The sequence below is a fragment of the Ictidomys tridecemlineatus genome, chromosome 8 (genome assembly GCF_052094955.1).
Source record: "Ictidomys tridecemlineatus isolate mIctTri1 chromosome 8, mIctTri1.hap1, whole genome shotgun sequence".
Taxonomy (NCBI): domain Eukaryota; kingdom Metazoa; phylum Chordata; class Mammalia; order Rodentia; family Sciuridae; genus Ictidomys; species Ictidomys tridecemlineatus.
Window position 1 is genome coordinate 83846383 of NC_135484.1, and position 144179 is coordinate 83990561.

Sequence of the window (144179 nt, forward strand, 5' to 3'; positions counted from 1 at the left end):
TGCACATACATATGCATGAAGTTTTAGTTAAACTTTTATTCCCTACATTTTTGAAAGGTAACTAAACTCCTTTGATGGTTCTTTTAGCCCAAAAAAGTAAATCTACACATCCAGTACTATATTAGTAAAAAGGGAGTATGTTTGTAATGTTCCTGTTTAAATCTTTTGACCTTTTCCCTTCCAAATAAATTGGTACTATTAATAATTCAATCTCGAAATTCAGAGAAAAACATAAAATTAATCCCCTTTTCAGTGAGTTTAGATGATGTAACCAGGCCTTGCTTTTGGCTTGTGACTAGTTCCCTGACTGAAATCACTTCAGAAAGGCTTGTTTCTCAAGGACATTTGGTCTTAAGAGGGATGGTGGGTGTCTTCTACAGGAGACAGTAGGTCAATGGCCGAAAGCCAATGGAGACAAACAGATGTTGTGGTTAACCAAGTTGGAGGAGGAATATGTGAATTTTATTCCAGAAGCCTCTTGCCAGAAGTGCTATGAAGAGAAAATCCATGCTTGATCCTCTACCTCCGTTTGGTGGAAAGTATTCAGATACATTTGTCTGAATTCTTCAAAGGCCCTTGGCTACTTGATCTTACAAAGAACATAGAACAAAAAAGGAACTTAAGTTTTAATCCCTTTTATAATCTACCAACTTCAGCATGCATGTGCTTAAAAAATGTGTGTGCAAGATTGAAGCAAATTCAACAAGTAAATAAAATTTTACCTTCCACTGAAATATGAGAGCATTAACAAGAAGGAAAAAGTATGTGCTGTTGCTAAGCGAGTTCATTTCACAAAATGTCAGCCATGTGCTCTTCTTGGAAACCTCAAAGATCAAGGGACATATATTATTATTTATTACAAAAAAAAAAAACTGGGAAGGAACCAATTTAGTAAGTGTTTTAACCTGTGCCTGAGAATTCTAGAAGAGTATATTTCTGTAAAAGAATCTGAGCCAATAATCTCCTTATAAGTAAAAAATATGAACATTCTATTTTAAGTGCTGCAAAACTATTACCTGCATATCTGCCACAGACCTTGAAGTAGTCTTCACTGTGGGAATGCAAGAGATAAGATTAAGGCTGGAATATTGGCATCAAAAAGCCAAAGGTAAGCAAGAGGAAGTATTGTCTACTTTCCAAAAAGTATGTTAAATCCAGGTGTATGAATAAAATGAAGTATATGGGGGCTAGGGATATAGCTCAGCTGGTAGAATGCTTGCCTCACATGCAAAAGGCCCTGGGTTCAATCCCCAGCACTGCCAAAAAACAAAAACAAAAAAACAAAACCTGAATAAAATGAAGTAGAAATGGAGTTAATTACCAAACAAGCCAGAGCTCCTGATCACTGTTCAGAAAGAAGATTTTCTTGATTCCTATCATCTTCAATATTCATAATACAGAATGCAAAGTTGCAGTCACTGGTGTATATATAGAAGTATGTAGCAGACAAAATTCCAAGGTCACAGGCCCTCCGTGACCCACATTCCTGTAAAATTTCCTGTCCTTGAGAGTAAGCAGAACCTGTAAACATCTTGAGACATCACTGCCATGATTGTATTATGTTATGTTATATTGCAAAACCATTATTCAAATAGGCCTGACCTAATCACAGGATCCCTAAAAAAGAAGACAGTACAACTGGTTGCAGAAGAGGAAGTCAGAAGTTTTACACCTAACAGATAATGAGGGGTTCCTCCTACACCCTCAAGGAGTTAATCCTGCATACTGCCAATAAATTTGGAAGTGATTCTCAAACCTAAAAAAGAACTACAGCACTAGATGATACCTTGAATTTAGCTCAGTGAAACTCTAAGTGGAGAATCTAGTTACACTATGCTGAGACTTCAGACCTACACAACTGTGAGAGGATAAACAGGAGTTGTTTTAAATTTATTGTGATTTGTCACTCAGCATCAGAAAAATGAATACAAATTGATAACTCAATGTGCTGAATCACTTATGACTAAAAGTCCTTACCACACTGACTTCAGATCTTCTAAGAGAATTCCAACTGATAATTTTGTCACGTCAATAACAAGGTTCCCTGGTAATGGTTCATGTTAGATCAGTCACAGAAGCTTGTTTAAAATTAACTTTGTAAATTGAACAGATGATATATTTCCTTGGTAACTATGAAATATCTCTCCCTAGAAATTGTTTAAAATGAAACTCAAAAAAAAGAAATTTCAGAATATTTCAGTAAACAGTTTCTTTGTGTTACTATACTATAGGTAATTTGTGTTCAATTTTACCAAATTTACAGCCTTTTATGGGAAATATTTTTACTTTGGTCATCCAAAATTGTGTAAAAATTATAGGTTGTTCAAATCACATGCTCACTTCATGTCACCTCTGAGTGTTTTCCAACATAAAATTTGATCCAATGTTCATAATTTCAAAGCACATAAATCTGATAACCATAAAATGGGAAGCCAGCTGAGTCAAGTATAGAAAACACGTGCAAGGAATCAAGCATCTTTCCATTTGTTCTCTGTATTCTTTACTCTGGAAAAACCCTAACCAATCTTGTTTCACTTATGCTTGTTTTAAATATCTAATACATACAGTAAACTAACACGTATGACAGTAAAGACCATATCATTAAGGAGCGCTTTTAACACTGATACAGTATTTTTCAATAAACATGTAAGGCAAATCCCAACTTAAACAACAGCTCCTTTGGGTGAAAAGTCTCTCAAGTATTTAAAAGGAGCTCTTTGTGTAAAATTATACTAAGCAAGAAAAAATAAATGAATACTTAATCTTTTTCCCTGAGGGGTGAGACTAGATGTCACTTGTCTTTTAAACATGAATGGTAACAGTTAAGCCTGGCTTAAAAATACAGTTTAAAGAGTTCATATGACACTTCTAAAAGTAACATCATTCTTTAATGATAACTAAAGCAATCTAACTATTTATGTTCCAATGTCTATGCACAGAATAAAATTTTAAATGTTTAAATAAACTCAGGTATGTTTAAAAGATTAAGGAAATCTTTGCCAATGCTATGGCAAGGCAAACATATCCAAAAAAATGAGTAACCTATATAAAATAGTTAGAGCAATGAGGAACAACTATTTTTTTTTTATTCTGGTTATTATTTTAACTATACTTTTCTCTCAGATGTCCTTTGACTTCAGTCCATTTATTATCTACAAAACTGGTTCCATAAAAAATGAAGAAATTAAAAGATCTCAAATAATTTCTAAATGAATCAGAGAAGGCTACAGTGCAATTATTCTGCTTACAGTCTAGAGAAACATCCACAGTATTGCTTACTCACTGGTCACCATCTGTTTTCCTGTCTACTCACATCTGCTCACTTCTTTTGACTGGTCAGTCGACCTTGTATACACTCCAGTGTGCATGCGGCTCCTTAGTAGCACTTACACTTGACACTAGCCCTCTTCCCTCTTGCTCAAGACCAGCATAACCCTCAGTGCCATTTGAATGAACCTCTCAAGTTCACCATTTCATTCCTTAACAGGATGAGCACTCAGGGAGAACAGAGACACACTGTTCCTCTTTATTACAAGTGATGAACAAGGCATCCAGCATGCCAGGATATCAATTTAAAGTCATTGTGCCCAATGAGCTCTTGTGTAACCAATTTATTGAATGGCTGTAGAGGATAAATAGAAACATTTAAAAACATTTTTTTCATATCTGTCTTCAAAACTATTTAGTCATATTTTCCTTTCCTTGCCTCTTAGCCATATCTAAGACACATTCCTTAGCTTTATGATTATTTCAGGCATTAGAACAGTCTCTTTTCCATCTCCTTTTCAGTTATGTTAAACTGTCAAGCTTCTCTTCTAACCTCCCTCAGACCTCAACACCATAGTCCTTGGAAGCAAGGGCACATCTTTAGATTTCACTCTACCTGCTTTTCCATCTTCATCCATGACTCACTGGGCTTCCATTTCTTTCCTCAAGTCTGATATTTGGGCAAAAGAATGGATGCTAAAAGGAAAAATGTAGGTTAAATTAATAGGCATCAACTATCTCTCTCTCTCTCTCTTGGTTGGTAAAAAAACAGTCATAGGAGATGTCTAAACATTGGCTCTCCCTTGCATCTGATTTTGGGGGCTAACTGGAGCCTCCTCTCAGAACCTTCAACATTACACATTTACCAACTTGGACAAGATTTTTTTCTGGATGATTTCATATGGCATCCTTACTCCCCGTTTTTAATGGTCCTTTAAACCTCCATTTGCTGGGTGTCCTTGTCCTGTTAGACATGCTTTCTAAGGGTCTCTATTTTTCTTCCTTTCAGAGTGCCCTCTCTGGTTCAAGGAAATGGACATTTTCCCTTCCAGTAATGGAGTTAGTTAAAGCCTTCTCTCCTTATGCGGCCTTCAACATTGACCCTAGACAGCCTCTCACATTTTATAGTCTTCTAAGTAAAAGTGAAAAATATTGCTGGTAATTACTGAAGCCAAGATAAACAGATTAGGATCACCCAAGAATTTGCTAATCCACTTCACTCTGAATACAGAAGGGGCCTACTTATTTTCATAGTTTAGCCACCAAACAACAGGAACAATATGTCATTTTCCCCTCCTCATCAGTGATTCTCTGAAAGAGGGCATCTATTATGGTTTGGATATGGAATGCCCCTCAAAACCTCATGTGTTACAGGTTTGGTACCCAATGCAGCACTATCCAGAGGTGGGACTTGAGGGAAGTGATTGGATCATCAGGTGGTAGAAACTATAGTCAGGTGGGGCAAGGATGGAGGAAATAGTTGAATATGGAAGTCTTGTCCCTGACCCCTTTCCTTCTCTCTCTCTCTCTCCCTCTCCCTCTCCCTCTCCCTCTCCCTCTGCCTCCCCCTCCACTCCTTCTTTGTTGCCATGAGTTGAACAGTTGGCTTCTGCCCTGCCCTTCCACCATGATGTTCTGCCTCATCTGAGGCCCAAGCAATGGAGCAGGCTGGCCATCAACTAAAATCTCTGAAACCAAGGGCCAAAATAAATCTTTCTTCCTTTAAGATATTCACATCATGTCTTTTCATCACAATGACAAAGCTTCCTTCTACATAGGTCAGCAATCTTTCTCAAAGGATCTTCCTCCTATTTCAGATCCCCCTTCTCCAAATGTTATCATCTCATACAATTTTGGCTAAGGTTCATGAGACCATTCTTGTTTCCCCTTCTTGGCAAGTCCTAGAGAAATGTAAGAACTGGCCTTCAGGACAAGAGAGCACTTAAAATGCATTTTTTCCAGCTTGAAGACCACTGACATTCTGGGACAACAAGAGAGTCATAATTAACATATGATTAAAAAAATGAAAGGAGAACAAATATATAATTTCTGTAACACTTCTCCAGCAGTTTATTAGGCTTTATTAAGAATAATCCTTGCTTGAATAATTTTATCAAAATGGATTCTGTCATGTGTAACTAAGAAGTAATAAAAAAGAATAATCCTATAGCAATTATATATATAGTTATTAAGTGTCATCCTTGCTCTTTCTCTTGGATCACTGGCTCTGAGGGAAGCCAGCTGTCTTGTTTGAAGGACACTCAAGGATCCCTACAACGAGGCACAGGTGACAATAAATAGACATCTCATATAAACAACCATGTGAATAAAGCCAGGTGTGGTGACACATGTCCATGATCCCAGAGATTACTGAGAAGCTGAGGCAGGAGAATTGAAAGTCAATGCCACCCTCAGCTATTTGGCCAGACAATGTCTCAAAACAAAAATTTTAAAAAGTGCTTCTGATATAGCTCACGGTTAGAGCACCCTGGATTCAGTCCCCAGTACTGCACAAAAGAGAACCATGTAAAGGAGGCATCTGGGCCCCAGTTAAGCCTTCAGATGAATGCACCCTGGTGAACAGCTGGCTGCAGGCTTAAGAGAATTACTGATGCACCAATGGGTCAGCTGATATTCTCCCCTGTGTTTGAGGAAATTACTTGTTCTAACAGGAGTTATTTAGATGGACATACATGGATTAATATTATGTGAATCTGTTAATTACAGACTCAAACTGAGGTCCATGGTCATGTGCATTAGTAGGCAATGAAGAAAAGAACTCATTGTGCAACATTATTCCTCTAACATTGATGTTTGAAATTCAGAAGCTATAACTTACTTTTGTCTGAGATCAGCTCAGTGTTGAGATTCAAACAATTTATTTAGAGATAGTCTTTCGTGTTGTTTTGGGTAAATTATTCTTTTCAGATGAATGAAGGGTGTGAAATCAGGGTGTTAGTTGCCAAGAAGAAAAAAGTGAAATAAATTCAAAAGCTTAGAGTGCTAAAGGAAAGTCCTCTGGCCTTCTAGATATGTAGTGGGTGGCCCTATTCTCTCTCAAGTTCTATGAATTAGACAGTGTCAGCTCCCAAGACACAGAGATCAAGTCATGTGTTATGAATAGCACCTAACACAATCCAGTCAGTGGAATACTAAACCATAACAAAATCATCAGCCACCAGATAAAGTTAAATGTCCATCGTAACAAGCAGCTGCTAGAGTTGGAACTGTCAACAACATCACACTCAACTTTCTGGATATTTTCACTAGGGTCACCTAGGAGCCACATCAACAACAAATAACAGGACAAAATTTTTCCCAAGGAATAAAGCCAGATTCCTGGAGTGTGCCAGTCCTGAAATACAGCCTGTTAGCACTTGGTTGATCGGAGTTTTGTGTATGTGACAGAGAGCTGATCGCTGAATCCTGAAGCAGTTCAAATGAACAGTCAAAGGACTATGGTCAGAAAAAAAAAGACAATCAGAAAAAAATAGATCTACTTCAACGAGCTGAAACAAAGGACATCCATTCTCTACTGGAAGCAAAAGGAAAAGCTAAAGACAGACTATGCTGGGAATCAGAAATCAGAGATGTCACAGATTATAGCTTTTGCTGTAAGCACAGAAAAGAAGATGGACTTGTGAATTAACTTCCTTCAAGGTTAGGGAACTCTAAACAAATATATATAGATATAGATACATCTTGTTATATGTTTTCATAAGTTTTATAAGGCTACATCCGTACAGGCTGTAGCCAACTCCTATCAGCAACTCATCCAGGATTTACACATACCAGCTGACACTGCCTTTGAACCTGGTTTTGGAGTCAGTTTTCCATTTCCTATTGAGTTGGACCCCATGGAATAAAAAGGACACTTTTCTGCATATCTAAAACAAAAATGTTATATTCATTGATTACTAAAGTCCTCATGGCTTTGAGCTTTCGATATAAAGAACATTTGAGACCACACAAAAATAAAATGTCATCATAAACCAAATTTAAAAAAAACAGATCCAGTGAAAGCACATTCAGTGTGAAAACTCAAAATGGTTAGAACATGAGACATATATTACTTTGACACTCCAGACTTACTTTTAAAACCACAGGTTGAAACTAGACATTATTTTAGATTGAGAAAAGCCATTAGGGTTGATTTTTTTTTGTCAACTTTATGCTCAGGCCACAGATGTGAGCATGATACTTAATACTTTTGGTTTATGGAGGAAATTAGAACAGAATGCTAACAATTCAACTGATATATAACCTGTCTAGAACATTGCTTTATTTCACTTGAAAAAAATTTCAAATATGATTTTGGTAATTGAAAGTGTTCCACAATAGAGAATCTGTCTTAGCAGCTTGACAGGAGTTCAGATTTTATAAAAAATTTTAAAGATATTTATTTACTGCCTGCAAACCTAAATTATATACTTAACTTACCATTACTTTCCTATGCATATTCCATGTTTTATTAGAATTTAAAGTTGAAGGAAAGAGGGGCTGGGGATGTGACTCAAGCCGTAGTGCGCTTGCCTGGCATGCGTTCGGTCCGGGTTCGATCCTCAGCACCACATACAAACAAAGATGTTGTGTCTGCGGATAACTAAAAAATAAAATATTAAAAAAATTCTCTCTCTCTCTCTCTCTCTCTCTCTCTCTCTCTCTCTCTCTCTCTCTGTCTCTCTCCCTTTCTCACTCTCTCTTAAAAAAAGTTGTAGGAAAGATATGTTTTGTCATATGTGTTGTATTTAATAAACATATAGTTAACTTCTAAATTATGCATTTAAGATATTTCCTTTGTTTTCTAAAATCATAGGATAAAATGCTTTTCTTAATTGAAATAATTAAGTCCTCAACTAATTTTGAAGCCAAACTCCAATCTCGCTATGCAAAGACCAAATAGCATATTAAATAACTTTTTAATGTACAGTTTGTGTTCAGATAACATGCATAAAAAAGCTTTGTAATTTACACATGGTTCTAGGAATTAATTTTCTATTAAAGCAAAAACACTTTTGATATGACAGGTATATATTCTCTCTTTTGATTTTATAATTTTTTATTCCTTTTATTAATCCTAAGTAGCTGCTCCCACAATTCCTCCTATGCCAGGAATAAAGTGTTCAATATACTCTTTAGCCATTCACAAATGCTTCACTCTATTTAGAGTCAGGTCAACCATGATGGACCACTTCAGGACCTTCAAGTTCATTATGTTCCTCTATGATAGTCAGAACACAATGTAGCCTTTCTAAGAGGAATTTTGTTCTGCCTTATTGAAAATCACTATAGCCAAGTTTTCAACGACTGAATATCTCCTAACAGTCAAGAACTTGAGTTTGAGGACTCCTTCAAGATCATCTATTTCAAATCCTATATTTACAATAAGAAGACTCAGACTCAAACATTTGCTGAAGTAAATAGCCATTAGTTATGTGCCTGAGACTTAGGTCTGTGTTCCTAATGCCTTTTTTCTAGTGTTTTTTTCTTTTTAAAATATATATAAGTCATGTATATTCAATGTTAGAAAAGTAAGATAAACATCCATGTATCCGCAACATCATGCTTAAAAACAGAATGTTGCTTATATGGTCTTAAAAAGTCTTCTATCTCAAATAGTAGCCCCCTCTCTCCATTGTAGCATCCCACATCTTGATCTTTGCCACACATAGACACAGACATACTTGTTATTGTTTAGTGTTGCCTGTTTTCGGTTTATAAAAAATGAAATAATTTCAAATATGTTCATCTGTCACATTCTTATGTTTAGCATTGTATTATTTTGAGAGTCACAAATATCAACATGTGTAGCTATAGTTAATTCAGTTTTACCTCTGCACCCTATTCCATTGTGTAAATACACCAGAATTTTATTCAACTCTTCTATCGATAGACATTGCATTCCTTCTGGTTTTCATGAGACCTGAATGGTCTCAGGTGTGGTCTCTGGAATGATGGTGGAATAATTTGGACATCATTACCCTAAGTACATGTATGAAGACACAAATGGTATGAAAATACTTTGTGTACAACCAGTGACTTAAAAATTGTCCTCTATATGGGTAATATGATATGAACTCCATTCTGCCATCATGTATAACAAATTAGAATAAATAAATAATAAAGAAAAAAAGCATATTTAACAGTTTAAGAACAATATTCTTGGGTCATAGGACATGAGTATCTTGAACTTTATAAAGTATTATCAACTGTTTTCCAAGACAGCTATACCAGTTTGTGTAATTACACGGAAAGCCTAAGAAATTTTCAGATAATTATGGGCATGTGCTCTGTCTATAATGTGAATAACTGATTTGAGAGAGAAGAGGCTATGGAGAAGTCCCATGAGACAATTATGTCATTTAGACAGGAGATCATGACAGCTCACATTTTGGTGATCCTACTATAGATAAAGAGAAGGGACCAAACAACCAACTAACAATCAACAATATCCACATTTCAAAACCATTCTTTGCCAAAATGAGGAGTTCAATTTATTCCCTGGACCTAATGAGAAGCAAACATTCCATTCCTACTTTCTTTCTAAATCCCTCAGTTTCTCATCCCAAACCCATACATTTTCCCAGTTGAAAAATAAAAGCTGCCATGAATAGCAATGTAAATAGATGATGTAGTAGTAGAACACTGTCTTATCCAAGATATCAAATACCCAGAACCTAGTAATGTGTTATTGTATGTGGAAAAGTGGATTTTGCTGATGTGAATATGCTAAGGGTCATTAAATGAAAAGATGCTTCTGTATTGCCCAGGTGAGGTCAGTGTAATCACAAGGATCCTTAGAGAAAAGAGAGAAATAGGAAAAGTCAGAGTTAGAAAAGGCAACATGAATACAAGACAAAGAATGAGATGACCTCTCCAAGCTAGAAAAGGCAAGAATAAATTATTCTGAAAGGAGCATGGCTCTGCTGACTCTTTTATTTTTAACTTCTAATCTTAAGAGCTATACAATGATAAATCTGTGTTATTTCAAGCCAGAGGAGAGACATAGCTATAAGAATGTGACTGGAATCAGAAACACAGACTACTATAGTAGATGCCAAAATTATCTGGATCAAAGCTAGAGCAATGGTAAGTAGCTATGTGAAGAAAGCAGATTTTATCAATGATTGCAGAAGTAGATTTTCAGGATATGGAAAAGAACTGGATTAATTGATAGTTGAGAACAAAGGAAGGGCCTAGAACTATTCTACCTTTTCTGGGTTGGGAATTTGAATAGTTGGTTGGGTCATAATTGAAACAAGAAATACAGGATCAGGAATGGTTCAGAGAATACATGAGTTTTATGTGAGACTTATCAAGTGTCAGGAAGAGTGCAGCTTTGTTATCTGAAGGGATAGATAGAAAGAAAAAGTCTTTAACTGAGCCATTGTGATGAAAGAGAACCCTCCCCAACCCAACAGGGTGGCCATGGTTTTTGTTTGTTTGTTTTTGTCTGTCTGTTTGGTTGTTTTTTTAAGGATTTTTTCATAAGAATTTTGTTTGTTTTTCTTTTATTGCCTGCAATTTTTGTTTATAATTTTGAAAGAGTTAATGAAATGTTTTAAACAGCTTGCCTATACAATTTTCTATTTCTAAGTGGAATATCTGTTTGCCAGCTTTTCATCATTATGACCAAAATACCTGGCAAAAACAATTAGAGGAAGAAAAGTTTATTTGGGGTTCATGGTTTCACAGGTTCAATTCATGGTCAGTTGACTCCATTGCTGTGGGTATGAGGTAAGGCAGAACATCTTGGCAGAAGGGTATAGCAGAGAAACTGCTCAGCTCATGGTAACTAGGAAGTAGAGAGGACAAGAGAAAGTCAGAGACAAAATATAGCCCAAGGCCATTGCCCTACCTCCAAGTGATATACTTCTTTCAGTTATGCCCCACCTGCCTACAGTTACTGCCAAGTAGTTAATTCGATTTATTGAACCATTAGATGAAGTAATCCACTGGTGAGGTTACAGCCCCCATGACCTTATTATTGCCTAAAATTCCCACCTCTGCACCCTGCTTTATTGGAGACTATGCTTTCAAAACACAGGTTTTTCATGAGACATTAACAATCCATAATATCATTCAATGTCGAATGTACAAAAAAGAAGCCTAAGTATTGTATATTTGTTTATATTTATCATACACATATTTATCATACACTCTACAATATATCTAATATATCCCACCTTATTCATAAGGGGGGATATATTAGATATATTGTAGAGTGGCTATAAATTTTCTCTTAGTGTACAAGTTTATTCTAGAAGATAGAGCTTCTACTTAATAGTACTTGTCATTTTCAGGATATACTGCTATTGTTTAATGGTTGGTTTGGAGTCTTTATTTATAATAGGCTACCAAATGGATAAAGGACTATAATAATTTGGCATATGTTGCAACAAATACTCGAAGATATAAAGTTAAATACGAATATAATCAAAACCAAAATATGGTTGGATAAGAATGCAAAAGCAAAACTTAATTTCAATCTCAGGGATATTAAGATGTTATATATAACATGCTATGATAATTAAGATCTTATTTAGAAAAATAAAACCTAAATATCTTACAAATAAAATCCACATGTTATTAGTTTTCTGAAACTCTTAAGTTCACAATCTAAAAGATTTAAAAAGCAGAAAATAAAGTTGGATCCATTTCATAGAAACCCATATTGTATGGCTTTATTTTATATGTCAGATATTAAAGTTCTTGGTGTAAGATCCTAACTTCCTTTTCATGAACAAAAATAAAAATGAAAAATTACATGTTTTGTCTTTAATGCATAATTTTCTCCTCATACTAAATGGATAAGTTGAAGAAGTTCAAGAACCAACAAGACAATAAAAAACCTCAGAACCTGGTTCTACTCTATATGACTACTCTCAAATGAAGTCTGATAAATCTTTGGTTGTTTTCAAATATTTTTAGAAATTAAAATTATTCTGCCTCCATCAATAGTCCATTCCAACATTTTATCACAAGAATATCATGGGTCTTGTTTCTTCAATAATTTTTCTGGCTTATTTGAACTTTAGTATTTCATTTTAGTGAGAAATAATCACCCTGATGTGATTTTTATTTAGTTTTTTTTATTTATATATGACAGCAAAATGCATTAACAATTCGTATTATACATATGGAGCACAAATTTTTTATACCTCTGGTTGTATACAAAGTATATTCACACCAATTCATTTCTTCATAAATTTACTGTATGTCCATCACATTCCACCATCATTTCTAACCTCATGCCCCCTCCTTACTCCTTCCACCCCTCTGCCTTATCTAGAGTTTGTCTATCCCTCCAATGCTCCTCCTCCCAACCCCACTATGAATCATCCTTCTTATATCGGAGAAAACATTCAGCATTTGATTTTTGGGGATTGGCTAACTTCACTTAGCATTATCTTCTCTAACTCCATCCATTTAACTGCAAATGGCACGATTTTATTCTCTTTTTATTGCTGACTTACTATTCCATTGTGTATATAGGCCACATTTTTTTAATCTATTCATTTACCGAAGGGCATCTAGATTGGTTCCACAGTTTAGCTATTATGAATTGTGCTGCTATAAACATTGATTGGCTATGTCCCCTGTAGTATGCTGTTTTTAAGTCCTTTGGGTATAGTCCAAGGAGAGGAATAGCTGGGTCAAATGGTGGTTCCATTCCAAATTTTTCAAGGAATTTTCATACTGCTTTCCATATTGGCTGCACCAATTTGCAGTCCCACCAGAAGTGCATGAGTATAACTTTTCCCCCATATCCTCACCAACACTTATTGTTGTTTGTATTCATAATAGGTGCCATTCTGACTGGAGTGAGATGAAATCTCAAGAGTGTTTTTTATTTGCGTTTCTCCAATTGCTAGTGATGGTGAACATTTTTTCAGATATTTGTTGATTGATTGAATATCATCTTCTGAGAAGTGTCTGTTCAGGTCCTTGCCCATTTATTGATTGTGGTTTTTTTTTTTTTTGGTTTTTAGCTTTTTGAGTTCTTTATATACCCTAGAGATTAGTGCTCTATCTGATGTGTGAGGGGTAAAAATTTGCTCCCAGGATGTAGGCTCTCTGTTGACCTCACAGATTATTTCTTTTGCTGAGAAGAAACTTTGTAGTCTAAATCCATCCCATTTCTTGATTCTTGATTTTAATTCCTGTGCTATAGGAGTCTTACTAAGGAAGTTAGGGCCTAATCCCACATGATGGAGAGTAGGCCTACTTTTTCTTCTATTAGACACAGGGTCTCTGGTTTTATTCCCAGGTCCTTGATCCATTTTTTTTTTAGAGAGAGAGAGAGAGAGAGAGAGAGAGGGAGGAGGGGGGGAGAGAGAGAGTGAGAGAGAATTTTTTAATATTTATTTTTTAGTTCTCGGCGGACACAACATCATTGTTTGTATGTGGTGCTGAGGATCAAACCCGGGTCGCACTCATGCCAGGCGAGCGCACTACCGCTTGAGCCACATCCCCAGCCCCTTGATCCATTTTGAGTTGAGATTTCTGCATAGTGAGAGAGAGGGGTTTAATTTCATTTTGTTGCATATGGATTTCCAGTTTTCCCAGCACCATTTGTTGAAGAGGCTATCTTTTCTCCAAAGCATGTTTTTGGCACCTTTGTCTAATATAAGAAAATTATAATTTTGTGAGTTAGTCTGTGCCTCTATTCTGTACCATTAGTCTACCAGTCTGTTTTGGTGCCAGTACCATGCTGTTTTTGCTACTATTGCTCTGTAGTATAGTTTAAAGTCTGGCATTGTGATGCCACCTGATTCACTCTTCCTACTAAGAATTGCTTTAGCTATTCTGGATCTCTTATTTTTCCAGATGAATTTCATGATTGCTTTTTCTATGTCTATGAGGAATGTCATTGGGATTTTGATCAGAATTGCATTAAATCTGTACAGTGCTTTTGTTAGTATGGTCATTTTGATAATATTAATTCTGCCTATCCAAGAGCAAGGTAGATCTTTCCATCTTCTAAGGTCTTTGATTTCTTTCCTTAGGATTCTTTAGTTTTCATTGTATAAATCTTTCACCTCTTTCATTAAATTGATTCCCAAGTATTTTATTTTATTTTTTTACAGAAATACCTTTGAGTAATGAGTGTTGATTTTATATCCTGCTACTTTGCTGAATTCATTTACTTGTTCTAGAAGTTTTCTGGTGGAGCTTTTAGGGTCTTATAGGTATAGAATCATATCATCAGCAAATATTGCCAATTAGAGTTCTTCCTTTCCCATGTGTATCCCTTTAATTTCTTTTGTCTAATTACTCTGGCCAGTGTTTCAAGAACTATGTTTAAATAAAAGTATTGAAAGAGGGTATCCCTATCTTGTTCCAGTTTTCAGAGAGAATGCTTTTATTTTTTTCCATTTTGAAAGATGTTAGCCTGGGGCTTAGCATAGATAGCCTTTATGATGTTGAGATATGTTCCTGTTATCGTTAATTTTTCTAGTGTTTTGAACATGAAGGAGTGAAGTATTTTGTCAGATGCTTTTTCTGCATCTATATTCTATATATGTCAGTAAAGTATAAGTTATTCATTGTATTATTGAGTTTTATAGTTTCTTTGTTCAGCTTATGTTTGGAAGATCTATTCAGTGGTGAAAGAGGTATGTTAAAGTCATCAAAAATTATTGTGTTGTTGTCTATTTGACTCTTAAATTTGAGAAGAGCTTGTTTGATGAAGGTAGATGCTCCATTGGTAGAGGCATTTATAATTGTTAAGTCTTGTTGGTGTTTGGTTCCCTTGAGCAGTATGTAGTGTCCTTCTTTATCCTTTTTGATTGACTTTAGCTTGAAGTCTACTTTATTTGATACGAGGTTGGAAACCCCTGCTTGCTTCTTCTGCATTCCTTGTGATAGTATGATTTTTCCCAACCCTTCAACTTCAGTCTGTGGATCTTTTCCTATGAGATGAGTCTCTTGGAGGCAACATATTGTTGGGATTTTTTTTTAATCCTATCTGCTAGTCTGTGTCTTTTGATTGGCCATTAACATTCAGGGTTATTATTGAGACATGATTTGTATTCCCAGGTATTTTTGTTTATTTTTGGCATTTAATGTGACTTTGTTTCTCCTCTGATTAGATGTTCCTTTAATGTAATCCCTCCCTTTCCTTATTTTCATCATTGTTTTTCATTTCCTCTTCATGGAATATTTTGCTGAGGATGTTCTGTAGTGCAGGCTTTCTAGTTGTAAATTCTTTTAACTTTTGTTTATCATGGAAGGTTTTTATTTCATCGTCAAATCTAAAGCTTAGTTTTGCTGGATATAAGATTCTTGATTGGTATCCATTTCCTTCAGAGCTTGGTATATGTTGTTCCACGATCTCCTGGCTTTGAGGATCTGGGATGAAAAATCTTCTGAGATATGAATTGGTCTCCCCCTATATGTGATCTGATTCCTCTCTCTTGCAGCTTTTAAGATTCTATCTTTATTCTGTATGCTAGGCATTTTCATTGTAATGTGCCTTAGTGTAGATCTGTTGTAATTTTGTACCTTTGATGTTATGTAAGCCTCTTGTATTTGGTTTCCAAGAAGTTCTTCATGCTTGGGAAATTTTCTGAAATTATCTCATTGAAGAAATTGTGCATTCCTTTGGTTTGAAACTCCGTGCCTTCCTCTATCTCAATAACTCTTAGATTTGATCTTTTGATGCTGTCCCATAATTCTTGGATGTTCTTTTCATGGTTTCTTTCTATCTTCACTGTGTGGTCAACTTTATTTTCCAGATTGTATACTTTGTCTTATTTATCTGACGTTCATTCTTCCAAGTGGTCTAGTCTGTTGGTTATACTTTCTATTGAGTTTTTATTTGGTTTATTGTATCCTTCATTTCAAGGATTTCTGACTTTTTTTCAGAATCCCTATCTCTTTCTTGACGTAATCTCTTTCTACCTGTATTTGCTTTTTTATCTCATTATTGGAGTGATCAATTTTTGCCTGTATTTGCTCATTTAGGTCATTTTTTAATTCACAGACCATTTTAATTATAAACCTTCTGAACTCCTTCTCTGACATTTCATCAACTTTGCTGCCCATGGGTTCTGTTATTATAGTATCCTGGTTTGTTTGAGGTACTTTTCTCCCTTGTTTTTTCATGTTATCTATGTGTCTTCCTTTCTCGCAGTGTGGACCTGAGATATTACAGTTTCTATCCTATATTTTTGTAGTGCCCATACAGATTGTTGTGCCTCACCTTGATGTTGGGCTTACAGACCCTGCTGGTGTCCCTCAATGTATGCTACTGCAACTAAAGGCAGCAAGAGCCGAGGTAACTCAAGATAATAGTGGCGATGCAATGCAATGTCTTACAGAGATGAGGCTGAAAGGGTGGGCCTTACACTGTCTTTGGGACACCTGCTCTGAGATGCAGCTGCTTCTAGGTCCTGCCTGTTGTCAAAAAGGTAGGGGCTACTGCATGGGGAAGTCTATGGTGATGACTGCAGTGTCCCAAGATGAAAGTGGGTTAGGCTCGGGCTCCTAGGTGGGGGGAGAGGGGTGATAAACTTGGATCTACCTTGAACCTGGGTCCTGCACAAGTCAGTGAGAAGATCTGGTCCAGGCCTGACCTCCTGTGGTAGCCTGCTGGTCAGAAGGAGCAGTCTAGTGCAGGAGGGTGGACTCCAGCTGGTGTCTGCCAGTAGTGGGATGAACCCAGGCCTACTGTGATTTTTTTAAGTAATTTAATAGCAAAAATAATCTACAACTGAACAGCTTCCTTAGAATATCTAATTGTGAACAAGTAAAGGCTTTTTATATTATATAGTGTATAGGGTTACTAGAAAGAGACATGCTTGGGAGGCTGAGATGGAAGGATATATGAATCCGGGAATTTGAGGATAGCCTGGGTAACATAGCATGACCCTGTTTCAATCAATCAATAAAGATGTTTTGTGTGTAATTCAGTGGTAGAATGCATGCTTAGTATGCATGTGATCGTGAGATCAGTCCCCCAGCACCAATTAAAAAAGATTTTATTTTTAATCTTTTGACCCATAAATGCCTTTCAGAAACAGAATAAACTTATCCCCAGGACCTAGTGCCATAAAAACTTATCCCCAGGACATAGTGCCATAAAATAACCAAGCCTCAGCTAGAGGAATAGAAGGCTGAGGTGTAGAATCAAATGAAGAATCATTTACTCACACGTCTAACAGTTGACTTTGGCTCTCAGCTGAGAATTTAGATGCAGCCATGGCCTGGAATAGTTACATACAGCCTTTCATGTTGCCTAGACTTCCTTACAACACAATAGCTAGGTCCCCAAGACAAACCACCAAAGAGCGAGAGAGAGCAAGTTCATCTTTTATGACTACTCTTATAAATTACACAGCATTATTTCTGTCATGTTCTATTGCACCAGACATTGATGAAACATCCAGATTCAAAGAGAGAAACCAGAATCCCCAATTAATCATGAGAGTGTCATTGTCACATTGTAAAAAGGACATGTAAAATGATCTGTAAGTTGATTTAACTTCTTCATTAAAATGCAGTCCACTACAGAAACTGGATTCCAATAAGAATGTATCATACATCAAAGGATATCATTGCTAGGAAACAACAATATTTAACTAATATCAATAGGCTTAGGGTAAAAATATGATAAACATATATTAAAAAGAGAAACATCTTTCTTGTTATTTTAAATATTATGGATACTGTATCCACAGCAAAAAAAAAAGTATGCAGAGTTTTACACATAGATAGTAAGTAAGTTCAAAATTTAAAACACAAATAATTCCAATTTGAAGAGAACATTCCAATAAACCATTGTATACAGAGCAAATAAACATCTGCCACTATACAGCATGAACAGTAAACAGTGAGATCACTGAAGGGATGTGGAATGATAAAAGTTTCTGTTACCAATCACAAAAGTGATGGCTATATCTTCAAATGCTGGGGAGGGGTTTATTAGAGATTCTTATGTTATGAGCTGCTATATTCAAAGGAACCATTTGGGCTAAAAAGATTCTAGTTTTTTGGACTTTCTAAAATTACCAATATTCATTATATCATGGAAATTTCATCTATTTTGACAATTTTATTAAATCCGAGTATTGAAATTAATCCATAAAAAGTAAAAAATAAAATTAAAAGGATGAAACAATTATTCTTTTCCTTAACCACATAAAATATGTAGCTCATAGTGGGCAATCAGATACATAATATAGTTTTCTACTGTAACTGATGCAAATCACAATGGAGACTGATTGTTTTACGTGCCCAAGATGCCTCTCATCTATTCTTCATCTATATGGCTTTCCTGGGAACTGCCAAAATTTACTGATACAGAAATGGAATCTGACCTCAGCCCAGACAAGAAAACAGATCTTCAGGATTTGGAGACCTTAAATCAAAGTCTCCTGGTGTCAGGAGCTATGAAATATAAACCTGGGAGGTAGGAATTTCCATGCTCTTCACCACCAATGCTACTCTTCTGCAAGTAGAGAATGAAGCCAAAGTTGAAAGAAAACAGAAATAGTATCATGATTTCATTTGTGCCTTTGTGTTCTTAAAAACTAATCACATGGTTACCTTTGGATTCTCTGAAATACTCAGAGCATTAAGCCAAAAATTATCCACTGACTATAAGGAATAGTAAATTCAATCAAAAGTGGCTTCAGTTTCTTTAAAAAATAATTTTTCTTGGATTACAAGAAGTCCAGGGTTGAATTCAAGATGCCATCAAGGACCCAGGTACTATCCACCTTCCCTGATCCATCATAATTACATTAAAGCATTTATCATAATAAAAAAGACCTACACTCTTAGAGACTCTGCCAGGTACTTATCCTAATTTCAGATAGGATGAACAACAGGTAAAAAGAAAGGTGCAAAATCCTTCCCTCTTTGATATTTTATTTGAGAAAAGGAGGTTTCCAGGTACTCCCACCTGAACATATGGCCACATCGACTTCTAAAAAAAGCTGGGATGTTTAATTTTCTTGTTTTCTACATTGAGAAGTTGGGATTCATATATTTAACAACATATATAAAAGATGGAATTTTGATTAACTCTAACTGAAAAATATCTACTAGACACCAGTATATTTTGATTAACCTACCTGTCCTTAAGCTTAGCTTGAGTTTCTGAAACTCAGAAGCAAATGTGCAAATGTAGTTAACCTATTTTGTTTATTTCTAAAGTTTATGACAACTACACAGTGTTTTGATATCTCTTAATTATCTTGATATTCCAATTATTATACAAAAATGTAATATCAAAAATAAATCTCATGATCCAAAGGGTTAATAATGTCTTGAAGCAAATATTTTTTATGAGTAAGGGAAGTGTCTTAAATACAGAAACAAAATGTAATAATGAGATTTCTTCTAAATCTAGCTTTCACAGGTCCTTCTTCCCTTATAAGATGCTAATTTTCCCTCTAAGAAGACTATTACACACCATCTGATGGTCCTTCTACCCCAAGAAAGGATACACAGAAAAAGCTTAGCAGAGGGTTTGTTAAAATGTTAGCTCTTGTTATTAAAACTGTTTCTATGCCTGCACTATCCTAGCAACTCCAGGTTCCCATCTCTAGGACCTCCTTGAGTCCATCCATCACACAAACTGAAACATGATTTTCCTCTTTCTATGCAAGATAGACTTGCTCACCAATTTTTGTGTGAAACCACAAGAACCGTAGTCATCTAGATTGGCATTGTATTCTTCAATAGGGCTTCTCCAGTCTACTCTCTTTTCCTCCTTCTACAGGGCACTTTTGTTGTGGCTTGGTTTGGGGCACCCCATTTTTACCTGTACTGAGTATAGAATATATGCTTTCTTTGACGTTCTCTCTAGCTTCTAACTTATTACTGTTCTTGACATTTTTTCAAGTCTACCTTAGGCCCTATTACAGGCCTCTTCTCTTCAATAACTTAAACACAATGGTTCCAAACAATTGCCTGCTTCAATCCCAATCCTATTCTTCTTATATTGCCTATAATATGGAGATTCCAATTTATGACTATAGAATCTTACACTTTGGTCTCCAAGTTACTCCTCTTCTTTCTTCTCATGCTTGTTCATGTCCCTTTTGTTAATTTCCATGTTACCAGAAAATCCAATGACATAATTTGCAGAGCTCAGTACAAAATGAAAATATGGAGTTCCTTATTCAAAAATTATTAATAATTTCAAGGCCACTGCAGAGTGGAGCATTAAATCAACTATATGGCCCTCATACTATGGGATTCCATACACTCCACAGCTTCTATGTCCATGAAACTGGCATGATTAGCATCATATTCAAGGACATTTTACTGCATATTTTTTCTCTTACTGGAAGTACTTCCTAGTTGGTTTTTGCTTATACCAGCGATTTGCCATATAATCTTCTTTCATTTTGGTGATTCTATCATGTCATACTTTTTTTGTTCATTCAACACAAATAAACACACCTTAAGCCCACTATGCATTTTCCTCTCTTATGTCATTGCTGTCATATATTTGCCCTGCTTTCCTAATGCAACTGGCTGTGCTCTGCCTCTACACCTTTATTCAGGCCAATCTCTCAATCTCAAACCTTTAACTTACTCTACCACTACAAATGAATTTGTCATGCCAAGCCTAGATAAAATTTACTCCCTTCATTTCTTGTTCCTCTTTGATTCCCGGTGAAATGATTTATTCTTCCTTTAAAAGCACATAGATTTTATTTATCTGTACCATGCAGGTGATTATTATTACTGCCTTGCATGAATTTTTTTTTATTTGTAAAATGGTTTGCCACCCCTACTTTAAGATTAGGCTCTATCTGCTTCTCCCCAATGCCTAATCACTCTATACCATGATTTTCTAAAAGGATTTGAGACTAATTTTGAACATCTTATACAAAGAAGACCTTTAACTCTAGACATTTAGATGACAGCTTTTTCCCCCCAGGAAAGATGTGAGAGGGCATTTCTGTTCATTCTTGTCTTCAGCCAAGATGTCCATGTATAATGTGGGAAAAGGGAGGGAGGGGAAATAGAAAAGAGAATTGAATTGGAAATCTTGCCAGTTCCTCTTAAATTGTGAGATAGCAAGACTTCTTGATTTATTGGCAATATCTCCTCCAGGCTTTAGACATATAAATTTGCCTTCCAAAGTCAAATGTATTCCAAAACCAAATGGGTAGGGGATTCAATTGCATATTAATGAATTTATGGTTTCTGTTCTCATCCATTAGTGAGGACAACTAAAAGTAGGTCATATAAAATGAATGTGAATGTAAGGAAATGGATGGACAAATGAAGCTCCATTTTTTGTTGTTGTTTTGGAAGAATTAGGTGGTTTCTGAAATGTGCAGTCAACAAAATTGAGATTCTTGTTAGCTTATTTACTCATTGTGTATCAATTACTTTTGAAGACTTGAAATTTAAAAACTAATAAAATAAAGTTTCTGAACTACACTCAGCAGCAGAATGAAAATCTTACATTTATAGAAAAGATGGGTTTGTATCCTGGAACAGAAGGAAAGTGAGAGATGTAGCAGCAATTATACGGTAGTGATTAAGCAGAAAATAGCAAGACAAAGGTCATAAAAAGACTTTTCCACGTGTTGGGATCTGGTTTTCCTCTACTGCAAGAGAAATTTGTGTTGAGAAGTGACTGTAGTTGCCAAAAGTTTCTAGGTTGAAACTGGAGCACAGAGCCAGAACATCTGTTTGGGAGCATCATCTGTTTGGGAGACACTGAAAGCAAGGGAATAAGGGCAAGCTAAGCCAGAGTATGCTAAATTTACTACAAGCAGGGAATCCAGGTATTAGTAAACAGAACCGCCCTAGGAGTTCTCTCAAATTAGGAAACAATGTACACAATGTTCTGCCCTCTGAGAATTATAATAAAGCTAACCTCACAAAGAATCCCATGATCATACAAAAAAGTAAAAGACACAAAGTGGCTTTAAAGCTGAGCAAGCTTCCAACAGACCATTAGGAAAAATGCCATCCATATCTTATTTGCTCCACCTGCCTTTCCCCTTGAACTAAAAAAAAAAAGAAAAAGAAAAAGAAAAGAAAAGAAAAAAAGGTTGAGTGGGGGAGAAGAGGGACAGTCTCTGCATTTGCAAAGCAAAGGCAGGCTTCCTTTTCCCCCTGACCTCAGCCATTAATGGATAAGCTTGACTCTAAAGGCCTCATCCAAGTCAACAACAAGCAGGTTTAACAACACAAGGCCATGGGCAGGGCCACAAGTTACAACACTAGAAACTCTCAGTCAAGATAATGTATATTCAACTGTTCAATCAGGGAAGGATCTAATTGTATTTCTGTGAAATATTACATACATACACTGTATATATATATATATATATATATATATATATATATATATATATATATATATATTATACAGAAAGTGTATGTTAAAAGTGAAAATTTGATAAAGGAGGAGTCTAGCTGTTGATTAAGGTAATGGTAACAAGGATGTGACTTCATTCATCAAGCTATGTGCTTTCCTCATGTGTTTTATGATGCACTTCAACTAAAAGTTTAAAAATAAACACCGTGGTATTACAATGTACAGATAGAGAAGAGGCAGGGGAAGTAGGTAGGTTGGCTTGAAGAAGGAAGGAAGGGAGGGAGGAAGGGAGGAAAGAAAAAAAATACAAGCAAAAACAATGGCACTGTTCCAAAAAAAAGGTCACAGGCAAAAACCACACATACCAAAATGCGAGCAAATATTGTTAGCCTATTAGGATGTTAGCACAAATCACATAACACTTCTCAAAGTGTAACTGGTGAAGTTCCAGAGGAAGGTCAGTCAACTAGGGATCCATTGGAACTCTAATAAGGCTCTGGTAGGCAAGCACACACTGCATCAAGAGGTAAAGGATGTGACAATGGGAAATAGGCAGAAACTCAGAACGCAGCATCAGAGTTCACTCCTCAAAAGGAGATAATTGAATAACAGACTCATGACAAGATTTCCATGCTGAGACCAGACTCCCTGATAGAGCTCTTCTGCCCAAGGTATAACTAAAGGACTCAGGCTTAAGCTAAGACTTAAGGAACATATTTTAACATGGCTTTCAGAATTGTTTGGGGTAAGTGGATAAATGGAAAATGGTTTGCTCATTTTAAAATTGGTTTCATTTTGCTTTTTGAAAACCATATAATTTCAACAACATTTGTGAGTCTCTAACCTTGAATGGCTGCTGTGGTGTCTGAGTAAAACTCGAATGGTGTTTTAAAAGAGCAGAATGATATTATATGTTATTTATTATATTTAAAAATCTGGAAAGCGCTCTGAAATACCTGAGTGGCCACTAGCCCCAAGCTTTGCTACAACCCCCCTATGGCAACCGGAAAGAAGCAGTCCTAAAACAACAACAATCATTAATTTAGTAAAATTTTAACAGGAGAGACTCACTGATCAAATGTACTATACTGAAAAGAGTTGTGCCACTGTATTTTCCTGACTATGGAAGATACAGACCAGGAAAAAATGAGAAAAGAAGGCAAATAGATAAGCTAACTAGGCCAGCTACCTTGATTCCAGGCCCAATGACTACAAGGTCACCATTCCTTAAATTGATCTTGCTAAAATGTGAAAGAATAAATCAGTCTGAGAAAAAAGAAAAAAATTATATTATTCATGTCAATAAATTATAATTATTATCATTGATGATATTTACTACTCCCCTGGTTACCACTCCTCCTACCCTGAACATCTGTTGAACAATTTTAATTCTCTAAGATTAAAAAATGTATATGCATTAGTTGTGCAACTTCTAAATAACAAACACAGTATTATTTGATTGTCATGGTTGGACATATTTTACTCCTTGTTTGTAGAGGAGGTTGCTGAAGTTAAATGCTGAACTGTAGTCATGGAGAGTCCAAATATCTGAATGTGGAATCCATGCTGTTACTCACACTCTTTCAAGTCTGTTCTTACCCACACCAAGGCTTCTATATCTTGAGTGAGTACTTGTGATAGTTCAAAATCAGCATAAGTCATGAGATAAGTGAAATAGAAGGCAAGAACCATTTTAGAGAATATTTTGTCAAAAATGCAACAACTGTTTCCTGACAAATGTAACTGCATACATGATATACAACCTGAAACACCCAGCAGTATTATTATTATTAATAATATAGTTATTATTATTTTCACATCAGACCACATAGTTGTCGAGTTGGCACAATTTGTGCAGGATTAATACTATGCTTAAAAAAATGAGCTAAATAAATCACCTGGATCCAGAGAATAAAACATCCATGGCAACATTAAAGCTACTGGAGTAAAGTATGCATATAAACTTCCAGGGTTATGAACCCTGCCATTATTGGTTTTAATAGCTTCTATGTTTTTCCCAAATACATATTTATTTCTTTTCAGCTACAAAATGATTTGATGATAAATATTTATAGGAAAATATATTTGGGTACCAGGAAAAAGACAGTCCAGTAATTTTCCATCAGGCACTTTTTTCCAAAGTTTTATTTTCTCTCAGATAATAGCATATATTTTAGATTTTAAATTTCAGGCTTGGCATTCCTGTACCTCAATAAGAAACACATTCTTTTGCAAGGAAACACTCTGTTAACAGAGTGAACAAAAAGTATAACAATAATGAAAAATTATGTTATCCTTCAGAGCTTGTGCCAAATTATAGCCATCTGCTTGGTGTACTTTGATGCATATAAAAAAGAAAAAAACTAGCACTTGCAAAATATAACAAAAAGTTCTTTGTGACATTTCAGCTTCAGTGCCAAAGTATCACTGTCTGTCATTACTCTGGATTGGATAAAAGGAAGCTGTCAAATGGCTTTGTGCCTTTAAGGAAAATAGAAACAGTCAGTAACTAATACCTTAGAGATGACTAAGCTATCATGTTATCCCACATGGGAGGGAGACATAGTATTTTTGACTATTGATGGATGAAAGTGAACTTTGGAAGATAAAGAATCAGTAAACAGAAACAACTGAATACTAGTAGAGATTAAAAGACCATCGAAGAAAGCTCCAACAACTAATCGCTAATTTTACTTTCAGTTGCCATTGTACTTTTATTTCTCATCGTAATATAAGTCACTTTTAGTTATTAATATTTAGTTAGGGTGCTAGGGAAAAATATTTTTGGAATAATTATTATAATATTAAGAATAAACAAAAATCTACTTTCTATATTAAACTTTAGAACTATCAAATATTTATTGTATTAAAATTAAAATTAAATGAATAACTATTAGAGAATGGAAGCAAGAGATAAGCACTTTATGATACAGCTCTGAAACAGAATTACCAGTGCTTGGATGTTTTTGTTCTTCATAAAATTGCATGAAAGAAATTCAGAGAGATTGTTGAAGAATTTTTTTTAAGTATACGAATAAAATTTCTCTCAAATAATTTGTCAGGCTAATATAATACATATTAGAGAACAAGTTTTAAAATGAATAGGGAAAATTATAAGAAACTATAAATGTTTGTCCTTGAACTCCCCACCCCATGATTAGAAATGTAAGAGTGTCAGTTGTCAACAGGTGATTGATTCCAGACACCAGAACCTATTTCACTCTTTGAAGACAAAAAAAACTTTTCCCTTTTTTTCTCTAAGACCTACATAGAGAAGAGTTCTTTCTGCAGCAAGTTCAAAAGCAATGTAGATGTTCCATGATTCCACCAAATTATGTTACAAAGAAGATAGAAAATCAAGCTTCTGGTGATCAATACAAGCGTCTTTAGTTTATCTGACATTGTGATTAATTTTATAGGGGCCACTTGTAAATATTTATCCAACAAAGAGTGTGAACCCTATATCTGAGAAGTTAAGATGAGGTGTGCCAAAAATGAAATACCAGATATGGAAACATCATTATTGGTAGGTAAAATGGAGAGAGGGGATTGCTTATTAAATTTTAAAGGCTCTGAGACAAATAAACTTTTGTTGTTTTTTTTTCTAAAACCAAAAAACTTGAACCTGCTTTTTAATAAGCATAAAATTCCTTAATATAAACATTACAAGTAAATAATATGAACATTATAAGGAAAAAAAATACATAATTGCCTACAATATTCTCATTTACTGATGAACTCATTAGAAAAATAAATACTTCCCTGGTTCAAGCATGTGCAGCAATTAAACTGTGTAAGATGCCAATGACCTATGTACTGTTTTCTGAGATGACATATATTTCCAACCACAACTTTACAAAATAAGAACAAGAAAAATTGCATCTCAGAAAGTATTAGATCTATTGCAGACTTTGACTCTGATTCAAAGTTAGTTTCTTCCAAGTATAGGACCAAACTCTGGTGGTACACTTTCTGAGCATTAAATATTTTCAAATAATGGTCTAATTTAGTTTTTCTCCTTTTAATAATTCAAGTAAAATAATCTCAATTATTAATCTTTTTTTAACAAATGTGAGCAGACCTCAAGCTTAAAACCTTAACTAGACAATGGCACCTAGTGTTTATTTCATGTATGTGTTCATTTTTAAAGATAAGTTCTATTTGTAACATCCTTCCTCATTTTCCATTTAGAGTAGTAACAGATAAATTTAGTTTAGTAAAAACGAAGTGTTATATACTGTGATGTGGTTATTTATTTTAAAATGCTTTAGTACAAACAGTGGGATGTGTATTTTGAACTAGTTATTTCTATTTTGCATTCCATGAATGGTCAATTACTATTTAAGGTTAACACCAAACAGCAAAACCTGCACCATAGGCTTTGTTACTTAAAGTAAGATATGTTGGAAATTATCTTTATTAGGTTACATGCTTGCTCTTCAAGATTGGTGATGAGTTAAGAATACTAAACAGTCCCTGCAAAGCCACACAATATCAGGAGCACTCAGGATTGGAAGCCATAATGATCCTCCATCATTCCACTACATGGGGAACCCTATATGGTAATCTTGTTACAAGGATGACTGATTCTGGTGTCAGAAAATCAAGATTTCCCTTTTGGAGTAAGTCTTTCTTTGTAGGCCTACTGTTCTTAGGGCAGAAGTGGGACTTCAAAGGTACTGAATAAAATGAACGACATCATTTAGTGTTCAGGTGCTAATACCTTATTTCTTTAAGATGTGCATTTTTTGGACATTATAGTATGCCTAGAATTAGATGTATCTTATAATCAATGATATTTTGTAATTATGATTATCAGTGCATCTTATACTACATAATATGGAATTCTTACAATGTTTGTATATTTAACCAACTTTAATCTGAGACTTTCACTCACTATAACATATCACCTGATAACCAAGGTGTCAGAGGAGAAAAATATTATGCACCAGTTTGTAACTATTATAGGACTACCAATTTTTTAACAAATGGATTTTGTTGAATAGCCTAATTGGCTTAAGATAATTTTGCATTGTGTTGCTATGTAAAGAATCCATTAAACAACATTAGAGATTATAAGTAGATATAGAAAAGTATTAGAAAGTCTTCAATTAATCACAAACGCTTGGGAAATATTAATCTGATCAAACTCTATGAACAAAGAACCTAACAACCAGAGAGCTTAAGTGACTTAACCAACATTACACTACAAACTGAGAGGCAGTTTATATAGTAACCAGAGTGCCAGGTCGTATAATACCAAAGGGTTTTTTTTTTAACTGCTTTATGCAGTGTCTTAGCTATCTATGGCTCCAAATTACTCTAAAATCCAGAGATTTGAAATAACATATGTCACAGTTTCTATGTGCTGGGAATTCACCTAAAACTTAACTTGATGCCTCTGGTTGAGGGTTCTTCATAAGCAGTATAGTGTCATATGTAGTCAAGCAGTTTGCCAGGGATGAGGTCCTATCTGAAGGCTTAACTGAAGGAAGGAATCAGCTTCTGAACTCACTAGCTTGACTGTTCAAAGAACTGGGTGAAGATCCAGATATTCCCAAAGCCAAGGTGTTGTTTGATGTCATTTGTCTTTTATGATAATAGACAGTTAGGGATGTCAAAATGTGTTGACTCTTTGTGATATTAACTGATAAGATCATCATGATCACAAACAAAACTATTGAATGCATGCAGATTGTATTGCTATTTATTGCCTAATGTATGTTTAGAAAATATGCTAAAAGATCAACAGGACATTCCTCTGGGCAATAAAATTATGAGAATATCATTTTTATGTCATATTTTCTACAGTTTTTAAGTTTTCTGAAATAAGCAAGTAAAATGCAATTTTTTTCAATAGATAATTTTTTAGTGTTTTAAAACTCATCGGCAATTTAATGTAAATTATGCTTTTTTATTTGCTTAAAAATGCATTGCTTGTAGAATTTAGTATATTTTTCCTTGAAAATTGAAAATTATACAATGTATTTTTTCTTTCTGAATAGGTCTAACAGCAAAATATGTTTTTAACTTTTCCAAATTCACAACTCATGCCAAGTTCCAGAAGCAGGAGGGAAAAAAAGGTAGAAAAAAAGGTCAAGTTCCTTTTGTTCTCTCAGACAAGGTAATGAGGTCAGAAGGGTTGAGGGAATTATGGTTTGTTTGTGTTTTTTTTTTAAATAAGTTTGATATCCTGAGCAGGTAGATCAACTCACAATTTTCATTTCTGTCCTGTACTTCTGGCAGAAAAATGTGAGCTACATAAAGGAATCATTGTGAGGGAAACTCTTTTGCAGAACCTCCAAATGCAGACATTTGGATGCCCAGGCCTTTTTCTCACCAGGCCCAGCCTCTTATGAAGTCAGTGTTAGGTATATAACAGCCCTGAGTGTTTCCTTTCCTCCCTGTGCCCCAGGGTTGACTGGTCACTGATGTCCCAATTATTCTACAGAACAAATCCTACTCCTGTAAGAGACGTTCTCCAGGCCCAGCATAAACCCAGAGAGGGGAAAAAAAAAAAAAAAAAAAAAAAAAAAAAAAAAACCACCTTGAAATGATGCTAACTTAGCCTGAAGAGACATTTTTGGAATGTGAGTTATTTATGTTTAAACCATAAAAACAACTGCAGAACTTTTTTTTTTTTGTCTGTGTGTGCTGTTTGTGAAGAGAACACTGAGCTGTGACCCCACACAAACAACTTGACATTTTTGTCCCTAACATATGATTTATTCTTTTAAAATCAAGATGGTTTACTTTATTAACAGATCAGAAAGGCTTATTTTGTCTTAAATGTTTCCAGAGTATGATTCCTTCTGAGGATCCCACTGTAATAATATAAACTTGTACATATGGTCACACACAATTATAAGCTTAGAAGAGATCATAATTCCATGACTTCATCACAGTGGCTTTCAGGACTGGAATAGTAATTACAGCTGTGTTCACTCTACTTATTATGGTCTTCATAAAAAAATTCTTTACATGAAATCATAAACCCCTTCAAATTATTTTAGCAATAGGATCGTATGTAAATAGAAGAAATAAATATGTTGGAATCTAAGTGATGATTCATATTTACAGTTCAGTATATTATTTTTAGCAATTTATAACAGCTGCCTTCCTTTAATCTAGCACCACCAAATGAAAAATAACATTTTTGCAGATGGCCAGGTAAAAGCGTCTTCATAGAGTCCAGCATATCCTTGAAGAAATTAGGAAGGCTAATTTCTATTTTAATTTTAAGAAGGCAAGAAGAAAATTCCGCCTCCTTAATTGTTAATAATTTTATTATATATTATAAACTTCTCCTAAGAATGAATTTCCAATGTGTCTTTTTAACCTTGAATACTGACTAAAAATGTCAACAAGCAGTATAATTAAAATAAACCTAAAGATAAACAAAGCCTACTTTGTCTTTTCCATATTTCCTCAAAGCCATTCCTATGAAATCAGACATTTAATAAATCCTAAATATTACGATCAGTTGTAGAAAATAAAAAGTCAGTATATTAAGTTCTAATATTTAATAAATAAGAAAAGGACTATAACCCCAAAATATGGTATTCTGGTATATTGATTATTTTAAATCAAACAAACTAAGATGGTAAAAGAGGCTTTAACCTGACACCCACTTACTTGCCTGAAGTCTGCACCCAACTAAATTCTGGTACCTTCCCTGAGTTTTCATTAACTAAATTCATATCACAAGAAGAAAAACAGAAGTCTATCAGCACACCTGGAAGACTTAGCACACCCCATTGTCTTCTATTTTGGTCCCATTCAATGGCTCAGAGGGAATCATTTACAAACTGTTGTCTGTTCTGCAGGCCCAACAGACTTTGTCCCAGACTGTTGTATATTCTCCAAGTCCATCAAATTCTCCTAAAATCATTTACTATTCCCCTTAAAATCATATATTTCCCATTCCCTCACCTCCTCTAAGGAGAGGTGTAGTTAAGTTTCTGAATCATGTTGGTCTAGTAGGTAATCACCCTTTGTAATTACCTATATACACATTAATAAATTTAAATCTTCTATCCAAATGATCTATCCTTTTCACTTCATTCCAATGGAACTTTGGAAACCTATGGGAAAAAATAGCAACTTGGGTACAGATTATCTAAAATACTGTCCCAAAGGTGCATTCAAATTTTTCTCAAACTCTTCTTGCCAAGAAACTCTCTGTTGTTTTGCTTTTTTGTTTTGTTTTTGTTTTTGTGATTTGGCTTCCTGTAGGCTATATCCTCACAAGGACTTGATGCTTGGCCAAACTTTACTCAGGCCTCTAGATTTTCTCCTGGGCCTCCCTGTGCACTTCCATGCAAAATCCAGTTTTAGCTAACATTGCCAGTGCAGCTTAACAAGAATCCCCCAACCTCATGCCTCATTATTCTCGTGTCTCAAAATTCTTCTCTCCCGGCACTGGGTATCTGATCACCTAGCCTGCCTTCAGCAGAAATCCTATTAGGTTGGCTCAGCCAGAATTCCCCCAAGACTTGATGCCTTCTCTTAACAATTTTCCAACTATCAACTTTCTTTTCTTTGCCCATGAATCCCCATTTATCCCTCATATATCTGAAATGTTGCTCATTACTATACAGGGATCTGTCTTCCCCTATTTCAATAGTCCTAAATTAAATTCATCTTCATCACTTTAACTTCCATGCGGCCAATTTTGTTTGAGAGTCCTAAAGAAGATGCTTGGAAAACACCAACAAATACCTGATAAAATTTTAAACAACTAGGTACTCAATATCCTGAAACTCTACTTATTTAATACAATTTAAGGTCCCATTCAGTGTTCCTCTCCAAATAAGGATGTAATGCTATAATACATATAATGCATGACTTTTCTTTAATGAGTTTCCTATAAAGTGGTTGATGATTTAGATCTTTCAGCTATAAAATATATCTAAAGGAGCCCAAGTAGTAAAATGGATTAACTAAATATCATATTTTGCTATCCTCAGTTAAAATGTTAATATATCTCTCTTTCATGATTCTTTGTCACTTCACATTAACAACTGTTGCTACTCCAGACAGAAATAAATGGTTAAATAGAGTTCTTCACAAAACCGCTTTTTATATTTATTCCCTCTAACCATTAAAATTATACCCAGAAAAGAAACCTAGTGCTCTTACTTCCCTGTGAAGACAGGCAGAGGCATTACTGAACCTAGTATTTATGGAGATAATAGTAAAATTTCTCAAGAATGACTTTGCTTATCATCATTAAAACCTCTTCAGTTTATAGTACATATTAATATCCAATAGTGGGATAAGACAAAAGTGGTTTTCCAAACTCTATAACAAGCTAGAAATAAGTTCACCTCAGAAAAGCAGAATCAGATCACAGATAAGACATAAAATTCTTAGGTTTTAATTTTCAAACAGTCTACAAGTATGACAGTCATATTTGAACAAAGCTGTTGTCATAGGAGATTTTATCCCACCCTTCTATCACAAACTAGCTAAAGACCCTCAGAGCCCATAACGAGGAGGGAATATCCATACCCACTACTCTATAGGCAGAGCTCCAGAGAAAGATACATTTTGAGAATTCCCAGAGTAAAGGGGAGTATACAGTCTGCCTCTCTGAAACTCAGGACATGCCAATTGCCCAACCTTCTGTTTCCATGATGTAGTCAGGGAGGAAGGGTCGCAGGGCAGCCTAGACCCCAGTGGGCTTAAAGTCCAAGACAGCTTCAGTAGTCCCATCTGTAAGTATAAAAGTAAAATAGCTAAAGAGTCTGGATGTTAGCTGAGGAGACAATCTGTAGCTCTGGAGAAGATAGGAAGTCCAAAGGAACAGAACCCAGATTGATGCAAGCAAACTGTGGCATCTTGATGCACCAGCATAGATTCAGACAGCTCCCCAATGCTGGAGATGGAGTTGACTTCTGAATTGAAGGATAGGAATGCAGAAAGTCCTGGGTTAGTTAAACATCAGAAAATGATGGAGCTCATCTGGAAATGTCTAGATGAAAGGAATTCCATTTTCACATTCCTCTGTGAAAATAGCACCCACTACACAAAGACATATATGGTATACTCAGTAACTTCATTCTCAAATTCTTCCTCACACACACAAAAATAGGTGATAACTCTGACTCAGAGTGACCAGGACAAAGAACCTGTCCTGTTCTCTGTGTCCCTCTTGTTCCCTGCTGTCAGTGCTGGTATGACTGCTTCTGGGCTTTCATTCCTAAGCAATGATCTTTCCCGTGTACCTTTTCAAAGTTTGAATCATTTATGAGCTGATTTCTATGAAAGGTTTGGTTTCCTTCCAACTTAATAAAATTTGGTTGTGAGTATACAATGTTATAGTTCTCCTATTGAACTTCAGACACTTAAATCATCTGTGTTTTTGTTTCTGGGGACTACGTTCTCTCTGTTCCAGCAGAAATTTGTGAATATTAGACAAGAAACAAGGGGTGGTAAAAACCTTATAATGGAAAAAGTAAGGTGCTCTTTGTCACTTCAGGACACTCAGTAAGTACTTTCTTGAAAGGAGAAGGGAGGGAACAAATAAATGAATCTGAGCTGAAAAAGAGACCTTCCATTTATACCTTTATGAACACTGGAATTCTTATGCAGCATTGTTAAAAAAGACTCCAGAGGAAGTAGCTGAGAAGCATCTAATACCAAACAGATTATACCACCTTCTGGAGAATATTGCCACGTTTTACCATAATTGCAAATTCCTTTTTCTATTTTCTAAACCAGATTATCAGCTCCTCAAAATCAAGGACTAAGTCTTACTGTTGTCATGACTAGTTCCTACAACAATGCTTGGGACATAATATTAAGACTTATGAAAAAAATTAATGAAAATAATCCTTAATTATTACATTCAGATATCTATCCAGTTGTATATAAATTATACAGCATCAATCAAAACCACAGATTAATTGTTCTTTCTCATATCCTGCTCTATGTTTAAATGAGATCATTTAACCAGGAACTGGAACTTCCTCCAATCATTAAGAACAAACCACAAGGTAAACAGGAAATCATATCCAACCAAGGCTGCTGATAGACTAACAGAATCTTTCCATTTGAAGGGAAATTGTCCCCTAAATACACAGATGGACGGATTTGAATTGAAACTTTGAATTCTGACTCAAATCAGCCAGTGATGTCACTACCTCTTTTAACTTTTAAATATTTGCTTTCTGCATAGAAACCAGTAAGAGTGGGCTTAAAGAATCGATCTGCTTCCAGTTGTCTAATAGATTCTCTCTTTTCATGTGCTTTGTAATTTCAGATGTCTTTTCTTTAACATTATCTAATTTAACATTCTCAAAATTTTTTTTCCATCTAACAGATGAGTAAGCAGATCTAAGTGGCTTGGTTAAAGTAACATGGCTTTAAAATGATAAATCCAGGTCTTCAAACCCTATAGCACCACCTTGCTGCCTTGTTTATAGAAAAATTGTTGTTTTGAGTGCATGGCGAGAGAAAGGAGTTCAGTTTCATTTTGTTGCATATGGATTTCCAGTTTTCCCAACACCATTTGTTGAAGATGCTATCCTTCCTCCATTGCATGCTTTTAGCCACTTTATCAAATATAAGATAGTTGTAACTTTGTGGATTCTCTGTGTTCTCTATTCTGTACCATTGGTCCACCCGCCTGTTTTGGTACCAGTACCATGCTGTTTTTGTCACTATTGCTCTGTAATATAGTTTGAAATCTGGTATTGCTATACCGCCTGATTCACACTTCCTGCTTAGAATTGCTTTTGCTATTCTGGGTCTTTTATTTTTCCAAATGAATTTCATGATTGCTTTATCTATTTCTACAAGAAATGCCATTGGGATTTTGATTAGCATTGCATTAAACCTATAGAGAACTTTTGGTAATATCGCCATTTTGATAATGTTAGTTCTGCCTATCCATGAACAGGGTATATTTTTCCATCTTCTAAGATCTTCTTCTACTTCTCTCTTTAGGATTCTGTAGTTTTCATTGTATAAATCTTTCACCTAGCTTGATATCAAATCAGAGACTCTGCGTCTGATAGAAGAGAAAGTTGGCTCCGATCTACATATTGTGGGGTCGGGCTCCAAATTCCTTAATAGGACACCCATAGCACAAGAGTTAATAACAAGAATCAACAAATGGGACGTACTTAAACTAAAAAGTTTTTTCTCAGCAAGAGAAACAATAAGAGAGGTAAATAGGGAGCCTACATTCTGGGAACAAATTTTTACTCCTCACACTTCAGATAGAGCCCTAATATACAGAGTATACAAAGAACTCAAAAAATTAGACAATAAGATAACAAACAACCCAATCAACAAATGGGCCAAAGACCTGAACAGACACTTCTCAGAGGAGGATTTACAATCAATCAACAAGTACATGAAAAAATGCTCACCATCTCTAACAGTCAGAGAAATGCAAATCAAAACCACCCTAAGATACCATCTCACTCCACTAAGATTGGCAGCCACTATGAAGTCAAACAACAAGTGCTGGCGAGGATGTGGAGAAAAGGGTACACTTGTACATTGCTGGTGGAACTGCAAATTGGTGCAGCCAATTTGGAAAGCAGTTTGGAGATTCCTGGGAAAGCTGGGAATGGAACCACCATTTGACCCTGCTATTGCCCTTCTTGAACTATTCCCTGAAGACCTTAAAAGAGCATGCTACAGGGATACTGCCACATCGATGTTCATAGCAGCACAATTCACAATAGCTAAACTGTGGAACCAACCCAGATGCCTTTCAATAGAAGAATGGATAAAAAAAATGTGGCATTTATACACCATGGAATATTACGCAGCACTTTTAAAAAATGACAAAATCATGGAATTTGCAGGGAAATGGATGGCACTAGAGCAGATTATGCTTAGTGAAGCTAGCCAATCCCTAAAAAACAAATACCAAATGTCTTCTTTGATATAATGAGAACAACTATGAACAGAGCAGGGAGGAAGAGCAGGAAGAAAAGATTAACATTAAACAGAGACATGAGATGGGAGGGAAAGGGAGAGAAAAGGGAAATTGCATGGAAATGAAGGGAGACACTCATTGCTATACAAAATTACATATAAGAGGTTGTGAGGGGAATGGGAAAATAAACAAGGAGAGAAATGAATTACAGTAAATGGGGTAGAGAGAGAAGATGTGAGGGAAGGGGAGGGGGGATAGTAGGGGATAGGAAAGGTAGCAGAATACAACAGTTACTAATAGGGCATTATGTAAAAATGTGTATGTGTAACCGATGTGATTCTGCAATCTGCATTTGGGATAAAAAATTGGGAGTTTATAACCCACTTCAATCTAATGTATGAAATATGATATGTCAAGAGCTTTGTAATGTTGTGAACAACAAATAATAAAAAAAAAAGAAAAGAAAAAACCTCCTAACACCACTGTAAGGCAAATATAATATTAATATTGTAATCTTAATTTTGAACTTGGCAAAAAAATACATGACAAGCCAGTAAAGAATACTGGTGCAGAATCTTATACAAAATATTAACAAAAGAGTCCAAATATTATTAACTTGAAAGATGATTACACCAAAATGTGGTCACTTTTTAATTAATTGGAGTATAAATTAGTACTTATAGGTATATTACAAATACTAATTTGTGGTACTAATTTATATATACTTATGATTCATAAACTTTTCTGGGTATATGCTATAAAAATAAATAAAAAATAAATTTAAAAAAAATAAAATAAAAAAATTGTTGTTTTGAACTGTTTTGCACAACAAACTAGGGAAAGTATTATTTTGTTTTACATTAAAGTATGCTTAGCAGTCTTAATTAGGATTATGAATCAGTAACACCAAAGAAAAAGAAAAACCAAGTGTAACTGTTGTATGTCTGCTAAAATGTCTAGGTCATAAATATATATCTGGGGATAATATATTTTCCTGGGAAGATAAATGAGTTAGTAGATGCATTATCTCATTTCCTGTGGCAAAGCTTCTTGCCCTGGCTCTGAGAACAGACTGAAACACAGCCAGCATGTAACTCCTGATGGAATCCTGGCTGGGGAGTCCTGGCTTCTCTACAGCTTCCTGTCACCCAGAAGCCCTCAGGGAATATGCAAATGCTCCATGGAGATCCAGGCTGCAAAAGAGAACTAAATTGTGAATCGCTATCTGTTTATTTTTATCATCATACCACACTGACTTTCATTCCACACATAGCCTTGACTTCTTACTAATTCATGTAAGCAATTTCATCATAAATTCACAAGGAAAGGGAACTGGCGTTGCTAGTTATTGTTCCCAGCATATAGCCTAATTGCTGGCACGTAGATGCTTCATGAGAACATGGATTCAGTATGCAAGTCTGTGTAAGACGTTAAGCATTATGAAGAAAATCTCCCACTTTTCTGTTTTCTAAAAGAGGTAGATTGACAATCAGTGTGGTAGGTATGAGGATTCAGAGACAACAAAGAAAGGCAAATGTATCCTCTTGAAAAGAAAAAAAAAAAGCCAAAGACATAGATATCTTATAAGTATTTCAGGGAGTAGAGAAAGATAAAAATGAAACTACATAAACTGTAATGATAATTTTTCAATAGAGAAAGCAGCCAGAGGCTGAGAAAGAACTTGGAGCTTATTGTATGAACAAGAACTTCTAGTAGCTTTTTTTCTTTTAAGGTTTGCCTTATGATCTATGATGCTATACTCTGTGTCTCCAACAAAATCTTTGGTAAAATGACGCTTATGACCTAACAGTGTCATACTTGATTTGTCTGTGAGATGTGTTAAAGAAATTCTCTACTTTAAGAAAGGAAAAGAAGTTATTAGAACTGTTTCTATTAACTTGATGTTAAGATCTTGTCCTTGCAAGTTCAGAGACTATTAGAATGAGAAAAGATCCTCAAAAAAAAATTTAAATACATTTTCTAGTTTTAAGTGGACACAATACCTTTATTTTATTTATTTATGTGGTGCTGAGGTTCAAACCCAGTGCCTCACACATGCTAGGCAAGTGCTCTACCACTGAGCCACAGACCCAATCCGGATCTTCAAAAATTCTTATCTGATTTTCTGCCTGTGCAGAAGAGGAACCTGGAACACAGAGAAATGAACTCATTTCTAGTCTGTTCTATTAGATCTTAGTGTCACTGTGAGATACACTTTTATAAATAGATCACTAAGAAAGAAAATGACATATTATTAAATTATAGCAAATTTTTTATTACTTAGAATTTTGCTACAGAAATTCTATTATAAAATCAAAATACTTTAAACAAAAAAGGTGGTATTGAGAAAAAATTAACTATTATAAATTAAAAGAAACTTAAAACATATAAACCAAATGCAGTATATAGGTCTAATTTAAAACTTAACTCCAAGAGACCAGTTATAAAAAACAATTTTTCAGAAAATAAAAAAAAACTAAATGTGGGCAGGGGATTAGCTTCTATTAATGAATAACCATTAATAATACTGACTGAAATAGTATTAGGATGGTTAATTTTTAAAATTCCTTATATATTATAGATAAACAGGAATTTAAGAATAACATGATATCTGCAATTTGATTTTGAATAGTTTTTATTAAATGACCAAAAAATGGTAACTTTGAAAGATTGATAACAGACATATTTGGGTCTATTATATTATTCTCTCTACTGGACATGTTTTAAAAGTTTTATAAGAGAAATATTTCTAAACTTTTTAGACTGATTTATATTTGAGTTTTATTATATGTTATATTATAATGTATTAAATATACATAAAATTTGTTAAATTATTTTTAAAACTTCTTCTCACTCATAGCCAAACACTTCTAAATCATATTTTTAAATAAACTACTTATTTTATAATAAAAGTAGATTTTCAGAATAGCTGCAAAGACAGTATAGAGTTTTCAAGTATTTCACACACAATTTCTCCTGTTATTAATATACTTATATTAGCATAGTATAACTGTCACAGTAAATAAATCCGTATCAATTATCTATTAACTAAAGTCCACTGTTTGTTCAGATTTCCTTCATTCTCTTACCTAACTTTCTTTTTCTGTTTCAAAATTTCATCCAGTATAACATATTCCCCTTGGCAGTCATTCCTTTGATTCCTTTTGACTATGACAATTTCTCAGTTTCCTTGCTTTTGATGACACTGACAATTTGGGGAAGGTATTACATAGACTGTCCCTCTATTAGGACTTTTCTGATGTTTCTTTCATGATTAGACTGGGATATGGGTTCTGTAGAGAGATACCACAGAGATAAAGTACTAGTTTCATACCATCATATTACGTACAGGTATTATCAAGAAAACTTGTGAATTTGCTGTTAAGTTTGATCACTTGGCTGAACTTGGGTTTTTTAGGTATCTCCATCATAAAGTTACTCTTTGCACACTGTACTCTTTAGAAGAAAGTCACTATGCATGTCCTACACTTACAAATGCAGAATTATGCTCCCCCTGCTTGAGGGTGCAATATCTATACAAATATTTTTGTTATTCTGACACAGGAGAGACTTGTCTCACCTCTCACATTTACCTACTTGCTCAAACATTTATTAATATCAGGATGAACTCAAGATATTTATTTTACACTTTAGATTATAAACTAATTCTATTTTGTGTACTTTGTTGCTCAAATCGTTACAGCTTTGACCATTATATACTCTTTCAGTTGGCTTCTCTGTCTCTTTGCCATAACCCCATCACTGTATTTTTATTTTTATGGATCCTTTCTTATTTTCTTACACTATCCAATAGAATTTCCTGCATTGATTTAATTATTTTTTAACCCAGAGTCATTAGTATCCATCTTTTCCACACTTTAGTCCTCAGCATCATCAAGTAAATTAGTGAAGAATCATTTCTTATAAAAATGTTCCACTCTTATGTCAAGGTATTTTTTCCAAAATGCTGATACCCATTGTGCAATAACACTTTTAGCAGAACATCAAAACATAAAAAGAAGTATTGTATAGCTATAAATAGCTATGAATAAGTTTTATTATATCTTTACATGACAACTATTTCATATCTGCCTGGCAGAAAGCAAATATGAGATCCTTTAGTACATTTCTACTAGCGACAAACTCTCCATTTTTGGTTGTATGGAAATTTTCTTATTGGTGTCTTAATTTTTATTAGGTTTTGAAGATATTTTTACTGTATGTAAAATTATAGGTTGGCATTAATTTTTTTCTACTACTAGTGTCTGGGTCCTTAGACTAGAATTATCTCTACAGAGTAATTCATTCCCCCTTCCCATGAAATACCAGTCTGGTGGAGTTATTCGATTAATTTCATTAGAAAGATAATTGCATTCCTTAAGCACTTCAAAGATTTTTAAACCCACTGTCTTCTTACTTCCATAATTTCAATGAATATGTTAGCCATTAACTGTGATGTCACTCCTTTTGAATTATTGTGTTTTCTCTGCCTGATTTTTAAATGTTTTCTATGGTTTTAAACTGCTTTGTTGTGTATAGTTGATATCTCAGGTAAAATTTGGAAAACTCTCTATTCAGTTCATAATGTCTATTGATTCTGGCAGATATTAAGGAAAAAGCTTTTTTTAGGTGCTCACTTTCTAGCAGGGGACATGTGAGCCATGTGAAAGTGCTTTGATAAAGTAATATAAGAAAGGTATCTAACAAGATTCTAATATTTAAGGAAGGGTTTTTTGAGTTAAAGTTTGAGTAAAGGGAAGTAATTATAAAGGAAAAGTGAAAGATCTTCCATGAAGAAAAAAGTAGCATATGTAAAGGTAAACAATGGACAGATTAGAGGCTAGAGTTGAGAGAGAAAACTACAGGTCAGGGACAGACATGCCATGATAAGATATTTGAATTTTCTCCTCTATAACAACTGGATAAAAAATAAATAATATAAAATTAAATTGACTATGCTTTATTCTCTTTACTTTGGCGAATACCCAGATTATACCTATGTTAGATCTTTATATCTTCCATATTCATTTTCTTACTTTCCATTTTTTAGTATCTCTAACCTTGACTCTATTTCTAACTAATCTTCCAGATCATATATTTTCTTTTCAATGGTTTATGATTTATAGACATTTCATTCCCTGTGTTATTTTAAATTGTTATTATTCTATTTTTTAGTTCTAGGATTTACAAAGTATTTGTTAATTATTTACACTTCTCTGACGAATTATCAATCTTGCTTTTTAAAATTTGAGTCTAATAACAGCCTTATCTAAATTCTCTGAGTCGCTTTCAATTTTTATGGTTTTTCTTTGGCTTCAGTTATTCCTTAGATTGTCTGTTTAGCTATTTTTTATTAAGTACTAGTTATTGTGTGAGAAAATTATTGACGATTTTACGCTATGAATTATGTTGTTTCTGCCTCAGAGGATTACGAGATAAGAAGTGCTGGTCAGGGTGTTAAAAAAAAAGGAAACCACTTTAGAATTGGTGGTAATGTGCATTAGTATATATCCATCATATAAAACAGTATGAAGGTACCTCAAAAAATTAGATCTAGAATAACCATATGACCCAGTAATTCCACCACTGAGTATACATCCAAATGAAATAAAATCCGTATGTTGACAAATCTATCTTCCCATGTTCGTTGCTGCCAAAATTCATAGTAGCCAAGTTATGGAATTAACCAAGTGTCCAATAACAGATGAGTTAATAAAGAGAATGTACTGTACACACACACACACACACACACACACACACACACACATTTTTACATATAGAATCTAAAAACATTAAAAAAAACACACAAAGAAATAAAAAAACAATAAAAACATTAAACATCAACAGCTGGGAAGAAGGACATCTTGCACAACTTCCATGAAACAGAGCTTATCTGTTTAGTGATTTATTTTTAAAATATTTTTCATTATAGTCTACTTTAAAATTCTCTATCTGAAATAGTTTTTAAAATTTGCATTGTTTTTATTTGATTAATAATAGCTAATAAAATTCATTACTGAGAAGAACTTCTGGTATAGAGTCATAGCAATTTAAGTAATTTCCATATCTAGCTGTTATTTTCAGCTGCATATTTAATAAATGCCTACATCATTTATGTGTTGTACATATATATAGAATATATATATATATGTTGTGTGTGTGTGTATTCTACCTGTATTTTCTTATCAATTGTATTCAGTTGTTTTTCTTTTAAGAAAAGTTTTAAAAATCTTGTCAAACTCTTCCAAAGGTATTTGTGTTGTTGATAGGCTGATAGGCATTATTAATTCCTGGAATAGCTCCTCGATAGACTTGAAATATTTTAGTGCTGAGATCTCCTATGCTGTATCTTTCCACCCTCAGAAGTTATGCTAGAGGGCTAGGCCTGGCTTCAGGCATGGTGAACCTGGCCATAACTGAAGTTTTCCATACAGACTCTACATTCAAAAGAAGCCATATACAAAGATTCTGATTGGTTATAATAGCAGACTAAGGGAAGGCAGTTAGTTTTTCTGTGATCTATGTATGTAGCCAGCAGCTCCTAAACCTGGCCAACTTGTTGAATGTGAGTGGGATCTTGGCACAAAATGTGTCTGAATCATTGTTAATTCATCCCCACTATCAGCAAATCTCAGAACACATGCCCCGCAGATGGAGGGTCAGTACCACTTTCACAAAGAAAACAGAACATTTAAAGTTATCTCTTTTGCTTACAGAGAGCTGGATCTATAGAAGAGATAATGCAGTTTTCATACCATATATATCAATTAATGTCACCCATCATTCAAGCACAGTTACTAGCAGGAGAAATAGATTCTATGGACTTCCATAGTGTCAATAAAAAATGACTCGTGGAATTAATCGAAGGAAAACTTTAAATATATCTTAATCTTTGTTATATCAGTTCACTCATTTTTTTCATTCAAGAAGTTGAATGTTAATAATAACATGATTACTATAAAAATATTGTACTTTTAAAGCATCTAAATATTAAAATTTAAGATCTGAATTAAATAAATTGCTGAAATGTTATTATTAGCTTCTCTGAAAATTTCTCCTTTCTAAAAATAGAATAATTTTACTTCCTTGATAATTGGGCCTATATTTTTATGTATTTTTTCTTATGCTAAATTTAGCAGTGGCAATAAAATTTAAAATTAGTTTTACTTAAGATAAAATGCCTAAGCATTTTAGCACTTTAGTTAGACTCCAAGCCAATAATGGTTATCAACAAAATAGCAAAATCTCAGAAAAAATATAATATTTCATAACTCTCTCCCATAAATAAAATATTTTATTTTCTATGTTCTTCAAAAAAATTTACCATTTATCAGTATGTATTGCATACTATATAAAATGTATTATAGAAAGTGATACAAATTTTAACAATAAGGGAAAGATTTATGTAATAAATAAACAAAACTGTTTTATTGGAAAAATCAAAATCTCCAAACTAAAAAAGACATTTTTACCAAAATCAGACTGAAGTACAGTGTACAAGAGTAAACTAACCATGTATTTGCATAAATTCAACTTCTTAATATGCATAAAATATACTTGCTGAATTTCAACAAAAGTCACATGGTAATTAACACTTTTCCTCACTGATCATTCAACATTAATTCAAGCCATTCAATAGTCATCTTTTGTGAGCAGTTGAGGGCACAGAAATGATAGGATTGTAAAAGGTTAAGCTATTAGTTTTTTTTCCTTGATGAAATTATGAATAAGCAAGTTAGAAAAAAGGAGTTTGGTAGCAGTCAAATGCCATATTTTTGATGGAATGAAGATCTCTGAATATATGTGATTCCTGCTTGCACAATACATGTATATAAAATTAAAATTAAAGAATACCTAGGATCACAGTTCTGAGAAATATTATGAAGAAAAATAAGTATTGCTTTCCAACTATTCAGGATCAAAAACTCAAGTGAACTGAGAGATATTCAAGAGAGGCTCCTCAATAATTGATGAAAAAAACTATAGAGTTTAGCAGAACTTTGCTTTGGGCCAACTCTAATACATACCTATAAAATGACATTGCAGCATCATTTGTATGGTAGATGCCACAAAGGTATTTGCTCCTTGGAAACAGACACTCCTGCAAATCATATGCCAAAAATTTTAAATGGTTGAAATTTTTTAAATTACAAAAGATTAGACATAAGGCTAAGCAAACAAAGAAAGTAGATTCTCAGATTTCATGAATGTTATGAAATCAAATATTTATCATTGAAATTAAATGTTGTAAAATAGTTTACAGAGTTTAATTTTTTTCAGGAAAAAATAAAATTTGTGTAATTGGGAGGTAGTGTATGTTGGGAAATTATACAATTGCTAAAACCATGCTCTCAAAGAACATTTATTAACAAGAAAATTTTTATGATAAAATGCTAACCAATTTAAAATCAAAATACATAACCCTTTTATATAATTTCAATTTTCATACAGCAGTGAAAATATGTAATTCTTTGACTGTTCAACAATCTTTCAATCTTCTGGGAGTCAAGAGTGGTCTCCAGAATCTAGAAGCCAATACTCTTTTTTTTCCCAGATTTCTTTGAAGTTAAGCCATAGACTTATAAATTGGCCTGTGCTACTGTCACAGACTTTGGCTCAAGAGCTACTGTCCAGAGTGGTAGAAGAGGAGCAGTATTCTATCTGGGGACATCAGTAAGGTTTCCTCCTATAGAACCTGTTTGGATTTGGGTTATTTTCCCTGGTGCTTTAAAAAATATGACTCTCCTGGTTTCCTCCAATTCTCTAAGCTACTCAGTATTCACTTAATAAATTATTTTCCTTCTTACTTAAATGAGAATCACATCTATTGCCTGCAATCAAGAATTCTAACTTAGAATACTATTTATCAAAGTGTTAAATCATCTGAAATGTTAATAACTTGATTTTGGTTTCCTTGTCACAAGTTTATGGTCCATGTAAGCATATGTTTTATTCTAATCAAAGTAAGGAATATTGTTTTTTTTTAACCAGAGCTTTCTTTGAGGTTTCATTAGTTGATTTAATGAAATATGGTTTATATAGCCAAGAGAGTAGAAGAGCTAACTAGTATCAGATCACAAGAGTCAATGTCAAACTTTTCTTCCCAACTCCATTTTCTGTGAAGTTACATTGGAAATGTGAAATCAGACATGATGGGAGTATTTGCATCATGAAAACTAGCAACTGTCTTTTTTCAAAAAAAGTTTCTTTCTAAATTTAGACTTCTCTTTTTCAACAGAGCTAATTGTTCAACATTTACCGTCACATTAGTGTGACTATTGTGTATGGCCCTAAATACTTTTATACCTTCATTTTATTATTAAATTAATTAAAAGTTATTTAGTATTGTTCTTTGCCAGAAGTCTTCTACTATAGTTAGCTCAGTAGTTTTCATAGGCAGCTATGAATGATTCTGATCAAAATAGCTTAATCCCTTATTGCACAAAATAAAACCCATAAAATAACACTATCAGAATCACCTGAAAATTGTTATAAATGCAAACCTACCCCAGCACGACTGAACCCAGATCCTCATTTTAGTAAGATCTCCAGGTGACTCATATTTATAGAAACTAAAATAATTGTGGTTTGTTTTCCTTACCCAGACAGAAGTCTGAAGGAAAATGATAACATTAAGGTCTCCAGAACATTAGGGTTCAGGGGTTCCTTGTCCACAACACTTTTGGTCTTCCCTTCAAGATAACATATGAACCACAGAAACTCCAAGAATCTAATTGTCACATTTCCAACACAGAGATTATATTTTCATGTGTCTTTATCTTTTGTCACAACCTCTAATATTTTGACCCTCTGCTTATTTTGTGCAGAATTGAATCATAAGCTCATTCCCAAGATATGAGTTTTCTTGAAAAATCAAGTATCTGCATTATCATTTTTCATTATGAAAGGTGGCTTATGTCAGGAAAACTAAAAAGAAAGAGAGATGGCCATTAGAAAGTGAACAAATTCTCTGGAAAATGAAATGATATCAATTTTTGATCAACTACAGCATAGAATGCTACCAGTCTCCACATGTACTATGGAAGATTACACTAATTGATTCGTTCCTTATCCTGGAGCATGGGGCAGTTACTCATAATTAATTTTAATGCAATAACCTTAAATACAAACTGAGTTTTTAAAAAAGCAGAATTACTACAGTCAATTAAAAATCATAAAATGCATTTTTCTATTTACACTATCAATATTTTTTTGCTTTAGTATAATAATATAGATCATTATTCTAAGTACTCAGGGATGGAAAAATCATTTGCTTTCATTATCATGGTTTAATTTATACATGTGTGAGAAGAGCATGTTAATTTTATTTTATATTTGTTACTGGAAATAAAATGGTGTGCTTACCAAATAAAAGTACAATCTTAGTTGCACTTAATTTTTGAGCAATCTTAATTTTTGAGGTCATTAGATCATATGGAAATATAACTTTAAATTTGTACAACACATAACCTGACACTAAAACAGTAGGTGAAGCCATAAACTAGAGGATATATGATCTAAGAATGGTTTTTAGATATTTTACTCAGATTATAAAATTATTCTGATGCATTTGAGATAAATATATGGTATGGTGTGCCATGTCAAACTGGGTTCTACTGTAGATGAGTTTCAGCCTTAGTGCCAAAGTATTCTGTGGATAATGACATTTCTTGAAGGAAAATATACTGGATAGAATGAAGATAGACTAGAATTGGAAGAAAAAAATATTAGTAATTTCAAAGACATGGAAATATAAATGAGGAAATGACACTAGGCACAGTCAACAAAATCCCTGATGAAATTCTGGCATCCACTAGTAAAAGCATGAGGAGATTGGCAACCTAGAAAGATAGAGGTCTTTTAGACAATGTCTACCTGACTCTAGAGAAACTTCACAGGAAAAATATATATATATATGGCCCCACATTTACCCAAGCCAGCAAAGGCAGAGGAGTCTAGATTTCGAACCTCTCCAGACCTAAATGAAGAACTCCAACCTCTCCAACAGAGTAGACACAGAAAGGCTGAGCAGAGAACCTAGATGTACACCCTCTTTTGACAGTAGCACTCCCAGGGTGTCATTCCAGGAGGCCCTGTTAAGAGCCAGCACTTGAAACACTTTGAGTTGGTAATGGGACCAGCTCATCTACAGTTTCAGTACAGGGCATGTGGGGAGAGTAGACACAGGCGCTCTCACCCCTCCTGGCCAGGGAGATATCAATGGTCACCTAGTGGGGACCCACAGTTCCCACTGTCCCCCAATAGTAAGGAGGTATTTTCACTCAGGTGTCCACAGAGACCAAGTGGAAAACATGGATTTCTACCCCTGTTTGGAAGTAATAAAGAGGTACCCCAACTCCTGCTAGAAAAGAGTCTGAGAAATCCAGCTTAATAGTAGCATGGTGAACACAGTACACTTGAATACAGAACAACAGATGATTTCAATCGCAACAATAGAGATGGTACAATTTGGAAGAAAAAAAGCTTTCTTAGAGATATAGAACTCTAGTGATATTCATGCTATTGTAGTCTCAGAGAGGAACTTGAGATAGGTGGGCTCTCAGAGAGAAAAAGAGGCCCTTAGTACATGAAGACACAAATCTATGAGCATGACCAGCCATGCTTGTATGTTTAGTTAGATTAAAAACAAACAAAACAAAACAAAAAAAAACCTCCAAAATATGCTTATACCAGAATAATTAGAATAAAAAACCAATCAATTTAAATTTCACCAGATTTAAATACCTATACAATGTGCAAATTACTGGTTTATGGCTGGACTGCCTAACTAAGAAGAAATATACTGATCCTAAAATATCAGATGATTGACATGAAATTTGATTTTTCAAAAAGCTTGCCTGAACTTTTCTTTCCAGTAAAAGTATATATATGTATGTGTGTGTGTTTCTGAGAGGTGAAGGGTGTCACATCCTGCTTTTAGAGTATGTATTCCTTTTTTGTCCTTCAATAAATCTTTGTTTATGTCTTGCTTTTGACATATTCTGAGATTCTTTTCTGGGGTATAAGTCTAGTTGAGATTTCACACCCCCTTGGTAGGACATCTGAGGACTCCTGTCTGGTGGCAGGCTGAAAAATTCTCAAAAAAAAATAATGGCTAACAAAAAATCAATAAGACATAAACCTACAGATCAAATTCAAGAAGCTAAATGAACCCCAACAAAATAAAACCAAGAAGTTTGCACCAAGTCACTTCACAAGGGAATATCATAATATGCCTGACTTCAAATTATACTACAGAGCTGCAGTAACAAAAACTACATGGTCCTGGCATAGAAACAGACATGTAGAATATGGTGCAGAATAGAAGACACAGAGATAAACCCACACAGATATGGTCATTTGATCCTTCACAAAGGTGCCAAAAATATACATTAGGGAAAAGACAGGCTTTTAACGATGGTGCTGGGAAAACTAGTTATCCATGTATAGAAGAATGAGACTATATACCCTTATCTTTCACCCTGAACAAAAATCAATGCAAAATGGATCAAAGACCCAGGAAGTAGACCAGAAACTATGCAATTCCTAGAAGAAAACATAGGGTCAACATTCCAGCATATGGGCCCATGCACAAAAATCTCTCAGTACTACCCATAAAGCTCAGGAAATAATGCCAAGATTTAATAAATAGGATGGCATAAAATTAAAAATCTCTGCATGGCAAAAGAAACAATTAAAAATGTGAAGAGAGAACCTATAGAATGAGAGCTACTCTTCTGACAGAAGATTAATATCTAGAATAAATAAAGAGCCAATTATACCATGCCTCAGTATTTATCCTAAAGAATTATAGTTGTCGTACTATAGTGATACATGCATACTCATGTTTATATTAGTATAATTCACAATAGCCAAACTATGGAAACAACCTAGGTGTGCATCAGTAGATGGACGGATAAATGATATGTGGAATATATATACAATGGAGTTTTATTCAGTCATATAGAAAAATGAAATAACATAATTTTCAGGAAAAATGAATGAAACCTGAGATCATTATGATAAGGAAATAAGCCAAACCCAGAATATCAAGGCCTTATGTTTTTTCTCATATGTGGAAGCTAAAGTGGGTGAGGAAACTCTCATGAAATTCAAAGTAGAATAGAAGAAGGGAAGCAGGGCAGGAATGGGGAGGAAAGTGCAGGGGAGTAATACTGGCCAAATTATATTGTGTGCATGAGACAAATATGTAATACAAATCTCACCATGTGCACAACTATAATGCACTAATGAAAAAAATGTGGGGGAAAAAAGAAAAAATGGCTGAAAACTTACTAGCCTGGTGAAAGACATAAACCTACTGATTAGATTCAAGAAGCTAAATGCCTATAAGATCAGATTCAAAAAGCTAAAAAAACCCAACAAAATAAAACCAACAAGTTTTCACCAAGTCACATTATAATTGGACTTGTACAAGCTAAAAATAAATAAATAATAAAAAATTGAAAGCAGGAAGTAAAACAACATCTCATTTATAAAAGAGAAAGCAATTCAAAATGATAGTCACGTGAGGGTATCAAATTCAGGGCCTCATGCAATGCTAGACAAGTGTTCTATCACTGAGCCTTTTTAAAATTTTATTTTGATACATTATCTTCCTAAGTTGCCCAGGCTAACCTCAAAGTTAAAATCCTCCTGCTTCAACCTCTGAAAAAGCTGGGAGGTTAGGCATGCACAACCACACCTAGCTTAAATAGCAGGCAATTTCTCCTCAGAAACCTTGGAGGCAAAGTGGGAGAGGCACAATAATTTCTTAAGTGCTAAAAAAAAAAAAAAGTGTCCAACTAAAATCCTATATCCAGTGACTATATTCCTCAGAAATGATGGTGGAAATCAAGACATTCTCAAATGAAATTAAACAAATAAAATATGTCATTATGCCTATTATCTAAATAGGAAATAATAGAAGAAATTTTGAAACTTCAAGAAGGTAAAAAGAATCAAGATTAAAAATATGAATAAATACATTTCTCTTCTCCCCTTAAGTGTCCTAAGTTATATTTGTTTGACAGTAGAAGCAACATTGTAACCCTGACAAGTGTGGTTTAAACTGCATGAAAAGAAAATATTTAATGTAATTATATTATAAATAAATGAGAGAAGGTAAAGAGACAGAAAAGGAGACAAGATATCTATATCATTCACATATACACACACATGTGTATATTCAATGTGATACCTTAAAACAACTAGAAAAGCTATAAAAAGAGATACAAAGTATGGTGGTTATATTGGGGTGTCTTGACTAGAAAAATAATCATACAACATACTAAAATTGTTGCAGAAAATTCATCAACCATTCATAGTAAAACTCTTAAACTTCACAGTTTTATAAATAGTATCAGTCAAAATATATAGCTAATTATACATAAATGATAAAAGACTTAAAACTATCCTCCTGAGCATTTCCCCTAAATACAAGACAACCATTCATGCTCCCATTATTTTTGCTCAATATAATAATACTGAAAGTTTTAGTCAGTGTATTTGCAGATAGTGTGAAGTTCGTTATTAAAAATCCCAATAATCTACCAAACACTAGTGGTGAATTCAGAAGTTTACAAATACAGATCAAGCATAAAAATGTATTTCATTTGCACATTTTAAGAATGAATGCATGAACGCACAATATCATTTAGAATTTCTCAAAAACATTAAGCCAAGGTATATAGCTCAGTGGTAGAGCACTTGCTTAGCAAGTGAGAAGTCCTGGATTCAATTTGCAACACTGAAAACAAAACAAAACAAAATTGCTCAAGAAAGGAAATACTCATGTAAAACTCTAACAAGACATATATAAGGATATGCACATGTAGTAAAACTACAAAATTCTGTTAAATAAATCAAAGATCTAAGTAAATAGAAAGCTACACTATATTCATTGATTGGAAGACAGTATATAAAGATTCTTAGTTCTTTTAACGTAAACAAAGCTTTTAAACAATAGCTATTAAAATAACAGCAAATTTTTTATACATGCAGACAAAATAATTCTAAAATTTATATGATAAGACAGAGGAACTATAGCTAAAGTAAGGGGATAGACACATGTATCAAGAGACTAGAATAGAGAACACTAGCCTCTGCAAACACATCTTCCTTAATGAAGAAGGGCCTTTTCAATCAATAGGACTGGAGCCAATAATTAAGCAAAAAGCAAACTTTAAACTATGTCTCATACGAAAGACAAAAATTAAGTCAAAATGAATCACTGACTTACCAGTAAAATAATCATGAAATGTACTTAAAATAGGAAAAAATACTTTGAGATAAAAAGTTAGGCAAAGATTTCTTAGATTTGATGCCAAAAGCACAACCTATAAAAGAAATATCTGATAAATTGAACTGTATCAAGAATCATGCTTTTGTTCTTCAAAACGCCCTAGAAATAGGATAAAATGAAAACTATTAATAGAAAGAAAATATTTGCAAACCTCAGATCCAAAAAAATGACCACTAAAAAGACCAATATCTAGAATAGAAAATAAACTTTAAAACTTAATTTTTAAAAACAATCAAATTAGCAATGGGCAAAAGATTAAACAGACATTTCACTGAAAATGATATACAGATGGCAAATAAGCACATGAGAATATGTTCAATATCATTGGACATTAAGAAATGAAGATTAAAACTACAATTATATGTCACTATATGCCTATTAAAATGCCAAAATAAAAAACAATGACTATACCAAATATTGGCAATGATGTAGAGAAATTAGATCATTCATACAATGCTGTTGGGAAAGTGAAAAGGTTTCAGTCAGTCTGGAGAACAGTTCAACATTCTTCAGACAACTAAACATGCAACTATCATGCAACCCTGTAATCAATCTCAAGAGAAATTAAAATGCAAATCCACATGAAAACTTGTGCACACGTTTTTATAGCAACTTTATTCATAATAGACAAATACTGGCAACAATGAGTACCTTCAAAGAAAGAATAGTTGAACAAACTATGGGACTTGCATGCCATAGAATACTTAACAATAAAAAAGAACAAACTACTGAAATATACAATAACCTGTGTGAATGTCCAAGGAATTATGCTGAGTGAAAAAAGGCAATCCCTATAGGTTACATCTTGTATGATATCACTTGTACAACATCTTGAAATGTCGAAATTATACAAATGGAGAACAGATCAGTGGTTTCCAAGGGTTGTAGAAGGGGGAATGGAAAGCAGGTGATGGAAGAGAGCAATAAGAGGGATCCTTCTGTGATGAAAATGTTCTGTATCTTGAATGTGTCAATGTTCATATCTGGTTGTGATATTGTACTACAATTTTATAACATACCACCAGTAGAGAAAGTAAGGTAAATAGTACATGGGATCTGTCTGTATTATTTCTTATAAGTGCATGTAAATATACAATTATTTACAAAGCCATTTTATTTTTAAAAGATAAGAGACTGTAGGTATCTCTCAGTGATAAAGCACTTGCCTGGCAAGTAAAAAAGATAAGGATGAAATATTATGACCAATTTTATGCCAATAAATTGGACAGTTAGATGGAATGTATAAACTTCCTGAAAGACACAACATAAAATTCACTTAAGAGGAAACAGATAACCTCAAGAATGCTGTAACTATTGAAGAAATTGAATTTGTGGTTAACACTTTTTTTATAATGAAGGCTTCAAATCTGATTTCTTCACTAAGGAATTCTAACAGTCTTCAACAAAGAAATAATAACAATTCAGCCCAATCTCTAAGGAAGTTGGAAAGGAGAACATAATTATTTTATGAGATAAGATTTATACTGATACCAAAAGCATAGAAAGCCATCATAAGAAAAGAAAACTACAGAAAATTATTTCTCATAAATACAAACAATTAGAAATTCTTATCAAAACTTAGATATCAAATTTATCAAAATTCATATATGTATATAAGTGTGGCATGACCAATTGAGTATTATCCTGGAAATACAAAGTTGGTTCAACATTTAAAAATTGGTCATATGCAAACAAGAACTAAATTATCATCTCAACAGATGCAGAAAAAGACAAACTGACAAAATCTAATATTCAATTATGAGGAAAAAAATAAAACTAGAAATAGAAGGAAACCTCCTCAATATGACAAAAGAAATGTATGAAAATCATGCTTAATGGTGAAACCCAAATGGTAACCATTAATACCAGAAGCAACACAATGATGCTTGCTCTGGCCATTTCTATTCCACATTGCACTAGATTAATAAAATAAGAAAAAGGAACAAGAATACAGATTGGAAAGAAAACTAAATCTGTGCTTACTTATTGGAAACATGATTATCTATGTAGAAACTCTAATGATTTATACATAGTTACTTGAAGACCTACTAATTTAAATTAATCATTTTTTCAGGAAAAAGATCAATATACAAAAAGGCAATAACATTTCTACATACTAGTAATGAGTAGTTTGAATTCAAAATTTTAAAACTAGAATTTATAATATCAAATATTATAAAACATATTAACAACAAAATTAAGACTTTTTATCTTTTGAAAAATATACTTTAAAAATGAATACACAGGGGAAAAGAATACATAAAGAACTCTTGCAACATAATTATAAGAGAAACAATTATAAAATGGTCAATTCACAAAAATATGCACAAAAAATATACTCAAATATGAAATCAGCATAAGATGATCAACATTATTACCCATCAGGGAAATGCATATTAAAACCACAAGGATATATCATCACATCCACATAAATAGCTAAAATTTTAGAAGATTTGTCATTATAAAGTGTTGGTTAGGGGGCTGAGGTTGTGGCTCAGTGGTAGAGCGCTCACTTAGCATGCATGAGGCACTGGGTTTGATCCTCAGCACCACATAAAAATGAAATAAAGATATTGTGTGTCCACCTTCAACTTAACAATAAAAATTTTTAAAAAAGTGTTGGTCAGAGTATGGAGTCACTAGATTCCTAATACATTGTTGTAGGAATAGAAAACAGTATTCCCATTTTTGGAACATAGGATGGGAGCACCCCACAAAATTGTACATACAATTATCATAGGACCCAGCAAATTTTCTCCAAGGCCAATGAAAACTTATGTCCACACAGAAACATACCAGTATTCATTTTTGATGTTATTCTCTTTAAAAAAAAAAATTTTATGACTATTTATTTTATTTATTTATTTTTATGTGGTGCTGAGAGTTGAACCCAGGGGCTTGCACATGTAAGGCGAGGGCTCTACCGCTGAGCCATTACCCTAGCCCCTTGATGCTATTCTTACTAGAAAAAAAGTAAAACAATCTAAATGCCCACCAACAAGTTAATGGATAAAGCAATTTGTGATACATTCATTTAGTAAAATACTACTTATCAATAAAATAAACAAAATATTAACGTACATGACAATATGAATTGTAAAACTTTTATGTTAAATCAAAGGAGCAAAACTCAAAAAAATTACATATAACACAATTCCCTTAATATCAAACTCATGAATAGGAAAAATTGAAGTGACAGAAAGCATTTTAGTGAATGCCTGTGGCCAAGAGTCAAAAGAAAAGATCACTCTAGAGGTTAACAAAAAAATTTTCCAGGTTTTTTGGTGGTATTTAGACAACTATATACCATTAACAAAATTCAGCCAACTATTCATTTAAATTATACATCAATTTAGGTGAGTAGATGATTGATAGATAGATAGATAGATGATAGATAGATAGACAGACAGACAGACAGATAAAAAGAAGACAGACCAAGGAAACCAGCCACAATGACGCTTAAAGTATTCCTAATACTGCTGTAACTCACTGGTTGTAGCTTGCTCAAATTTAAAGACTTTTGTTTTTCTTTCCTCCTAATATCATCACCATAGTGTCTACTTTATATTTCCAGCTGTTAAATTAGTATCTATGCTCAACCTGGCAAAATACAACTTTTTAAGGATATCTTATTGAATTCAATAGGAAATATAAAATAACCATCAGCTCATGGTTTTAAGTCCAACAAGTACTTGGTTAAGTGGTTCTGTACTTTCTCACTTTCACTGTGAGGTCTACTGAAATATAATGATCATTTTATTATTCTAGTACCTTTGTTGAAACCATAAAAAATATAATACTTTCCATAAATGGGCCCCAAATGTGCATCTGGTTTCTTTCTTTGTCTTCTTCTTGTTTTGTTTTCTAAGTCTTTGATGAAGTGTGGAACTTCTGAGTCACAGTCCCATTGCAAAGACTGACTTTCCTTCTATTCTTTTATATTTATGAAACTTAAAAATGTTTTATTTCTTTTACATATTTGAGTTTTTACTATATTTAAATGATTTATCCATTACTTTGATAGTTACTCTTGGAAAGTATTGTTTTTAATTTACCTGAGTTTATTTACTATCAAATGATTATTTTTAACATAAGGTCAAAATGATTTTATCAATAAATAATAAATTGTTATTATTAACAAAATTTTTAAAAATGTACGTATAGACAGAAAGTAAAAAGAAAAATTGTTAGTAGTATATTATGCATAAGAGAATTATACATGATTCAATAACTAGCAATTATGAGACATACTACCACTATGAAGAAGTTAACAAAAAACAAGATGTTGATTTCAATCCTTAAGAAGTTTGCAACCTCAATGATGAAGCACATCCACATAAAACATTTTTCAACATTTAGTACAATGTTTTATTTTGCATTATAAGGATTGACTCTACTTTATATGAATCCATGTAGAAAAAAATGTATCAAGTGTTCTTTTCCAGAACTTGTTCAAAATCAGTTCCTTTTCCACCTAAATCATTCAACTGAAAACTTTTACAGAAAAAGATATGTATAGAGCAGTTTTCTAAAAGAATTACCCTCTTATAAGAAAACATTATACAAAAAATAATATAAAATGAATAGTGATATTTCTTTTAAAAAAAATTAGTTGTAGTTGGACACAATACCTTTATTTTATTTATTTATTTTTATGTGGTGCTGAGGATCAAACCCAGAGCCTTGCACATACTAGGTGAGTGTTCAATTGCTGAGCCACAACCCAGCCCTGAAATTTCTTTTTAAATTAATTCCTTCCAAATTTAAGTATCATAAAATAAATGATAAATTTTAGAACTTCTCAAAATTATTTGAGAATCCTATGTACGTATGTGTATAAATGTGATGAATAGGAATTTTTCTAAAATGTCTTATGAATAAATTTATTTTCCTCCCCCAAATAACACATAAATAAAAATACTTGTGGTCCAGTGGAGCTCTTACAGTTCACTATCATTGGTTTGAAGAAAAAATAAAAATTCTTCCAGACAGGATATTAACAGAATTTATAAAGATCTATAACTATGCAAGACTGGAGGTTTTGAAGCTCAACTTTGAGGAAAACATGGATAGGAGAAATAAAGCTCAGGAATGGATTAAAAATCAATAATGGGAAAAAACAGAAGCAAACCCACCACACAGATTCATAATTTCCTTTATGTGAATGTCAATGAACCTTGAAAGCAGATACTGGGTTTTATCATTTTGTATTCATAGCTCTGAAAATGGCATCTGGTATGTAATAAGAAATAAGAGGTAGATTAATGAAACTCTCCCTCCACCCTTTCTCTCTCTCTCTCTCTCTCTCTCTCTCTCTCTCTCTCACACACACACACACACACACACACACACACACACAAGTTGGAAAACAAAATCCAGAACAGAAGAGGGAGACATGTGGTGACGTTTAGGCAAATAAAATATATTTTGAGTTATCTTTTATTATGATTTTAGCTTTTTAAAAGTATTTTGTAATAGAGCAAAAGCAGTTGTATTTTTGGCAATGTAAAGTTAAACATTCAAAACTAAGCCATTTTCTTCCTTTTTAAGAATAAAATTAATGCTTGGATCAGTGTGAAAAGGAATCACAGTGACATTTTTAATTGATTTTATTTTTTAAATACATGACAGCAAAATGCATTACAATTTTTTTTTTAGTTATAGGTGAACAAAATATCTTTATTTTTTTTTAATTTTTTCGTGGTGCTGAGGATTGAACCCAGCGCCTCATGAATGGTAGGCAAGTGCTCTACCTCTGAGCCACAACCCCAGTCCCATTACAATTCTTATTACACATGTAGAGCACAATTTTTAATATCTCTGTTTGTAATTAAAGTATGTTCACACCAATTCATGTCTTCATACATGAACTTTAGATAATGATGTCCATCACATTCTACCATCATTACTAAGGACTGGTTCTAGCTCAGTAGTTCCTTCCACAGAGAATGTACAACTACAGAGACATTTTTGCAAACTTTCAGGTACCTGAATGTTAGTCCTCGCTCCCATATGACAGAGCTCCAGTGTGAATGTGAAAGTGAAGGGTGCCCCTACTAGCTTGGCCAGAAAGAGTCTGTCACATGCATGCCCTCTGCTCTTGGGATGGCACTTCCTAGCCCTTTCACTTTACTAGCTACCTGGGACTCACAGACTACATTCCTTGGAAGTCATGTTTCAAAGATGGCAGGCCTCTGTCAACCTCTGACAATTACTAGTTGTTTCCACAAAGTTCTGGTCCCATAGATCAGAAACTCTGCTTCAAATGATTATGTGAGGAAGAGCCAGACTTCTATTGTGTTTGAGCTATGTGCCTTTTGGAGGCTTTTTGAAACAGCACTTAACACTAGCATAATATATCACTCATTAAATACATCCTGAATATGTGCCTGGAGTCATTTTATAGCTTTTCACTTGACAGCCTTTTTTTGTTTTTGTTTTTGTTTTTTTCAGCTCCCAGTTTCTATAGTCACAAAGAAAAGGGAAAACAGTAAAACATACTTTTTGTTCCCAAAGAATTCTCCACCTCCTTGGAAAAGGAGACAAGGAAACAAATAATTTAGACAAAGTTTATCACATGATGTTATGCAAGCACATGAAAATCCCATAAAGACTGTGGGTGAGAAGGTTATGGATCAAAGCTTCTTAGAGTGAGTGAAGCTTAATCTGCATTTTGAAGAATCAATAAAAAACAAAAGAAGAAAGAGAGAAAGGGCATTTTAGGTCAAGGGTCCATCCAACTTATTGGCATAGTGGGTTTGAGAAACTGCTGGTCATTGGAAAGAAGAAAGGGAAATCCCTAACAGGGAGGGAGGTGGCATGCAGACTATAAGGGGGTTCACAGCTGTTTTAGCATTTATACTTTGTATCTAAAATAACAAAATGCAAGGAGTGACACCTCCTTGGAGGCTTTTGGTGCTGACTATAAATATATTACCTTGAAAAAGGATCTCATATCTGACCAAATTTTTAATGCATCAGTCACAAACACTTATGATTCCTATGTATCTTCTTGTCATTCTGGGCACAGACATAGCAAACAATATAAAGGTCTCCACAAAAGCCAGTTTAGATTTTGTTTAGCTTTTTGTTCTTTTTTTTAACTTTTGGAAAGCATAATGGAGAAAATTACTTTGATCTCTACCTTCATTTGCTAAAAGAAAGAAATAAAATGAATAAATAACCTTATTATCAAATTTATTTTATTGGTAGATAATATCAAGAATGTCTGGACACAATATTCAGTGAGTAATTATCATAAAATACATAGCATGATAAATATTTGCAAATTAGTAAACTCTTGTGTTTTTATTGCACTTTCATTACCTGGTGTCCCAGGAGATAATATATACAGGAAGTAACATACTGACTGACCACAGGCAACAGAAAAAAGTACTATGATTTAGGGGATAAAAATCAAGTTCCCCTAATATCTCATTAGATTTGACAATTTGGAAGTTATGCACATCATTGGTGATGTTATGCTTGCAGGAGATCAAGAATAATTGTGTACTGAAATGAACCTGTTGGTTGCCTTCTCTATGGTCAATCATCCCTAAAAATTTCCAGGAGGGTAGTTGTTTTAAAAACTCTTTTAAAAGCCTGCTACTGCTGTTGCCATTTGTCTTTGGTACTGGCCCTTGGCCTCTGCTTGAACACTCAGTTTACTTTGGAAGCAGGATGACAGACAGCCATCACCACCAACAGGTCTCCTTCAGATTGATGTAACACAGGGAGCCGTCTTGTCCAAGAATTAATAAAGACCACATTTAACAAAGTAAAAATAAGAAAAAGAAGTAAAAGGAAAGACAAGAAATCTCATTTCCTATTGTAAACTTTAGGAGTGTTTTCAGAATTGCTAGACTGTATGGAACTGCTTTTAGGAAAGAATAAAAATAAAGTATAACTGGAAATATCTAGCTTATAACAAAACAACCTGCCAAGAGAGCCATCCAAGTTCATTAGATGGAAAGCCGTCCTTCATTCTTGGAAATGCAAAATGTGGTCTTCTCTAAGGGACAGCTGTAATCCACATGTCCTTTGCTAATTATGCATAGCCTCAAAAAGAAACTGAACCCTTTCCCTTGATTTTATCATGGTGTCTATGTTCCTGAGGCTCACCCTAGGAATCCCAGGGCCCCACTTCTTTCCTTAATAAACTATTTTCTCAAGCCCAAAGATTAAGAATCTGTTCCCAGGGTATATGCAGAGCAGGGAGGGAGGCTCTGCAGCTGCTGTAGGGGTTGCACTTCATGTATGAAATGACAAAAATGAAAGCAGCTGTAGGCCTCTTAGAGGGCTCTTGGCACAGAATACAAACAGGTCACCCTGGGAAGTGAAAGCTCTCATTAGGCTAAAATGTTCTGTGTTCCCCATTTGATGATCACACACGTTCCACACGCTGCTCTGCATTACTCTATTTTTAAAAAGAAACAAAACAAAACAAAACAAAACAATGGTTACATGCCCAGGCAGAAAAGCAAGGAGTAAAGCAGTAAAGCAAAAATCCCCATTAGCAAGAGTGAGGTTCTGAAAATTCCCCATTTGAAAAAGGGAATTTTGTAATGTTTTATAATGGTTCATTTTATTTTTACTTAGTTGAATGTCTCTTTACAAAGAAAGCAGAGTCGACAACTCTGGAAATATGGAAATCCATAGATAGCCATGTCCTTACACTAACAGTGACCTCAATATTACTCCCATCCATAAATTGAATTGTTATCAGTATTAACAGAAGGTGTGATTGTGTGAGAAATATATTAAACTTAGAAACTCTGGGTGTCCTTCCTGGAGATGCGATTGTGACCCAGAACATCGTTCACATTCTTTGTGCTTAGGTTTACAAAGCAAAAAAACAAGTTGATTTAATGTTTCTCCAATTTCATTATATACCTTCTACTGTTTTCACTCAAAGAAAATCTTGTAAGTAATCAAGTAAAGTAGGTAGAAGAAAAGCTAAAATTAAAACTATTTGTGTTTTTTAAATATTTATTTTTTAGAAGTAGTTGGACACAATACCTTTATTTTATTTATTTATTTTTATGTGGTGCTGAGGATCAAACCCAGGGCCTCACACTGCTAGACAAGCGCTGTACCAATGAGCCACAATCCTAGCTCCTAAAACTATTTAAATATAACTAACTACATTTATGGAAGCTCTTGACTATCATGCTTCATATATCTTAAAGGAAAATACCTAGAGATAATTAATTCACATACTCCATTAGATTGCTGTAATGTATTGCATTAGAAGTAAAGGTTAGATAAAATAATAAGTAGAATTCCAATATCATTCATTTAAGATGTCAAAAAGCCAGAAGAAATATCATGTTTGCAGGTTTATTAAAAAAAAAACACAAAAAATAAGGGAAGAAAGAGCAACATAGGAAAAGGGAGAGAAAACGGAATAAATATTTGTTGCTAAAGTTAAGTTAAACTACAATATCATTGAAGTATCCTAGAATAGCAGTTTTCAAAGCATAGTCCCTGGACAAGCATCACCTGGGAGTTTGTTGAAATGTGAGTCTTCAGGCCTCACTCTAGAACAGCAAAATCAGAAACTCTGATTATGGGACCAGAATATGTTTTAACACAACATCCATGTGATTCTGACATGCAGAACTTTAAGATATTTTGTTTTAACAAAAAAAAAGAGGTGATATTTAATTAATGAATGCTAGGTAACTGAATAAGCACGTTGTTAGAATGGGATAAGGAAACATTTAGAAATGTAAGAAGATTCAAGAAAATTATTGTTATTTTATTGTGAGTTGTGTTCTTTAAATTTATATCTATAAGTAACAGTCTTTTGAACTTGTTGGAACAAGAGCAAAAGGAGGGAAGAGTTCAAGAGACTGGCCTTCCAGAACTTGCACACAAGGAGGATTAGGGCCCTGTTTCTAAGTTAGTCACCTCTCTCTCGTCTTCCCCACTGGAAATTTCTGCCATAGTAAGCCATTATTTTTATTGATGTACTTATATACCCTTCAGATGAGTTCAGGTGGAAAAAAATGCACAAATACAGTAGATTCAAATATAACACCAATAACTATAAATAAAAATAACTTCAAATTATTGAATACCTACTTTGTACCAGCACTGAACTGAGGATGTTACAAGTTTTAGCTTTAATTTTCACTTCAGACCTCTAAAGTTAGGTCATATCCCCATTAACAAGTTAGTAAATTATAGTTTGGAGAGTTAAGTAATTACGTAAGACTTCTCACATAGTAACTGATATAGCATGTATGTGATCACAAGACTTTTTCAAGCTTAGCCCCAAATTCGAGTCCTTTTCTCAGAAACAGTGTTTGGGGTTTAGTGGAGCACTTATGGCAGATGTAATACTGGTCATCAGAAATAAATAGTTGAAGTCTGCAGAATCCCAAAATTCTTATTGAGAACTGAGGACAGAAGTCTAAAGAATGATAATATTAAAGGCAAAGGCAGGAGGATCACAAATTCAAAGCTGGCCTCAGCAACTTATTGAGCCCTAAACAACTTAGCAAGACCCTGTCTCAAAATAAAAACATTTTTAAAAAGGGGCTCGGTAAAGCACCCCTGGTTTCAATTCCCAGTACCAAACAACAACAACAAAATTTAAAAGTGAAGACCAAGCTTAAGCCAGACATTGTGGCACATGCTTGTAAACCCAGCAACTTGAGAGGCTGAGACATAAGGTGTGCAAATTCAAGGCTAGCCTTGACAATTTAACAGGGCCCTCAGCAACTTAGTGAAATCTTGTCTGAAAAATTTTTAAAAAAGGGCTGAGGATGTGGCTCAAGCAGTAGCGCGCTCGCCTGGCATGCGTGCGGCCCGGGTTCGATCCTCAGCACCACATACAAAAAAAGATGTTGTGTCCGCCAAAAATTAAAAAAAATAAATATTAAAATTCTCTCTCTCTCTCTCTCTCTCTCTCTCTCTCTCTCTCTCTCTCTCTCTCCCTCCCTCCCTCCCTCCCTCTCTCTCCCTTATTTAAAAAATAAAAAATAAAAATAAAATAAAAAATAAAAGGCCTGAGGATGTGGCTCAGTGGGTAAGCACCCCTGAGTTCAAATCCCTGTACCAAGTAAATAAATAAATACCAAGCTAAGATTGATCAACCTTCTTGGTTTGCACAGGACTGAGGAGCTTCCTAATAAAGGACTTTTGTTGCTAGGCATGCAAGAGTCTCCTGCAAGCTAGGATGCTTGAGTATCCTACAACTGGTGAAGCTAGAGACAGCAAAAGAGAGGGAAAAGGAGAAATGGGGAAGCTACATTGTGGATCACAGGGTCACAAAGACTGAGACAACACCAAGCGTACAGAAGGAGCAATTACCTATGAGTTTCAAAGGTCTCCAGGTCAAGAAAACATGGAAGGAAAACGTCTGCTAGAGGGCATGGCTGGCCACTAGAGAGCTTTTTCAATAGAGTGCTAATGGTCACAACCTAACTAGGTGTCCGAAGAGAAAAGCATAATGAAGAATAAGACCAAAAGATTGAAAATTCCAGGAAAAAAAATGTAAACTTGAGAGAAAGGTAGAATTAGAGGAAGGTTACAGTTTGTATGTTTGCTGAGAATTGGGGAGAGAGAGGACATTTTTAAACTAGGATGAGAGAAAGTGAATAGTTTACAGTGCTGAAGATGAATCATGGCTAGAGCAAGATAACAGAAAATGTAAACATGGAAATAACTGCATATTCTTTATAAAAAGATGCAATAACTGCCAAATAGAACTGTGGTTAAAAAAAATGAACAAACATGGTTGCCTATTATGGGCTAAGCTCTGTGAAAAGTACATACTTGTATTATAAGATTAAACCCGTGTTGAAGAGATTAATCCCAAGAGACTTTGATTAGTAAAAGTAAATTTACCTAAAAATAAATGTATGTTTTCTTGACAACCAATAATAGATAGATCAAGGAAACGTTTTGACACAACAAGTTTCAAATGATTTTCTTTACATTAATTAGCAAAATGTTCTCTGATTTTTACCATATTCATGTAGTTATATGTCATATTATGAAAACTGAGCAATTGGCTCTTCATATTCACTATTCAGAACCTAATAGACTTAATCTTAAACACATATAAGAAAGGTAATCACAAAACTATCTGTGGTCTTTTAATTTTCACATATGCAAAAAGAAAGAGAAAGGAAGGAAGGGAGAGAGAAAAAAAGAGGAGAGAGGAAGGGAAGGAGGAAAAAAGGAAAAGTTACTTTAAAAATTTTCAGCATTACATAGAATTATTTGTTCAACTACTAAGATGCTAAATTCAGTTTATGAGTTATAGCTAAGCTTAAAACGATATTCTTATCTGTACAAAGCAGTGGATAAAATCTCAGGGCAATGTCTTAGAGTTCTAAATCGTACACAAATGCTCACCAAAACTGAATTTAACTAGAAGATTCCATAAAGTAGACCAAAAAAAAAAAAAAAACGCAGTACAATACCAATACCCATAAAGCAAGAGCTAAATAAAGGTTAATTTCCTTCAAGTCAAGGATGTATCGGCAAGCTTACAGGGCTTTTTGTAAATGGAAGTAATGACTCATTTCACCTCTGCTTCCAACTTCATCAGAAACTTAATTCATTCACACCTTTTCTTTTTAAATCCACACCAATTTTTTTCTGTAATTTATTTTATTATTTATTGTTTTTCATATATCAGTATACCCTATTCTTCCAAGACAATGGCTTCAAATATTTTATCTTGGTTTGTTAGTAAATACCATCAGTTTTGAATCAATAAACATGGAGGATAGTATTACATTTTCTTAAAATAGTTTGTGTAAATGTCAGCATTCTTACAAAGCTTAAGAATTGCTAATACATGATATTTTTATGACAGTCATGACAATGTCAATATTAAATACTGCCTGAAGTTATAATGATCATATTGCTAAATTAATATGTAATATTTTACTTACATTTTAATATAATAGCTCCAAAGAGAAGAATGTTCTATATCCAAAAATTCAATAAAATTTACCCACTGAATTTTATCTGAGATGGAGGTTTTAAGCCCACAGAGAACTATAAAGTTCAACTATTGAATCAGCTGATGATTATCTCTTTAGTAAGCTCAAAGAATAAATTTGAACTTTTTTTTTTACAGATTAGAGCAATTGTTTGGCTGAGAAAATTAATTTGACTGATTCAATATCCTAAAGGGAAAGACTTAATATTTCATTGTGTCAGATGATAACTAGCATGACTCTTTTTCCTATGAAATACCAGATGCCTTATTTGATGTGATATCCCCAATTATATAAACTTGCAATTGCAGTTAAAACAGCATTGTTAATAATTAAATAGAACTTCAAATGCATGTTTTTGTTCTGGACATTTCAGTCTTAATTTTAATCATATGAAGTATTCCAGTTAACACTGCAATTCTTCAACTTATAAATAATAAAAAGCAATATAACAATAAATCTATAAATAAAACATAAGTATTGCCAGTGGAAAAACTGTATTCAATGAATGACTTAAAGGGAGTACAATTCAGATGTATAAAATATCTCTAAATGTTTTCTTTTTTTAATGGTCTGATTAGATTCTAGCTTATTATTTGTCCTCTCTGATTGCTAACAGTCACTCATTCAATAAGAATCCTTACTTTCCAGACACGATGTTTTGTATTAAGTCTACTAAATGGATGAGCATCACCATCAGAAAACTTTGATTTGAAAAACAGATGGCAGCAACAAAAATATTTGTGACAGAATTATAAAGGCAATCCTGTTAGAAAAGCCATCTGTATGTATAATTGAATTAAGTGAAGTCCTGGGCGAGGAAAAATCATGGTTAGGAATTTTACTAAACAAATCTATTTTAAAAAAAGTATTATAATCAGAAGCATGTGTGTAACATTACACCCTGTCCTCCAGAAAAGTGTCACAGAACATCAAAGCTATAAATTTTCATAGGTATTTTTGTTAGGACACTAAATTACTTTAATATTTTGCAACTCCCATCTGTTAATAAATCTTAGAAAATTTACCAGATAATTCTTTGTTCATTAATGAAAGAGCTGCCAAAGTGGTTTTAACTCTCAAAATGGTATCAATTATTAAAATACAAAAATTGTTACAAAAGAAATTCTTGCTTTCCTACATTTTTCCCAAAATCACAAGTAGAAACTTTAGAAAGTAGTTGATAAGTCACTATCGTGGTAGTAAGACTGAAGTGACTAGAGGATATTTATATTTATCTTTCTCTATCTCTTTCTTTCTATATATTTATTTTATTTCCTGTAAAGAAGGCAGTCTGAATTTGGAAAAACTATCACAGCTTCTTTCTTCTCTTTTCTTTTCTCTCCTCCTCCTCCTCGTGGTAGTCATCTTTGTAGTTGTCATTGTCCTCCTCATCCTCCTCCTTTTCCTCTTCTTTTTCTCCTTCTCCTTCTCTTTCTCCCTCTCCCTCTTTCACCCTGCATCTCTTGCCATTTAATTATACCTTATTGGAAAAAAACTAATTACTCTTCTTCCTTTCCTTGAGTCTTTCTCCTGCTAACCACTTTGTTCTCTTATGATCCTTCAGGACCCTTTTAAATAAGTCAGTGATGAGAATCAAGAAATTTAGTTTATCATCTAGCTTTGTCATTTGCTTAGTCATTTTCCTTCTCCTTCAGATTCTTCATATGAAAAACAGAAAATATCTTTAAAAGTCCCTGTCAGTCTGTCATTAGAATTGAGTCTGCTGTTTGTAATTGGTAATTATGTAAGACATAAACATTTTTGCACTCAAAATTGAGGATCCCTTTCAGACTTCTTTTAGAGAAATTTTGAGGTTCTCAGCACTGGGCTAGATTGTCCCAACCCTATAGACTGTACACAATTGATGAAGGGCTCTCAGTATCTCTCACAGTCAGGAAAGGAGAGCTTGGATTCTAACCAATGTACTGCTGTCATCTCTACTCATTGTCCTCATGGTCCCAAAGTTCTAAGCTTGTCCCCTTGGCAAAAATAGATGCAAATAGGTTTAGACTATGACTTATTGTGCAGGCTCACTGCTTCATCTTCCTTGGGGACTTTCACAGTTCTCTGAGAGAGGACAATCTGTTTTAGGACAATCTGTTTTTTGGCCATCTGGCTTACTCAAGGAAGCTGACTTCACCTGGATTCCTACTGCCACAAATCTTGGCTTTCTCATTATCTTTTCATTTTTGCATGCAGTCATTCCCCTGGGTTCCAGCCATACCACACTTGGAATCTTTGTCCCCTTTTTCCCTCCCATTCCCCCCCACTCGAATATGTCATTGCCAGGTATTGAGCAATTTTCCTTCTTTCCTTTTCAAATTTCAATTGCAAATTATTGGTTGTATCTTGTCTGACCTCATGATTACACCCAACTTCTAAGAACAGTTGCCCAAATTGTCTGCAAGGGTTTTATTTTCCTTTTTTTTTTTTTTTTCCTGACTTAACAGGCTGGAGATTCTCTGTGGAACTCTGCAGATTTACCTTGCTTCATCCTGCTCCAGCTTTTTCTCTAGGAAATTGGAGCTTTATGAACTGTATCAACATGACTCAGTTGCCCTCTAACTCTTAGCTGATTAGCCAATGGAGGTTATAGCAGCCATGAAAATGCATATATCAGACAACTGGCTTTCTTCATATATATTTATTTTCTTCCCTGTAAAGAAGGCAGTCTTTGGAATTTGGAAACACTATCACAGGTTCTTTCTTCTTTTCTTTTCTCTCTCCACTTGGTTCATTCTGAAATCCATCACCACATCTGTGTCAATGCCACGTATCCCCTGGGCTACTCTCAGGCAGTTATTGAGTGCTGCAAAGAAGCTAAAAAAAAAAAAAATCTAAAAGAACTAGGATGACTTTGATTTGAAAACTTCCTAATGACTTTTTCAAAACTCTATTAGAGCTGTATCACAATCAAGCCTGTTCTGCAAGTCTTCCTTCTTCCCTCCCTCCATAGACATTAGATGATGGTCTGATGATTCACATAATCTATATGTTTCCCTCCCCATTTCTTCTCACATTACTGCAGTAATTATACCATGTATCTACTTTCATCTTGTATCCACTTGGTTCCAGCCATAGGGAGGAACATACAAATAAGAGAAAAAGGTCAAATTATTTATTTCTGTGAGTTCCTCCACAAGTTGGCAAGGGCTGAGTTCCTCTCCTTATGGTCATAGTTTCTATAGTTCCTATGAGTTTACCTTCTCTAATAGGGACAGTTCTTGCTGAGTTCTAAGAATTATTCAGTTTAATCTTTCAAACCTAGAATTGATAGCAACTCCCTTCTATTTCCAGTTCTGTGGACCTTTAACACCTTTAACACCATTCCTTACTAATTACCTTTAACCTTGTCATGTCTCAGTCACTTATTTAACTCTTTTACACATCACTCCTTCCTTTTGTAATTTTTTATTTTAAAATATTATAAATAAATATAAAAATAAATACAAATATTATAAAGAACTCTTCTAAAACTTTCCCTCAGATTCTACATTGTTTAACATTATATATATATATATTTTTCTCTCTCTCCTCCCTCCTTCTGTATTATGAGTAGTTTTTCCTTAATTATTTGAGAATAAGTTTCCTGGACGCCTCTGCTACCTAGTTCAGTGTGTTTTTTCTAAATATAAGGGCCAAGGACATTCTCTTAAACATCCATGGAATGATTTGAAAATAAGAAAAATTAACATTAATTCAATACTATTATCTAACCTACAGATCGTATTCCAATTTTCCAACTGTCCTAATAATGACCCCTATAAAAAATTCTAGTCCCAAAATCACATGCTGTATATATCCCTCTCTGCATGCAGCACCTATTTTCTGTCAGGACCCAAGAAACAATAGTAATTGGTACCAGATCAGGCCCTCAGAAACAGAAGAGACCTCAAAATTATGTTCTGGGACAGGTTTGCTTATATAGTTAATAAGCACTTGAATAACCTTCTTACTTGATGAGGAGAGGAGATGGGACGTTGGTAATCCATGGCATTCCATGGCATCATGATCCCTCAGCATGGTATGAAAGGGAGCCCAGCTGGAGAGTAAGACATTAAGAAATCAAGTGGACATGCCATTTAGTTGCTATGATGATAATGGTGACTATATAATTGTATCAGATCAGGACTGCTTCTGATAATCCTAGAGGCCATCACAGGACCTAAGTTGAAAATCAGAAAGTTTCTACAGCAGCTTTGAAAGAGTACCTCATCATCAATTTCCTCATGGAAGATAGAGCCACAGCCAAGCCCAGGGCCTGAATGTAAGGTTTGGGAGTTGTAACATCAAGTAAATGTGTAACCTTGATATGTCTCTTATGTCAAAGAAAGGGCATCACTGGGAAAGTAACAGAAGTCTGAGACATGAGATGGGAATGTGGGCAGAAAAGACAGGCTGAGAACTTTGAGTTCCTGAACATTTCCTACCAGCAGAAGCAGTCACTCTTCTCTTGACTTGGTGAGGAGAGGAGATAGGACATTGGTAATCCATGGCATTCCATGGGATCAAGATCCTATTAATACCAACCTTCACCTACCACCAGGGACAGTTGGCTAACAAGAAAATGCCTATTCCATGAATATCTCTCTCTACCATACTTCATCATCTCCACGTCCACAAAGAAAGATGAATCCCAGCGTATACCAGTTGGAGAAGAATAAAGTCTTACCCAGAAGGAAATGACCTACATACCTAAAAATTATTTCAGGATTTTTGGCAATGTGAATCAACAGGAGTCTGGGGAGCATGCATAAAGATGGATAATCCTAATATTACATTGGAATGGAGTAAACAAACTAATAGTTTATAATCAGAAAATCAGGGTTTAATGTGTTGCCACAGGCAACTCCAGTAACAGTCTGTTAAGAAGATTCATTGAAGTTTGGACTGAACCATGGCTTATAATCAGTTACATTTAAGTGCTAGAACTTAAATCCCTGAAATTCCATAGAGAAAGGAGTCTCAAATCCCATGAAGAGGAAAAATCTGGGATGTATCTATTTTGCACAGAATGTTCAAACTCTCCAAAATCATAAGCCCTGGGAGGAGAAGCATACACACTTGCACAAGAACACTAAGAAATGCATTGGTGAAGGAGGTTACAATGTTCTTGGAGAGTTCTGTGAAATCTGTCTTCCTTGTACCATTGATGTTGGAGAAATATGCTATGAAGGAATCAGGATTTTGATTTAGTGGCAATCACGGTATTTTTACATGGTATAAGCCAGGTAGATGTGATTAACAGTCAAAGCTATATCAGCTGTAGAGACAGTGGCTGTAGTGAGAATGTTTTTACCTACAAAGTTCTGTGGCAATGGCTGACTGATCTCAGGGTAACTAAGTTAATGTCATTATAAGGGTGGATTAATGTTTACAAGTGAGAAAATTCTAGACCTAGAAGGCAGGAACCTGACTTCAGGTACTCTAATCAAAGTGTTCAGGCTATAAATAGTTATATATAGTTACCAACCTAGAACCAGTTCATGCAGTCCCTTGAATGAAGAGAACAGATTCCACTGAGAAAGGACATTGAAAATTGGACATCCTAACTAATGACTTTCAATTTGGGCTTCAAATGGGACTAACTTAACAAACTTTTGTAAAATACTTATGTTTAAGCCTACCTTTACCCTTTCTGACTGATACACATGTCATATGAAGAATTGATGAAAACAACTAAAAGTGGTTAAAATTTGAAGCCATAAAAAATGGCATTCAAAAGCAGAAATAAATCAGAAATATCTAAAACAGTACCCATAGAGTAAAATAACTAATTTTTCTTTTCCTTACAAGAAGCAGTTAGGTTGATAGCATGAAAGTATAAATGATTGCATGCAATCAGAGGTGTGAGGAAAAGAAAGCCAGAAGGGATTATTAGAATTAATCATATGATCGATTTCTGTGTTAGTCAGCTTTGCATTGGTATGACCAAAATACCCAAAAAGGACAATTTAGAGGAGGAAAATTTTATTTGGGGCTCATGATTTCAGAGAGCTCCATCCAAAGATGGTTGACTCCTTTGGTCTGGGCCCAACCTTGAGGGAGGATATAATGAGGGATGGGTGTGGATAAGGGAAGCTGCTCTGCTCTTAGCAGACAAGAAGCAGAGATCAGAAGAAGAAGGCATCACAGGAAAGATGCACTCTTCCAGGGCATGCCCCCCGTGACCCAACTTCTCTAGCCATGCCCCAGCTGCCTATAATACTACCCAATCAGTTCATTCAAAATAAGGTGGACAGATTAGGTTACAGCTCTCAGAATCTAATCATTTCACATAGCTGCATTAGTACAGGTGCTTTGAGGGGACATCTCATATCCAAACCATAACAATATCTAACGTTTTGTATTCAACAGTCATAAACAAAATAACAAATGAATTTTCAAGAAAATAAGTTGCTTATGAATTCTCCAAAATGACAAAATAAATACACAAGGAGTTAATAATAAGTTTTGCTTATTCACTGTTATAAGTCATAAACTAAAATCATAAAAACACTAAAATTTGGTCAGAATTAAAATTTGAAATTTAAAATATGACCTAAACAAAATCATTATGATGAAAAAACCCATGATACACTTTGAAATTTTGTTCATTGACTTTTTGTAAATGATGCTGTCTTGGTAAGTTCAAAGTTACTCCAGTGCTACTATAAAAGCATTGATCAATTAAATTTTACAGAAATAATTATGAGTTGTTAATATCATTATATAATTAACAAACTTTCAAAATAGTTTAAAGGAAACAGCTTTACTAAGTTGAATATATTTGGTAAGATTTTTTAATTCAATTTCTCCAAATTTATTTTAGCTAATTGATTTTCACCTTATTAATCTAGCACTTGCTGCTCTAAGAATTTAATACAGAGACTTAATCATTTTTAAAAACCTTAATTTTACCTCAATTCTTTTAGACTATACTTATCTAGAGTCAAAACATCTAGACATAGCAATGAAACAACTAATTGCTCAATTCTGAAAAAAATTGTCAAGTTAATTCATAGATAATTTTAATAACATGTAGGAATTCCAAAGATACTCCCAAATGTTCACTTTCAGACAGCATAAATTCAGTAAAAAGGCATTTTTTTTCTAAGTTCTGGTGCTAACAACTGCTTGCAAAAAGTACATAAGAATAATGATAAAGAAAAGGAAAAAAGAGGGAAAGAAAAGGTGAGGATGGGGTAAGAGAATCATTAAAGGTATGTTTTCTTGGTAACTGTGTTGCCCATGTTGGATTATTCTAATCAATCCATTAGGTAGTTTAGGTACAAGTAACCTTATTTTTCAGATGGGAAAACTAAAACTAAATATATTTGGTAAGTTTTTTTAATTCAATTTCTCCAAATTTATTTTAGCTAATTGATGAATATTACTTAAGAAAGACTATTCGGGAAAACAATGGCAAAGTCAGAATTTTAAGAGGTAATGCCAGAGTTTTTAAAAATAGTGTTTGGACCTAAAACATCAATCCTAACGTAGAATTTCTAGCCTAACAACATCAACCCCATCTCCTTTTTTTAAAAAATCTTCTTGCTGTGAATCAGAGTTGAGGTTATAAAATTCACTTTAGGCTTCCAGTGAGAACTTAAAATTCCGCAATTTGGGGGAAATATTATGAAATATTCATTCACAGTTATATTAAATATCATGGATTATACTAACTCCATTTTTTTAAATAAAACTCCAGTTGAACACCTAGCTACCAAGGATATACATGAAGTAATTCTTGTGGGGAACCTTAGCAAGCACTACTCTGGAGTCAGATACCTGAGTCAGAGTTCAACTGTAACTATGCAGCCAGGGCAGGTTACTTAGCTTCCCTAAGGCTATTTTCCATCCCATATGGGTAAATAATAACAGTACCAAAATCATGACTATTTTGAGAATTAATGAGTTATTCAAATAAAGTACTTAGTATTCTCTCCAGCACATAAGAGCTCCAAAAGTGTAGTTGTTAGCTCTGCTTTAAAAGGTAAATGTTTTCATATGTTTGTCTAGGAGAATAGACACTAAAACTTTCAATATAATAAAATTCTAAAAGTATACACTGTTAAAAGACAGTATGCAAAGTTCATACTGTTCTAAAAACAAGTAGGTAAATCTTCAATAATGTCTGTATCACACTGAGTCCACTCACACACATGGAGCATATTACTTAGGACTATACTGGATTAGAAGCTTTCTGTTGTGTAAGCTCGCCTGTGTGTGTGATTATAGACATTCCTTTTCTCTAATTCCATCTGCATTATAGTCTGGACAGTGTCATCAGTGACATAGCTCAGAATTAGGTCCAGATGCAAGCAAAAACATTTACTAGCCCCATACAGGAAATGCCATGAGAGAAACACATTTAGTGTGAGAGATGGGAGATAGGAGATCTGCTGATACTCAACCAAGTTCAGATACTCCATGATATATAAAGTTTCATTATATAAAGTTTCTTTTCAGGTCTTACCTTGCTAGGTAATGCAAAATATTTCAGTCCTAAACCTAATAAGGGCAACATTGCTAAAAACAAATAACAACTTCATCATCCTTGTGTCTTCTTCAATGTGAGATCAAAAGAAAGCAAATTGTTCTTAGAATGTTGCCTATAAAATCCAAAACTGGAATTTTAATATGAACAGCAATCCATGGAATAGAACACCAATAAAAAACAGAGCCCAATACTTAAGAAATGTAAAAATGCTTTTAAAAGTTTATTCTATTGTGGTGCTGTTAAACTTCAGCTGTTTCTGAAGATATATGATAGACTCACTGACTTACCTATACATCCTCAGTATGTGGAAAAACACATTTCCCTGCACCTAATGATCAGGCAGGCTAGATCCAACTGAAAGACAAAAAACAGAAATGGTGTCCTTCAGCCTTGACATTAAATTGTAGGTACAAAATTTCTCACTCATTAACCATCATGAGTGTCAGAGGATACAACTGAAAGATGGTGACTCCTCTGACAGCCAAGCTGGGCCTCCCACAGCCACCAAGGGAATGCAGCATAGATAAGACATGTTAAACTGCTGAGATCTGAGAATGCTTGCTGCAGCATAACCAAAACAATCCTGCCTAATCCAAGCAAGAATCAATATTTTTTTACTTGTTCTTTTTAGTTATACATGACAGTAAGAATCAATGTTTTTTGACAGATTCCTGGAATAGCCTTTGAATTCTTCTCATTTTAATATTATTAGTAATACTGAAATATTTAAGCCCACTTGGCTTGCTATCTTTAATAATATAACATTATTCTTCAAATCTCTTATGCACATGATTTTAATACTCCAGGAAACCTTTGCCCAAGAGGGGGAAAGTCGCAAATAATCGTATTCATGTATTTCATTTCATAAAATTCTTGACAATCCATTTAAATTAACATCAAATTGCTCAGCTTTTCAATTGGTATCATAGAATCACGGTTTACTTTCCAGGAATTTTTGAAACCCTGTCTCAACATTTTACCATGTCCACAATTCCTAAACTATCATATCATGAAGCTGGCCCAAATATTTACATCAACATAGTTGTGGAAAGAGACATTATCAATTGAATCCAATGTTGAAAGTTATTTCCTATTCCTGGTCTGGAAAGTTCAGGAGTTAGAGGATCTAGGGTACATCTTAAGATAGAGAGTGTTGGATTAGTAATCTTAGGACTGGTTAAAAGTCACAAAGATATTATCAAGGTTCTGTATTATTTTATCTAACCTAGTGGGAGAACTGATCTCTGGGGATTGTGCAACATGGGGACTATGTATTTGAAAGTTCCAGAAGGAAATGTAGGGAAATATGCATGCAAAAATCAGGTGGATTTAATGAAAATTAATATTGGGAACAGAGATGTTTGTTTTTCTCCCTTGCTTCCCACTCTTTGGCTCTTAGAATGTAAAGATTAGGGTTATACTCTTAAGGAGGAGATTGGTGGATTCAAAAGAAAATGCCTACAAAAACTGATACTCAAAGGTCTCACAATGAAATAACCATATTCTTGATCCAATGAATTTCCTGTATTTTAGTTCCTTACTGTCAAACATGAGTGGACAGAGATTGACTGGAAAACCTCCAATGTGAAATAGTGGCCTCAGTCACCCTAAAAAAAATACTCCAAAAAAGTAGATATAATTAAAAGCAAAACGAAATTGAAAAAATAATCTTTGAAACGTAAGAGAACTACCACATTTGTTGAGGAGCAAATGGAACAAGACTAAAAGTGAGGAAAAGGTCTTAGAAATTACAAATATAAATGGAGAAAGAAAAATATCCAATAGCAGGACAGGAGAATTAAATTCCCCCAGAAAAAAAAATTATTTAAAAGAATAAGAGATTAGAATTATTTAAAAGAATAAGACAAATAAAGGAGACTCGCTATAGGAAATTCATATGCAAATATAGGTAACAGGGAAAACAGGCAAGAAGTTGTCAGATAAATAACAAAAGAAAATTCTCCAGATTTAAATTTCAAGAATGAAGTATCTGTACCACGTTCTCAGCACAAAGTTTAAACAAAGATCCAAACCAAACTCCTCTTTGTGAAATTTAATAACACTATGCAGGTAACTGCTTGTGAAGAAACAATAAAGGTTGTACCCAAAGTACTGATGGTAAGAATGGTGTGAAAACTGAATGGCATTGTTCAAAATTAGAAGATGGTTACAGATATGTCCTTAACTTCTATGAAAAATTTCAAGTCTATACAAAATAGAACAATAGAGGGAATCTTGATGCACCTATTACCCAGCTCAGCAACTACCTACTCCTGGCCAAACCTGCTTCTTTTTATGCTCAACTATTTTCCCTCACCCCTGAGTATTTTGAAGAAAATCTAGACAAATAATGCCATTTGTGCTATCTAAAAAATAAGAACAACCAACTTAAAACATAGCCACAGTACTATCATCCCATCCAAGATGATTATCCAAAATTCTTCAATATGAACCAATTCAGCATTCACATTTCTGTAGTTATCTTCTAAATTTTTTCTTTTTATTTATTTTTTGAAAGGTTCAAATCCAGACCCAAATAAGATTTATACATTGCCATTGTTAATATGTCTCTAATTGCTTTTTTATAACTTCTCTCCCTATCTCTCTTTTATTCCTTGTAAAACTTTTGCTAAAGAAACTAAGTACTTATTTCTTTCAAGTTTCCCACTTTCTGAATTTTTAAATTGCCTCTCTATGGTATAATTTAGAGATTCTCTTTCCATTGTTTTTCCTGCAAATTGATAGTTAGACACTGAAGCTTGAACAGATTCAGGTTCAAGTGGTTTATTTAGCTAGACCACATGCTTCAGATCTAGAATATCCCTCAAAGTTCCTTTGTTCTGAAGGCTTGGTCCTCAGCGTGACACTATTTGAAGGTGATAGAAACCTTTAAGAGTGGGGCCTAGTGGGAGGTTTTATGCCATTGGAGGAATACCTTTGGAGCAGATTGTAGGATGCTTGGCTTTTTCTCTTTCACTCTGCAGTCATTATAAGATGAGCAGCTTTGCTTTGACGCATCTCTCTGTAATGGTGTAGGCATTATCATGTAAGGGACTTCTTTGCCTTTCTACAGGTCCAAAAGCAATGGAGCTAACTGACCAGGTACTGAAACCTACAAAACTGTGAGGCAGAATAAACCTTTTCTCTTCATAAGTTGGATATCTTGGGTATTTTGTTATAGTGATGGAAAGCCAACTAACACATAACTTCATAGACCATGTTTTATGCTTTATTTATAAGGAACATAATGATGATATAAGTAGCCATTATGAGTATTGCCTAGTTCATAGATTGTTTATTGCAACAGCAAAACACTACTACTCTGATTTCTTTCTTTCCTAATTTATTGATTAGGATACTCACAAAAAGAAAGAAATGTCCTCTGTTTAGTTACTTGACATGGATCCTACAAGGAGAAGGATAAGTTCTTGATTGTCGTCCCTTATTTATTAATTTTCAAAATAATACATTATTTTCCTGACATCCTCCAATGGTTATCAATGATTTTTCATTTCATTGAAGCTATGAATTTTAGTGTATTTGATGTATTCATGTATTTCAATCCATTGAGGTTATTATCCTTGTTGATGCACAAATTGTGCCATCTTTGGCCAGCATAAGCCCATTTACATTGGTTCTGAGCCCATCTGACATAAACCAGTAGTTCTGACAGCTTCTTTATTGTCCAGTAAGTAAAGTATTCCATCTAAGGATCTTTCTGAATATTAGATGAGTGAATTGATATGTGGAAGCATATTGTTTCTAAATTCTTTCAGTTGACAAAGCCAGTAAATATATAATCCTTTTCAAGACGAAATAGGTCATGTCATATCATGATATATCATTGATACTTCAAATTAAAATTCAACACATTATATGGTTTTTACTTAGCCCTACCAATTTTATATCTATGCCTCCTTTCCCTCTTAACAACAAATCTATTCTCCATGACACTAACATAATTATTTTTTTAATCACACATGCAAATAAAGTTGTCCAAATAAACAAGGAGAGAAATGAATTACAGTAAATGGGGTAGAGAGAGAAGATGTGAGGGAAGGGGATGGGGGATAGTAGGGGATAGGAAAGGTAGCAGAATACAAGAATTACTAATAGGGCATTATGTAAAATTGTGGATGTGTAACCGACGTGATTCTGCAATCTGCATTTGGGGTAAAATTGGGAGTTCATAACCCACTTCAATCTAATGTATGAAATATGATATGTCAAGAGCTTTGTAATGTTGTGAACAACCAATAAAAATTAAAAAAGAACAACAATACTAATACTACCATCAACCATATGAATACTATAAAGTTAGGATAATCAGCAGCTCTTCTGTCCTTAAAATTTTAGAAACATGCAATCAAAACACTGTGCTACAGAGTGATTTCTAATAGCTTCTCTGCCTAAAATTATGCTGCCAAATTGCCACCATCATTAGAATTTCCTAAAGACCTCTGCACTAACTTAAGATTGACAGTTTTCTCCCAGTTTCTGTTCTGTCCTCAGAATTGCCCCTGAAGCTTTCCAGCAAGTATCTGACTATAACAGTAGAATTCCAGTTCTCTGAATCAACAAAATCTTGTTATCTTCCTTCTCCTTTCTCAAATCACTCTGATACCATATATAGATATTAGTGGTTTGTTCCTCTATATTCATGGTTTTGTATTTACTGAAATACTTTTTCCTGTATTGGTTTTATTTCAATTTTTATTGACATAATAATTTCACAAACTTAGGAGTTACAGTGTAATAATTCAATATATGAATACAACATGTAATGATAAAATCAGGATGTTAGTGTTTGTCTCCTTAAACACTTATCATTTCTTTTTGTTGTAAACCTTCAGATTACATTTGATTTATTTCCCACTGTGTCTTCATCTCACTGTATGGTACAGGGCAATTATTCAATAAGTATATGAGAACTGAATGAAGGCATTTCTGTTATCATCTTCCAATAATGCATATACAACTACAGTTTTCTCATGGGGATATTTCTTTTCTTAAAAGAATTTTGTGTAGGATTCTGGTAATAGAAGAAAGAATTCTAGAAAGAGAAATATCAGGGATATCAAAAACAAGAGAAATGGAAAAGTACACAGCATTTAAAGAGGGTTAAAGAGGAGGGAGGACAAGAGATTGGTGCTGCTGCAACTCCACATACTTTCAAGCAACCCAAGAGGAAAATTTTAAGGCTCAGAGAGTTTCATTAAATTGCCTAAGAGCACACACCCATTTCGTGGTTTAAAGAGCATTAATCCTCCAGCCCTCCAGCATCCACAGCAATGGACTTGCAATTTTTCATCATATACATATATGGGCTAAAATAAATGTATTTATGCTCATATGTAATTCCACAAAAATGAACCACATAATTGATCTTCAGATGACTGTGGTTAACTAAATGACATGAACCTTTTTTTACGTCATTTTATATGAAGCTTGTTGTTCAAAGAGTGGTTTTAAGACTAATCTTTTTCTGAAGCTTTTCCAGGGTCTAAAAGACTTTGGGGAAAAGGCACAATATATAAACTCAGCGATAAGTGAATCAATAAATCAACAAAGTCAGGATGTACTCCTGCTGAAATGATAGATTAAAGCAGAAACCAGTTATTAGAAATCACAGACCTTACTTAAGCAATGGGAAGTTTGGACAAGTTCTCATGGGTTCAGTGTCCATTTTCTACCCAGAACCATGCTAACAATGCACCCTGCCTTAGCCACAAGCATTCATATTACACATAAGGGTCTCCCTGCCCTCTCCCACCAGTAACACTGTAGAAGGGCTGGCTAAGTGAAATCACATGTGCTTACACAAGCCTTCTTTCAACAAAAATGTGACTTAGTGTTTTGTATTTGAAAAGTAATTTCCAGGCTCTCAAAAATGTTTCAAAATTTTAAACCAGTTCTCAATGCATAGCAAAAAAAAAATAATAATTATTATCATCAAGTTTGAGAAACAGCATTAAAATTATTAAAAAGGAGAATTTTTAAAATTAAATTTACTTTAAACTGATACATAAAAATATAAAAGTGGTGCATATTAATGTCATAACATAATATTTCCACACATGTATGTATTGTGATGTTTAAATCAGGTTAAACATATTTATTTTCTCTAACTTTTATCATTTCTTTATAATTAAAAAATTTTATAAATAAATCATTTCTTCTAGTTTTTTTAAATGAATAGTACATTACGGTTGATCACAGTCACCCTACAATGCAATAGCACATCTGGCTTGATGATTCTATATAACTACAACTTAATACCCATTGATCAACCTTTCTCCTTCCATCCCTCCCCTGCTCTTCCTGGCTTCAGGTAACCACCAGTCCACCCCCAGCTTCCACATATGGGTGGTATCATGAAATGCTTATCTTTCTCTGCCTGACTTATTTCACTTAACATAATGATTTCTGGTTCCATCCGTGTTACCACAAATGGCAGAATTTCATTCTTTTATTCAACTGAATAGTTTTCCATTGTGTATTTGTGCCACATTTTTTCATCTATTCATCAGTTGATGGACACTTAGGTTATTTCCACTTCTTGACTATTGTGAAATTGGCAGCAATGAACATGGAAATGGAACTGCCAATGTCTCTTCAACATACAGATTTCATTTCCTTTAGATATATACTCAGGAATGAAATTACTGGATTATGTGTTAGTTCTATTTTTAATTTTCTGAGGAAAGTCCATATAGTTTTTCATAATGGCTGTACTAATTTTCATTCCAACAGCAAGCAAACATACAAAGGAAATATTTTTAAATCTATCTGTAACTCATGAAAATTGCAAGTTTTTAAATCTTGCAATTCTCAATTTATCATGTTAAACATGACATTAAATTATATTTGCAATAGAATTTTATTATAGTATTGGTTTTCTCTTTGAATGAGATTCCTTAAAATACTGTCAGTGCTTATACTATTGTCTCTTACAGCTTTAAATTGATGTGATTATTAATTAAATAATCTCAAAAAATAAAAGAAAATATACATGTAAGTTTTGAGTAGAAAGTAAAAACTGGAAGGGAACTTAGAGGTCACTTGGTATGGCAGCCCTTTAGCTCCTGGTTCAATCTTCCCCTTTTTTTGGCAAAGTAGAAAGACATGGATCATAAAGTTAAGTACCTAGACTCAAATACTGCCACAAATCAGCCATGTAACTTATGACTATTTGTTCTTTCTGAATCTTTGCTTCTTGTCTATAAAAATAAATAGTATCTAATTTATAAAACTGAGATAATATGGAAGACTACATAAAACTGAGCATTAAATCAGATAATCAATAAGTAATTGTTACTATTTCAATTCCAACTCTAAATTATATCTAAAATAACTTTGTATGTATGGTCTTGTCTTCCATTTTTCCTACCTTTTCCCCTAAATACCTCTAATCTCCTGCTTAATCTTTTCTTCCTACAGTCATCATCCTGCTATGTTATTTTACTTGAGGTTATTATTTCAATAAAAATGTTCCCCATTTTCACTGACACAAGAAAAAGAATAATAAAATTGGTCAACTACAATAAATTTCTCTGTTACTGATTAGCTCTCCTAGATTTAAATACATTATAATAATGTCTTTTCATGCAAACATGACTCTGCTTGTAGTAGTATTTATGTGCATATGTAGCTATGAAGATCAAGGAGCAAATTGTAATCCTTTTCTCAATTATATCTTTTAGAAACCAGCCTGTTTTTAAATTAAAAAAAAAAAACCACTGAAATCATTTACTACTTTAGGACACCAAAAACATGTTTTGAATCACTGGGGTGAGATTCAAGTATGTGAGACTGTGGTTGTTTTGTGTGAATTGTTTTCTTGTTTTAACACTCCTCTCTCTATTGAGGTTTTTTTTTTTTAATTCAAATCAAAGTAAGATTCAGATGTAGAAGCAGAACACATTTTTGGATTTATTTTGCTTTGATCTGATTTTTTGTTGTGTTGTTTTTAAATGCATTTGGGATCATGAGAAAAGAGATAAGATGCTTTCAATTCTGTTTCTCTTCTAACAGCTCAGACCTGTTAGGAAAAAATTTTAGAAGAAATGATTTGTCAACAGAGCAAACTGCATATCCAAAGAGTTGCACAGAGCAGTTTCTCCAGAAAAGCTGGATCTTGGGAAAGGTTCATTTATAGGAAGCTCTGAATTAAAAAAAAAAGGAATTTCTCAACTTCAAGCGATAAGGAAAATAGAGACATTGCCCTTGATTTTTAGTTGAATACTTGCTACCACAAACACATTTTTGCACGTACAGCAGTTCTTCCTACTCTTTGGGAAATATTCGCCTTTAAGGTCAGGCTCTATATTGATTACAGTGAAAGAAAGCAATTGTATTCACTGCCAAGATAAAAGGACTCATCCTCTACCAAATGGGAGACCTTTTTTAACAGAAGTACAGCAGACTGTAATTGACTCCGAGGTTGGTGATTGCAAATCTAGGGATGTCTGGGGAGAGCTGAAAGGGAGAAGAGAACATGCACAGATCTGTGCACCTCTGCTCAACTCCTCTCTTATTTTGTTGTGGGGTTGGGCCAAAAAAGAAAGGAAGGAAGGAAGGAAGGAAAGAAGGAAGGAAGGAAGGAAGGAAGGAAGGAAGGAAGGAAGGAAGGAAGGAAGGAAGGAAGGAAGGAAGGAAAATGTAGAAATCATGTGGGAAAATTAGATAACAGACATTCTCAAAAGATTTTTGGACCTTTTTTAACAAAGATTTTATATAATACTTCAAGCTTCTGAACTATTATATATCAATTATTTTCATACATGAATAATACCTATAGAATAGTGAATATAATTTCAAAAATCAAATACAATTTTAACCAAATAATTCACAATCATCCTATTATATGTCATGATTGACTAGTTTTAGTCCACCCATTGGTTGGGTATTCATAATGTTCTTTACCATCAATATCCTGGTTAGTCAAGAATCACTCTTGCTTCTGTTTAAAAAAATAATAATTACTTGAGCTAGGATTGTAGCTCAGTGGTAGAGAACTTGCCTAGCCCTGATGAGGCACTGGGTTCGATCCTCAGCATGCGCATAAATAAATAAATAAAATAAAGGTCCATTGATAACAAAAAATAGAAAAATAAATAAAAATAATAATTACTTTAAATAGTCTTGTTTTTTTTAATTATGCACTGGATTTCTTAAGTAGGACACAAAATATTTCTTAAAATGGCCCTGCTTATTTTTAAGCCATGGGTTTTGTTTCATTTTGTTTTAGAGCAGGAACCTTTAGTGTTCAACAAGAAAGGTGACAGATTATAATCCTCTTCTTGCTTTAGTTTTTCACACAGCTAACCTAATCTTTATGAAACTTTCTGGATGTGCCAAACATTAAATTAGGGTGTAGAGTTAAATTAAGCTTAAGTGTCTCTGTAATTCCTCTAAAACTCAATATGATAATGTGCACATACATCCCAGTTTGATTTTTAAAGTCCAGGTTTATGCACATATCTTGGCATAATTAATAATAGTATCCCCTTGTCATTCCCCAAAGTTCCAAATAGCGTTAACACTTCAGTGATCTAAAGGACAGTGACACCAAAGTTTTCAAGAGCATGTCTTTGATGTTAAGAGGGGAAATGCTCCTGCCAGGAACCTCCTTGTGATTTTGTTCAAAAGGTATCTTCAATCTCTCCAGCTAAGATGTTGAATCTGAGAACCAAAACAGATTGCACGAGATGCCTTGACATGCACATGAACTTTCCTAGCACATATGCAATTATTTTGCCACTCAGCTTAGCTACAGATATAGCATGAGCTCCCGTCGGGGGGCTGATCATGGCATGTTTCACATCCTGCTTTGTGACAGAATTCTGTCTAGACTGCTATGGAGTTAAGAGATAGGTGATTCAAACTACTAAATTCTTAGAAAAGAAGTAGTCTTGTGATGCTACATAATAACTATTGGTCTGCACCGCAAATACATCAGAAGTTGGCTTTTCCTCCCAAAATGACATATTATGACATGGCAGAATAAATAAGAGAAATGGAATTACATGTAATTATGTTCTGTCATATTAAGTCATATGATAAATGTAAAAAGAGTTTTTTATTGAGGATTCTTTTAGTGGTATGAGCTTTGGCTTCAGTGGAAAACATTCCCCCCCCCCTAATTTCTGGCAAGTCAAAGTGGAAATTTCAGTTGTTATGGACAATTTAACAACTTTGAACAATTTTTCAGACAAATAGACTACATATGAAACATACAAAACATCTAAAATTCAAAAATTCTCCATTCTGTTTTACACTAAATATGGCAACTCACAAACTAGACTCTACTTGCTCCCACTTACATAAATTTTTGCCAATAATTTAAGAACTTAGAAAGATGTAGCTCTTCTTTTTTTAGGTTAATATTTATTATGTTAGTGAGAAATGACTACCCTAGAGAATAAAAAAGGGAAATACATAAAATAGAGAAATATTGCAATCTTGGGAAATAATATACAAAATTGATGTATGATTTCTTTTTAAAAGATCATAACCTTTGAAGTTCATTATTTATTTGAGAAGTTCTCAGAGTTAGTGAAATAATATTATCAGAACATATAACATGAGCAGTAACCTATTTTCACAATAAGAAGTAAGAAGTCAGGGCTGGCATTGAGGTCACAATTGATGGGCCCAGTCACACAACAGTCAACATTTCAAAATTGCAATGTATACACAGGTTGCATATCTATGACTACATTCAAAATTTACAATTGAAAGATCATTATTCAAGAGGATGTGGTGGTAATTATGCAAACTATCAACAATGTAGCAGAATACCTACCAAAATAAACAAATAAATCATAATACGCACTGAGTTGGAACTTTTAATCCAGGGAATGTAGATATCAAAAAAATATGTTTTGTAACCATTCTATTATATCAGGTTAGATTAGGCTGCTATAGTGAATAATCCCAAACTTGTAGTAGATTAAAATAACAAAAGTTTCTTTCTTTCCATGCCCAGTTATAGATTGGAGGGGAGGCTCTGAACATCATGGTCATTCAGGGAATCTGTTGAATGACTGTTGGCCACCATCTCAAAGGTTACAAGTCCTCACATCACAAGAAAAAAGAAAGGTATATGGTCTATGTCAGACCAGATGTGACACAGGTCACTTTTGCTCCCAACTCCACTGGCTAGATTTTATCATAGGACTTCACCAAAGTGAAATGGGATATTTTATAATTGTATACTTTTATACTACATTATTGTAGTTTTAGTTTACATTTTGCTAATGACCAAGATTTCAAACACATTTTCCAATAAGCTTAGTGGCCATTTGATAAGTCTCTCTTGATGAATTATTCAAAAAATTTCCCATTTTTGTTGTAGTTTTATTACTATGATGTATTATTTCATTAAACATTTTGGAAAGAAGTTCTTTGTCAGTTACATATTTTTTAAATACTTTCTACTGATCTAATTTGTCTTTTTATTTTCTTAAGTGTACTTTGATGAGAGGATGCTTTTAATTTTGAAGAAATACAATTAATCATCTTAACATTATCTTTATTATTCTATATATAATCTCTGTTTTGGTCAGCTTTTTTTGCTGCTATGATGAAAAGACCTGACGATAACAATTTTAGTGAAGGAAAAGTTTATTTGGGGGCTCATAGTTTCAGAAGTCTCAGTCCATAAACCGCCAGCTTCATTACTTAAAACACTAGGTGAAGCTGAACAGCTTGGGGGAAGATTATGCAAGAGGGAAATGGCTCACATGGTGATCAGGAAGCAGAGAGAGACTCCACTTACCAGATACAAAATATATACCCCAACACATATACATCCCAGGGACCCACCTCTCAGCCACACCCTACCCACCCTCAGTTGTAACTCATCAGTTAATCCTACCAGGGGATTAATTGACTTATTAGGTTAAGGCTCTCCTAACCCAATCATTTCTCCTCTGATAGTTCTTGTATTGTGTCACATATGAGTTTTAGGGAGACACCACACATCCAAACCATAATAATCTCTAATAATTATTAACCAAACTCAAATTTCAAAAAGTAATCTCCAATGTTTTCTTCTAAAAATTTCACAGGTGTGGATTTTATACGAATGAATGGTATACCATCCATTCCCCAATTGCTTTAGCACTTTTATCAACCATTGACTGACTATATATGTGTGCATCTATTTTCAGACTATTTTTCATTAACCTATTGGTCTATCATTATGTCAATACCTGATTCTCTCAAACAATGGCTCTTTATTGAATATATACATGAGGCAGTTTAAATCCTCCACCTTCATTATTTCTAAAAATTATTGAATTTTATAATGAGATTCTTAATTTGTATAAAAATCTCTATTGCTACTATGACTGGTATTACATGGAACTAACAGAGTAAATTGGAAAAAATTAACAAATTAAGTCTTCTAACCTGTGAATAGAGTACAAATGACTCTGTCTTTCAGCATCATTTTGTGGATTTTAGTACAGAAGACTATGTATATTTTATCAAATTTATACCAAAATATTTTAAGATTTTATAATCATTTAAATGTAAAAATTTTGTTATAATTTTGTTCTATTTATACCTAGTAAATAGAGTTTTTTGAGGGGAGGGGGGCACTGGGTATTAAATCCAGAAGCATTTAACCACTGAGCCACATCCTTAGTCCCTTTTTGTATTTTATTAGAGACAGGGTCTTGTTGAGTTACTTAGGGCCTCACTAAGTTGCTGAGGCTAGCTTTAAACTTGAAATCCTCCTGCTTCAGTTTTCCAAATCACTGAGATTATAGGTGTGCACCATGGCACCTGGCTCATAATTTTTTATTTTTATAAATCAATTTGTATCTATGAAATTACTAAACTCACCATTATTTCTTACAACTGCTTTGAAACTTCTTAAAAATAAGTACAAAGATAATCATGTCCTCCACAAATACTGATAATTTACATCTTCAGTTACAATCTTTTGGCTTTCTAATTTCTTCTTCTTGCCTTATTGTAATGAATGGAACCTCTAGGATGAGGTTGAATGGAAGTGGTAAGCATGAATAATCTTGCTTCATTTTTCATCCTAGGATAAAACAGAGTTTTCTACCATTAAATATAATGCTAGTTATAGTCTTTGTTCCATAGATACTCTTTATTGGACTGACAAAGCTCTTGTCTCATAATTGCTGAAAGTTTTATAATTAATGAGTGTTGAGTTTTGCAAATACTTGTTTTATTAACATAATCACATGGTGCTTCTCCTTACTTCTGGCAGCATGATTAATTACACTGGTTTTTAAATGTTAAATCAAACTTAAGTGTCCATGGATAAGTCTTACTTAGTCATGATGCAATATTCTTTTGTTTGCTAATATTTTATTAATGATTTTTACATCTATGTTCTTTTTTAATATTTTTTTAGTTGTTGATGGATACTATACCTTTATTATTTATTTATTTATTTTTATGTGGTGCTGAGGATCAAACCCAGTGCCTCACATATGCAAGGCAAGTGCTCTACCACTGAGCCATAATCCCAACCCCTGCATCTATGTTCTTTAGGAACAGTAGATAGCAATTTTCCAGAGTGTGGTATTTCTTTATATTTTGATGTCAGAGTTATGTTAACCCCCAAAACAAATAGCAAAGTGATTCTCTTTTATGAAAGAGCTATATAAGATTGGTATATAGCACTTGGTACAATCTGTGTATATAGAACTTGATACAATCTTGGTACATCTAGCGTGAGGTTTTCTTTGTGGGAGGTTGTAATAACAAATAGGGCTAGTAAGATTTCTTATGCCAGTTTGGGTATTCATGCTTTTTTAAGGAATTTGTTCATTTCTTCTATACTACTGTGTTTCTTGATATAAATTTGCTTATAATTTTCCCTTTTCATCTTTTAAAAGTCTGCAGGATCCCTTCATTCTTGATATTGATACTTAAATAATCTCTCGGTTTTGCTTTTATTTTTTAACTCAATCTTGTTAAGCATTTATCAGTTTTATTTTCTATATGGATCACATTTTCCTGTTTCTTCATATATTAACTAATTTTGATTTTATACTGGTCAAAACTAATTATGTTCTTTGAATATTCTAGATTCTGTATCTTTCTCAGTTATTAGAGAACAGCAAAATAGTTTTAAATTTATCTTGATTTTCCAACAAAAACTGTACTTCAAGGTAACCAAATAAGCCAATTGGAACTATTCATCTATTTTCCAGAAGAATGCCAAAAAGTAAATATCATATGATAGAAAATATTACTTCATCTATAAGCATTTATGTAGTGACAAAATAATCCCAACAGACTATTTTCATGATTCAGTGAGAAAACATGTCTGTACAGAGGGGTATCCAGTTTTATCATCCTAATCCACTGGTCAGACTGAGCGTCACTAATTGTAGTGCAACCAGATAAAATGTGTCTCCTAATAATGCAATATAAAGGAAACAATGTATTTATCAGGAAATGCAGATGATTTTCCATAATAAAGCATCAGATAAACAAAGAAAGTAAGATATTTCATAAGACAAGTGGCACAGTCTCTTCGGCAAGTCAAGGATATGATAAAAAATACTGTTTGGGTTAACAGACACTTCTGTCGTACATTTTGTTCTTTTCCCTTTTCTATCCCTGAGGGCACTCTATCCCTGAGCTACATCCCCAGGCTTTCTTTAATTCTTTTTTTCCTTTGAGTCAGGGTCTCACTAAATTGCCCAGTCTGACATGAACTTGGGATCGTCCTGCCTCAACCTCCCTAGTTGCTGGGATTACACGTTGAGTCACCACACAACAGATAACAGATACTTAACCAACATGATGACAATATTCAATGTGTAGACCCAGATTGGATTCTGGGTTTCAGCAAACCAGTTATATAGAGAATATTTAGAGATAGTTGGATTATATTAAATAGTTACTGATCAGGAGATTAAATAAAATTTGATATAAAAATATATTTTAACTAACAATTTTAACTAGAAAAAAAGGCAATTTGCAAAATAGTATGCATAATAGGATTTTTTGTAAAACACACATTGATTATAATACATTGATCATTGTACTTATCTCTCATTTCTTTTTTGGCTATAGGAAATTTAGAGACTAATTCCCAGTCACCTCTAGCCACTCTTTCTGGACATAGATACTGACAATGGTTTATTTAAAGTGTTTGTTTTTTTGAGTTGTGTTTAAAATCTTTTACAATATGAACTGGGATGTTGACTAATCAGGACTGACAAAAGAAAAAAATCTAATAAATATTCTAGTTAAATCCCTGTAACCCCATAGCCTCAGTCCTCTTCTGGACCCAATCTGGTCGTAAGAAAGTTGCTTCCTTAAACTACATCTTATCCATTCCCTGTAAGAATATCTTTATGAATGCATTGTAAAATGATTCTTTAAATGTCCATTGAGAGTAGATATTGTGGAAATAGCCCTATGATGACATTTTCTGCATCATCAGTAAAGCTGCTATTGAAGACACTGCTCGTTAGTTCTTCAGGGACACAGTCAGAGAATTCAATGTTCTTCCTTCATTGCTGCCTAGGGAACCTCTTTGAGAATCTACTTCAGAAAAAAAAATAGTTTTCAACAACTAGAAACTGCTTTTTCTTGCCAAGAATCGTAATACATATATCACCAAAATTGGATCTAAAGATAAGTGCTTCAGTCCAGCTTCACAAGTCTCAATCTAAACATTCCCTATTTATCATCCGTTTTCAGTGTTGCCACAGAGCTGTTTTGGCAGCCCAAAAGCATGATCTGCGAATCGAACTAAATTTTTTAAAGAGCTAATATGTGGAAAGTCTTACCTTTGCAGTAAATGCAGCCTTCAAATGATCATCACACAATGAAACCATAGTACTAAGAGAAATGGTGAATACAACAAAAACTGATTTATAAACCCTTAAGCTGGAACTTGGAAGCTGAATGTTACAGTTGGGTAAATAATGGAGAATGAGGTAATAAAGTTTCTTATCCAGCCAGCAAAAAATTAATAAAGCTATTCATGCAAAAATATCTTTGAAAATTTTTTTCTCATCAAGTGGAAAAAGACAAAATATAAATAGAATAGGCCATTTAATAAACCATTAGAATATGCTGCCAAATAAACTTCTTCTGTAATCACTATTTAAGTTAAACTAATGATGAAGGGCCCACTGGGGATAGGAGGACATGAATCTGAATGTGGGCTCTGTCATTTACTAGTTCTGTGACCTTGAGAAAATGACTTAGCCTCATTTAGTCCAGTTTCTGCATCTGATATTTGAACTTAATCATACTTCTACCTGGTAGAGTTGATGTGGTGCTTGAATGACAGAATGTATGAAAATTGTTCAGTCCAGTAGCTAGATGTCATATGTGCTTAACAACGAGACTTTAAAGTAGCTGTAGTAATCACTAAAAGATTTTCAAGAAGCCAGGTGCGGTGACACACACCTGTAATCCCAGCAGCTCAGGATGCTGAGACAGGAGGATCACAAGTTCAAAGCCAGCCTCAGCAATGGCAAAGTGCTAAGCAACTCAGTGGGTGTGGCTGAGTGGTTGAGTGCTCCTGAGTTCAATCCTTGGTAGCTGAAACAAAAACAAAAAAGATTATCAAGAAATTCCAGGGTATTTATTTTCGTTTTGAACCAAAAACATCCCTCCAATAACTATTCTGTAATAGAACATGTATTTATATTTGAAGTCAGTCTGAAAGCAAGCAAAACTAGTCATTAAAGCATAGGTCACCAGAACTGAATTTTTTTAACTAAGGATTGAACCTAGGGGTGCTCAACCACTGAGCCATATCCCCATCCCTTTTCTATTTTTTTTAGGATCTCACCATGTTGCTGAGGCTGGCTTTCAACTTGTGATCCTTTAGCCTCAGACTCCTGAGCTGCTGGAATTATAGGCATGTGTCACTATACCTGGCCAGAATTAAATTTTGCAGGAAACAAATGAACACTTAAGAGAAAATATTACAAAAACATGTATAAGAAATACTTGAAATAAAATAAAGACATAAACAGTCATGAAACATGACAAATATTTACCTATTACTTGGTTGTTTTGTAAGTATTTGAAAGATAGGTATGATTCCATGGTGCTATGTGTTTTAGTGGCCCACATAATTTAAAACATTCCTCTAGAAGTCACGAGACTAGATCTTTTACTTCTGTGCTACATGTTACTTTTTTCCTAATTTCTCACAAACATACTTATGCCAACATACACCCAGATACACACACACCATATATACACACACACACGTCATGTACAGTTTTGCTCATAAGAGTTTAACAAGTTTTTTGGTTGATGGTAAAATTACTTGGTCTAAGAGACTACAATTTTTTTTTATTTTTCCAGCCCAGTCATAATTTAATTTTCTACTTTCAGATTGTTAAGAAGTATTGACAGACACTTCCAACTTCAAAAATAATCTTTTTCTGAATGATGACAATGCCATTCGGTGAGAGTGTGAAGACTGAGGAGAGTGACAGGATTAATCAGGGATTCTGAATTTTGTTATGAGTAGTTTAATTTGAAGATCCCACCAATCATCCATGTGAGTTATTAGTTAGGCATCTGCATATACATCTAAAACTTTGTTGAAAGGTCTTGGCAGAAGATAGCAATTTGAGAGTCTCCAGGATACAACAATAGCTAACGTTTTTTAGGTACCTAATATGTGCCACTCTCTGTTATTATAATTCTCATAATAACCCTATAACTAGTGCATTATTATCCTCAAAATATGCATAAAGAAACAGACACAGAGAGGTCAAGTAATCTTCTAATAAGTCACACAGCTAATAAGTTGTGGAGCCAGGATTTGTATGTAAGAAGTCTGGCGCTATAGTGCATGCTCATATTTTCTACTTTCTACAAGTATTTAAGACTTTAAGATGTAATGATGACGTCTGAATATAAAAATCAGAAATGAAACCAAGGAACTGTGGGTTCATACAAGTGAAATAGGAGAATTCTTCCAGAAGGGGGAATTGTTCACTTAGGTCAAATGCTAATTGTGAAAGAGATAAGATGAACCAAACAGGGACCATTGAATCTGACTATATGGACACATCGACTTCATCAGGAATGATCCTGGTCTCTGCAGAGGTGTGGGGTCAAATATCAGACAGGAAAGGACTGAAAGTGAGAAGGTGGTAAGGAAATAGCATCATGCTATGTTAGAACTTTACCATGGCTTGGAACAGTAGGAATAGAGGGAGTGTTTGTTGGGAGTTGTGATTGAAGCTTCTTGGTATTTGATTGGTAGTATGATTTAATAGGACAGTGGATTCATGGGATGAGTAGAGTCCTCAGAAAGAATCATAAAAGGAGTGCAAAGAGCAAATAGGACTGGCTATGATCAAAAGAAGACCATGTCCATCACGGAAACAGAAAGGAAGAAAGAGGAGTGAGCTGCACTAGAGAAATGCAAGCTGATCTGTTTTGTTTCAACTAAGTGTGAGCTGAGATCATCAGCTGAGAGTTAGAGTGAAGGGGGTAGTAGATAGGAAGAGAGAGTGTAGCATGTCATCTCGCTAAGTAGGAAGCAAGCTTCACTGGGACCAGTACTGATTGACAGGCAGGGTCAAGGGGGTTTGAGGGCTGAAATCCTGAATTCAAAGAAACCAATTATCTGTTGTGTAGATCGATCTGCCCCAGCAATGTTTGCTTGCTCTGATACAAGCAGGAAAAATAAAGATGATGACGATGCTAATAGCACTTATGGAAGATTTGCCTTGTGACTTTTTCTACATGTTTTATATATCATGAATTTTAAACATCCCTGGAGGGGGGAAGTTGCAAATTATGTTGTCAAGGACAGCCAGGTTTTCACTTAGTAAATAGGTACTAGGAGCAGTCAGACATGTTGGGTTTTCTGAACTTAAGTAGAGACTTCCAGAAGTAACATACCCAATACTCTGCAAATTATTCCATGAAATAGAAAAGGAGGGAACCCTTTCAAACTCATTCTATTACCCAATATCACCCTGATTCCAAAACCAGAGAAGGAAACATCAAGAAAACTTCAGACCAATATCCCTAAAGAACATAGATACAAATATTCTTAATAAAACACTGGCAAATTGCATACAAAAATATTAATAAGACAGTGCATCATAATCAAGTAGGGTTTATCCCAGAGATGCAAGGTTGGTTCAACATAAAGAAATCAATAAATGTAATTCATCACATTAATAGACTTAAAAACAAGAATCATATGATTATCTCAATAGATGCAGAAAAAGCATTTGACAAAATACAGCATTAACTTATCTTCAAAACACTATAAAAACCAGGAATAATAGGAATTCACCTCAACATTGTAAAAGCTATATATGCTAAACCCAAGGCCAACATCATTATAAGTGGATAAAAACAGAAAGCATTCCCTCTAAAAACTGGAACAAGAGGGATATTCTATTCAACATAGTCCTTGAAAATCTAGTCAGAGCAATTAGGCAAAAGAAAGAAATTAAAGGCATATGAATAGGAAAAGAAGATCTCAAACTATCTCTATTTGCCCAGGACATGATCTACAAAAACTCCATCAGAAAACTTCTAGAACTCATAAATGAATTCAGCAAATCAGCAGGATACAAAATTATCACCCATAAATCAACTGTGTACCTATACACCATTCACAATAGCCTCAAAAAAAAAAAAATACTTGGGAATCAATCTAACAAAAGAGGTGAAAGACTTCTATAATGAAAACTACAAAACATTGAAGAAAGACATTGAAGAAGAACTTAGAATATGGAAATATTTCCCATGTTTCCAGATAGGCAGAAGTAACATTATCAAAATGACCATAGTACCAAAAGTGCTATACAGATTTGCCATTCCCGATAGATTCCAATGATGTTCTACATAGAAATAGTAAAAGCAGTCATGAAATTCATTTGGAAAAATAAGTGACCCAGAAGAGCCAAAGCAATCTTTTGTGAAACAGTGAAGCAGGAGTCACCACAATACCAGACTTTAAATGATACTACAGAGCTATGGTATTAAAAATGGCATAATTTTGACACAAAAACAGACACGAAGACCAATAGAATATAGAAGACAAAGAGATGAACCCACATAAATGCAGTTATTTCATACTAGACAAAGGCACCCTAAATATATATTGGAGAAGACACAGCATCTTCATCAAGTGATGCTGGGAAAACTGGAAATTCATATGTAGCAGAATGAAACTGAACCCCTACCTTTTACCCTGTGCAAAACTCAACTAAAAGTGCATCAAAGACCTAGACAATCAGAGACCCTACATCTACTAGAAAAAAGCATAGGCCCAAATCTTCATCATGTCAGTTTAGGAATTGAATTCCTCAATAAGACTCCTAAAGCTGAAGAAGTAAAATCAAGAATCAATAAATGATATCAAACTAAAAATCTTCTTCACAGCAAAGGAAACACTCAAGAACCTAAATAGAGAATCTACAGAATGGGAGAAAATCTTTGCCACCTGTACCTCAGAGACAGCAAAAATTAATATCCAGGATATATAAAGAATTCAAAAAACTTTACACCATAAAAACAAATGACCCACTTAATAAATTGGCAAAGGAACTGAACAGACACTTCACAGAAGAAGAAATAGAATCTATCAACAAATATATGAAAAAATGTTCAACATCTCTAGTAATTACAGAAATGCAAATCAAAACTACTCTAAGATTTTGTCTCACTCCAGTCAGAATGGCAATTATCAAGAATACAAGCAACAATAAATGTTGGCGTGGATGTGGGGAGAAATTTTCACTCATACATTGCTGGTGGGACTGCAAATCGGAGCAACCAATCTGAAAACCAGTATGAAGATTCCTCAAAAAACTTGGAATGGAAATACCACTTTACCCAGTTATCTCACTCCTTGGTCTATACTCAAAGGACTTAAAATCAGCATACTATAATGATGTAACCACATCAATGTTTATAGCAGCACAACTTACAATAGCTGAACTATGGAACCAACTTAGGTGCCTCACAATGGATGAATGGATAAAGAGAATGTTGTATAGATAGAGAATGGAATATTACTGAACTAAAACAACAGAATTTGACATTTGCGGGAAAATGGATGGATCTGGAGACTAACATGCTAAGTGAAATAAGCCAATCCCCAAAAAACAAAGGTCAAATATTCTCTCTGATATATGTATGTTAACACACAACAAGGGAAGAGGGGCAGAATAAAAGATGAATAGACAAGACATAGGGAATGACGGGAGGGAGACGGGAATAGGAAAGACAGTTGAATGATTTGGACATAAGTTTCCTATGAATATATATGAATACACCACAGTGAATCTCTACAGCATGAACAACCACAAAACTGGAATCCTAATTAAAATAAGATGTAATCCATGTTTGTATAAATAAGTCAAATATACTCTACTCTCATGTTCAACTGAAAAGAACAAAAATTAAAAATGTACTCTATTTGTGTACAATGAACTGAAATGAATTCTGCTATCATGTATAACTAATTAGAATCCCCAAAACCCTAATTTTCCTGTGTATGAAATTGCTCCATTTAAAATCACGTAATTCATAATTTTTATTTAGTGTTCTCTTCCTAAATTAAACTAAGTTACATAAATATCTGCATAACACCCATTCTTGTATCTAAACTGAGTTTAATATTATGTTTTCTAATATCTATAAAACCTGAGGAATCTTTCACAAATTATAAGTAATTTTTGTAAATTTTTGCATATAACTCAATATTATTTTTTTAAAAAAAGCTTTGACAATACAAAGCACATTTGAATTTTTTAAAAAAATGACTTCAGCAGTTTCAGCCTTCACATCTGTACCCATCACATTTAGAGAAAGAGGATATTTTCTCCATTCTATCTTAGGATGAAAGCTCTTTATCTCACTTTGCTTTAAATGACAACAATTTCCAGGTAAATAAAATGAACTAATAGTCACAGGTTTGATCACTGATTTGATCACCAGGGAAGTTGTATCAGTGAGTTGATTTACTTAGACCTGTTAGGACTCACTGTGGAAACTGGGTTGAATTCAATCATTCCCTGCAAAACTCTGTTTGATTAATTTGCAATAGAGGAAGGTAGTTCTCCAAAAGAAATTCTGTGCTATTAGAAAGGGGAAGAGTGAATATGAATGCTGGGTACACCCTCAGCAAAGGGCCAGCTTTGTGTGCAGCGTCCTGCTATAGTTTGTCTGATAACTCCAAATGATCGCCATAGTGCATTTTAATCCCATGATCCCTTTCATCTGCTGTTCCAGCTGAAAGCCACAAGTGATACATTTTAAGCTTTCCTCTTTGTTTGAGGGATTTATGTGTGTTTTCCTTGTAATACTTTTCTTAAGACATGTTTCTACCTATAAACAGCTTATAATTGCAGAATAAAATAATCAGATTTCAAAATAAATTAACTGAAGACGATAGTTTTTTAAAATATCAACCATAATCAATTAGAAAATAAAATGAAATAAATATTACATTCAGGATAATAGAAAAACTACATATCCAAATGCTACCATTTAACTCCCTTATGGCCTTAGGTAAGTAATTAAACCTTCTACATCAAAGTGTTCTCATTTGTAACATAGGACTTATAAAAAATCATTTCTAGAATTAAGTAGTATAATGAATATACAGAACTTTAAAAAGTCCTTGGAACACAGTAATCATAAAATAAATGTTAATTATTATGATGATAGAATAATAATGGTTATGCTAGGAAATGAATTGTACCTACATGAAGAATTATAAAAAGCTTCCCAGTGATCATAAGAAATAGACTGCATCCCAAATCAATGTTAAAAAAACAAGAATATATTATTCAACAAGTGCTATTGGGATGCTGGCCAACTATCTAGGAAGAAATACGTTTATATATTATACATTTACACATGAAATTTTACCTTGCAAAAAAAAATAACTTCTGAATAAATTAAATATTTAAAATATTAAGAAGGAGTTTATAATTTTGACTTAAGGAAAGAACAAAATAGATTTAAAAGATAATTGATTGAAGTCAGGTTGCCTGACTTCAAAACGTTGCAACGCCACCAACTTGTACCCTTGAGAAAGTTTCTTAGTTTTCTCTGCATCAGTGTCCTCTTTTGTCAGACATCTGTTTATGCTGGGAAGTCCTTCCTACCTTCCTCTGTGTGTCCCTGTACACTCATACACACACACACACACACACACACACACACACACACACATTAACACACTAAAGAAGCACAAAGTCTAAACCACAATTTACATACTTCCTCACAGCAAAGATTCTAGATGAGATTTGGGTTCTGCAAGTGCAATATGTGGCCATAATATTTGGAAGGCAAGACATGAGGCAGAGCCATTTTTCTGTGGCTAGAATAATTAACCAGCAATTTCTGACCCATGAGCTTCTGTGTGGGTCAAAGGGCACATTCCAGTGTGCATCAGGGTATTTGGGCCATGGAACAGTTTGGTTTGGGAATGGTGATACCTGAAGCAGCAGCAGCTTCCTATTTCTGTATTTCATCCTCCTAAGTTTGACCTTGAAACTAATAGTGGTGGTAACTCCCATCACTTCCATTCTTTCGCCTTTCCCTTGACATCTGTAAGCACCAAAGTCCCTGTAGTAAATCTTTTCTGTTTAAAATGCCTAGTATGTTTTCTATTTCCTGGACTAAATCCTATGTCATACACACATCTAGATAATTTTCACTCAGAAAATAATTATTAAAGACTACAGGGAAATCTACAAGATTGTAATATAGATAGATACACTAAGTAAATACTGACATTCAACAAGATATGGATTAATCAAGCATTAAATACATGGAATACATACAATGTAGACATTAAAATGGTAATAACCCATACAGTTAATCCTTGAATTATATTTTATGTAACAACTTTATATATAATAGTGTATAAATATAAAATGTACAAAAATGTATATAGTAAAAAGTAAGGGAAAAGTCCTTTCCATCTCTATCCATTACATTGTTATCATCCCCAGAGATAATTCATGTAATCATCTGTGTATCTTTCAAAATATATTTTAAAACATATGCAAATACATTTAAATGCATGTTTCTTTTCTTACTGTATATGTCCCAAAGATAACTTCATGGCATGTATATTTGTTTCATTCTTCTTAATGATGACACAGTATTAAATTGATTTTGTATATCACAATATTTTTATTCAACTTTACTAATAGACATTTAGATTATTTCCAATATTTCTTATTATGCATAATTCTACAACTGATATGCTCATTTACATATGTATGTAATATATATAAATGACCATATGTAGCACATAAAAATCTAGAAGTTTAAAACTAAGTTAAAAGTTTGTGTTTTGTACATAAGTAACTATAAGACTGGTGTGATTCTACATCATGTAAAACCAGAAGAATGAGAAATTATACTCCATTATATATGATGTATCAAAGTGCATTCTACTGTCCTGTATAACTAATAAAAACCAATTTTGAGAAATTTTAAAGTGTATGTTCTCCTTTAACTTTGAGAAATATGTTAAATTCACAACCACAAATAAAGATTTTTACTCTACCTTCACTTACAAATTAGCCTGCTGCAGCCAGACCTCTGGATTGGAAAACAGATCATTGATTATTCACAGCAAAACTACAGCCAGCACAGTATCTTGTGTCAGTTCCCCCCTGCCAAAAGTCCCCACAAGGTCACAGATTGAGGGAGCAATATGTGGCATGGTTTGAATGAACATGTGTGGCAGGGTTTGAATCCCTGAAATTGTGAGATTCACAATTTATATAGGGCAGCAGGAGAGAGAGAGAGAAAGAGAGAAGAAAGAGGGAGGAAGAGGAGGAAAATGAGAAGGAGGAGGAAGAGGGGGAGGAGGAGAGTGGAAGGGAGAGGGTGAAGAAGAAGAATGGGAGAGTGAAAGAAACCTTTAGATATTTCTGGGAAAATAAGCTTCTATAACATTAGAACAATTCACAAATCTTTAGCTTCTGAGAACATTTTTATTTAAGCATGTCCATTGCTCAGAAATCCCAGGCAAAACAGAAATGTGGGAAATTTCATGAAGAATTATCTTCCAAAGGAAATTATCAACTTAATTTCCAATTTGACATCCCTACCTCTAAGGTATAAACTACTTCCTCATTTACTAAATATATTTATCAGCTTTATTTTAATTTGCAAAAGTTAGAATTTTAATCTCATTTTTGTTTAATTCATACTTCTTATTTAAAATTTTGTTTTTTTATTTTAATTAAGCTGTCAGATTATAACCTTTGCCCACCTTTTTTAGTATGTAAATTGTCATTCAGTATTGGTCTATAGAATTTTTTTATAATCCTTCCCTAAGGTCATCTAAAAGCAGTCTTGAGAAAAACCCATTTCTATATGTTTTAGTGAGGAACATGACCCCAGAAAGCAAATATGGGAGAAAGAAGTACATGTGGAAGAAGAGAAAGTTTATACAAAGATGAGTTTTTTTAGTTTCAACTGTGAGAAACCAACATATTTTGTCTGAGAAACTTTATAGGATATAAGCAAGACAGAAACACTTATGTCAGAGCTCCTGTACACCATGGGTCTTGATCTGTGCGAACTATCCTCCACGTCCTAGCAGTTGTGCATGCCTGAGTGCTGGATGGTTCCTACAGGCTACCAAAGGTCAGAGCAGAAAGAAAGGCTTACACTATGAGCCTATGTCAGGATACATCTGCTCAAAACTAGTCAAAGCCATTCAGAACTGGACACCACAACCTAGGTGGGACCAATATGAGTCTGAGACAATGTAAACTGGCAAACAACAAGTGTCATATTGGATACAACTTGGGTGCTGCTCTTGTGTCCTTCAGATCTCCCAGATCCAGTGCATCACTGAGCCCCTATAAAGCAGAACTCTTGCATCTTCCCTATTGATGAAATGTCTGTTCCTTACATATTTTGCCCTTGCTCCAGACTTAAATTAGGGTGGGAAAAACCCTCCAATAACTTTTCTGCAATTAGATCACTGAAGTTCTTTCTTTGTCTGTTTAGGCTGTTATAACAAAATCCCAAGAACTGGGATTATAAATAACAGTAATTTATTTCTGATAGCTCTGGAGGCTGGATAATCCAAGATCAAGACATGAGTAGACCCGGTGTCTAGTGAGGGCTGTTCCTTATAGATGGCACATTTTCATTGCATCCTCACATGCCTGGAGCTTATTTTATGAGAGTGCTAATCTCATTCATGAGAGTACCACACTTAATACCTAAGGTGATGCCAAAACGTAATTACCTACCTCCTGATATCATCACTTTGGGGGTTAGGATTTCAACACATTAAATGAGGGGAAGAGACAAACACATTCAGACCAGAGACATTCCTAATTCATCATGACAAGTTGATAAGGATATCTAGTCATTATCACTCTGAACTTCTGGCAAAGATTTCAATAGCTCCAGTGAAGCATTTCCAGTAGATCATCATTATATTCAAAATGTGTCCATATTTTCTCTATCTAGATAATAGACTGTAGTTATTAAAACCCATTTGAAAAACAACAATTTTTAGAGATTCCAAAGTACTCTCAGACCAATAAGTTCTTATAAATTACTCTCCTTAAAGGTCTAACATGCCATTTCTACTGTTTGTTTGTAAGGTGATCTTAATTTTAAGATTCAATGGAGTGAAACATTAAAATTTAAAGTATGTGTACTTTAAAATTTAAAGTATGTGACAAAAAGTATGTGTACTCATTGGAATGAAACTTTATACTACCACCTCATTTTCTGCAATAACTCAGTCATTTGTTAGGGGTACCAAGTGATATTAAGATCATATAGGCCCTAACTAAACTAATAATGCACATGGAAAAGCAGAATGAAGTCAAATATGGAGGTTTTCCAATTTCCAATATTTCTTTCATACTAATCCAAGGAAATCTTTTACATCCAAAGATTAATCTCAGGGGCTCTGAGCCTGAATTCAAGAGATAAGGCCTTCTATGATCCTTACAGCACTATATTTTCCTTATAAAGCAAATTCAGCACAGAATATTGAAAACCAATCAGGATTATACTAGTTCTAATACTCCTTTCCATTTTTAAAATAGCCCAAGCAGACATGGTTGATTTTAATTGGTTTATCTCAGGTCTTTTCTATTATCTAGACACTGGAATAGGGTTCATGAGTTTGAATAAGCACACTGAAAGTTTATTGTAAATAAAATGCCTACCCACAGTACAAGCAGAGGTCTTTTGAGACCCATCCAGAGCTTTCATGTATGTTCTAGGAACAAACTCAACTAAAGTCACATGTAGGACCAGACACAGAGGAGAAAACCCCACCTGTTTTCACCTGGTCACAGATATGCAATTTTCCTACAGCTTACTTCCTAGGCTTTTACCTTCTCCTCTCTCCTACAAACCTGGAGGATTAATCCAATCCCCACAATCAAAGCAGAAGAAGGGTGTCCCAGAGGAGAGCTGATCTTCCACCTTTAACTCAGTAGCTTTGCTCTCTAAGCTACTGACCCTCACATCCCCACATACAAATCCTTCCACCTTCCATTCCCTCCCCAGCTTTATCAGAAAAGTAAAACCCAAACAACAGAAAACAAATGGCAAAATGAATAAATGTGAAAGCAGGATAATCTTTGTTGCTGTTGCCATGAATGACAAATACTGACTTTTACCTCCTCATTTACATGAAGGAAAAAAAGAGTAGGGTGTTTGCTAGGCATTGAATGTTATCTCTTTATATTGAACTACTATCAATACTCAAAAAACTTCAAATGGGAGTCTGTCCTCTCTGGCCAATATGGAGGGGAGACGTTTTTTAATGCTCTCTCTTGACCCAGTCTTGAGTCCTTAGCTGGTCAAGTCCACATCCAAATCACTCAGAAGCCCATTGTGTACTATCCCTAATTGTTCTAGGGCCAGATATTGCACCAGGAAAGAAAAATTAGCCCCAAAGCTCTAGGAACCAACTATTCAACTATTCAAATAAGTCAATTCACAGGGAGCCCCAGAAATCTAGCTAACCCCACCCTGCTTGTCCCATAAGCACCCTACAGCTCCAGATTGCTGACACCTTATCCCTTAGTCCAAACCCCTGGTGTCGTCCTATCTGGAACCTTTCTTTCTCTCTGGATTCTTCCTAGAGTTGTAAATAAAGAGTTCTGCCTTTCATCAGCTTATGGTTTCTGACACCAAAAGAATTCCTAGATCTTACAAAACATCACTGCAGTCACACTATCAAAATATGGAAACAAATATACACCTTATCCTATCACATCAGGAAAGAATAAAACCTCATTTTTAAAGGAAAAATCAGCCTATTTTATATTTTCTCTGAAATGTCAAGGACACTGGAGCTGAGCAAATAGAGCAAATAGATCTACAGGTCACTTTATCCACACCTCAACTCTCAATAGACAGACCTTTTTTTAAAAGAAATCCACCTTATGTCATCTTCTTTGCCTGAAGATGACATCATGGTGCATTTTGTTCGTGTACTTTTTATTTCATTAAATAAATTTTGCATTCTGAAAGTAAAAATGTCATAAATAGACATCCCTGTGCCCACTCCACTATTCCTCCAGGAGCAGCATCTCCTGCTCCCAGGCCCTGTGGCAGATGTCCAGATTACAGACTGAGCATCTGACTACAGGTGTCAGTCCTTTCCACTTCCCCTGCCACTGAAGAATTTCCTACACAGCATCTTCTGTTGTGACAAAGAACCATTAAGAAATAGCTCTTTTTGAAAATAACATCCTCTCATAAAATGTACTCACTCATTTCTCCTTCTGAACACTGTCCATACATACAACATGATACAACACCCTGCAAAATCCCTACTTGGGCTGGAATCCGTGTGGCTCAACACATGGAGATGAAACCAAATCCCTGTGGCCACAGGGATGAGATGGAGCCCAACTGTGGAAATGGAAGATAGTGCATTCTCCTCATGCTTTGGGGAAAGCACTCTTCCTTGTTTTCCTCATAGACACCTCCCCAGGGAACACAGCTGGCTGTTTCCCCAGGACATTCTTCTTATAGAAGCCCCACCATCCCACTGCAGATCTCCTTATACAAAGATGTAAATATTAGATAACAGAACTGTTTAGCTAACTTACCATTATTTATTTTTTAAAAAATCTCTTAAATAGAGAGCTTGAAGGGAGGAAAAAAAATTTCACCTAGACTGTAACAGAATGAAAACAGTGAAAGGCAAACTCCAAAGTGAAAAATCACAAGGACTAAAATCCCAAGAACTAAGTATTTAAATTGCTGCACTTTTCTACCTCTCTTAAAAGGAAATCAGGAGCATTTAGATGGCTCCCATAAAGAGTATTCAGATCATTGTCATCACTCTGCTGTCCTTAATGTAAACATATAGTTAAGGATTGTAGCCATGTTTCCATAAACTATAGTGGATATAAAGTACTAAGCATAATACCCAAAACATAAGCACTCTTATTGAATGTTATTATTTCTTCACAATAATTACTGTAAATATTTCCTTAAGTTCAAATATACCAGTCCTATCAAACTCTCCACTCTAAAACTCCTCAGTTTTTGAGTCATGACCTTTTGGTAATTAATAGATAATACCATGGCATCTTTTTCTATAATTTTAAAATGAAAGACAATTTTTCTGTGTGAAGAAAAGACAAAAAAACTGTGTGAAGAAAAGTAAATACGAATCTTTCTTGTCATGAGCTGTGTGGGCAAACTATATGCATTTGAGCATCTGAGGGGACTGATCTGGCATTGCAAGCTGGCTGGGCAGTGCAATGCAAATGTGCCGTTCCTCTCACTCTGCCTGAGATCCCACACAGCACCTGAGATAGGTGTGACTTGCCAAGATGTCAATCAATCTGCTGACCACAAGACATCACCAAGCAAGACTCCACCTTAGAAACCCTATTTCCTGCTTTACTTGGTGAAGAACATTCCATTGAATCTTCCTTGTGTGTGTGCCCCCCAACACACAGGTATAAAATAAAAGGAATCTGGGTGCATTCTCTGTTTCCAGTGCTCTCTAGCATGGGGCTGACCCTTGGGGGTCACTGAGCAGTCCTGCCCTCAATCTTAGAAACTCATGTTCCTGTGCTGCATGGTTTCTTTGATGTTTTCTTAGTTACTAACTCAGCCACTTCCTTTGAACCCAGGTCATCTTGCCAGCCTGGCCACTGACAACATTTTTCTACCTATTATGCAGACATCACAGTTTTCATCTACAATTAAAAAAAAAAACATAGAAACCTTCTGCAACTCTGTCTATACTTGTCAGCATCTCCAAAACCAGTAATAACTCAGATGACCCTAACTGTATACAAATAAAGGATATGTTCTGTACTCCCATCCCTATGCAAGTATAATGTGCTCACTACTGACAGAAAGTCAGCTGTTGACAGGCAGAGCCATTAAAATCTGAGTGATCTTCATTCCAGCTTTCCTTAAAATTATTTTGCCAAAGAAATGCAGTTGTAATATCCTTAAAGTTTATCTGGAAGGACATAAGGAAGAAAGCATAAAAATAAATAGAAAAATTATTTGTTATAGATTTCTTTCTCCTGTATTCATTCTCCTGAAGCAAAATTATATGAATACCCAGAACTGATCATTTGTAAATCTAACTTGTTTTAGAGTTATTCAAGAATATATATTTATAGATTGTAATTTAGAATTACAAAACTGGGAGAGACTCTTCCTTACTACATTCTAAAAGGCAATGCAATAGCTTAGTACAGTTATTATACAAAAGCAAACTGCTTGAAAAAAATGTTTCAAACCAGACTGTAATTGTGTACCCAGGAATTATATTTGCTTTAAATCTGAGACCTGGGCACTTTCCCATCATTTTAAATACTTTGTTTTGGGTTTTGTTTTGTTTTGTTTTGTTTTTGTTTTTTTTGTTTTGTTTTGTTTTGTTTGTTTGTTTAGACACCAATGTGGGAATTTCTGAAAATTTAATTAAAATTTTCTGAAATTTTTCTTTTAAAACTGATAAATGCCAAGATCTTAAAAATAAATATGAGATTAGCCAAACTAATAGGATATAAAACAGGATATAAATATCTTTTACCTGAGTGATATCACTACCCATGGTAAGTATCGCATTAAAATGAAACCACAGCAAGAATATGAAAACTAGAATCTCTTGTGGTTTAGGCATGAGGTGTCCCCCAAACATTTTGTGTGAGACAATGAAGGAATTGCTCAGTGGTGCGATGATTGGATTGTTGCAATCTAATCAGTGGATTAATTCATTGATATGAATTAAATAGGTGGTAACTGTAGGTATGTGGGAAGTAGCTAGAGAACATAGATCCTGGGATACATGTCTTTGGGGATTATATTTTGTTCTTCATGGGCAGAGTTCTCAGTCTGCTTTCTAGCTGTCATGTCCCAAGCTTTTTTCTTCCACCATGCCCTTGTGCCATAATGTTCTGCCTCACCTTAGGCCCAAAGCAATGGAGTCAGCTGTCTTTGGACTAAGACCTCTGAAACTGTCAGTCAAAGTAAACTTTTCCTCCTCTATGCTGTTCTTGTCAGGTCTTTTGATCAGAGCAATAAAAATTCTGACTAAAACATAGTTTAATAGGAAAATAAGGCATATTGCTGGAAGGTAAAGAACATATGGCACAGGCAACTAGCTGTCAATCTTCTATTGTGATAGAGTTCTGGTTGTAACATGGCTGCGCAGCCCAGGACGGAGCTATCAAGGTCCATACCCTAAGTGTGATCTATCATTAAAACTTGACTGCAGGAATGGAAGTAAAAAAAACATATATTCAACTTCTATATCGCTTGCTTAAGTAGAAGTCTTTGGCTCCAGGAATTTTGCTCTTTCCCCTTTCTCCTGGCTGAAGGACCTAGAAAATAACTTGTTGACTGTGGCAATGCCCTACTCACCTGGCTCCAAAATTCTTAAGTGGAATATAGCCAGCTGTCAACCTAGAACAACTGTCTCAGAGAAAATGGACAGAAATAAGCCATTGTCCTTCAGCCACCATTTTTTTTAACTTCTTTGTTTATACAGTGTAATTTAACATAGAAAAAGTACAAAGTGAGGATTTCTGGGAAGAGAGATACATAAAAGAACTGAAGGAAGTGATTATCTAAAAACACAGTATTACATAAGAAGTTGAGGACTTAATGGGAGATACAATTTTCAAATCATTTCAATTTGTCTAGTCGATAACAAATAATTATTGACCATAGTAAACAGCCTTTACCTGGATCTCCAAGGTAATAAAAATGAATAAAGTAGAAATCCTGTCCTCTGGGAACTGAGGTGTGCCATACAGCAGTCACGGAAGGAAACTGACTCCAGAGACACCCAACAGTCTTTCTTTCACTGTCCTCTTTGACTTCTTCAAAGACATGGAATTGCCAATATTCTTGACTTGGAAGGAGGAAAAGGGAGTACAGATTTCTTAAAGATAATGGGGTTAGGATTTTATTTCCCTTCTTGATGAAATTTTTAAAATATTTGCTCTGTTACAAATGAAGCTATAACTTGTGTTTTACTGCATAACTGATTTTGTGAATTTTTGAAGGTTTGATGATATGTCTGGCTGTTTTTAAAAATATATTTTCTTCCCAGAGCTGTTGACAGTAGATTTACATTCTTTGTAAATTTGTAAAACTTTTTATAGATAACAACTTCCAAGGCAGATGTTTGTACCCATGGTGCTATTTCTCTAACAGTCTCTACTGAACTCAAAGAAGAAGTCCAAAAAAAAAAAAAAAAACCATACTTAATATCATGCCGCCCCATGGTGGGCACCCAGCAGAAATTTAAAGAGGGCATTAGAACTGCAAGAGAGAAGGGGACGTGGCCTAAAGGCCATGAAGATGGTGGCAGAACTGAGAGGAGCAGAGTCCTTCCTCTTAGTGCCATACCTTTATAGTATTTGATATGACATGGTGCTCTACAAATCTAATTGTTCAATATTAGCTGCCAGTCTTATGATAATTTTTTTAAAATGCTTCTTTGATGTTTATTTGTTTGCTTGCAATTATTAGTTCTATTTCACCACTAAAAAACCCAACACCTAATATAAGAAAAAGTAGGCCCAAATCTTCATCATGTTGGCCTAGGATCTGACTTCCTTAACAAGACCCCTATAGTGCAAGAAGTAAAAATCAAGAATCAATAAATGGGATGGATTCAAACTAAAATGTTTCTTCTTAGCAAAAGAAGCAATCTTTAGCACATACACACCAGCATTAATCTCTAGGATATAAAAAGAACTCAAATAACTTAACACCAAAAAAATAAATAACATAATCAATAAATGGGATAAGGAACTGAGCAGATACTTCATAAAAGAAGAAATACAATCAATCAACAAATATATGAAAAAATGTCCAACATCTCTAGCAATTTACTACTCTAAGATTTTATCTCACTCCAGTTAGAATGGTAATTATCACAAATACAAGCAACAATAGATGTTGGTGAGCATGTAGGGGAAAAAGGTATACACAAACATTGCTCATGGAACTGTAACTTGGTGCAACCATTATGGAAAATGGTATGAAGATTCCTTAGAAAACTTAGAATGGAACCACCATTTAACCCAGCTATTCCACTCCTCAGTTTATACCCAAAGGACTTAAAATCAGCATACTACAGTGATGCAAACCCATCAATGTTTATAGCAGCACAATTCACAATAGCTAAACTAGAGAACCAACCAGGTGCCTTTCAACAGATGAATGGAAAAGAAAATGTGGTATATATACATAATAGAATATTTCTCAGCCTTAAAGAAATACATAATGGAATATTACTCAGCCTTAAAGAAGAATGAAATTATGTCATTTTCTAGTAAATGGATGGAGCTGGAGAATATCATACTAAGTGAAATAAGTCAACACCAAAAAACCAAAGGCCAAATGTTTTCTGTGATATGTGGATGCAAATTCACAATAAATGGCGGGTAATAAAGAATAGAGTTGCTTTAGATTGGGTAGTGGGGAATGAAGAGAGGGGAGGAGATATGAAGGTAGAAGGAATAGTGGAATAAATCAGACATTATTACCCTATATAATATATATGACTGCATGACCAGTATGATCCTACATTATGTACAATCAGAAAAATTAGAAAGTATACTCCATTCATGCATGATGCATCAAAGTGCATAAGGGCATTCTACTGTCATGTATAACTAATTAGAACAAATTTTTAAAAATCAATTGAATCTAACTCTCTATATGTGAAAATATGATAACCATAATGAAACCAATTCTGAAATCTAGTTGTAGAGTCTGAAGAATATTATAGTTTGGTGATTAGTGATTTTGGCAACTTAGAGGAGAGAGCAAATCATAATACAGATAAAATGTCTTCAAACTAAATTTGCCATTCTTTGAGTATCATATAGTCCCCTGGGGTGTGCTATCTATTCATAACTATCCACTAGGCCACCTCTCTTCCTGATCCTCCAATCCTCAGTTAAGTATTGGTGCCTTTGAAAGATTTACAAAGACTGAAATATGAACAGAATGCAATTGAAGTTAAAGAGTTCAAGGAAATTGATGTCTAAAGATATATTATCAGAGAGGTACATATTTATTTATCATTTATTCATTATTTAAGAACCTGTGGAATATACAACAGATACTTTTATAAAAATAAGAAAATACACATGAATGAAAAAGAGACAATAAACATGAAACATGTTTTATATATGCCTTAATCTTTTATGTATATTTACACATAGACATGCACGCTCACACATTGCTTGAGCTTACTCAGAATAAAAATGTGTAAATAGGAAGTAGACTGGTACAAATAAAAGAATTTCCCAGATAAGAGACAATATTATAAGAAGTGCTCAAAGAAATAAACTGGATGAAAAAATAACTGAGGGAATATTCTTGCCATGTTGGGAAGTATCACAAAGAGAGGGTGGTTAGATGGTAACACATGGAAGGAGAAATTAGAAGGTCTTAAAAACCAGGTTCAGAACTTCAAATTTGTCATAACTAATAACAAGAAAACCACCATAAATTTCCAAGGAAGCAACATAATAAAAATAGTTCTTGTAGGATGTTTTTTTCTTAAAGTAGTGAATAAAGATCTTCCCGGTCAGAAGTAGAGACATTGAGACTCAATATAAAGATTTAAGACTGTGGTATCTACCTGGACACAATGCTGTGGATATGGAAATAAAGCTGTGACTCCTAAATAATTCCAAAGGAAAACCCAGAAATATTTGGCATATTATGTGCCAAAGGAGAATAGTTAAAAATAGCTCTGAGGTTTTTGAGATGAGAGAATGTACTTGCACTGCTGTAGTTATTATGAACAAACCATTATACATTGATTTTTCTCTTGGTCTCTTTACAGAAAATTGAAACATGCATGATCACAGGTCATTTTTCTACCACAATTTTCTTCCTTTTTCACGTAGAATGAAATACAACCAGAACCTTTTTGATTCAGATACTTTACCTCATCTTAATACACACATACACACACACACACACACACACACACACACACACACATACACACACACACACACACAATTCTTCAAACATTTTGAGAAGTGATTATATAATTTTTAAACACAAGCATTCAGCAAGAATTTATGTTGTACAAAATTAACTTGTCTTTTCATCACTGTCACCCATCTCCAACACCTCCAAGCACAGTAAGCTCTCATCTACCCAAGTAACTTGCCCCTTCTCGAATACTCATCCATATGTCTGTACCTAGCACATGATTCTAGATGATGGGCCTTCTATCAAATGTCCAACCTTCTCTTTGTTCACCTGGAAGATACCTACTTTTTTCAAAACCCAGATCACTGATTCTTCCTTGGGTTATTTTCACAGTTTCCTCCATTCCTCAACAAGCATTTAGGGCACCACTAAGCATGATAAAAGACCTTTATATAAAGATGAATACCATTGTCTCTCAAAGAGCTCACAGTGACAACAGTTATAATAGGAGATGTGATGTATTAGAGGTAGAGCTTGTACATGGTAAAGATGAAAACACAAAAAAAAAGTTATTCAAATCTCTTTGTGGAAAGTAAGAGAAGTTTCCCATATCATTTTCCACATACTTCTAATTATAACCTTTACCATATTGTTAAATTATGATATTGTATATCTGTGTGCCGTCAGTTGAGATGGTCTGACAAGCAGATGCTGAAGAGGAATACAAGAACTTTATTAGGGGTAGAGTTTACAAAACACAACAAAAGCAGGGACAAAAGTAGACAGAGAAGGTCTTTACCCCAGGATACACCTGTGAGAGGTAAAGAAGGTGAGATTGGCTAGATGAGCTTCAGACTTCAGGCCAGGACTACAAATGTCTTGGCCAGACAAATGGGGAATCCAGCACAAAGGGCACAGTGCTGCTTTGGGTAAAAAATGGTTGAGCCTGGCACCTTGGCCACTTGCAGTCATTGGATGGGAGCTTCCTGGGGCAGCATGAGAGTAGTCAGAGAACAGCAACAAGCAGGAGGTTCTTTCTTGAAGGGTGACCTAAGAAGTGCACCTTGGTGGCTTCCCCAGATTAGCTCATGATGAATTCCTCCAAGTGGAGACCAAGTCTATTTCCAGCATTCACTACAGTACCTAAGACTCTGTGGGTACATAACTCAATGCTTAATGAAATTGCATTTTAAGTGCAATATGGTGAGTTAGGCATTATAGATATAAAATGTATAAAAACATCACTGATTTAATAATATTGATCTTGTGAAAATAAATGATACTGTTAGGTTTAAAAAAAGTGGATGATAAACAAAAAAGTGCAACCAGAAATTGCTATAAGACTCTAAATCTTACACAGAGTGGTTCCAATTAGAAAAGCCTGCCAAATTCCAGATTCCCTGAAACATCTGGATAGAGGATTCCTGTTATAACTCCACAGAAATTAACCTAGGAATGTGTTTGGCCCAAACTGGAATAGCTTAGGCAGTTGGGAATGGTAGATAAGATGTTCAAGGCTCAGTGTACCGAGTGTACAGTGCTCTGTACCTTTGCAATCAGATTTTACATTGTGCAAGTCTGAAATTTATTTATGAGATCTCATGTGACACTCATCCAGTCATGCTTAATATATGCAATGGTGCATGCATAAGTTAGCCGCTTCTGAAGATTACATAAGCTTATACTTCCATCTATCACTAAACTACATTGCACTTTCTCTGTTGTGTACTCTGATTGAGCTGATTTCCTTAATTTGTTTTATATCATTAAGCCTATTTGATTTAGCCAAGTGATATCTGTATATGACTTCTTTCCACGATATAATCCTATTATTAATATTTTCTGTTGGATGATTGTACTGATCAATGGCAGCCATGAGATTGATACAGCAAGTCTGAGCCCTATAATGGGTACCTCTCTGGGGGAGAAAGCTTCAGGATAATGGAGAACAGTGGAATGAAACTATGATGGCTAGTTGTTTTGCTGACCTGCCATAGTTTGGGTTGACTCAGACCTTAACACGGTGATGAAAGGTAATATTGAGAATGTACCATTAACTCACACATTTCTGGCCCTCTTGGTCAAAAATAAATAAATAAATCTCCTAAGAGCCCAGCAATCCCTGGACCCAGTGACAAAGGACTCATTGAAACTTGGGGAGAGACAGGAAACAGAGGTAAAGAAACAAAGGTAATACTCAGTATAAAAATTCAGGACATTATGTTTATGGGCTGGGATGGTCAGAAAATGTTGAACTGGGCATGGTGGCACACGTTGTAATCCCAGTGGATTGGAAGTCTGAGGCAGGAGGATTGCAGTTCAAAACCAGCCTTAGCAACTTAGCAAGGCCTAATCAATCTAGTGAGACCCTGTCTCTACATAAAAAAGTATTTTAAAAAGGGGCTGAGGATGTGTCTCAGTGGTTAAGTGCACATGAGTTTATTCCCTGTAACAAAAGAGAGAGAGAGAGAGAGAGGTAGGTATGGGGGGCAGGGAGAAAGACAGAATGAAAGAAAGAAAATGGTTAAAGAAAGAGGTGAGGTAGAACCTAGTTCTTAAAGGCATCTGAAGAAGATGACAAGATGAGCTTTGCAGAGGGACATTGTGACCAAAAGAAGGGTTGCACCAACTGACTTTCAACTAAGATATTAAGGACACATGTTGGAGAAAGAGCAATCTTTTCAATAAATGGTGCCAGAAAAACTGGATATCAACTGGCAGGAGGATGAAAGTAGAACCTTATCTCCCTCCAGTTACAAAAATCAACTCAAAATAGATTAAAAACTGAAATGTAAGACCAGAAACTGTTAAACTACTAGAAGAAAACATAAGAGAATCACTTAAAAACTTTGAAATGAGCAAAGAATCTTTGTTGTTGTTCTTTTTAGTTATACATGACAGTGGAAAGTATTTTGACATATCATACATATGTGGAGTATAACTTCCCATTCTTGTTGTACATAATATGGAATTATGCTGGTTGTGTATTCATACATGAGCATAGGAAAATTATGTTCGATTCATTCCACTGTCTTTTTATAAGACCCCCAAAGCATAGAAAATGAAAACAAAAAGGGATAAATGGGATTACATCAAACTCAAAGGTTTCTTCATATTCCCATCAGTTATTGGTGATGAGTTCTGCTTCCTCAAATGTTGAAGGTTGAACATTAGAGAGGTGCTGAGGCAAGAGTATAAATCAGGTTTTATTAAAATATATATTTATATATTAACAGTCTTTTCCCCAGAGGGGGAAAGGGGCCATAGATTGTATCCTGGTATCCCAAGAAGTGAGAGAGCTCTGCCCTTTTTATACGTTTTAGACTTTGTTTGTTCTCCTACCCTCTTCCTTCTTATGGCTCTCCTTTCTGTGTATGTGATTAGGTCCAGGAGATACCAGTGGAATGGCCAAAAGGTGAGAAGCAGGTGGGCTAGAAGGGCCAAGGTGGAGTGATTGGGACAGGAAGGAAGCAGCAGCCTAGGGGGCATTAATTAGCAGTTCCTGGACCATTTAGGAGTGCTTCATTCACACCCTTCTGGGAGAGGCAGTATAGGCACATAATCTTGGTAATCAAAGTGATCTGGAGGCATTAACATTCCTCCCAGGGGTAATCTGAACTTCCTGAACCCAAACTGGCCTCCATTTTCTCAGTCCAACCCAATTGCCTATCTACAATGACTGCCTCTCTTTAATTGTCGCTTCATTCACAACAAAGAAAACAATCAACAGAATGAAGAGACAAACTACAGAATGATGGGAGATATTTGCAAATTAGACAATTTTCAAAAGAAGCTACACAACTGGGCAAGAGGTATGTGAAGAATGCTTAACATCACTATCATCAAGAAAATGCAAATCAAACCCAAGATGAGATATTACCTCACCCTGAGGGGAAAGGGGGGGAAAAAGAGAGAGAATTGAATTACAGCAGATGGGGTAGAGAGAGAAGATAGGAGGGGAGGGGGGATAGTAGAGGATAGGAAAGACAGCAGAATACAACAGTCACTAGTATGGTAATATGTAAAAACGTGGATGTGTAACTGCACATCCACGTTTTTACATATTGTGATTCTGCAATCTGTATACGGGGTAAAAATGGGAGTTCATAACCCACTTGAATCAAATGTATGAAATATGATATGTCAAGAGCTTTGTAATGTTTTGAACAACCAATAAAAAAAGAAAAAAAAATGAGTAAAGGTACTGAAGGGAAAGTGAGAAATGAGAGACAGGTAAGTGAGAAGTGAAATACAGAGACCAAGCAGAGATACATATGAGAGTTTATTTGTCAGAGCTGACAAATAAAGACCATCTCTCTTTAGGAGAGAGAGGCAAAACAGACTTGGGTTCTGGAATTTTTATAGGGCAGGCTCAGGAATCCTAATGCTGGTCATTACGGATTGAGTTAGTACATGGGAGTGGTGAGTCATTCTCAGGAATGCTCTTCAGGGGGAAAGCAAAAATTTTTCTCTCCTTAAAATGGCAGCTGTCCCTTAAGATGGTCATCCATATGCTAAGCAAGGACCTTATAGGTACAAACACTGGAAAAGATGTGGATACAAGGGAACCCATGCACACTATTGTTGGGAATATAAATTAATACAGGCTTTAAAGGAAACAGTCTAGGATCCCTCAAAAAATAAAAATAGAACTACTATATGATCCTGGAATCTCATTACTGGGTAATAAATCCAAAGGAAATGAAATGAGTATGTTGAAGAAACACCTGAACTCCAATGTTCATCATAGCACTATTTACAAGAACCTAGAATGGAAACAACTGTGGTATCTATATACACTTGTGAATAGTACATAAAATGTGGTAAATATACACAATGGAATACTACACCAACCAGAAGAGGGTAAAATCCTATCATTTACCCCAAACAAATGGAGATCATTACATTAAATTAAATAAGATAAGCACAGAAGTACAAGTACCACTTTTTCTTACTTTTATGCAAAATATTACAAAGTTGATGTCATAGAAATTGAGAGTAGAATGACAGTTTGCAGAGGCTGGGGCATTATAAAGGAAGGATTGATAGGGAAATAAATGTTGGCCAATGGGCACAAAATTGAGGTTAGGAGCAAGAAGTCAGGTGTGCTTTTGTATTAAAGGGTAACTATCATTAATGATAATATATTGAATACTTCAAAAGCAAGAAAAAATGATTTTGAATGTTTGTATCATAAAGGGATATAGATTGAGTGAGAGGGATCCAAGATGGCGGGTTAGAGGGAGGCTGCATTCTGTGTTGCTCTGTGACTTGGGATTCTAGTAGTGGCAATACTGTTTCTCTGTGAGTTATTAGAGGACCCCTAACAACAGCTCCCATGCAGGAATCCCAGCCACCCTGCTGGCACAGATCTCTAGGCCTCAGTATCGACACAGGACTCCTAGCCACTTGCCCTGCAGGACCTCCAGTGGCCATGCCTGAGCAGGACCACAGGCATCAGCATCTGTGCAGGACCCCTGGCCACCCATCCTCGAAGGAATCATGGCCACTGTTCCCATGCAGGATACCCCTTCACTGCCCACACCCAGGACCTTCTGCCATCACTCCCATGTGGACACCCATTCACCAACATGGAGCTCCCCCCAGTTGCTTCCATGTTGGGATACCAAAACCACTGCCATAGTTTCCTATATGTGGGATCCTGCACCTGGGGACATGGGACAGGGTCTGGAGACTGCCATATCCATAACACCTCACACTAAATAAATACAGTTATCTATACTACACAAAGGCACCAAAAATATATATTGGAGAAAAGACAGCCTCTTCAACAAATGGTGCTGAAAAAACTGGAAATCCATATGCAGTAAAATGAAATTAGCCCCTATCTCTCACCATGCACAAAACTCAATTCAAAGTGGATTAAAAACCTAGGATTTAGCCAGAGATCCTGTGCCCAATAGGAAAAAAAAGTAGGTCCAAATCTTTATCATGTCAGATTAGGCCTCACTTCCTTAACAAGAATCCTTTAGTGCAAGAAATAAAATCAAGAATCAATAAATGGGGTGGATTCAAACTGAAAAGTTTCTTCTCAGAAAAAAAAAATCAGTGAGTTAAAGAGAGAGCCTACAGAATGGGAGCAAATTTTTACCACAAGCACATCAGATATAGCACTAATCTCTAAGATATATAAAGAACAAAAAACTTAACACCAAATAAATAACCCAATCAATAAATGGTCCAAGGAACTGAACAGACACTTCTCAGAAAATGATATACAATCAATCAACAAATATATTAAAAATATTCAACATCTCTAGCAATTATAGAAAGGCAAATCAAAACAGAACTCTAAGATATCATTTCATTTCAGTCAGAATGGCAGCTCTTAAGAATACAAACAACAATAAGTGTTGGCAAGAATGTGGGGGAAAAGGCACATTCATACATTGCTGGTAGAAATGCAAATTGATGCAATCGATCTGGAAAGCAGTATGGAAATTCCTTAGAAAATTTAGAATGGAAGCACCATTTGACCCAGCTATCCTACTCCTCAATATATACACAAAAGTCTTAAAAACAGCATATTACAGTGATGCAACCACATCAATGTTCATAGCAGCTTAATTCACAATAGCTAAATTTTGGAACCAACCTAAATGCCCTTCAATAGATGAATGGATAAAGAAAATGTGGTATATATACACAATGGAATATTACTCAGCATTAAAAGAGAATAAAACCATGGCATTTGAAGGTAAATGGATAGAGTTGGAGGATATCAAGCTAAGTGAAGTAAGCCAATCCCAGAAAACCAAAGGCCGAATGTTTTCTCTAATATGTGGATGCAGATCCATAATGAAGATTGCAGGGGAGCATGGGAGGAATGAAGGAACTTTAGATAAGGCAAAATGGAGGGAGGGGAAGGGATAGGGCATGAGGTAGAAAAGATGAAATGGTGGAAGGTGATGGACATCATTATCCTAAGTGCATGTATAAAGACATGAATGGTGTGATTCTATTTTGTGTATAACCAGAGACATGAAAAATTGTACTCTATATGTGTTTGTTTTTGCTGACTCCAAGTCTTAACTCTCTCTTTATAATCCAAGTCCTAACATAAGCACTTTTTATTGATTTTTGGTGTTCCCAGATAGATTCAACTTCCCTTGAAGAACTTAATATGAAATAACCCCTCACAGTTCTTGCTGCTCCACACAGTCTGCACCAGGTGGCTTCTCCAAGGCCAGCTTCCATCCTGGCCCATTTTCCAGCACTCAAACAGTTCATCCAGACAACTATCATGAAGGAATTTAGAAAGAGCTGGAGATGGCAACTTAGGAGTCATTCAAGGACCATAACTAAAGGCATAAACAAGACTACCAGGGATGAGATGGCAGAGCAATAAAATGATCACGTCTATAGGAAATATCTACTTTTAGGAGCAAGAAGAAAAAAATAGAACAAAGTGGGCACAAAAAAAATAGCCATCAAAAGAGAGTAAAGGGCCAGAGAGATGGCTCAGTGGTAGAACATTTTCCTGGTATGTGGGTTCAATTATGAGCACGATAGATAGATAGGTAGGTAGATAGATAGATAGATAGATAGATAGATAGATAGATAGATAGATAGATAGATAGATAGATAGATAGATAGATAGACAGACAGGCAGGCAGATAGATAGATAGATAAAAGGATTAAAATGACCAGTATATGGCAGGCTATGGGGTCCAAGAAAGGAAAGGATTTCAAGGAGTAAAGTACAGAAGTTGTGAAAATCTCAGACAATAGAGTAAGTTGTAAAACAGTGGAGAGTACAAAAACAAACTTTTAAGAATTTTGGAAGTGTAAACAATGTGGGGGATCAGGCTCAAAAGAAGGATTTTTCTTTCCTATATATAGAGAGCTGAAGCTGAAGTGCCGACAAATAATGTAGGCACAGAAATGGAAATATAAAGATAAGAGAGAAGGAAGAAAGAATATCACCAGGTTGACAAAAGGAGAAGAAATAGAAAATATTTAGGTTAGAAGGAAATCGGGTAATGCCACATCAGGGAAGTGGAAGGAGAACATGGTTGTGGGGTATTAACAGCTTCAAATTCTGGGCAAAGATGAAGAAGGGAACCTGAGAAAGGCCACTGGTTATTTTTTTTAAAGAGATCAAATTGGGCTATTGAAGGGAGCATCCCTAACAGATTATTAGGAACAGAAGCAAGAAAGCAGAATGATAGAAGGGAAAGGTAGAAAGGAGAGGCAATAAATATGAAGCAGTCTTTTGAGAACTGTTGTGAAGAAACTGAAAAGAACAGGTTGTAATTCTAGAGACTGCAGAATTGAAGAATGCATATAAGCCAGGAGGAAACTGGGTCTGTGTGCAAGGAAGAGGAAGATTCTGGAAGAAGAAGAAGAAGGTCAAGGAGAAGGAGAAGGAGAAGGAGAAGGAGGAGAAGAAGAAGAAAGGTATAAAAAGAAAGAGAATAATTGCTGGTGTAAGCCAAAAAGAAATTGAAAAAAAAATTGAATGTAGAGCATAGTATGAAGACTTACCAGGAGGGAGGATAAAAAAAAAAAGGAGAACAAGGAGTGGAGATAAGGAAAGGGAAGGGAATGGGAAAGGGAGGAAGAAGAGGAAGAAGAAGGAGCCCAGGGAAGGAGAGGGAGGAGAAGATGACTTTTGTGGAGATGTTTTGAGAAAGGGAGTAACTTCAAATTCAGTCCAAATTCTCCAAATGTCTTTATGAATGGTTGTCATTACAAATAAACTATGTTAAGGATAAATCATGCATAACAAGCTTATGTTTCATGTGAATTTTTCATTTAGTTTTGCTTGAATTTAGCTTTGTATCTGGTACCTTGTCTTTATGCTCTATTTACCTCAGATTGAGAAAGAATACTCATTAACAATTTAAATGGAGAGGCTGGAGTCATAATTATAACAAAGAAATACAAATCACAAGATTTAGGGAAATACCAACTACAGTAAACAAAGCTAAAAGTAACAAAGACCTAGAAGAAATAAAAGAGAACCAAGCATGGTAGCATACATCTGTAATCCCAGCAGCTTGATAGGCTGAGGCAGTAGGATCATGAGTTCAAAGCCAGCCTCAGCAATTTAGTGAGGACTAAAGCAATTTAGCAAGACCCTGTCTCAAATTAAGAAAGTAAAAAAAGCTGGGGGTGTTGCTCAGTGGTTAAACACCTCTGAGTTCAGGGCTGGGGATGTGGCTCAAGCGGTAGCACGCTCGCCTGACGTGTGTGCGGCCCGGGTTCGATCCTCAGTACCACATACAAAAACAAAGATGTTGTGTCCGCAGAAAAAACTGAAAAATAAATATTAAAAAATTCTCTCTGTCTCTCTCTTTAAAAAAAAAAAAAACACCTCTGAGTTCAATCTTTGGTACCAAGAAATAAAAGACAAAAAAAGAAATAACTGATGAGGATTCAGAATGGAGAGGCAAACATTTATATTCATTGGTATAGCACTACAGACCTGATCCATATTTTCGGAGATGCAAGTCACAATCAGGTAGTGAGAAAATACGAGAAGACAGGAAAAAGGAAGACAGACATGGTAAACAGGTTTGTTCCATATCGCATCTGCTCTTCTCCTCATGAGCTTTCCATATTCTCAGAGACTGGAAAACTAAAAGCTAAATTTCTCAGACACCTTGCAGCTACTGTTCTATGTGTGACTGCCAATCAGATGTATGTGCACTAAATTTAAATTTCAATTTGAATTAACTGGTAAAAAAGGAAGAAGCACTTGAAACATAGTTAGCTGGCACTGATGAGAAGACATTGTGGCTTTGAAATCAACAGTACTGGTAGTAGATTCTGATTCTTCCATCAGAGGCGAGATGGTACAGTACTTTCTGAGAGCCAACAGAGCTCCCAGAGGCTAAAGGCCATAGTACTAGAGATAGAGACCAGAACAGCTGTGTCCTTGGCAGGCCAATTCCAGCAGGTTTTCCTGGGGCTTATTCCTGGAGGAACAGTGTAAAATTCCTCTTCCAACTATTCCCATCATTTGTAAGCACTTAAGTCTCTATACTATATCCTTTTCTGAAAGTGGCTCTGCCTCCTAAAATTGAACTCTGAATTATACAGTAGGGGATTAGCAAACTACAATCCTGGGCCCAAACTTCCAGCTTCCTATTTTATATATATATATATATATATTTTATTTGTTCTTTTTAGTTACATATGACAGTAGAATCCATTTTTATATATTTATACAAGCATGGAATACATCTTATTCTATTTAGGATACAGTCTTGAGGATGTGCAGAGTTTGGAGATTCACTGTATATATTGAAGTCATGTCAGTTTAATTCCACTGTATTTCCTATTCCTTTCCCCTCTCCATATCCTTCAGTCTTCTTTGTCTAATCCACTGAACTCTATTCTCCCCACCCTGCTTGTGGGTTAGCATACACATATCAAGGACAATATTCAACCTTTGGTTTCTTGATATTGGCTTATTTCACTTAGCATCATAGTCTCCAGATTCACCCATTCACCAGTGAGTGTCACGAAGTCATTTCTCTTTATGGCTAAGTAAAATTCCCTTTTGTAGATGTACCATAATTTATTTATCATCTGTTGATGGCTACCTAGGTTGGTTCCATAGCTTAGCTGTTGTGAATTGTGCTGCTAAAAACACTGATGTGGCTGCATCATTGTAGTATGCCAATTTTAACTCCTTTGGATAGATACCAAGGAGTGGGAGAACTGGGTCAAATGATGTTTCCATTCCTAGTCTTCTGAGGAATCTCCATACTGCTTTCCAGAGTGGTTGCAGGAATTTCCTATTCTACCAGCAATGTATGAGTATACCTTTTTCCCACATAATAACCAACATTTATTGTTACTTGTATTCTTGTGAAATGAAATCTCAGGGTAGTTTTAATTTGCATTTCTCTAATTGCTAGAACCATTGAACATTTTTTCATATATTTGTTGGCCATTCATATTTTTTCCTTTGAGAAGTGTCTGTTTAGTTCCCTTGCCCATTTATTGATTGGGTTACTTGGGGATTTTTTTGGTGGTAAGTTGTTTTGAGTTCTTTGTATATCCTAGAATTTGACACCTTATCTAAGGTGCAGGAGGCATAGATTTTCTCCCATTCTGTAGGCGCTCCTTTCATGCTCTTGATTATTTTCTTTACTGTGAAGAAGCTGTTTAGTTTGATACCATCCCATTTATTGATTTTTTTATTTAATTTCTTGCCCTTTAGGATTCTTGTTAAGGAATTTGGTTCCTAAGCTGACATGATGGAGATTTGAGCCTACATTTACTTCCAGTAGGTTCAGGGCTTCTGGTTGTCTAGTATGAGATAACTGTATTTATGTAGATTTGTCTCTGTGTTTTCTATTCCACTGGTCTTCATGCCTGTTTTGATGCCAATACCATGCTGTTTTTCTTACTATAGCTCTGTAGTATCACTTAAGGTCTGAAGTTGTGATGCCTCCTGCTTTACTTTTCTCATCAAGGACTGCTTTGGCTATTCTGGGCCACTTATTTTTCCAAATGAATTTCATGACTGCTTTTTCTATTTCTATATATAACATCATTGAAAATTTAATAGGAATGGCATTAAATCTGTATGGCATTTTTGATAGTATGGCAAAGTTTTGACAAATATTAATTCTGCCTATCCAAGAACATGGACGATCCTTTCATCTTCTGAGGTCTTCTTCGATTTCTTTTATTAACGTTTTCTAGTTTTCATTGTAGAGGCCTTTCATCTCTTTTTGTTGGCTTGATTCCCAAGTTGTTTTGTTTTGTTGAGGCTATTGTGAATGGAATAGTTTTCCTAATTTCTCTTTCAGCTAATTTATCAATGGTGTATAGGAACACAACTCATGTTAATCTTATATCCTGCTACTTTGCTGAATTTGTTTATGAATTCTAGAAGTTTTCTGGTGGAGTTTTTTGATTCTTCTAAATATGGCATCGTGTCAACAGCAAACATAAATAGTTTGAGCTTTTTCCTATTTGTATCCCTCTAAGTTCTATCTTTTGCCTAATTGCTTTGGCTAGAGTTTCAAGGACTGTATTGAATAGAAGTGGTGAAAGAAAGCATCCCTGTATTGTTCCAGTTCTTAGAGAAATGCTTTCAGTTTTCCTCCATTCATAATGATGTTAGCCTTGGGTTTGTCATATTTAGCTTTTACAGTATTGAAGTCAGCTTCCTATTTTTTATGGCCTGTGAGCTAAGAATGGTTTTCACATTCTTAAATGACCACATTTTAAAATATTATATGAATTGCCAAATTTGCTCAATAAATACAAGATGCAAAGTTAAATTTGAACTTCAGATAAACAACAAATCATTTCTACATGTCTCCCAAATGCTGTTATGGGTGTGCTTACATCAAATAATGCTTTATTTGGCTACTCTGATATAAGCACTTCCTTAAGATCCTTGATCTTGCCTCTAGGCCTGCAAAATCTAAAGTATTTACCATCTGGACATTTGAAAGGAAGTTCTCAATGGGATTGGTGGATCCCTACAGCAAATGACCTCTCTGTACAAACATCCCATGATCCAAGGCTGTTGAGCCAATTCCATCAGTTCAAGAATATTTAATGAACATCTATAATCTGCAGTGTCTTGAGGAAAATGCAGGAATGAACTGCATGCCATTAGTGCTTTTGTGGAAATAAACTAGAGAACCCCAAAGTGGCCAGAATAGCTGAGGGAGACCCCTCATAAAGGGGTGATCAAACCCTCCCTAAGGAGTTGGAAGACTGCTAATGTTGAGGGAGGTAGGGCCTCAGTAAAAGAAATGAAGAGCAAGAGGAAAGGTAATGGGGCCAGAAGGCTCTTCTGCCTACTCTTACCCACCTCTTCCTTTTGTCCTTTGCATGTATTCCTCCCAGAAAGTCTCTTGTACACTGAATCTCATCTCGGTGGCTGTTTCTCTAATGAACTAACACAGGAGTAGCTGTAGTAGTCCCAGCAAGGGGCAGAACTAGGAGGACATTGGCTAATCTGACAGGTATTGACATGTTTTATACCAAATAATGCCTGCTGTGGGTTGAGGTGGAAGGCAGGGATTTTAAGTTGTATCAAATGGCATTGGACTACAGCCTTTGGAAACTTTAAATATAACTGCCTCTTGTGTCACAGAATAAAGCTCCTTTTGAGATTCTAAGGTAAACATCTCTTTTTGAGGCTTAAATCATGATAGATAATATTCCAAAGGGAAGTTGCATTACAGACATGGAGAGAGTTAATGGCCAACTATAATATTAATGTTTCTCTTCTGTATTCTTTATTATATGTTTTCTTCCTGAAGTATTTTATTTCCATTTAGACAAAATTAAGTCATTTCCCAGGACTCTTTTTCTTCTCCGCAGCACTTGTCACAGATGATAGTTCATAGTTTCTTTAACCACTTGGCTTTAGGACACTAGATTCTCTTCGTACCACACTGGCTATACCTTCTCTATTCCTATTCTTAGCTGTTCCTACTCTGCTTGATCCTTAACTGTTAGAGTAACCTTGACCTCAATCCTCAGTACTTCCTTTAATTGCATTTATTCTCACTCCCCAGGCTATCTTTTCCAATCCCGTAGCTTCAAATATCATTAATGTACATGTGACTCCCAAATTTTTATGTGAAAACCTGACTTCTCCCAGAGCAATAAGCTTGCTATCCAACTGCCAACTCAATAAATTAATTTGAATATTCAATAGGTATTTCCAACTTAACATAACCACTAACACTTCTGCTCCCTCTAAAATCCTGTTCCTCCCTCAGTGTTCTTCATCCCATAACAAATACCTCTCATTTATCCAAACTCTTTCTTCCCTAATTGTTTTCCTTCTAACACTCTGGACCCCCATCAGGGTATTCAGTTGTATCTTGTCAGACCTGACCTTTCCCTATTAATTCCTGAACTACTATTCTTTTTCTTCACAAAACTTCTCAGTATATCAATACATAAGTATGTGTGTGTGTATATATATATATATATATATATTGATTTCCTTGTGATTAAAGAAGAATGTAAGCCTCTTTGCTTAGACCTATTTTTTATGTACCTAGGGCGATTGCCTGACACATAGTAGGCATCAAAAATACCTGACAGATTAGTGAATGCTCAGGGAAACAAATGACTTCGGAAATCAAGAAGTACTCCAGTTTTATTCCTTAAGATTTATTTCTAAAAGTCATGTCTTACTTCCAAGTAGAAGTGCTCCCTAACAGAGTTCCAGGAATTGAAGCCATTGATGTATCAGTAATTATTTTTTACTAACATTTTAAACTTCTATTTATGTATGGTTTTTAACTTAATGGGCTATATGAAAAATGAGGATGTGAATAAATGCATTCTCAGTTTTAAGATACCAAACACTTACCAAAAGGCATTGCCTTCCAGCCAGCAATCATCTAGTTTCCAATGAAAGTCAAATTCAGATAAAAATATTTGAATACGTACTTTTTCCCTTAAACTGCTCTCAGTTGTCTCTTAAAATGAATCATCTTCCCTTTTCTTAAAATGGATTATTTGATGATTTCTGATCAATGTCCTGCATCTTGAATGTTGCCAATATTATCATTTGTTCCCTGGCCAAGTGCATTGGTCCTCTTCTCTTAGGTCCATCACAGAAACTTGTAAGTTATATCCTGTGAAACACTTTCTTGTCTGCACAGTAGTGCACACTAGTGCACATTTTATTTTTAAAACAGAATAAGCTTTTCTGGCAACAGTAGCCCCTAAGCAGATGAGCCTCATAGCTATGCATGAATAATGGCTCCAAGAATAATTTCAGGCAAGGAAGCCCAAAAGCAACATGTAGAAGGGTCAGCATGTTTTCCTGAGAGCATTTGGTCAAAAAGAGTCTTTTCATTGAAGGGTTATGGGACTTTCTGAGGGAAATTGCCTTTATCATAGAACTGTCTGAAAATTCCAGAATTTCAGGAAAAAGGAACCAGACCTGTAACCTTTAAACTCCACAGGCAGTATCTGCAAGGTAAGTGAATAAATGCATCCTCACTTTTCAGAATGTTCAAACAGTTATCAAAATGCTCTGTCTCCAAGCCAGCAATCAGTTTCCAACAAAACTGCCTTTAAAAATATATATATATTTCTAGTTCATTCTTTGCATGGAAAGCATTATGTACTTGACAGAAAGCAATTTACATATTTGGCTTCTACAGAAAATGATTGGATTCTACCTGGAATTGAGCAATTAAGAAATAATTAATTATAGGGTCTAATGTTCTAATTACTAGTAAACACAACTTGCTAAACAAAAAAATAATGTGTTTTTATAAGAATAGTTTCTCCTGTTATCTCATATTTCCTACAAATTATTAACTCCCTCAAAGTAAATGTATTCTGATATCAAAAAGATTAAACACATTTAAAAGTAACTTAATTCCTCAATAGAAGAAACCAAATTTTCTTTTGAAAAAATTGTCTATACATCTTATGCATTATTTATATTTCAATGGGTCAAGTAGTGGTTCCAAGGAACTCCTAATGTTTTAATAGAGAGCCTACTGGACTTTTAGACTACCATTTTTTTTCCAGCACAACACCTGAACAGAAGTAGGCAAGCAACCTGCCCTCAGTTCTTCTTCTCTTATGCTGGCAGAAAGCCAACAAAGAACCAGACCAAAGAGTTAAACATGTTTAAGTAACTGGTATCTTTTTCCATTGGTCCAAACTTGATGCTGATTAAGACTTACAAGGTTTAGATTATCCCCTGTGAAAAGCCCTAACATCTGATATTTATCCACCAGCATGATTGCAGAGAACAGAAAGAAAGCATGCCCCGCACCAGAAAGTTTCTATAAAAAGTCTTCAATGATAATTCCTTTCTCCTACCACCAAATACTGCTCTCAGTATTTCACAGATAATTTCAGTATAATTCCTTTCTGAGAACAAGAATAAAGAAAAAGAGGAAACTGAGCTTATCCACTCCAACCACCCACACCCTGAAGACACTGAAGAATAGGCCCAACACTCTTTCCTCAGTCTTTCCACAGCCAAGTCCTGTGATGGCCCCCTTTGGCTGAAGTTGGTCAATATTGCCTTAAAAATGTAAAGTATGCTATGCTTTTCCCTACCATCCCTTTCTGATGGAATTTTATTTTAGTGTCACCACTATCACAATTTACTTCTGTTGTCAGATTTTCCATTAAGGGAATGGCAATTAGTCTATATAGATAATATGTTCTTATTTTTATTTCTTACTTTTTTATTTTTTATCAGTGCATTATATACTTAATGTTGGGATTCATTTTGACATAATTATACAAGCATGGAATATAATTTGCTCCAAAGCAATCCCCAGTACTTCCCTCTTTCCCTCCTTCCCTCCTTCTCTTTTCCTCTACTCTACAGGTCTTCTTTATACTTACTTATAGATCTTTTTTAAATTAGTGCTTTATGGCTATACATAAAGAAGAAATTCACTGTGGTATATTCATTTATGTACATAGCATAATTTGGTCAATTTCATTCCACTATTCCTCTTTCTCTATCCTTTTCTACCCCACTGATTTCTATTTTCATGGGATCCCCTGCCCTTTCAGGGGGAAGGATCAACTTTCACATATGAGAGAAAACATTTGACCCTATTTTATTTAGTGTGATAGTCTCCAGTTCCACTTACCAGCAAATGCCATAATTTCATTCTTCTTAATGGCTGAATAAAACTCCATTGTGTATATATAACACCTTTTTTTAATCCATTCATCTGTTGAATGGGAATCTGGGATAGTTCCATAGTTTGGCTATTGGGGATTGCAATGCTATAAATATTGACGTGGCTGTATCTAAATTTAGTTCTTTTGAATAAATGTCAAGCAGTGGAAGAACTGGGTCATATAGTGGCTTCATTCCTGGTCTTCTGAAGAATCTCTGTACTGCTTTCCAGAGTGGTTGCACCAATTTGCAATCCCATCAGATATGTATTCTTTCCCCTACATCCTCACCAGCATTTATTATTTGTATTTTTGATAATTGCCATTTTGATTAAAGTGAGATGAAATCTTAGTGTAGTTTTGATTTGGAATTCCCTAATTGCTAGAAATGTTGAACATTTTTTTGTATATCTGTTGGCCATTTGTATTTCTTCTTTTGAGAAGTGTCTATTGAGTTCTTTTGCCCATTGATTAACTGGGTTATTTGTTTTAGGTGGTTTTGAGAGGGTGTTCAGTTTTTTGAGTTCTTTATATATTCTGGATATTAATTCCCTGTCTGAGGTGCAGATGGCAAAGATCTCCATTCTGTAAGCTCTCTTCATGCTTTTGTTTCCTTTTCTGTGCAGAAACTTTTAAATTTGATGCTATCTCACATATTTTTTTTATTTTATTTCTTAAGCTTAGGGGTTTTGTTAAGCAATTCAGTCTCTGTACCAATATGTTGGGATACTAAACCTATATTTTCTTCTAGCAGTTGCAAAGTTTTTGGTCTAATTCCTAGGTCTTTGATTCACTTTGAGTTGACTTTTTTGCAAGATAAGAGGGATCTAGTTTCATTCTACTACAGTTTTACCAGCACCATTTGTTTAAAAAGTTTTCTTTTCTCCAACGTATGTTTTTGGTAACTTTGTCAAGTATTAAATGACTGAATGAATGTATATGGATTTGTCTATGTCTTCTATTCTATTCATGGTCTTCTATTCTAGACATGGTCACCATGTCTACTTTGGTGCCAATATCATGCTGTTTTTGTTAGTATAATTCTGTAGTAAATAATTTGAGGTCCAATATTACAATTCCTCCAGCATCACTCTTCTTGCTCAGGATTGCCTTGGCTATTATGAGCCTCTTATTCTTCCAAATGAATTTCAGGACTGCTTCTTCCTAATTCTGTGAATAATGTCACTGGTATTTTGAGGGAGATTGCATTGAATATGCTAATATATTTTCAACTTTCTCATAACCAGACTTTGGTGTTAGACAGAATCTTTTAGTCTGATTTTTCTCACATGCTTCATCTTTACCTGTCTCTTGCCCTACTAGCCACAATGCCACTAGTCCTATAATATCTTGTAATCAATGCTTCTTACATTTTTTAAAATTAAATCTTCTTCACCTAGTGCTATAACCAACAAAAAATGCCCATAAAGACTGCAAATTGGTGCAACAAATCTGTAAAGCAGTATGGAGATTCCTTTGAAAACTTGGAATGGAACAACCATTTGACCCAGCTATCCCACTCCTCAGTCCATACCCAAAGGACTTAAAATCAGCATAATATAATGATACCACCACAACAATATTTATAGCAGCCCAATTTACAATAGCTAAACTGTGGAACCAACCTAGATGCCCTTCAGTAGATGAATGGATTAAAAAATGTAGCATATATACACAACAGAATATTACTCATAATTAAAAGAGAATAAAATTATGGCATTTGCAGGTAAATAGATGGAATCGGAAAATATCATGATAGTAAGTAAGCCAATCCCAAAAACCAAAGGCCAAATGTTCTCTCTGAGGAGTGGATGATGATCCATAATGGCTTGGAAGGCGGATCCATGGGAAAAATGGAGGAACTTTGATTGGGCAAAGGGGAGGGAGAGGAGGGGAGGGGACATGGGGGCAAGAAAAATGGTGGAATGATATGTATGTACATCATTACCCTAGGTACATGCATGACAGCACATATGGTGTGATGCTACATCATGTACAACCAGAGAAATGAAAAGTTGTGCTGTAATTGAGCACAATGAACCAAATTGCATTCTGCTGTCATATATACCTAATTAAAATTAATTAATTAATTAATAAAGAAAGAAAGAAAAGAAATGCCCACATGTCTGGTCTCCCTATTTGAGAGAAAGATATACTTGGTTTGTGTGGTTTGGTAGTCAGCCATCAGCAGAATTATTCCTGTTGGAAAACCCACTTGTTTTTCATTGTTTTGTTTTTTCTTCTTTTTATTTCTCTTTAGACTACTTTGTATCTCCACTATTTGCAGCAAAAGATATGAAATTTTCAATTATTATTTTTGACTCACAGATGATGACCATTGTTCCCAAAGGAATGAAAACAATGCCATTTGTATGTCTTATCCATATTGCAAGGAATTCATGAAAGACCTTTAATAACCTTATCATTGAAAATATAATTTGTACACTGCCAACGTCTTACCCCTGAGTGTCCTGGGGCTCCCGGTATGGGCCACCATCTGCCGCAGTCCGGCTGCAGCAGAATAACCAGGGGGTGACGAATAACTTGTGTACGTTGATACGGCAGGAGAGGGAGATTCAAATGGGATTTGGAAAAAAGCCTCCTGGAGTAGGTGAAGGGGGCGGGCAGAACTTGGATTTCCGCAGAACGTGTTTGTAGACGGCCGGTGTGAGTTCGGGAGAGTCCAGGACTCAAACTGCCACCGGGCACAAGGAGCAAGATCCTGGGAGACTGTGCCTCCAGGTCAGGTCTAGATTTGGGCTCCTGGCAGTGGCCTCCCGCTCCCTGGGCAGGGGGCGGGGAAGAGCCGGTTGCCGCCGCTTGGAAAGCACTTGCTGCACCATGACCCGCTTGCACACATAGCAGCCGCTGCACAGATTCACGCACCCTCCAGTAACGAAAAGTATTCAGTAATAGCCTTTTGCTGCAACTTTTTTCCTGATAATCCTTCTTCTGAACTTTCTTTTTCTTTCTGATTAGAGTTCCTGAGCTCTTTTCAACACATGCCCTAACTATTCTTGGTTCCATTGCGGTGTCTCTTTCCCTTAGTAATTTACTTCTCACCCCTTCCATATTTTCATCATAAAGACAATACAATACACTGAGACAAGACACAAACATACTGTATCAATCTTCTCCATTTTCTCAAAATGGCCATTTTTCCTCTCGCCCTATCTGCCTAGGGACGAGCAGATTGCTCCCGTACGGGCCACCAAATGCCAACGTCTGGGCTTAGCACAAGATCACGAGCCACTACACAGTTTTGTAGGTTCAAACAGCAATTCTTTATTCCCGAACTCACACCAGCCTCCACACACGCTCAGGGGAAATCCCAATCTCCCGCACAATTCAAGTCCAAAATACTTTCTCTCCACGAGAACTCAGCAGGAACTCAGGCAGCAGGCACGCCCTACTCCCAGCAGCAATAATCTTCAACCTCCAACTTCCCTAAAACTCCTATTGTCTTAAACTGGGAACGCCCTAAACCCAAGGACCGGGATACTTCCTAAAACCTGCAGGATACACCTTAAACCTGGATCCACCCTGGTCATTGAGCAGGGTCACCTTTCTCAAACACACATGCAAGGTCACATCAAATTTCCAAGGCAAGTCCATTTAACATGGGGTACGCTGGCAAGGATTTCGATGCATCATTCCTACTTGGCAATAGCCCTCAGCAGTACACATTTACCAAAGTAATATAGAAATCTCAAAATCTTGACAGAGAAACTAGGTATTCAAAGCTTATGCAAGTCTTCAGAGTATGTATTCTAATATCTTTGATGAAAATGCTTCCTCGAAATCCATATTTTAAAATAACTCTTGCCACAAAAACCTGATTTTTTTTTCTTCAGCTTCTACAGAAGTTTCCTTTTTCTTCAAGCAAGTAGGTCTGACACGTAGTCAGGACCCACAGCCTTCCTTAGCTTGTGTTCTTTGGAAACACACAACTTTCTGACTGGATACAATCCTAACAAAACCAAATTCTTAATATAAAAACATCAGGGTAGTTATTTAGAGAAAGACTTCATGTAAGATGCTTTTTGTAAATGTTTATACTTTTTTCTCCCCCAAAAGATATCCATTATTCTTTTAGAGAAAAATTAATCATTTTGAAAACAACAGTGAGCCCTTCACAAAAGTACAAGATTATCGTCTGTTTTTCACCCCCCAAAAAATGCTAACATTCATATTGTTCATGTGGATTAAATTTTAGTCATGCAAAGCCACCAACTAATACAAATGACACAGTCCCATTGTTTGCTATAGAATCAACTACACTTCAGAATCATCATGACAATAAATCAATTGTTGAAAGCCAGTATTCATAATACTAGCACTTAGAGTAAATACTAAGTTTAAGAGCTGATTAATTACTTAAAATAAGGAGTAAGTTAGATATAAAAATCTTAGGAAAAACTATTAAGTTAGATATAAAAATCTTAGGAAAACTATTCTTTGGTCCACACACTTGAACAAATTAACTCTTTTTTCTCTTTCTTGCCTTTCTCCTATTTTCTGTAATTATATCCAATTTAGTAGTTTTAGAGATTTGGTAAATTAAAAAATTATTTTTTGTTTAACAGGAAACATGTGCTTCTAATTATGGTTCTAATTGCTTTTTATTCTAGACCATATTTCCAAAAAGTGTACCTTTCACAAACTACCTTGTAGAGAGAGATGACATTTTTCTCCCGGTCAAAGGGAAAGATGCTTACAGTCCATTACAAAAGAGTCAGTTTCCTTAAACTCAGGGTTCCTCTCCTCTAAGGAAACTTACTGCCTGTGCAGGTATCATCTGACCCTCTGCATTGCCTTTGGGACCCAGAAACCTGATGTAAGTATGCTGGTGTTCATGCTTTCTGTTGTGCCACAAGAGGTAAAGTCCTTTGTATCTGACCAGAAATCTTGTGTCTTCTCCCACTCTATATATGATTATTGGTCTATAAGTAGACCATTCACAATTCTTGATAGTTTTTAGAGATACTGGCCAGTATAATTGACAACTATTTGTTTCCCAATAAAGTTTTTAAAAATTAACATTTCTATCATCTTCTTTCATAATCTTTACATGCAAAAATGTAGACTATATGAAATAAAATTTAAAAGATATAATCTCAAATTAAATACAGAGCAGAAAAACTTGAGCAAGGTCTGGTAACATATCAGGACAAAGATTTACAGGAGTTTCTATGACACATCTTACATGGTGCTCCCTTGGTTTTAACTGTGTGGTGCTGAGGGACATAGCTTTCTAAAGGCAAGAAAGAAACATCTATTATTTTGCCTCCAAACTATGCAGCTCACTCAGGAGTCGTTCTTTGTATTCATGAATGTAGGTTCCTGTTAACAGTGAGGAAGGAAGACAGAGGACCACCCCAACATCAGGACTCTCACTGCCCATCCTTAAGGCTCAGATTATCCGAGATAGAAGATGGAGGGAGAGGATGTGGAAGGACCACCTACCATCTGTTTTTTTGCCACAATGGCAGAGGCAGGTAGTCACTCCAGGGAGCTGCAATGTTAGGTGGCAAAATGTTTCTGACTTCTTCCAAGTCTAACATTTGCTTACAAAGGAACAGCATCTGGAAATACTTTTTTCTTCTACTGGATGGTATTGCATATGGATAGTCACTTCAAATATATATTGAAAAGACAAAGCTTAAGTCTACATCAACACACAAAAAAGGAAGAAAAAAGAAAACTTGGCAGATTTTTCCCTAAAATAAGCATTCTATATTCTAAACCCCTAGGCGTTTGGAATGTGTCTCAGTAACTCCGTCTCCATACTAACTGGACTGATTGTTCTTTGAAACCAGTTACAGAGCTTCTCGAATCAAACAGGTGTTCCTCAAATTACAGCCATTGGGATGAGAAATAAGGCACAGCTCCTGGGGATAGTTCAGTTTCTTCTTCAGTGTCCTCTTTCTCTACAGATGTCAATTATGAAATTCAGTGTAAGGGATTTGAGTCACAGATGGAAAAAATAGCATATAAAATATCTAATTATAGTCATGATTACCAGCAATTGACTTGGAGACTCTTTTTTAAAGCAGCTAACTAGATTTTAGATTCTTCTTACATTATGACATACATTGCTTCCAATTTTCCTCAGAAAATTACATTTCTTCTCTTCTTGAAGAAATATGAAGCCCCCAAAAAGCAATATTTCCACAGTTATCAGGTTCCATCATATGGACAGGCATATAGTTTTCAAGGACAGAGTCTTACTGCAGAAGAAGTCCTTCCAGCAATTTGATTCAGTAACCTTCTACTGCAGTTGGAGCTCATGCCTCTGTGCTTTATAAAACCCTATGGATAAAAAAAGGACTTTTACATTACTAATCTAAAGAATAAATAAGCATTCTAAAACTCTAGGCTGGTTAACTTGAACATCCTCTTCTAAAATCTTTTTTTTAAGACAGAAAATATTTGAAAAGAATCAACAAGAAAATTTATCTGAGGAAGACTTTCTCTTCAGAGTTCCAAACTTCTCCAACATGGCTCCAACACAGAACACCTTGATACCTATGCGTCTCCAACTTTGCCTTCCTCTCCTTCCCTGCGCCCACCTTCTCCCCTCTGAATTCCAACACTCTTTTCTCACCACAGGACCTTAGCACATGTTATTTCCCCTGAATAGCACTTCCGATTAAAGGGTATGTTCTAGAAGTTTTCCCTGATGACAGAATACATGGTAGCTGTCTCACTCTATCATAATATGTATGTGTTGTGTGCTGTACTTGCTAGTTTACATTCCCTAATTTCTTTTTAGACAAAGCTGAATGAAGTTAAACATTCTCTAGTTTTGTTAAGTCAAACAAAATAAATCCTGCTTATACTCTGTCAAGTGCTGTTTTATTTAGGATTTGAAGAGCTACAAAATTGGTCATAACATGGCCTTTCTTTTCTTCAATGAAGAATCGCTATGTAACTCAAAAGGTCATTATCAATCAATGTAAGTAAGGGCTACTTTGATTTGATAAAGCAGATGCTTGTCTAGTTTCAACACAGTATAGAAAAGCAGATAGGAGCACCTCAGTACAGAATATTCTTTCTCTTTGGCAAAATTATTTATGCTGAAGGGAAAGAAATTTAATTTGTGTATAAACACAAAACAGTTTAAAATATTTCTATATAGTAAAATTCATTAGACATGAACTCTGTTTTTCTAAAGTATAAAAGAATTTATGTTTTATTATAGTATTATTATATTACATGTAATATACATAATGTCTTTGCATTTAGGAAAATAGTGACCCTTCATACAAAAGCATATACTTCTTTGTGTGTGTGTGTGTGTGTGTGTGTGTGTGTGTGGTGCTGGGGATTGAACCCAGGGCCTTGTGCATGCAAGGCAAGCACCAAAAGCATATACTTAACTAAATGTATGTAAACAATGCATTTAAAAGTGCAATTACATTTTAGAAAAGAACTTTATCAATTTTAACATAAAATAATAAAATATTTAGAAGCCATAAATTGTTTAAATGATATTATTTGTTATGATTCTGAAATATTACTTTTGGTGACAGCAATATGTCTTATCATTTATGTATATTTTGTGATTGTAGAAGAAACCATCAATCCAATTGTTGAGCCAAGAAATACATAGTCATGCATTAATTTATGATAGGGATACATTCCAAGAAACTTTTCATTAGGTGTTTTCATCATTGTGTGAACATCATATGGTATACTTACACACACCTAGATAATATGACCTACTACATACCTGTGGTATGACCTATTTGCTTCTAAGGTACAAACCTATACAGCATGTTACTACACTGTATATTTGAGGCAATCAAAACACAATGGTCAGTGTTTGTGTATCTAAAGATATGTGAACCTACAAAAAGTAAAAAAAAAATAAATATATATATTTAATAAATATATATAGTTTAATAAATAATTTTAAACTATAATAATTTTTAAAATATAATAAATTTTCAACTATAATAAATAATTTTAAACTATATATAAATATATATAGTTTAATACATAATTTTAAACTATATATATAGTTTAAAATATTTTAAAATAGTATACCTGTATAGGGTAATAGCATAAATAAAACTTGAAGGAGGTTGCTCTAGGTGTCAATCAGAGACTGGTGAGTGAACAAGAAGGCCTGGCACATTACTGTCCACTACTGTAGACTTTCAAATGATACACATTTAGGCTATATAAAATTTATTTAAACAATTCTCCCTTTAATAATAAAATAACTCTAATTTACTATAACATTTTTACTATATAAACTTTTTACTTTCTTGATTTCTTGGCTTGTAACACTTAAAACACACATTGTACAGCTCTACCAAAAAATAAATAATTTCTTTGCATCCTTATTCTATAGGCTCTTTTTCCATTTAAATTTTTTTAATCTTTTAAACTTTTTTGTAACAAATTAAGACACAAACTCACACAATAGCCTAGGACTACGCAAGTTCATGTCAACACCATTACTGTCATCCTCCTCCACACTTTGTCTTACTAGAAAGTCTTCAAGGCAATAACAAATGGAGCTGGCCTCTCGGATGAAAACAACACCTTCTGGTATACCTTCTGAATATTCTGCCTGAGTTGATATATAGCTAACTGTTTTTATAAGTAGAAAGAGTATGCTCAGGGCTGAGGATGTAGTTCAATGCTAAAGCACCTGCTTAGTGTGCATGAGGACTTGTATTTAATCACAAATAATAATAATAATAAAGAAGGAAGGAAGGAAAAAAGTGGTAAATAGATAAGCCAGTCATAGATAATCTATAGCATAGCCATTTATTATCATTATCAGGTATTGTGTAATAACACAGTGGTATTTGCTATATACTTTTATACCACAGAAGCTTCTGCAGCACCAACATGTGAACAATGCATTGAATTATGATATTGTCATAGGTATGATGTCACTAGGCAATAGGAATTTTTCTAAAATGCTATGGAGCACATTACTGTACTTGAAACAATTAATTGTAAGAGAAGGGGATTGCTATTGAGACAATTGTTTACAGTGTGTTCCCTGCAATAAGTAATTATAAAGGAAGACAAAATCCAAGACAGCTTCACAGCGAGTTGGGACTTGTAGATTAGGTGAGATTCAGACAAGTGGAAAGTCATTGCAGGCAACAGAGGTGGTGAGGGTAGAAAAAGCCCTGCAGTGTTTATGGTGCTCTTTGAGGCCATGAGGAGATTAGCATTGAGACCAGAGTACTAGAGCATGCATAAGCAGAAAGAAACAAACAATACATGTGCAATTGGGGAGTAGAGTTCATCCAGGAGTCTTGGTAAATGTTATGGTTTTGGTATGAGGTATCTCCTAAAAGCTCGTGTGTGAGGTAATGCAAGAATGTTCAGTGGTAAAATGGTTAGATTAGGAGAGCTGTAACTAAATCAGTGGATTAATCTATTAATATGGATTAACTGGGTGATAACTGTAGGCAAGGAGGGAGAGGCTGTAGAAAGTAAGTCACTGAGGACATATCTTTGGGAGTTATATTTTGTCCCTATTTTGTCTCTGCTTCCTGGTTATCATGTCCAGAGTTTCTTTCCTCCTCCATGCCCCTCTGCCAAGATGTTCTGACTCACCTAGGGCTCAGAGCCAACCATTGTCAGGGGCTGCCACATAAGACCTGAGCACCCCCTCAATTTGAGTGATGGAAATGTAGAGACTGGCTTCCCTGACTGGGAAGCAGGGGGATCCCCATCTCTGCTCAGTAGAGGAGCATAGCTTTGGGAGTAGGCATTATCCAATGGGAGTGGGCTGCCCGCTGTAACATTACCCCTCTATCTTATATGGATGTAATGTTCTTTCAAACAGCCTCCCCCAATAAAACGAGGGTTTGAGGAGTGCCACTCTCTCTTGCCTGCCTCGCCCCCTTTGTAGGAGCTGGGTCAGAGGAGCCATCACAGAACTCAAAGAAAAAGGAATTTTCTCTGTCTTTGTGTGATTATTTCGTGCCAACCCATTTCACCTGGAATGACCCTGACTCATTTTGTCATGTTTCACGATAAACTGTGGACTGAACCTCTGAAATCATGAGCCAAAATAAACTTTTCCTCCTCTAGGTTGGCCTCATCAGGTATTTTTGTCACAACAACACAAAGTTTACTAAATCAAGGCATTTAGTTGTCTTAGGTGTTTTAAGAATAATAATTTTCTCTTGGTGTACTCAACAGACTAGATAAGGGGGAAATCTTAGAAATAACAAAATGGCACATGCTAATGATGATAGAAATGAAAAGGGAGAACAGGGATGAAAGAAATATCAGCACAGATGGTGCAATAGTGAGTTAACTGGAGAAGGTCTCCAAAATGCCTGCTTACCTAGATTTCCACGGCAGGTCATTGATTTATTTTCACCCTTGCCTTGAGGATGCCAGAGGGATCTTTTTTAACCAACAAAATCCCCTCCTTAAGTACTGTCCTATTCCTTGTTACTCTCATGACAACACAGAGAAGAAGTCCAGCCTGCTTCTGAGTGATTTGGTTCATACCTCTGTCTCCAGATCCTTGTCCTACCCCAACCCTCATTCCCTGCACACTAGCCACATCTACTTCTGTTCACATGACTGTCAGTTGTCTAACTCATACATACCTCCCTGACCCAGCACCTCATCTCTTCATCTTCCTCATCCACACTATTCAGTACTCCCTCCGTATACAGGGCTTCATTTGGATAACTTCCACTCATCATCGTTCCTTCTCCATTTGAATAACACGTCATTACATAAACTTTTTCTCTTTTACCAGACTAAATGAAGTTGCCTGGCTATGTGATTCCATAACACTAGGAATTTCATGATACTTCACATTCATAATCACTTATGCAATAGCTGTCTTCCCACTAGATCATGAGTTCTGTCTTTGTATGATTTCTGGAATTATAGCACAGTCCCTAATCCAATGACTTGAAATGTAATAGGCATACTAAAAAATATGTTTATTATATAATTTAGTGAGGTCCCAGAATATAGAGTGTTAGTGATTAAATAATCTTTAGGCCCTAACACTTCCCCCAAAATTTGCTCCTAGGAGAGGATCCCACCATGCAAATACAAATACATGACTCCCAGCAGTTCTGGCTTTTGGAGGTACATAATAACCTCCACTCGGCTTCACCTACCCAGGATTGACTGCTTTTTATTTATAATCAATATGAGTAGTCCTCACCCATTATTATCCAAAACTAAATAATGGTTGGTATAATCTAGCTTCCATTTTTTCTCTCCTAATTATCTACAAGTCAGATTATTTTTAAAATTAAGAAGTTATAAAATTAAAGCATTCTGTATTTTTAATATGCCAAGATTTATGCTAAAAAGACATATTTTCTTCCTTCTATCCTGAAAGGGGTCCCCCCTGCTATAATTCAGCTTTTGTTGCTATTCAAACAACTAAAACAATGATTCAGATTTTAATGAGATTTGAAGTATCTTCCCTCCAGATAAGGCAAAATGCCCAATTTTTTATTTCCATTTTCATGTAATTTTCTCCTTGTCAAGGAACATTGCCAGCTTTAGAGAGCATTAGCAAAGAAAAAAAAAGCTTTCTCTATTTATATGTTTAAAAAGGTTCCTATCACACTAGGAAAACATTGGAATCTAAGCTGGAAGATAGAGCCCACGTCCCATAGTGCTTTATGAATAATAGAAATTCAATGATTTTTTTTTAATTGGCAAAATTTTAAAAATTTAGACTCAGGAAGCATTTCTCTGATTTACTAAAACACTTTCATGTTCTGAGCCCATCTAAATAATAAAGAACACATAGAATTTTAATTCTTTAACAAAGGTTATTAAAGTACTTAAAAAAAAAAACTTGGGCTGGGGTTGTGACTCAGCAGTAGAGCACTCTCCTAGCACATGCAAGGCACTGGGTTCAATCTTCAGTGACACATAACAATAAGTAAATTAAATAAAGGTATAAAAATAATAAAAATAAAAAAGGAAAACTTGAAGAGAAATTCTAAAGAAAATAAGATTTTTTTTTACCAAATTCTTTAAGACTTAGAGATCAGAAAAAAGTTATTTTACCATATTGCTACTATCTTCCTATAATTGAGTCTTTATTATATGTCTGTCTCTAGTTGTTTTATATACATGAGTTCAGTTTTACTCTCTCATGCCCCAATATCTGCTATAAACCATGTATGCTAAAAACCACTCCTTTTCAAGGGAACTGAGAATAAACCATAATCTTCAGGTTATAGTAGAAGACCCTAAAAGTAAGGGTTCAAAAAAAGTTGTTCAAAATGCAAATTTCTTCATCTTGTTACAGGGCTGGGGCCTCCTGGGAAACCAAGGCAGTACAACCCACCCCCACTTTAAGCCCCAATTCTTACAATCAAGTCAGAAATATTTCAGATATGTCAATCAGGGTACCAGGCATGAATTTATTGAAGGGCTAGGAAAAGAACATCTATAAGAAAGTCTGATGTCCTCCCACTGTCAGTTAAAGGTCAAGAGGTGGACTTTCAAGTCCCCACTGCCAAGACAACTATGGGTCACTATGGCCCATGCTGACCAGTTCTAATTAGATCTTAACCATAAATTCTTACAGATTTTATCATTAGGAGGAATTATCCTTATCTGCCCAAATTCCAGGATCCAGTCTGTGAAAAGGGTCACAAAAGTCTTTCCCTTCAGGGTAACTTGGGTTCCTCTTATGGACATTATTTTGGACCTGCATTTCTCCTGCAGAGAACCAGTAGTCTGCTGAGAAATGTGACATAACCTGTCCACTGAAGCCAGGTAGGGCTGCAGGTAAATTTCTTCTTAGAAAAGAAAGCATCTGGAAGTCAGCACAGTGGGTCTATTTTATAGAATTACCTTTAACTCATGTTCCCACCAGTCACATCTGCCTGTCCCCTATCAATCTGAAGTGGTCAATGAATGAGGGCCTCTGAATAATTGTCTTGTGAAATCCTACACAGTAGCCAGGTATTACAAATTTCTAAGGAGTCAGAATATAACATGTTATAATGAAATTCTATCTAATATTTTTTAATCCACATTTGATCCAAACTCCCTCAGGATATCCCACCCAACCAGTATTCAGAATGTCATTATGCCTTTTACAGGTCAAAAAGAATAAGAAAAGGAGTTAAACTGAACTAACTCATAAAACATTTGAAGAGTTTGCTGTCTTTTAATAAACCCCTAATCTCAATGATGACTTACTATTCTCTCTCTCTCTCTCTCTCTCTCTCTCTCTCTCTCTCTCTCTCTCTCTCTCTTTCTCTCCTCTCTCTCTCTCTCTCTCTCTCTCTCTCTCTCTCTCTGTCTCTCTTTTTCTTTTTTTCCTTTGCAGATGACAGTTTAATGCCAGTTCCCACTTCTGATTACCAGTCCTGAAGTCAATAAATATGGATTCTTGCCTGGAGTCTGCCTCTACCTTTGTGGATCTTGAACAGTAAAAACTCTCTTTGAGATCCCATTGAAATAATTTAAGGCCCTTTCTCAATGAGAATCTATGATAAGAAAAGTCATTCTTAGAAAGTTCTGCTTAAGAAAATCCTCAATGTAACAAATATATCTATATATCTCTATATCTAGAGAGTCCAAAAAGTAATGAATGGGAACAAGTGCCAGTCAATTGTGGGAAAAACAATCAACTCTAGAAGTGGAGTATTTCTGTCTCCTGAAACTCCTCAGAAGAGAAAATTTAGTTGTGACATCTGGTATATAAGTCAAACTTTTAGAATGGGCAAGGTCAGGCCTGGAGGAGGCTTTGAGAATCTAGGGTAGGTAAGCACCATCCAATAGCACTGGGGAGCCTAGTCTGAGCCCAGGCACTAGCACCCCCCCTTGTCAGGTCTGGTCCCCGCACTGAATATGTGCTTAGTTCTTTTCTAGCTCACAGTTCAGCATTTCTTAGTCACCCTCCCCATCCTAATATCTGACTGATACCTTTTACGGAGGCTGCAATATTTCATCCAGCTCTTTGAACTGATTGACCTTCTAATTCACATTTCTACCACCTCAACCATTTTCCACTTTCTAATGCCAGGCCAGGGTTGAGAGTTTTTACCAGCCACCCCCTACCACTAAGACCCAGACAGGAAAGAAGCTGTCTATGGAACATATTCCAGCCAATGTTTAAACAACTGTAAGTGTTCCTTCTTTCAACAAGCACTTCTTAGGAGCCTACTCTGTGCCAGGCACTATAAATGAACAAGGAAATGGCAAGTAGGTGCAAGTGCTAAGATGAAAATCACACAGGGGAATATTCTAGGAATGTTATAGACTACTTTAAATTGGGTGGTCAGGAAGGCCTTACAGAAGTAGGACATTTAAGCTAAGCCCTGATTGATATGAAGGAGGCAGCCATGCAAAGATCTGAGGGGAGGGAGAGGAGTATTCTAGGCAAAGGAAGCTGCTTTGGCAGCTTCAGTGAACTTTCAGTGAACATAAGAACAGAAAGACCAGTGTGGCAAGAACACAGGCACCAGATATAGAGAAGATGAAATTGGAGAGTAAAACAGGAGAAGCAAGGAAGGAAGAGTATTATGGATTGGAGTTAAAGAGCTTAGGTTTTATTCTAAGGGTGGTAGAGGATTTTAATCAGTGAAATAATGTAACATGATTTACATTATAAAAGATAGCAAATTGAGAACAAGAGGACTGGGGTAGTCCATTATAGGTTCTTTGTAATAATTCAGGCCAGATGTATTGTTAGCTTAGAGTGGTAACCATGAAGATTAAAACAAAAAATGGATATGCTGTGGCAGAATGAGCTAACTGAACAGATATAGGCCATGAGAGAAAGAGGAATAAAAGGTGACTTCTAGGCTTTGGGCATCTGGGAGGCTGGTCATACAACTTACCGAGATGGGTAAATCTATGCAAGCAGTATGGTATGCCAGTAAATGTTTAACAACCAAGTCTCAGGAGGAAAAATCCTTCTTTGGTAATGTTCAGTATATCGGGTGAATACTCTCACCACTGCCTAATTCAGTCAATAGGCATGACATCCTTGAATGAGTGATGATCACTAATGCTTTCAGGACCTGATAGAAATAAGCTTCAGCATATTATTGTTAGTAATAAGCTTTGAGGAGGGAATAAAGCCAAGAATTCTTATTTCAGTATGGACTAAATTTTAAAACCCTGTTGAGTATTCATTAGTCAATAAGTTGTAGTTTTTCATGCAATTACATACTATTATATAGTTGTATATGAGAAATAAATTGCATGTTTGCAGTCAAGATATCTAGACTGCATTATCTTAATTCCCTACAGAAAAAAAATCTTCATTGATCTCTTGTCTTTTTCTTTGTGTTCTTTTTCTATCATCCTTGGTTTATTTGTGTCTGTGTGTAAATAGTATGTATATGTATGTGTGTGTGTGTGTGTGTGTATTGTAACTTTTTAATGCTGCTATAATAAATTACCACAAATACATGTTTATTTTCTTACAGGTCTATAATTTAGAAGCCTAACAAACATGGATTTCTTAAAACCAAAATCAAGGGACCAGGAGAGCATTCTTTCTGGAGACTCTAGAAGAATATTTGCTTACTTGCTTTTTCACTTTCTAGAGATTTCTCTCATTCCTTGATTTGTGGTCCTTTCTTTCTATCTTCAAATCCAGCACCTCCCATCACATTACTGACCTCTCTTGTTCTCTTCTTCCAATTTTAAGGACCCTTGTGATTACACGTGGCAACCCAGATAATCCAGGATAATTTTCCTATTTTAAAGTCTAATGATTAATATCTTTAATTAGCAAACTAGTTCCCTAGCTCATTTAACAAACTCCAGGAAATAGGATGTGTACATCTTTGGGTGATCATTAGTCTGCTTATTACAACAGGTATGTATGTGTGTATGTATGTATGTATGTATGTATGTACACACCAGGACTAAACTGCATATGTTTATGTTTTTACATCTGTGTGTGTGTGTGTGTGTGTATGTATCTGTATACAAAGATAAGTACCTATTCCCTCATATATCAAATATTTCTATAACACAAAATAATTTACACATTTTTTCTACTAGAATTTTGTTCCAGGAAGAATTTTCTCTGTACAGGAACAATTTGTATACTTTTTCCTCTGTTCAAAAAGACTATAAAAATCTATCATATCACTCTTCCCTTGTTTTCTGATAAGTTCAAAGCTAAATTTAAATCTCAGATGCAATAGTAATCACTATATCTATCTCCTTTTAATTAATAATGGTACTGTATTTGTTATAATCATACTGTATTTCATTTATTTCATATTGGAAACCACCTTAAATGCTTCTTTGGAAATAGAATAAGTTATAAACTATAAACAATAACAGCTCTGAAGGAAATCTCAGGGAAGCAAAATGATAGTGTTACACATTTCTTAGTTCCATGTAGACCACAATATTAAAAAAAAAAACATGGAAAGCTGCAACTATAAAGTAATAAGACTCCAAATCCCTGAGAAGAGAAAGAACGTTCACACTAGCTTTCCATTTTCCACAGTTCTGAGCTCCAAGCCATTCCAAGAAAATCAAAATGTGATAATCCCAGTCAGATAGAATATCCAAAAGAAAAAAGAAAGAAAACTTTCCAGGAAGAAATGGAGCCTGAGTGGCTGGAAGCCCTCCGTACATGGAAAGCTTCAAATGGCCCTAATCCTCACTGCTCCCTGGACATTCATCCTTTCCTAATACTTCACCTCCGGAGCTCAGATACCCAAGGACATTTTTAAAGATTTCAGATGAGCCACTGAGCATGAAATGCATTACTGATATTAAAAGCCCTAGCCTATGGATTATGTAGTCCCAGCAGCAGCTACTTCACAGCCTGAACTGCTGCCCCATGCCCATTCCTGTCAACCATGGGGAGCCACATTAATTCAAACCCCCTATAAAAGTTGTTCACAGGTCACAGACTCAGATGTCACAGACGAAGTAGGAACACAAGCCTCCTGGAGGCAGCTCCCCTCCTCTCTCCAGTGTGTGTGATCCTGTTTCTCCACAGTGACCTAGAAATGCATCAAGAAAAAGCTAAGAATCAGGGTGAATCAGGAAAGGAGCATCCTGTGCAGACAGAACAAAAGCTCTGACTGCCATGCTGGCCCACTTGAGAGACCAGTCACTTTCCTTCAAATTTAGGAGACAGAACTGGGTTCAAAACCTGGCACCAAGATTTATTTATATGTAGCCTTGGGAAGTTACCTAGTTTTTTGAACTAAGTAAGCTTATCTTTAAGATAGGATGAATAATAATTTCCACCTTGTAGATTTGTATAATGCTATGATTTGTGTAAACTGCTTAGCATACTATCTTGTTATAGGAAGTGCTTCCTAAACATTAGCTAATGTTTACATATAAATAAACTGAGGCACTGAAGTTAAATACTTCCCCAAAGCTACATAGCTTGTGAGTTACATCATTACCCCAGAACTATTTGATGTCACAGCTGATGCTTTGTATGATTTAAGGCATTTCATAGAGAAATTGAGAACCCTATCAATTGCCAATCTTTTAAGTATCCCTTCATGTAGTGACGACATGATCTGTCATCAGACTATTCCTCCCCTCCCTGAAGCTGTGCCCCTTTCCTAGATTGGAGATGTGAACCAATCTGCCTTTTTGTTTTACAACCTCTACCAGGTCCTCAACTGAATACCATGGCACCCAACCCCAAAGGATCCTCTCTGGACATTCTTGTTTCTCTGAGGTCAGCAGCTCAACTTCTAATGGTGGGGGTGGTGGAATCTTTTGGGTTCCTTTCCATGATGGCACCATTGTTTTAGTCAGTTTTTTCACTGCTGTGACTAAAAGGTCTGAACAAAAAAAGTTTAAAGGAGGAAAAGTTTATTTGAGGGCTTACAGTTTCAGAGGTCTTTATCCATAGAAGGCCGGCTCCATTCCTCAGGGCTCAAAGTGAGGCAGAACAACATGGCAAGAGAGGGTGGCGGAGGGAAGCAGCTCATATCATGATCAGAAAGGAGGGATAGAGGAAAGGAGAGAGAGAGGAAGAGAGGGAGGGAAGGAAGGAGGGAGAGAGAGGGAAAGAGAGAGGAAAAGAGGGAGGGAAGGAGGGAGAGAGAGGGAGGGAAGGAAGGAGAGAGGGAGAGAGAGGGAGTGAGAGGGGAGAGAGGGAGAGGGGAAGAGGGAGAGAGACGGGAGAAGGAGAGAGGAAGATAGAGAGATAGAGAGGAGGAGAGGGAAGGGAGGAGGGAGGGAGAGAGAGGGAGCGAGGGGGAGAGGGAAGAGGGAGAGAGAGGGAGAGAGTGGGAGAGGGGAAAGGGAGAGAGAAAGAGAGAGAGAGAGAGACTCTATTCTCCAGATACGAAATATAGACCACATAGCCACGCCCCCAATGAACCACTTCCTCCCACCACACTCCACCTGCCTCCAGTTACCACTCAGTTAATCCCATCAGGGATCAATTCACTGATTAGGTTAAGACTCTCACAACTCAATCATTTCTCCTCTGAACCTCCTTGCATTGTCTCACATGAACTTTTGGGGGATACCTCATATTCAAACCATAACAACCATTTTATGTTCTATGTCTTCCCTCCCTCCTAGAAAGCAATATTACTTGAACATTGGCTAAAATCTTCCAGTCAGAAGTTAAACTTTGTTTTAAATCCTGGATCTAACATTTATTTAATGTGTGACACTGGGTTAATTTACACCCAGTTGTTTTATCTGAAGAATGAAAGTAAAAATGGTCTTTATCACATTGGTTTCTTAAAAAGATCAGACAATAAATGAGATTAAATATACAGCTTTTTACACAATACTTGGCACAGAGTTATTGAGTATGTGCACGATGTTATATTATACTCCTCACAATTTAAATGTGTGATGCTTAATTTTCTGACCCATGCTAGGTGTCAGATTCACTTTGGTCTCCCCAGTTTCTATACCAGTGTCAAGCCCCTTGTGGTGGCTTATTGAACATTGCTGATTGACTGAATGAAAGAAGCTATCAATGAACTCTTCATGTAAAATATGATAAACTACTCTCACATTCCACTTAGTAGTAATCCAATGAATTTCTTACCTGGGGATTCCTAATATTTGCCTAAATGGGATACTCTGATTGGGAAAAGAGAGAGCGAGGGAAGTTTTTAGGAAGTTTTCTGCATAGGGTGCTATATCAAACCCCTGCAGTAGTCTTTCAAAACATTCAGAGATCAACACAATTTATCTTGGCTTTTGGAGTCAGATTGCTATTTCTTTGACAGTGATAGGACCCAGACCCTGTGCCACATGGGACCCCATTTACACTCTGATTATATAAGTTTGTACAAAGCCTTCCTTCCGAGGAGGTATCCTTTCCAAGGACGTTTCACTATAAGCTTCCTCAGCCTTTGGTGTGTTGTAACTAATGAGTAACCACTTTAGTAGGAGGAAACAACCAGAGCAGAAAGAAGGCAGATGTCTCATGAAAAGAAAGGGAAGGGCCTGTGTGGACTAAGTTCAGCAAATGAATTCTAGGGAGTTTTGAGAAAGTATTGTGGGAGACTGAAACAGAGGTCAAAGAGTAATGTTTAAGATACTGAGATGGATGAAGCTTATTAGCCTAGTTTTCTGGGTGCTTAGTGGAGTCTCTTCACTCCAGACTCCAGTACACACCTATGGCTTTTCAAAGATGTCTGGAACATAAGTGGCGTTTCTTTTGAACAGGACACCTTGCTGAGATTGTCCCACAGAGTACTTCTTTCTTTATCTTTCGCACACACTTGGTCAATGAACATCCATTACTATAAACTGAGCTATGTTGATATGACAGTTTATCTTTTCTCAACACCCTGAGCCTTATGCATCTTTATATGGAACACTGTAAAATGAGGTTCTCTTTCAAAGCTCCCTCTTGCATCCATATTTGTTTTATTTCAGCTGCATTAAAATGACTACTTGAAGAAGCCAACAGATTATCCAGCATAATTCCCCTGGAATCAATT

The 144179-nt window shown here is 35.0% G+C and overlaps 1 long non-coding RNA gene across 1 annotated transcript; it reads right to left on the minus strand.

Annotated features, from left to right (window-relative positions):
- Window positions 1–3770: 3770 nt before the first annotated feature.
- On the minus strand, window positions 3771–88125 carry LOC144365880 (uncharacterized). Its single transcript, XR_013424610.1, has 3 exons — window positions 88014–88125; window positions 72504–72570; window positions 3771–3963 (listed from the first exon to the last, which is right to left on the minus strand). It is a non-coding gene; the product is annotated as an uncharacterized LOC144365880 (long non-coding RNA).
- Window positions 88126–144179: the final 56054 nt, after the last annotated feature.